At 37.3% G+C, this 144179-nt stretch overlaps 2 protein-coding genes, 2 long non-coding RNA genes and 1 other non-coding gene across 7 annotated transcripts; 3 read left to right on the forward strand and 2 right to left on the reverse strand.

The window, feature by feature from the left end:
* Positions 1 to 6203: 6203 nt before the first annotated feature.
* Positions 6204 to 13719, forward strand: LOC141611927 (WAT1-related protein At4g15540-like). 3 transcript variants are annotated; one of them, XM_074430583.1, is made up of 6 exons: positions 6204 to 6563; positions 7875 to 7988; positions 11938 to 12175; positions 12547 to 12705; positions 12799 to 12950; positions 13191 to 13719. In XM_074430583.1, the coding sequence occupies exons 1-6, from the start codon at positions 6310 to 6312 to the stop codon at positions 13351 to 13353; spliced, it is 1080 nt and encodes a 359-aa protein (XP_074286684.1). In that variant the 5' UTR covers positions 6204 to 6309; the 3' UTR covers positions 13354 to 13719. The 3 variants fall into 3 exon arrangements, with proteins under 3 accessions (XP_074286684.1, XP_074286686.1, XP_074286685.1); XM_074430585.1 differs by having other exon boundaries at positions 6427 to 6563; positions 7880 to 7988; XM_074430584.1 differs by lacking the exon at positions 6204 to 6563 and adding an exon at positions 6639 to 6744.
* A 2815-nt stretch (positions 13720 to 16534) lies between these two features.
* On the reverse strand, positions 16535 to 73711 carry LOC141611928 (xyloglucan O-acetyltransferase 3). Its single transcript, XM_074430586.1, has 3 exons — positions 73352 to 73711; positions 72682 to 72965; positions 16535 to 17548 (listed from the first exon to the last, which is right to left on the reverse strand). Exons 1-3 carry the CDS (start codon positions 73554 to 73556, stop codon positions 16766 to 16768), a joined length of 1272 nt encoding a protein of 423 aa, XP_074286687.1. The 5' UTR covers positions 73557 to 73711; the 3' UTR covers positions 16535 to 16765.
* On the reverse strand, positions 25164 to 25270 carry LOC141615547 (small nucleolar RNA R71). Its single transcript, XR_012529963.1, has one exon. It is a non-coding gene; the product is annotated as a small nucleolar RNA R71 (small nucleolar RNA).
* Positions 35631 to 37966, forward strand: LOC141615102 (uncharacterized). Its single transcript, XR_012529621.1, has 3 exons — positions 35631 to 35806; positions 35904 to 36012; positions 37735 to 37966. It is a non-coding gene; the product is annotated as an uncharacterized LOC141615102 (long non-coding RNA).
* Positions 47859 to 50135, forward strand: LOC141615103 (uncharacterized). Its single transcript, XR_012529622.1, has 3 exons — positions 47859 to 47976; positions 48074 to 48182; positions 49904 to 50135. It is a non-coding gene; the product is annotated as an uncharacterized LOC141615103 (long non-coding RNA).
* Positions 73712 to 144179: the final 70468 nt, after the last annotated feature.

A 144179-nucleotide genomic window follows, 5' to 3' on the forward strand; every position in this document is an offset into this window, starting at 1 on the left:
GAGTTGAGGAATGGGAAATGTTTATGTATGGGAGCCTTGGATATAAGAATGGTGAGTGTTTGGGTTATAGACGGTTATCTTAGACATGTGGTGGTACAGAGGGTAATGAGATATAGATATGGTTTGGTATTAGTGAGTTACGAGGACGTAACGTTTGTCTTAAGAGGAGTAGGATGCGATAAAACAGATTTTGATGGTTGTACATATGGTAATATATTCGGAAGTTGAGTCTTGATGTAGAATAAAAGATCGATTCGTGTTGTGGGTGATTTTATTAAAGGTCATGACCGTGCTTGTAGTAGCGTGATGTTTAGGAGTGTGAGAATATTTCGCTAGTGTTGACAGTTGGGTGATGAGGTTACGAGTGTGAGTAAACTTCGAGGACGAAGTTCCTTTTAAGGGTGGTAGAATGTAACATCCCGTTTGATGTCTATGAGTGTCTTGGTATTGGATTTGATAGTTGATGATATTATGGAGCTAGCAGCATTAGAGGATGGTAGTTGGTTATGTATGGAGTTGGTGTCGTGAGAGATATATATGTGGTAGATACGGTATAGTGAGTCATGTTGTGGAAGTAAACATAGTTGGTGGAGTGGGTGTTAAGAGTTCATGTTCTATGTTCGGTCGAGTTCTTGAGTCCTTAGCTAAGTTGTTGTGTCTTGGTCGAGTCTGTATGGTTGTTCTTTTATGTATGGGTTGAACTTCGGGGACGAAGTTCTTTTTAAGGAGGGAAGACTGTAATACTCCGTATTTATAAGTCTTGGGGTACTCTATCGAGTAGCCCTTACTCTGTCGAGTAAGGGTAAGTTGCGAGATAAAATAGTTTCGACTGTTGGGTACTCGATCGAGTAAGGGGTACTCGATCGAGTAAGGGGTACTCGATCGAGTACCTTGGGTACTCGATCGAGTGTCCGGTTTTACGGGAAGTTTTCTCGGGTTTTGTTAATTATGCGATTAAGGTATTTAAACATATTCGTCATTGTTTTAATTCACTTTTACAAAACCTAAAACCCTGTTTAAGAGAGAAAGCGACCAGTTCATCTTCCTAATCGCATTCTTAGCAATTCCGGAGTTCGACGGTCGGTTCTTGTCGTTTTTCGTGTCGTTGGATTCCTTGCGTCGAGGGTAAGCTTTTAATATAGTTTTTATAATGTGTTGTTAAGATTGGTTAAACCCTAATTTAGGAATTGGGGGTTTTGGTGTGTAGTTTGTGATGTGTAGTCTTTATGTGCTGTATGATAGGAGGAGAATTCGTAGAGGAGCCGTTTTGATACAAAATTGTAGATACCGTCTGCGTGTTGTGCTTTCCAGGTAGGATTTCCTACTCAGTATTAGTTCCATAATGGGATATTGGTGATGTGCTGTAATTAGTTGATTGATATGATGATTGTAATTGTGATTGTGATTGTGGTTGTGTTTGTTGATGGTTCTCGAGATGCGTTCTCGGCTGAGTGGGGTCACTTGCGGGAGTGATCTCACGCCCTAGTTTCGCCCTTCGTGGAACCCGCCACGAAAGGGGATGTGCACATTAATGGACAGGGTTATCGCTCGTACGATGAGCGGGGCTTAGGTGGGAACGGCTGCGGTCCCCCATCGCGTAATGGTCCAGTGGACGGTCGATTTGAGACGATGGGAGTTGGTGGTGTGTGTGTGTGTGTGTGTGTGTGTGACAGTCAATTTGTCTGTTTATCTTATTGTTGATATATGTATTGAATTGTGTGATTAGTACGACCCGTTTAAATGTTTTAAAAACGTGGTGATCCATTCGGGGTGGTGAGCGATTATTGAGCGGTGTGATATGACGCGTATGGGATAGCTGGGATGAGTCATCACGTGGCAGTTAGAAGTCTTCCGCTGTGTCAGACGAAGTCTAGTAGCTTTGATAGTTTTAGCTGTAGACCGTATGAGAACCTTGTAATTCCTTTTATTAGTTTTGGTTTTGGAACCTGTAATCACTTAATCTATAATTACTTTAAAAGTACGTTTCTTTATTGTCTTATGATATTCAGTACCTCGGGCAACCGAGATGGTAGTATCCTTATACCTGAGTGGTCCTGGTAAGGCACTTGGAGTATGGGGGTGTTACAATGGCTCCCCTAAATCCTAGCAAAAGGAGATTTAGCTACTCATAATGGAATTTGCAATAACAAATGAATAAGACGATAAAGGGGAAGAATTCATGATGAAATTAATTGAAAGACTAATAAGCATAAATTAAACTAATAAGACTAGTAAGAAAAGTAGAAATAATTAATAAAGAAGAACAAAGGGAAAGAGGAATTAAAATTACCAAATGAATCCGAGTCTGAGCAATAGAGAAAAAGGGAGAAATTCTAGATCTAAAAGTTTGAGAAAGTTTCTACGTAGTAATGTTTCTAACTGTCTGCTTGCATAAAAAATAAGTGTAAAAGTGTAACCTAATTAAAAGATTACAAGAGCTTTTATACCAAGCCCAAATAAAAGAAATAAACTAAGCATAATAAATCGTCTATCCGTGTAGAGTTGGTCGATCGACATAGATAGGAGTGTCGATCGACAGAGTAGTAAACACTCCAAAAACAAAGCTCCTGTGTCTAACGACATATGTGCTATTGCCGATCGACATAGGTAGAGTGTCGATCGACACCATATATAGAAGTCGATCGACAAGGCAATGGGTGTCGATAGACTTAGCTGAAAGCTCTCCAACACAATCTCCCTGTGTCGATTGACTATGTTTGTCGACATATAGACCTCTGTCTATCGACAACTGATACTATGTCTATCGACAACTGACACTCTGTCTATAGACAGCGTGTATAAAGCTTTAGTATTTGCTCTCCTAAGCTCGTCTAGACTTTTCTTCTGTTCCTTTACCGAACGGATTTGGCTCCCAAATGCATAAATGAGTCTCAAAACCTACAAGAGACATGAAACACACCCAAGTAGCAAATACGGGAGGAAATAGAATAAAATAATAAAATAAGCTTATAGAAATGCGTGTCAAACATGTGAATAAATGCATACAAAAGGCACGCATCAATAGCCACATTATAAATTCCACCTTTCATCACATAACATATTCTAAATCACGAAATTCATGCAATTACTTCAATCTTTTCCAACCAATTCATCCACTTCAACTACACACTTCATCCAACATATGCATATGAACAATAGTAAACAAGTAGAGATCCCATGGCACCCCATAGTGACCGGTTCAAAGTTGTAGGGCGAGTTCGCGACTTTATGACGTCTCCCAAGCCTTTGCATTAACTCCTAACAACTCCTAACCGGGTTCATTTTAATTTGACACTCTACATTCATTGGGTTCATTAGTTATAGGTTCCAAAATCGTCGCTTTGATACCACTTTGTATCACCCCATACACAGAGGTGCCTTACCAAGACCACCTAGTACATGAGAATGCTACCATCTCGGTTACCCGAGGCATAGTAATCAAAGTAAACCATCAAGAAACGTACTTTAAGTAATTTAAATTAAATGTGCGTACATCGAAACCAACTGAAATGTAAAATACAATGTCTCAAAACCAAAATCTAACTAAAACAAAAAGTGTTATGACAAAACAACGGAAGACTACGACTGTGACACGTGATGACTCCATCCCAAGCTAGATCCCGCGCGTATCCAAGATATACCTGCTATACAACCGCTCACCATCCCCGAATGGATCACCACAGTTTTCAAAATATTTAAACGGGGTCAGTTACTACATAAACAAAATAAGCCAATACAACAGTCAATTACACAATCACATTCCTCCAACTCCATCTCCACACCAAACATCTGACTACACACTAAAATGTGTAGCCCTGCTAGAATACTTATTGCAAGAGGTATTCCCTGCCGCCGGTGGGGACCGCAGCCGTACCACCTAAGCCCCGCTCAACACCATAGAGCGAATAGCCCATGTCCATTAATGTGCACATCCCCCTTGTGACGGGAACCACAAGAGGCGAATCAAGGGGGTGAAGCCACTCCCGCCAGTGACTCCACTCAGCCGAGGGCGCACCTCGCGAACCACAGGCAAACAACAACCAACCACAATACCAATGTAAACAATGCCAATACCAATTAACGATACAACTAACATGCCAATCAATCAAACAAACCATCTTATAATATTTGCACAATCAACTGAGTAGGGAAACCCTACCGGAAGCGAAATCACCAACAATCAACCAAATGCAGCGGATCAAAAACCTTCCTCTACGAAATCACCTCCTATAATCAATTAATCACATAATTACAATCTATCACATAAACAATCCCAATAACCCCCAAATCACCCAATTAGGATTTTAAACAATATTAACTATTTGACATAAAAACAGTACAATGATCTTACCCACAATACGACGATCACAAAGGTATGATGAACTCCGAAATCCAACAACCTTAGCCCTTGATTTGATAGCAATGAGTGAAGAGAAGAACGCCGTTGTTTTTCTTTTTGTAAAAGTTTAGGGAAAAGAGTAAAAAGTAACAGTAAACTGTCGAAATCACTTTATATACTCTTCACGCGGTACTATCAAAAGCCGGCCGAAAAACCCGACATACTCAATCGAGTAACTAAGGTACTCGACCGAGTAACGCATACTCGATCGAGTTGCCTTTACTCGATCGAGTACCCATCAGGCAGAACGTACTCCAGAATGCAAAACTGACTTACTTGACAGAGTAAGTCTTACTCGATAGAGTACCCAACAGCTCAAATATCTGTGGTATTACATGGGAAAATCGTAACAATGTTATCTTTGAGTTAAGGATGGTGGATCCCTTTAGTGTCATTCGAAGAGCAAGTGATGTTGTCGAGGAGATCGAGGGGGGAGGCTTTTTTGCGAGGTAGAGGGAGGTTGAATGAGGGACGGAGTGCTGAAGATGGCGAGAGGAAGGGATGGGCTGGTCCACCTTCGGAGTTTGTAAAGATAAATGTTGATGCGGGGGGAAAGAAGGGGAGGGTGTTAGCTTGGGCGTGGAGTGTCGGGATGAACGGGAAAAAGGTGCTGTGGGGGTGTCTCGACTGTGGCGAATTGGGTAAGAGAGTCTCATATTGCTGAAGCGGAAGCAGTCCTCGAGGGAGTTAATGAAGCGTTGAGGAAGGGACATACGAGGGTCGTCTTTGAAAGTGATTGCTTAATAGTTATTGAAGCTTTGAAGAAGAAGACTAAAGGGAGGAGTATTTTTTCGTTAATTTTGGACGATATTTTAGCTTTATGTATTTCTTTTAATTCCGTTATTTGGTCGCATACTAGTCGCGTTAACAATTGTGTGGCGCATGCTTTAGCTCATATTGAACCTAGAGTTGTTGGTAGAGTTCTGTGGTCGAATGTTTTACCACCGATTGCAAACAGTGCTGTAATCTTTAATTATCGTTAATTCAGTAATGCCTTCGGGCTTTTACCTTCACAAAAAAAAAAAAAAAAAAAAAACTATGGAGTTCTTATTATGGATTTCCAGAAAAGAAAGTGCATTTTGTTGACATGAGTAATACTTTCAATCCCTATAAGCACTAGTCATTCAAGCTTATGAACGCATCTCTTCAATGAGGGAAGAGCAAGGGAAGGGAGCTATGATAAGAACTAGTTAAAGAAAAATGGGCGGGTATGGACTAAGAGAAATGTCCATGGACCGGCCCGTTAAAGAAAAATATATTTCTATTTTTCATATGACAACTTTAATAACATAAAAGTAAACGTATAGAACTATAACTAATTATTTTTCTACGTAAATTTAAGCAAAACGAAGTCGAACCCAAAAAAAATAATAACTCATAAACCTACTTTATTCTTGGTAGTAGGTAATTTTGTTTAGGTTAACAACCGATTGTTTTGTTTAAACTTTGAGCCCCCGGACTTGCGGGTGGGCCTGCTTATTTTGATGGACGGGTTTGCACAATCAAACTAGGGCTGCTATAATGGACACGGGTAATAAAAGTAGGCCACATTTTGGTTTAAGTGTAGACCTGTCCTTATCCAACCTGACCCGACAATAATCACAACTTACACAAATAATTCACCGAAACGTATCAATAATTTTTCACGGTACAAAAACTAGTCTTTAGTCTTTAACCCCATACTCAAAAATCACTCAAATAATGGAGTATGAGACTTGATCTAAATAAAAGCAATCTAAGCGGGGCAATTCACAAGTCATAATCAGAAAGACAAAAATAGTGCAACCACTTGCTCAAAATGACCGCAACTTTAAAGACCACAAAGAAAATCAAAATCCAGGACCCCCACCATCTAAATAATACGGAGTACAAGTATACAACTCCCCATATTTTCTTAGTTATTAGAGAGGATGGAAGGAGGGTACTTGTACAAAGATGTTCTTCCTTTCGTACTCATGGTGGCTCTTGAGTGTGCAAATGTTGGTGTCAATACAGTTTTTAAGGCTGCCACTAACAACGGAATGAGTTACTATGTTTTTGTTGTTTACTCTTATTCTATTGCTGCCTTTATTCTCTTCCCTTCCAATTTTTTATGCAGAAGACCTTTGCTTCCTCCATTAACCTCAACAATCATTGCCAAACTTTTCCTCCTTTCACTTATTGGGTATGTGTCTCACCATCTTATATATTCTTGCTTATATATAATACTGATTACTGAGTAGGATTCTTTTTTAAAGAACGATCAAGGACCGAGTCGGGCGCTTGATCAAGTAGCCGTCGATCAATCCATACAATTTTCTTTAGTGTTATCCTGAATCCCCTTTGTGTGTTTTAAGCACAAAAAGGTACTCCCTCCATTCAACTCCACTTTGCATGTTTCTCTTTTGCACACTATTTACAAGCGGACATTCAACTTCAATTTTCTCTCGATACGTAAGTTAAAATATATTTATGTGAGATCTTATTTGATTCGTCTTTAAGAGTACATTAAAAATATCTAACTTTTATAATTTTTGCAAATACGTAGCTAAAGATATTTACCGCGCAAAAGTCGCGTTGGCAAATGCGATAAAACAAACATGTAAAGTGGGGTTGAATGGAGGGAGTAGCAAATAACAACATCCATTTTAAAAACGAGGCGTGGAACAACTTTCTACTCTGTAGTAGCTTATGCAACTCAATAAGCAACTCCGTATTATAGTTGGTTATAAACATTAGATTTTTCTTACAATATCATTCGCATAGATAAGATGGAGGTATCGGTCTTAAACTTAAGACGTGTCAAATACCATATCATTTGCATAAAAAAGACAAAAATAAAATGCCTAGATATTAGCAAAAGACTTGTCTCACCTATGCAAGTTGTATGGTGTTTGAACCGTTTTAATCTCCCACTTTGGGAGAAAGTGGGAGATTTAATGAGTACACACTTGTAAAGTTTCAAGAAATTATGATGATACAAAGTATGGGTTAATGTACTCCGTATCAAAGTATGGGTCGTCTTAAAGTAAATAGAGGCCCGGTGCACGATAAAAAAATGAGGTCCCAAATATGAATGTATAAAGTGTACTATAAAGTGTATTACAGGTTTGTATTAAATTTTATTAGTAAAGCTTATAAATTTGGTGGCCAAAACTAGAGGCCCGGTTCCGCCGCTCGTGATCGCCCGGGGTATTAGACGCTCCTGATGGGTAGCAGCAATAATTTACACCACAATTTGCTCCTCTCAATCGAGACAAATCTAATTTCCGTGACAGCTGAGTCTTGTCCTAGATGGTAGATTGTATTTTCATATATTTATTTATTTATTTAGAGAGTTAATATTAAGTGTGGAGACCTTGATTACTAGTTACTACTCTGGTCTCCGTAGACTAGCCGGCCTTGATGAGTTCTCAGTATGAAGTTAAAAATAAAATAAAGCCAGGGTTGAAAATCTAAGTGATGATGTTGAAAATGGATGGTAATGGTTGGACAGGGCAGCATGTTTATTGTCCGGGTATAAAGGCATAGAGTATGGATCCCCCACGCTTGCTTCAGCAATGAGCAATCTCATTCCTGCTTTCACTTTCATTTTAGCCATCCTTTTCAGGTTCTTTTCTTCTCTCTCTCTTATCACATACGGAGTACTATACTTCCGTGCGTTTTCTCTCAAATTTCTAGTGTTTTTAGATGTGTTATTAAATACACACTACTAATTTCCCTTTTTTCCATCACTAAAATGAATTTGCTACGGAAATACCAGGAAAGGGACTTAATTGCCCTACTAATAAACATGTGACTTTCAGGTAGACCGGTCAAAAGATGACCTGGCCCGGAAAACCGACTGAAACCCGCCCGAAAATAACCTGCCCGAACCCGACCCGATAAAATGTGAACCCGAAAATGACCCGACCCGGTAATGACTCGCACATTTAGGGCCAAGACCCGACCTGACCCGTAACCCGACCCGTTGATGGGAAATTTTATTAAAATTTAGTATTTAAAGCAAATTATACTAATATAAAATGATTAAAAATATTCCAACTTTCAAAATATTAAATAAAGCATGCTGATATATGTTTTAAAGCATAGTTTTAGCACATGATTAATTAATCAAATGATTAGAAGATATATAGTCGCTACAGAAGATATATAGTCGCTACTCACAATTTGTCACGCACCATATAACAACTTATCAGTTCAACATTTCGCACAAAGTTGAGATATTACATATATATTAGAGAAAAAAAAAATTCTTACTATACCATGTATTAAAATATATAATTGAAAAAAATTAACAAAAACCATGTCGTTAGAACTAAAATTAAAGAAAATAAGCATCTTTAATGTTTGTGGCCCACAATTCATTATTTTATTCCTAATTATTCATCACTCTGCTATCACCAAACCCCACCCAACTCTTTTACTCTTACTAGTTTTAGACCCGTGCATAAAAATGCACGGGTTGTTTTTAAAATATTATGGTGATTTTTTTTTTTCGATTTTAAATATTTTTTTTTATCGATATAAGTATTTGTTATGTATTACTATGGTGATTTTTATGCTAAAAAAATCACCATAATGATTTATTCAGTATAATTATTATGGTATTTTTTTCGATTTTTAAAATTTTCATTTCAGTGATTTTTTTTTTTTGCGAGATCTTTTAGACCTATATTTGTTATGTTGGTTAATTCCGTAGTTATTAAATTTACTTAGTTAACGATGCATTAAAAATTATTGAAGTAAGAAATTAATTGATCAAAATTTATGCAAGTGATTGTATAAGTAGTGGTGGGGTCAAAAGTTTTTTTATCTCCTTAATTGAAGCAGCCTATCAGAAGTCTTAAAAAGACTTGGCTTTTATATAATGTAGATTTTATTCATCTCCTTAATACCGGTGCCCACAAACAATGGGAAGAAAATAGCGGATTGGAGGGAGTATTTGCTTATTAGTAAACCATGTTTGATGTCGAATTAGGTGCGAAAAATATAGTGTACTTCTAAGTATATTATTGTCTCACTTTGAAAAATTATGTAATTATGATGAATATACATCTAAATAGTTAAATTGTCCCACATCAAAAGATTATTATAAGGTGGGATAATCTCATGACTATAAATAAGAGTATCATTGAATTTAGGTATCAGACCAAAATATTTTGAATCTTCCAATTATTGTACCAGTTGCAACACACAAGTTTTATATTATAATTAAGTTAATTACCTCGTTGCAACGCACGGGTGTGAAACTAGTAAATATATTATAGAGTAAATTATCAATTACACCCACGTCAAATACACATTTTTACATTAACTCCCACGTCAAATTTTTTTATTAAATTACACCCAAGTTAATTGCTCAGTTTACAAATTGCACCCAATATCGGAATCCGGCCAAATTTCCGTCAATTTTCAAAATTTCTGGGATAAAACATATTTTTAGGACGATTTTGCCCTTCTGCCTTTCTTTATTAACCTTGTGTGTGTTTGATGTTTACTTTCTCATTCCCTTCCCTTCTTCATCCTTCTCTCTTATATTTCCCCTAATTTGATTTCCTTCATTGTGTTACTAATCCTCAAGGTAATTCATTCCCCATTGTTTTGTTTTTGTTCAATGTGTTCAATTTTATTAATTTGTATTTAATGAGCTGTTTCAGTTCCTCCCGTTTATCGGCAACCATTCCTGCAACAGACCAAACATACGAACGTAAATGAAATAACCTAATTTAATAGCCATCAATGAAAGTAGACCTGTTAAACGGGTTGGGCGGGCGGGTTACGGGTTCGGTCATTTCAGCTTCGGGTAAAATACGGGTCGGCTCAGTTTCGGGTTTGTGAAATACGGGTTTATACGGGTTTTGGGTCGGGTTAGGGTCAAAACGGATCTTCGTTACTCCTTTTTAAATAATTGTATAAATTATTATTTTTCCATCTCTTTATTCGAGATTTTTTTGTATCCTTTTATTTACTCTTAAATTCATGATCAATTTATCTTTTATTTTTCTATCTAGTAGTCTCCCTTTTTTACATAACATATACAGTATATGTTATGTAAAAAAGGGAGACTACTAGATAGAAAAATAAAAGATAAATTGATCATGAATTTAAGAGTAAATAAAAGGATACAAAAAAATCTCGAATAAAGAGATGGAAAAATAATAATTTATACAATTATTTAAAAAGGAGTAACGAAGATCCGTTTTGACCCTAACCCGACCCAAAACCCGTATAAACCCGTATTTCACAAACCCGAAACTGAGCCGACCCGTATTTTACCCGAAGCTGAAATGACCGAACCCGTAACCCGCCCGCCCAACCCGTTTAACAGGTCTACTTTCAGGGTGTTCCGAAAAGTTAGACAAAGTTATTCCTTGTTCCTTCCTTCAAATCATTTATTTACCTTTTGATATTTTTTTTATGAAAAATGTTCTAATTAAAGGTAGACGAACAATTAGAGCCTAGTGAATAATAATACAGAGTACAACATGAAGTGAGTTAATTACACATCTACAACTTATAGGTTGACTAGGTACACCTAAAAAAATCCTATTTTTCTTTTTCACTACTCTCCCTAATATTCGTAGCTTGCGTCTGGATTTTTCTAACTTGGTGGAATGGTAATTGCATGAAAGTTGAGATAACCAGCTTTTCTGACCCACCAAGAGCCAACAATTTGTCCATTTCTAATCCTGTTAATTGCGTGCTATCTTGATTAACCATAATTTTTCGCAAATTCTTACTTTAAGACGGCCAATTTTCATATGAAGTATCAGACGACATATATAATTATTTTATGGTTAAATGTAATCATAATGATACAGTCAGTATTATCGCTTATGATAACTTATTTTTCAATAGCGATTACATTTGGCTGTAAGTTGGTTACAACATCTCGTCTTATTATTTCAGACCAAAATAACGCATCTAAATGACGCTACTTTTATGATGATTTTATAGGTGACCTTCTTATGGTTAATTTGTGTAAAAAATTATATAGGCGCTAATTTTATAGAGGGTATCTAATAAACAAATTAGACAATGACATGGTTGTGTTAGTGCCATAGTGGGTTATTATCACCCAAATTCGAACCATTATATGAATGAGGTCAATTGTCTCTTAAAGATCACCAGATTTAAACTTTCTATAACCTAAACAGACTTGTTCAAAGCATTTGTTTTTAAACGGTTCATTACATAAGTATTATTAATAAAATTATTAATAACAAAAGCCACGAGTACAAACATAAATATTTACCTAGGTACAAACATAAATTTTATTTTGTTAATTAATAAAATATTCTTTCTCCGATCATGAAGTTGCGAGTTCGATTGTCACTCGCGACATAGTGTGCTCATTTAAAAAAAAAAAAAAAAAAAAACTTGAGCAAGAAACTACATTTGACTAGAAGTTTTGATTGTTGGTTAGATCAATTGGCTGGTTCTTTCTGTCCTCAAACACTCGAGTAAAATAAAATTCGACAGTATTTTTTTTTTTAAATGGTGGTCGATATGGGGTAAAAGCTGAGTGCTGTTTCTAAAAAATTACACAAGCACAGAATGGAAAAACTGGTGTGGAGAAGTTCTAGCAGTCAAGTCAAGATTATTGGCACATTGGTATCTATAGCAGGTGCATTGGTCATCATCTTTTACAAGGGGCCGTCTATATTGATGTCTGCTCCAAAATTATCAGCAACCTCTATCAACTTTCTCCACTCTTCGAATTCCAAGTGGATATTCGGCGGCCTTCTGCTAGGGGGTGACTACATTCTTACTCCAGTTTGGTATATTGTACAGGTACAAACCTTGCTTTTATTTTTTGTTAAAGAGTTGTAATCCTCAGGGACCAGATCAGTAGTCCTACGTCAAAAGTGTAGTTGGTCATCGAAGAGCAAACTTTTAGTGGCTGTACTTGGTAATCATAAGAGCGCGATTTTTTCTTCTAACAAATGCATCTCATTATGAACAAACTTTTACTCATTGTTATGGAAATTTTGTCAACTTACTTGACTTGACTAGATGAAGTATCTCCGCATGTAGTATAATCGAAATTACGGAAATGTGAAAAGCATACCCGGTGCATGTCTTATAGACAGACTTGCGCACAATTCAATGAGTATTACTTCTTATACCATCATTTTCTTAGTGTCAGTGTGGCCATGTTTCAGGCAAAGATCATTAAGGAGTACCCTGCGGAACTTGTGGTAGTCTTCTACTACAGCTTTTTTGCAGCGATTATCACAGGAGCGATATCATCAGTTACAGAACCGGACAGGGCAGCTTGGATACTGAAGCCCGACATATCTTTGGCTGCTATTCTCTACTCAGTACGTATAAATACCCTGTTGTCTGACCAAACTATCAGTCTTTTTTATCGTCTTGGCGAATGTCTCTCATCTCTTCGTGGTCTTATCATACAGGGCTTGCTAGACTCGTTTTTGTCCAATACAATCCATACATATATCTTGCGCCGAAAAGGGCCATTTTACATTGCAATGTTCAAACCATTGTCCATAGCTATTGCTGCTGGAATGGGGGTCATATTCCTCGGGGATACCCTTTATCTTGGAAGGTATGAGATCTAACTACATTACCCAGACCCATGTCATACCCTATGTTTGAGAGTCAAGAGTTGGAAGGGTACGCGATGTGATATGAAGGGTTTGAATAGAACGGAAATACTGACCGAACTTGAACATACAAAAAACAACCCATGAACCCAAATGGACCCAAATCAGAAGTATTAGCATACCTATGTTCTATAGGTGCCTTTATTCGAGCAATAAACACTTTGAATTGGCTCTCATTGCAGCATAATAGGATCAGTAGTGATATCCCTTGGCTTTTACGCTGTAATGTGGGGAAAAGCCACGGAAGAGATCTGCACTGATTTTCGATCTGAAGACTTGGAATCATCTTCACAGAAGGAGCCCTTGTTAGCAAGTTCCAAACCCGAATCTTTATCTTCAAGCTGACATAACTGTGCACTCAACTTCTGACAATAACAGAAAATACATTTTGAGGCTATCAGGTAACTTGAGTCTGTAAAAATAGTTCGACCTCAAGGTAGTCTGATGGTTGTGTCCATATGTAAGCATGAATTGACCGGAGTCCGTTAAACCCGCCATAACCTGCATTGTTTCCTATTCGATACATTATATATAGTCTTAAGCGCAAGCAAGATGCCAAGACTCACAAAGGGATCAGTATTGGTAACTTCAGTATGTAAAGTAAGCTATGTCGTTCTAAATTTTAAGGATCATATTGTATGCATTAGTTTTCCTTTACTTGAGCAACCAACAGTACGATTCAATAAACTATATTGCTGAAGTTTCTGGTCACTAATTTTTCTATTAGTATTTTGATATGCAATGGGAAAATTGTCAAATTTGATCATAGTATTCTCTGTCTAGTCAATTACTCCCTCCGTCCCGGTCATTTGTTGTCCTTTGGTTTTGGCACAAAGACTAAGGGAAGGGGACCAATTACTAAATGACAAGTATTGTGCGGAAGCGTGAAATATCCTGTGTTGGGCCTCTGCTGCACCTGTGTCCACAACCCATAATAGTACGATATTGTCCGCTTTGGGCCAAGCCCTCACGGATTTACTCTTGGGCACCTTCCCAAAAGGCCTCGTACTATTATATTTTGTAAACACCTATAAAGATGAGCTTTCATTTTTATTCTACCGATGTGGGACAAGGGTTTGCACCCTAACAATCCTCCCCTCAAACCAAAGACCATCATCTTTGACTCGGACCTTGACCTCCAAGGAAAGGGAAGGGGACCAATTACTAAATGACAAGTATTGTGCGGAAGCGTGAAATATCCTGTGTTGGGCCTCTGCTGCACCTGTGTCCACAACCCATAATAGTACGATATTGTCCGCTTTGGGCCAAGCCCTCACGGATTTACTCTTGGGCACCTTCCCAAAAGGCCTCGTACTATTATATTTTGTAAACACCTATAAAGATGAGCTTTCATTTTTATTCTACCGATGTGGGACAAGGGTTTGCACCCTAACAATCCTCCCCTCAAACCAAAGACCATCATCTTTGACTCGGACCTTGACCTCCATGAAGGACTCTCCCACTCTACAGCCCCAACTTCTAGACACCCGAAACATCACAAGTCTTGATAACCTCCCCTTAGCCGACACACCATGCTACCACGAGCCATGTCTTGCACCACATGTCACCGCCTGGTCAAGTGAGTGCCCCCACATGCTCCTGAGCCTGCATGTCCATGTGCCCTTTTTGGGGAATTTGCTACACATGCATATCGAACATCCTCTGCATCCAATATACCCTGGACCGGGTTCGTCACTTCAGAAGTCCTAGAACACAAACGGTCTCGGCATCCAACCTTGAAAGGACCCACTGGACTGTGGCACCCAATCTGATAAGGGTCCACCTGATCAACAGTTCTAGTACACAAATGGTCTTTTGTCCCACAAGACCTATGACGCCTTTCATCCATTTAACCCTGGACCGGGTCTGCTCAAGGACTCACCCCGAGCTAGGAGTTCCATGCCTTACAGTGTACAACTTCAAGTCTTGGGCCTGTTGATGCATCCTCGTGTCTAGCCCAAGTCGAACCTTGGGCTCTGATACCACTTGTTGTGCGGAAGCGTGAAATATCCTGTGTTGGGCCTCTGCTGCACCTGTGTCCACAACCCATAATAGTACGATATTGTCCACTTTGGGCCAAGCCCTCACGGATTTACTCTTGGGCTCCTTCCCAAAAGGCCTCGTACTATTATATTTTGTAAACACCTATAAAGATGAGCTTTCATCTTTATTCTACCGATGTGGGACAAGAGTTTGCACCCTAACAACAAGTGGAATAAATTTAGTGTGAATGATCAAATTACTCATCAATTAAATTCATTCTTAAAATAGAAAGGACAACAAATGAACGAGACACCCCAAAATAGAAAAGGACAACAAATGACCGGGACAGAGGGAGTATTTAATAGGAATATTTATAATAGTTGGGCCTCAACCATCACCTTAAGGTTTTGGTTGAGATGGTTCATCTATCATGGTATCAAAGTCAGTGTGACCGAAGGTCACGGGTTCCGGTACGGGGGAGCCGGTGCACAACTAACCACTCTTCAAGCCCAACGGGCATTTGAGTGAGGGAGCGTAATAGGAATATTTATAATAGTTGGGTCTAGGTTTTGGTTGAGATGGTTCATCTATCATTATTTACCTTTGTTTTTGGAGTGTTGCCTAGAAAAATATCGAGGGAGTGACAATAAGCAGTAATGTTGCTTTTTCTCTACGAAAAACAAATTATACATCAAGTTGTGACATCAATCTTCAAACACAGTGTTAGGAATTTGGTGCCTTGAATTTGTGTTGTAGACGGACTAAGCTAAAGTACGAGCCAGAAAAAGTGAAGGCGTTAAAGGAATGATGTCAAGCCTAGGTGTGCAAGCAGTTCGCAGGTGGTAGATTTCATTGGTTTGCTAAGCTTAGACTTTACATACTACGTTTGACTTTGTTTAGGGATTTAGTTTAGTGGGTTTCCTAAACTACTTAGTCCTTTACTTGTTTTTGGTTTGTACGTGGGTTATTTAGGAAATTAGATATTAATTTCCTAATTATCTTTGTTTCCTAATTAGTCTAGATCTCTTACTTAGGGCAGAATAAATCTATATAAAAGCTCTTGTATTAGTCTAGGTTAATTAAGGAGGTGAAGATAGTATTTGTGAGCACAATCGTATGAGAGTCGATTTGTGAGGTTCCCTCCGGGAGGAAGCTTCAGTTTGTTCCGGGCTCAAGTAAATTGGCGTTCGTCTGAATTTGGAGATTGAAGGAATCTGTTCGGATCTTGGCGGCCACAAGATCGTTTGTCCTTAATCTCATTTGGGTAGTCTCTTTTGTATTACTATTTTGTTGGTAGAATAGGGTATACTTTTGGCTCATATTGAGCGCGTGTATACCGGTCTACTTTTGTACTATTATCTCCACAATAGTGAATTTTGCTCTCCTTCAGGGTGGACGTAGCCAGTTATTTTACTGGTGAACCACGTATATCTGTGTGTCACTTTATTTATTATTCGCTATATTTTGTTCTTATCACCCTAATCAACTAACTATTGGGTAACGGGACGCCTCCGTTACAACACACAGTTCTGTATTCATCAAATGAGTAACACACAGTTCTGTATTCATCAAATGAGTATTTCCTGTATAAAGTACAACAGATCATGCCTATACCATATTTATCTCCAGTTACATGTATACGACCAGAAGGTACATCCCAACCAAATCCAATTCTTGCCGAAACTGATTCTGTATTCACTGTCATGTATAGAATGTAAATATTGTATACCTGAGTTATGTACTATCCCTGCTGTATCTTTCCTAAAACCGAAAATCATTGTGAAAACCCGTCTTCTCGCATCATAACAGCCAGCAACAAATCATTCCATACATCAATTGGTCCAGGCATACACCAATGAACACAATCATTATACCCTTGCATATACTTGTTACCCCAGTGCTCCCCTGGGTGACCATCTGGCCTCATTAACATAACCCGGGTCACATCCAAAGCCCTAAACCGTTTCCTAGACCCTAACCCTGACGCGTCTTTTCTCGCCCTTTCCAATTCCTCCACTTGTAATTCCCCTAATTCCAACTCGAAACTTCTCTCCTTTGCCTTCTCTTCACTGTCAGGACCGGTTCTATTGCAGGTACCACCAGTGTTCCAAGCCCCATTTTCAAAATGTGCTGGTGAAAATGTCCTTACGAAGGTCAACATTCCTGTCTTACACTCCTTGCACTCATTGATGTGTTTAAGTGCCTCTCGTATCGACATTCTGAGAGCGTAATTGAGTCCTAGCTCAGTGACATTTGGTTCGTTACAGTAGACACATCCGATTAGCTTACCTTGGTGATATAGGTAGTTTTGCCTGAAGAACCAGTGAGCAGCCGATATAATGGCATAGTCTAAGGCAGGAAGCTTTGAGGCCCATTTCTGATCAACCTGGTCAAGGTGAAGATTGAAACTTCCAGTCCCGGAATTGTTGACCATTCTTTCTTCAGACTTGACTAGGAATTTAGACCAAAAGATCATGAGGGTGAAGTTGGAAGAAGGGAAATACCATGTCCGAAATCGGTCTTCAGAATCTTTGTATACATCTGTTGGGGTTTCTGTCTGCCAAAGACAAATTAACATTAACCCTGTTGAGCTAGTAAAAAGTACTGCATATATGAACTAAAAAAGTCACTAAGGTCGAATCACTCGCAATATAAGAGAAATCAATGAATGTACTCGGTAAGGACATATGCGTGCTTGTTCAATCGTCATTTATGAATATTTCTAGTATATTAATCTATCAAAATAATCCTCCCTTCCTTCAACTCCAAGTCTCCAATACAAATCTATTAAAACAATCAAAGCGTCTTGCTTGTGACGATCACAAATTGAGACGGCACAAATATTACCACTTTAAAATAAAATGTAACCACCTATAATCAAATTTTCTCATTAAGATGGTCACATTATGAGTCCATCACAAATTGTAACGTGCTCACACCTATCACAAATGAGAGTAAAATAATATACTCCTACCTTACAACTCAAGTCTACCAATTTCTTTTGTAAACACTATTATAAGTATAAATAATCTTCAAAATTCCTTTCAAAATATATAAGAGAAAACATAATCAATGTGACATTTTGTTTGATTTGTCTTTATATATATATCAAGAATTTCTAACATTTTTGTGGATATGTAATGAATCATATTGACAATGTAAAATATCCATTGACATACATGCAAAGGAATAATGATCTAAACCACGAAATCTATACTTGTGTTTGTTGGTTATTTAAGTGAAATCATCAGCCATTTAGCATAGTCGGGGTTTTGTTCAATTGTTCAAAGATGGGTGAACTTGAAAATACTATATCATGTGTTTAAGGGTGCGGAGTGCACACTCATGTAAGTGATTTCCATGTTTGCGGTTTACTAAATGATCAAGTCTCCTAATTTGAGAGTTATTCTGTTCCCTTTGGATTTGTTCCTCTTGGCTTTGTTTGTTGGATTTGGTGAAATCTTGTCTTCGTGCCTTTTCATTTTGGGTGCCTTTCTTTTGTCATTATCCAAAAGGAACTACTTTAAATAATGGGAAGTTTGTCAAAGGCAAAAGATATGTAATTGCAAACATTTTAGTTTATAATAATAACATAATTGTTTAGGCTAAAATTTACATAATAGGTAAAGCCCACTTAGTAAATAATTGAGGAAATGGGCCATGAAGGGATGAACCATGAAAGGGGAGTCCGTGGGTGGAGGAAGGTCAGATGGGTCAGGAAGCGCGTAAGGGAAGGCGAGGCCCACTGAGAAGAGCGTCCGTGTTTAAGAAAGAGTTCAGGGAGAAGACATGGAGATCAGAGAGAATGGAAGGAGATGGCGTGTTATGGAAAGAGTTATTATGGAAGTTATATTCCTTTCCATAAACGTGGTAGGATAGACCTAGGGTTCTTACTCTATAAATAGCCAAGGAAGCCATCAAAGAAGGATATTCAGGATCTCACACACAATACCTTGTGCTAGCTAACTTTACATTCCGTCTCAATTGTATTCATCCTCTCATTCGAAGCTAGTGCAATATTTGGCAGGGTACCGTCCTCCCGCAGTTGTTCCCACGTTGGGTTTTCCGCGTCACCAAATTCTACGTGTCAATTTATATTCCCTACTTTATTTCCTTATTTAAAATATCAAATACAAACGATCAATTAAGCAACCAACGAGTAAGACCGCATTGACCTAATACAATTAACTTGGTAAAAATCACCTAAACAGTTTGGCGCCCACCGTGGGGCATTGTGGTCGTCAATCGTTGATAATCTAAATACGTAATGGATAAGCAAGTATTAGAAGTCGTGTCAGGGAGTAGCCAACCATCGTTGCCGCCAAACTCTACTCAAAACCCGGCATCAACGGTGTCAAGTCAGGCTCCTGGGCACACTTCTAAGAATTACATCTACGGGAAAAACTTCTTTACCTCCCAAAACACCTGCTGCCGCAGCCCAAGCCAGATCAGACAAAAATACAACAAGCTCAGGCCTCACCCCGCCACCCAGTCCAACACAAATCCTGCTCGCTGGCGTAGAGAACCTTCAGAAGGCCATGGAAAACATGAGAGAAGAACAGAGGAAAGCCGAAGCCAAAGCAAGGAAAAGAGACATAGAGCTCTGGGCATAGATAGATATTTTGAAGCAGCAGTCTATCACATCAGCAAGCAAGACATGTGAAGAAAGAGCTCCAGTAGTGGATCTAACACAGGGGGCATCAGGCAGCAGGAATCCGCTTCAACAGATACCAGCTGAACTAGTAATAAGGCTAGATCTAGCTACATTATCATCAGATGAAAGGATAACCCCGCGAGGGTTGGAATACCTCACACCAGATAGCTGGCAGCCAACCAGCCATGTGGAAGCACGGTCAGGTAGCCTTCCTGTGGGTAATCTCATAGCAATCAATCAGACACCTGGCACAGGGTCCACAGGCATCCCGCAGGAGAACTGGCAGCAGGGAACACTCGTGACTACAACCCCATTAGCTGCCACGACACATCGGAACCTTCAACAGTTTGGACCAGGAATCAGCGCGCTGAATCAGCAGGTAGCTGACAGGCAAGCCCCAGACTCAGGAAGCATAACTAACCAGCAATATTTGGAGTTAAGAGAGATGCTAAGCAGGGTTCCAGGATTGCACCTCCACTTGAGAAGGTGGCACCTGACAGTTATGCCGACTCATCATTTGTGGACGCTATATCCGTTACAGCCATGCCAAAGGGATTCACAAATCCAAACATGCCTCTCTTTGATGGCACGATAGATCCCTTTGACCATATGAGCCAGTAAAAGCAGAAGATGATGACAGTGACAGCTGTAGGGCAAGTAAAGGAGGCTTGCGTGTGCAAGGGATTTGGATCCACATTGACGAGGCCATCACTTCGATGGTTTGTAAGCCTGCCCAATAGGCCGATCTCCATATTTGCTGAATTGGTAAATGCATTCACCCAGCAATTTGCAAGCAGCCGGAAGCCACAAAAGCATGCAGAAGACCTATACCGAATCGTCCAGGGAACAGGAGAAACCATTGGGGAATACAACACCAGATTCAACAACGAGAAGGTGGCAGTTCGGGAGTTTGATGTTTCAACAGCAGTAGAAGCTTTCAGGAGAGGCCTCTACCATGACTCCGACCTATACAAGCAGCTAACTATGCACCTTGTCATAGCTTTGAAGCGGTACAAGAAAAAGCAGCTGCCGCAATCAGATTGGAGGAAGACATCCTAGCCAGAGCCAGCCTGCCTAATACACCAAGCGTATCCAGCACCTCAGCCGTAGAGAAATCAGCAAGAAAGTAGTCTACTAGTAAGAGGGATGAAAGATACAGGCCATATGGAAGGGGAGTTAACAGGATCGAAGAGAATCAACAACTCCCTACTCTGACAGAGTACGGATTCACTACGGGCATCGGAGGAATCCTGAAAGCACTCAGGGAAATGGGAGATGGAGTAAGGTGGCCCAAGCCACCAGTAGAAGGACATGCATGGTGAAAAGATAGCAAGAAGAAGTGTGAGTTCCATCGTGACATTGGGCATAACACTGAAGACTGCTACACGTTGCGAAGGGAGATCAAGCGTCTGTATGAGCAAGGAGAACTGAGCCACCTATTACCACGTGGGGAAAAGCAGCAGGATAAGGTAGGCTCCGCGAAGCCTACAACTCCACCCACATGCACCAAGATAATAAACGTGATAACAGGCGGCTCAGATCTAAGTGGATTGACATACTCAGCAACTAAAAGGCACGCCACTGAGACTAAGGGAGATAGGCCAGCAAATTCCTGCAGAATTTCTCACAGTGATCTACCTACTGTTGCCTTTGATGAAGGAGATATATGTGACGAACGGGAACATCATGATGCACTCATTATCACCCTGTCAATGGCTAACTGTACAGTCAGAAAGGTCCTGGTAGATACAAGCAGCTCAGTTAACCTGATCATGCTGAAAACAATAGAAAACATGGGATTTAGTGAAAAAGGATTTACAGAAGAAAACCATCCCGCTGGTAGGATTCAGTGGGGAGACAGCTAACTCACTGGACGAGATAGTCATCCCAACCTATGTGGGAGGGGTCAACAAGCAGATCAGGTACCTGATCATAGACGGACCCTTCACCTACAATGTCATCCTAGGAAGACCGTGGCTGCACCAAATGAAAGCAGTCCCCTCAACATATCATTAATGCATAAAATTCCCCACTCCATAGGGGGTATAAATAATACGAGGAGATCAGGAGGAAGCTAGAGGCTGCTACAAGAGAGCACTAAAGTGCACCGCCAGCCGTCCAGTATAGCAATTACAGAAGCAGCCTGTCCAGGACAAATACATTGAGCCCCCAGCTGAGGAGCTAGATCAGATCAACCTGGACAAGCTGCACCCAGAGAGGACCGTGCTAATTGGAGCTGGATGCACAGGAAACCTGAGACAACAACTAATCGAATTTCTGCAGGCTAACATGGATTGCTTTGCGTGGTCAGATGACGACATGATAGGAATAGACCCATCCATCATAACACATAAACTCAGTGTGGACCCAAAATGTAAACCCATCCAGCAGAGGCGAAGAAAGTTTGCGGCTGAGAGGAATAAGGTAATTAATCAGGAGGTAGACAACCTTCTGGCAGCAAAGAAGATAACAGAAGTAAAGTATCCAGAGTGGCTATCCAACGTGGTGGTGGTGCCTAAGAAGAATGGAAAATGGAGAGTATGCGTGAACTTCACTGATTTCAATAAGGCATGCCCTAAGGATCCCTTCCTGCTACCTCATATCGATGCAATGGTGGATGCAACAACAGGACATGAAATGCTGACATTCCTGGACGCATGGAGTAGCTACAATCAAATCAAAATGGATCCTGCAGATCAAGAAAAGACAGCGTTCATGTCTGAAAGAGGGATATATTGTTACAACGTCATGCCATTCGGCCTAAAGAATGCAGGTTCCACATATCAAAGATTGGTCAACCGCATGTTCAAAGAGAAGATAGGAAGAATAGGTATATATTGATGATATGGTAGTGAAATCAGAGAAAGCTACAGATCATATACGGCACCTGGCAGAGACATTCAGCACCCTGAGGGAGTACAAGTTGAAGCTAAATCCATCTAAATGCACCTTTGGAGGAGTGTGCTCTGGTAAATTCTTAGGCTACATTATAACCCAGAGGGGGATAGAAGCCAGCATCGAGCAGATCAAGGCGGTATTGCAATTGGAGTCACCTGAAAAACCAAAGGACGTTCAGAGACTAGCTGGCAAGGTAGCTAATGTGACTCATTTTAGAGCATATTTTGTCCCCAAATTAGCCTCATTCCTATGCGTTTTAGTGCATAATTGGGTCATTTACTATCTTTAGTCTTTCGTTTTGCATATTCTTTGAGGTTTTGATCCCTTGGTAGGAAAGGAGTAAGAACCTTGCATTTTCGTGGCAAAATGGAGCTAAATTGATCGAATCTAATGACCAAGCATCAAAGTGAAGACAAGACTAGAAGGCCTATGTAAATAATGAAGTAAATGGGCAATGATGAGAAGATCCGTGCATCTCCAACAAAATCCTTGAGGATTGTTGGAGAAAGAAAAGAAGAGAAGCTGACTGGCTAACAATCCGGGCGTCGCAGTGCACGGGACGAGCGTCCTGGCCTACTACAATTCGAGCGTCCTGTTGCTAATCCGCTCGTCCTGGCCCCTCTCAATCCGAGCGTCGCCCTCAGCAAGCCGCTCGGATTCCTCTCCAGTACGGGCCGTCCCTCCCTCAAACCGCTCGGGATGAGCATATTCTATGAAGACTAGCGAAGCGGAGATGAGCATCTCCCTCGAGAGGAGCACTTCCTCAACTTTTCTTATGGGTCTTAATCGTCATTTAAGCCCGTAGTAACCCTAATTTATGTACGTAATCCTTAGTATAAATACCCCATGGTACTAATTAGATTTGGATGTCCTTCATATGCTCTTTTTATGTTCTAATCTCATCTTAATCTTGTAATCAACTCTTAATTTAGCATTAATACAAATCTCATTTCCTTAATTTCTCTATTGTTCATCATTTATTTTGGGTAATTGAAGATTATTTGGGTATTATTGGGAGATTGACAACCTTCCATCAATCATCAAGTATTTCTATTATTCTTTGCTTATTATTTTGGAATCATCATTAGGTATAATTCTCTTACTCCCTTTTTAATTATTGTTAATCATCTTCATTTATTCATCATGTTTTGTCTTGCTAGTATGATTGACAACCTTGTTAGCATGTTAAAGTTGATAATGATTGAGTAGTCATCTTAACTAGGGTTAATGGGGAATTAGGGGAAACCAACATGGGGGATGATTCATGCTTAATCTAATATGTTCACATAATTTATTTGCTTGCTTGTTGTGATCTCAACTTATGCACATGTTATGTTTGATGAAATGCGAGCCTATGAATCCTTACATTTTTTACCCATCACTTACCTATTCAATGAGACTTGTAAGTCATAAACCAACTCGAGTCTCATTAGACCATGCATAAAGTTGAGTAGGGAGGATTAAGTCGACTTGTAGGTGTTGTACAATCTAATCGATTCGGCTCCGGGACCCAAACCTTCCTAGGATTGTAAGATATAAACCAACTCGATCTTATCACAACAATAATTGCTTGCTTATAATTTGAGAATATGTTTGTATGATCAATTCCCATGTATCCCCTATGAACCCATGACACCCTAGTGCTTTTAATCAATTGTTTACATCTCATTTTAATCATGTTGCTTGTTTGTTTACATTGTTATTTAGTTTGGTGATCTCTTATCTCAACCCAAATTGTGACACCCTTAGACACGACCATTTGCAATCGAAAATCCTACATCAATACCCGTCCATTGGGATCCAACCTTTACTTACCTCTTTACTAATAGTAGAGTAGTTTGTGAAGTTATATTGTTTTGGTCTAGGTAACTTTTGTTGACGAGTAACAAAACCGACGAACCAAAAATGGTCCCGTTGCCGGGGATGGTGTTAACGTGATTTGATTTTCTTTGATTGTTCTTAGTTGTGTCTTTATTTGCCTTGAGGAAGTAAAATTCCTCAAGGTTTGTTCTAATTATTTTCGAGTTGTTTGATATTTTGCATGTCTAGAAGATCACAAGGTAACTTGTTACCCATTGATCACGAAATTGAAAGAACTTTGACCAATAATAGAAGACTTGCTAGAAATTCTTTGAGAGGTATTGGTGAGATTGTGGATATTCAACCAAAAAATATTGAGTTCATCAACCCTTTTGCAAGAGAAGGAGAGGGGAACCCAATACAAAATCAACCACAAAATCAACCCACAATGCCTAAATTTTCATCACATTCCGTGCCAACCGAGGAGAACCTACCAAATGGTACTCCCACACCACAACATTTGACCAGTAATTTCATTGCAAAATCCGCATTTATCCAATTAGTCGAAAGAAGCCAATTTGGGGGGATGTCTAGTGAAGACCCTCATTCTCACATGGAGACTTTTTGTGACTATTGTGATGCTATTTCACAAACCGGAGTGACTCAAGACCAAATTCGATGGGTCTTATTTCCTTTTTATTTGATTGGTACCGCGAAACAATGGTTAAAGAGCTTTGATAAGGCTACTCTTGGTATTGACTCTTGGAAGAAATTGGCACTTGCTTTCTACAAAAAGTTCTACCCTCCGGAAAAGACTAACATGCTAAGAGCCCAAATCACGGGATTCAAACAAAGGGACGAAGAATCTTTGTATGAAGCTTGGGAGCGATTCAAAGGAACTTGTCGCTCATGTCCTCATCATGGACTTAGCGAGTGGTTCTTGGTACAACAATTTTGGAATGGTCTATATGAAGACTCCCGAAACATTCTCAACATGGTATCAAATGGTATGTTTACCGAAGTTGACGATAATCAAATATGGAACAAGATTGAGGAAATGGCGGTCCATAACTCACAATATAGTAGACCTCGGAAGGCTACTAGAGGAGGAAAGCATGAAGTGGACTCTATTACTCAATTGGGTGCTCAACTTAGTGTTCATATTGATACTATCAACTTGAAGTTTGAGAAGGCTATGGCTAAACTTGAAGAAGCCTCCAAATCACCTAAGCAACATGTTAATGCCATGGTGGCATCTTCATCAATTCCAAGTGGAATATGTGAGAGTTATGGAACTTTGGGACATGACCAAAATGAATGTAGGGGAACAAGTGAACAAGTGAATGCTTTTCAAGCATACAAGAGTGGCACCCCTTATTCCAACTATTACAATGAAAACACCAAATTGCATCCCAACCTCTCATACAAAAGCCAAAATGTTCAAAACCCTCAAACAACATACACCCCACATCCTATGAGAAACCAAAATCAAAGGCCCTTTTACAACCAAAACCAAGGTTATCAAAATCAAACTCCATACAATCAAACAAATGACCAAGGTTTTGATGTTCAAAAAGCGGTCCTCCAAATGCAAAAGAACCAACAAGAGTTTTTCACTCAAATGCAAAAGGATAACCAAGCAAAAGACATAGCCATTAACAACATACTAGCTCACACAAAGATGTTGGAGACCCAAATGTCTCAATTAGCATCTTCAAGTTCACAAAGACAAAAGGGGCAATTACCACATCAAAGTAATCCCCCAAGACAAGAATCGGTGAGTGCCATCCATTTGAGGAGTGGTACAAACTATGAAGAGCCAAAGAAGCAAGTTGAGGATGATCATTTATTTTGGGTAATTGAAGATTATTTGGGTATTATTGGGAGATTGACAACCTTCCATCAATCATCAAGTATTTCTATTATTCTTTGCTTATTATTTTGGAATCATAATTAGGTATAATTCTCTTACTCCCTTTTTAATTATTGTTAATCATCTTCATTTATTCATCATGTTTTGTCTTGCTAGTATGATTGACAACCTTGTTAGCATGTTAAAGTTGATAATGAGTGAGTAGTCATCTTAACTAGGGTTAATGGGAAATTAGGGGAAACCAACATGGGGGATGATTCATGCTTAATCTAATATGTTCACATAATTTATTTACTTGCTTGTTGTGATCTCAACTTATGCACATGTTATGTTTGATGAAATGCGAGCCTATGAATCCTTGCATTTTTTACCCATCACTTACCTATCAATGAGACTTGTAAGACATAAACCAACTCGAGTCTCATTAGGCCATGCATATAGTTGAGTAGGGAGGATTAAGTTGACTTGTAGGTGTTGTACAATCTAATCGATTCGGCTCCGGGACCCAAACCTTCCTAGGATTGTAAGATATAAACCAACTCGATCCTATCACAACAATAATTGCTTGCTTATAATTTGAGAATATGTTTGTATGATCAATTCCCATGTATCCCCTATGAACCCATGACACCCTAGTGCTTTTAATCAATTGTTTACATCTCATTTTAATCATCTTGCTTGTTTGTTTACATTGTTATTTAGTTTAGTGATCTCTTATATCAACCCAAATTGTGACACCCTTAGACACGACCATTTGCAATCAAAAATCCTACATCAATACCCGTCCCTTGGGATCCGACCTTTACTTACCTCTTTACTAATAGTAGAGTAGTTTGTGAAGTTATAAATATTGTTTTAGTCTAGGTAACTTTTGACGACGAGTAACAAAACCGACGAACCAGTAGCAGCTTTAAGCAGGTTCATCTCAAGGTCCTCAGACAAGTGCAGGCTATTCTACGACATACTAAGAAAGAGCCAGAAGTTTGAATGGACCACAGACCACGAGCAAGCATTCAGGGAGCTGAAACACTATCTCAGCAACCCACCACTACTGTCAAAGCCAGAACTAGGAGAACTGCTGTTCCTCTACCTGGCCGTCACAGAGGTAGCAGTATGTGTCGTTCTAGTCAGAGAGCATGAGAAGGAACAGAGGCTAGTCTATTATGTAAGCAAATCTCTGCTGCCAGCAGAGACCAGGTACACATCTCTTGAAAAGTTAGTGCTAGCTCTAGTAGTGGCATCTTATAAGCTACACCCTTATTTTGAGTCCCACACCATACATGTCGTGACCAACTACCCGCTGAAATCCGTCATGAGGAAACCTGAGCTGTCAGACAGGATGTCAAAATGGTCTATACACCTTAGTGGGTATGATATTCAATATGACCCTAGGACAAATCAAATTACAAGCACTGGCAGACTTTGTTTCAGACTTTAGCCCAACCATCCAAAATCTAGCAGACGAGGAAATCTTGACCCTAGAAGGGGGCAGGGAGACAAGGGTCTGGCAGATGCACATAGACGAAGCCTCCAACCAGAGGGGGGGGGGGGCAGGTGTAGGGTTAATCTTACGATCACCACAGGGGGATCTGATAGCACAGGCAGTGAGATGTGAATTCAAGGCAACTAATAACGAAACAGAATACGAGACTTTGATACTAGGAATGCAGCTAGCTCTGGAGTTGGGAGTCAGGAACCTAAACATATCTAGCGACTCTTTGCTGATAGTCAACCATGTGAATGACGAGTTCATAGCCAGAGACTCAAAAATGATCGCATATTTAAAAATAGCAAAGGAGTTAAAACAGAAATTCAAAACCTGCAAGCTCAAGCAGATTCCCAGAGATCAGAATGTACAAGCAAATGCCTTAGCAACTCTGGGGGCAACATTCAAACCAACAGAACTATCCAGCATTCCCATCGCACACATGCTGGAGCCTTCTATCCAGAAGGCAGACGAAATAGACAGAGGAGAATTGGAGGATCAGCTAGACGAACTGGGAGTTCAGACAGCTACGGAGGCTGGGAGATTCCTCACCAATCGACCGGCCGCTGATCGGCCGATTACACAGCAGTGATCGGGATCGCGGACGCCCTACCTGGACTGGCTGCGCCATAGTAAGCTGTCAGACGACAAGAAGGAAGTAAGAGGCTTCAAAATGAAAGCCTCCAGATTTATACTGATTGATGATATACTCTTCAGGAAATCAGTGGCAGGTCCCTACTTACGATGCTTGGACAAGCAGGAAGCACAGACCGTGTTACATGCTCTCCACAGTAGTGAATGTGGAAACCATGCAGGAGGCAGGAGTCTGTCAAACAAAGCTCTTAGACAAGGCTACTTCTAGCCCACAATGAGGGCAGATGCAGCAGAATACGCCCGTAAGTGTGACGCCTGCCAGCGTTCAGCACCAATGATCCATCAACCAGCAGAGCCCTTGCACCATATCATCTCTCCCTGGCCATTCATGACATGGGGAATGGACATAGTAGGCCCCCTACCTAGAGCCACAGGGAACAGAATATGGATGCTGGCGATGACAGATTACTTCTCCAAGTGGATAGAAGTAGAAGCATTCACAGAAGTGAAGGACAAACATGTTATCTCTTTCATAAAATGCAATATCATCTGCAGGTTTGTCATCCCATCAGAGATCATATGTGACAATGGCTCACAATTCATCTCCAACGATGTTGAGGGATACTGTGCCAGATGGAACATCACCTTAAAAAAATCAGCACCCAGGACTCCAAAATCTAACGGACAAGCTGAGTCCAGCAACAAAATTATCATGGACAATCTGAGAAGGAGGTTACATGAGTAAGGAGGAAAGTAGGAAGATGAATTGCTACTAGTGTTATGGTCAAACAGAACGACACCAAAGATAGCAACATGCCAAACACCATTCAGCCTGGTGTTTGGTGCGGAAGCAGTCATTCCATCAGAAGTTCTAGTTCCCACACACAGGTATGGATGTATGACAGGGGAGCTGAACAACACAGAGATGGCCAGGAGCCTGGACACAGTAGACGAGCTACGAGCAAGTGCAAAGATACGTCTAGCTGCCTACAAGCAGTCAGTTGCCAGGAGTTACAACAAGAATGTGAAAGTCAGGCTCCTGGAGGTAGGAGACCTGGTTCTCCGTGAAGTGTTTCAGAACACTAAAAATCGAAAGGCAGGAAAATTCGTCTACAAATGGGAAAGACCATACCAGGTAGAAGGAGTTATTGGCCATGATGCTTACAAATTAATGACTATGGACGGTCAAATCATACAACGCCCATGGAACATACTTCACCTGAAGAGATATTACTTTTAATAATAAGTAGATTTTTAGCTTACAGAGTAACGTACTATGAAAAGCCAAATTATTTTAAAATAAAAAAGAAAAAGTCCGGTAGTAGGCATACTACCAATTTCATGTCCTTTTCTGATACCCCTGTTTCTCTCAATTTTCAAACTACTATTGGAGTGGTGTGGTCTGAAAGCTTCCTGGGACCACAATTGCTCTGGTACCCCATGAGATGGCGTCAGATACTTCACATCACCCTGATAGGCTTTTCTGCTTTTAGGCTTCTCTAAGTACGTCACTCTGGATCCTAATGTCTATGGTATGTTGAAAGTGTATCTAGCAGGACTGTCAACTGCCAACGCGGGGTGACAAGGCACATGGCACTCCAACATGCCTAACCTACTTTCTCCACTAGGAGCACCCTCACCAGGCGGACTGTGGAACATACGAAAGGGAGCCAGGTTGACAGCTGAAACGCTTACCCAGCTACCCCTGATACCACCCCTGGACGTAGCTCGCACTAATCGCAATTAATCTGGGCCCCAACATGCATGCACACGTATATGGAACGTATGTATCTCTGAGCTACCAGAATCCTAAAGCATCCCATTGGTCCTAGAATGACGATAAACTTGCCTAGATAACGCCCCTGTTGGCTCTAAAACATGATGAACACACCTTGCGTCATGAACAAGGTTAAGTAGTCAAAATTGCGGCATACGCCTAAATCAGTCATCAGACTGACACGGCAGCTAGCTGAGTCTAAATCAGCCTTTTCAGGCTGACACGACTGGTCTAAATCAGCCTCTGAGGTTGACACGACCACCCCTCCCTATAATGTGGCACATGCCTAAATTAGTCAGCAGACTGACACGACTGCTAGCTGAGTCTGAGTCAGCCTCCTCAGGATGACATGACTCGCCTAAATCAGCCAACAAGATGACACGGCAACTACCTAAGCTAAGGAAATTAAAACCTAACACACCAGATGTAATTAAAACTTGCCAAACTAGGTCAAGGGGCATTCCAAAATTCGGCCAAAAGTGCGGCCCCAAAGTTTGATCGCCACCACGGCGAGCCATCATAAAAGATGTTTAAAAATATTACAAGTCTGCCACCAAAGGGTCAGACTACCAAAAGTTCACTGATAAAAAAAACTTCTTAATTTTTGGTCACATTAATGACCTCCACATCTGGCATCTCCTCTGCCTCCTCCTGCTGACCATCTGTTTCAGGTACAGGACCAGCTTGCACACTCTCAGCTACCACAGCTTCCTGAACTCCATCAGCAGCAGCAACCTGAGCTCCTGCGGCGGCAAAATCCAGGGACAACTCTGCATCCACCACCGCAGCCTGCTCAGCCAATGCAGGAGAGTTCACTTCGCCGACTTCAGGCATCAGGATACTCAGATCAGGTTGAACCGGGTACAGGGTCTCCAACTGCTTTTCTTCTTCTTCAATAGCTTACTGAGTTGGAAGCTCTTCAAGGGCAGCACGCATCCCGCTGATCTTTCCCCGCCAGGTAGCATAGACAACGATATTTGTGGCCACGGTGATCATCTGACTAATCCTCTCCTCAGAACGCTTCAAGGAGTCAGATAATGTGCTGCAAACCTCCTGGCTGCGAGCTAGCTGATCAACCCCTTTCTTCAGTTTCGTCTTCGTGCCAGCTAGATCTGCCCTTAGCTCAGCCACCCGTCCTCTCAAATCCGCACGCTGCCTTTCCAGATCAGCGATGGACCCAGTCAGCTCCTTGTTCTTGGCGCTAGTAGCACGGCTGGTGGTTTGCACTATGTTGATCATCTTCCTGTTGTAGAGAGTAGACTGGAAGGCCTGAGGGCAAGAAAAGTCGAAATTAGCAGGAATTCAAGATAAGTGACTTGGAACATGCGGAAGAAGGAGGACAGTTACCATGAAAGCATTACGCACATCGTTTTAAGCCATCTCCTCGAGCTCAAACTCCGAGAAGGCATCCACCATGGAGGGGAAGATTATCTGGTCAATCTCAGGCCAGTATGGCACCTTGTCAACGTTGCCGAAGCCATCTGGGAAGTGAGCGATGATGCCACCGCTGACAGAAGCACGAGGGCTAGCAGGAGGAGTAGGAGGATGACGAGACAACGGGCTAACCTCTAAAGGTTCAGTCCGAGCAGAACTAGAGTGAGTAGAAGATGACTGGAAAGAGGCAGCAGGGGCGCTCCTCTTTGAGGCAGAAGCTGTATCAGGGCTGGCAGCGACTCTCTTCCTCTTAGCACTTTCAAAAATGACCTCTAGAGGATCAACCTTGGAACCTGGAAGCAGCCATAATTTCAGGTGGCAGAAACACTAGATAAACAGCAGGATAACATGCAAGCAGAGATAACATTAGACAACTTACCAGAAGACATGCTGTGAGCTGTCTGTTCTGGATCGGAGGAAGAAGCAGGTGAGTATACGGGTAGCAGATCAGGAAATTTCCTCTCAGACAGAGGGATGCAGAACAATTTGTTGCGAGCAGGAATTGGGGCACCAATACGGGTCAGGTAACAGGGACCTGCACGAAAATGGCAGAGTAAGCCAGTAAGCATTGAGATGAACAAGCCAGGCGTTAGGAAAGCTACTTACTTGAAGTAATAATCCATTTCTCGAAGACATAGTCAGCAGGCGGCTGGATAGAAGCCTTCCTCACGTAGAAGAAGTCCTCAAACCATTTCTCGTCCCCGGACTTTGACACATGCTTGAAGGGAGTCTCACCTGAACCCCGGAGCGAGAACTGGCCTCTTCCCAGGGACCTGATATCATACATATGGGCCAGATCGCCCAGAGAGATAGAATTGCCAGTATTCTGGCAGGCAGCTAAGGAGTAGAGGAGAACCCTCCAGATGGTGGCAGAAATTTGTGCCATAGCAAAGTTATTGGTAAAGATGAAGTCTTGGATAAGCTTTAAAAAGGGGAAACGGAGGCCGTATCTAAATGGGTATAGATAGAGACAAACCCACCCTAGGCGGATGGCATCGGCTTTCTGACCCGGTTCAGGGATGGCTATGTCCACCCCATCACCAAGACCGAGCATACCCTTGATTAAGGGAATGTCAGCGGCAGTCAAGGTAGAGTTACAGTCATGGGGATGAGTGAAGAGATTCCGCGAAGGGAAGATGGGGTCAGGGTTACGGTCAGTTGGGGTGGAGGACGAAGAAGCTTGTCGAGTTTTTCCCATAATTGGAAAGGAAAGGAAAAAAGAAAGAAGAAAGGAGAAGAGGGAAGGAGTACCTGGTGAAATGAACGGCGGTGGGAGCACAAGAAGGCCGGCGGGGAAGACAAAAGAAAAAGGAAGGAATAAGAAGGGGGGTTTTTTGAGGGAAATGATGAAGTGAATAAATAAAGTGAGGGGGGAGTTGAGTTTATAAAGGAAGAGAGAGAGAGAAGGGCGCGAGAAATGAGGAGGTGGGCGGCGAGTAATGATGAGTGCGCAGGGAAGTGTGTGAAATGACGGCTTAGGGTTTTAAAAATCAACTACGTAAATTCCTTGTTCGGCACCTTGAAGCGTACCTCGCAAGGAATTGGGGGCAAACTGTTTGGGCTAAAATTTACATAATAGGTAAAGCCCACTTAGTAAATAATTGAGGAAATGGGCCATGAAGGGATGAACCATGAAAGGGGAGTCCGTGGGTGGAGGAAGGTCAATGGGCTAGGAAGCGCGCAAGGGAAGGCGAGGCCCACTGAGAAGAGCGTCCGTGTTTAAGAAAGAGTTCAGGGAGAAGTCAGGGAGATCAGGGAGAATGGAGGGAGATGGCGTGTTATGGAAAGAGTTATTATGGAAGTTATATTCCTTTCCATAAACGTGGTAGGATACACCTAGGGTTCTTACCCTATAAATAGCCAAGGAAGCCATCAAAGAAGGACATTCAGGATCTCACACACAATACCTTGTGCTAGCTAACTTTACATTCCGTCTCAATTGTATTCATCCTCTCATTCGAAACTAGTGCAATATTTGGCAGGGTACCGTCCCTCCCGCGGTTGTTCCCACGTTGGGTTTTCCGCGTCACCAAATCCTACGTGTCAATTTATATTCCGTACTTTATTTCCTCATTTAAAATATCAAATACAAACGATCAATTAAGCAACCAACGAGTAAGACCGCATTGACCTAATACGATTAACTTGGTAAAAATCACCTAAACAATAATCATACTTGATCGTTTTACCAAAGAATTTTCATTATAACTTCATCCGTGGTTCCCGTCATCTTTGAATGTCATTGTATAATAATACTCCGTTAGTATTCTCTTCCTTTGGTGTCGAAAGGAGAGCGCAATTGTATTCCACAAGAGTATTTGTGAAATTCGGGGCATGTAATAGTGTCGAATATTTTTGAAGAAAAGTGTTTCGTGGATGATAACAAGATATCATATCCAGGAGATATAAATTTATTTCCGCTTGATTGTCTCGTTACGGTTTCAACACTGTTGTATACCCTCTATATCTAACAATCTTCAAGAATTATTTGTCAATGATCGAAATCGGTATGCGAAACGACAATGTTAAAAGGTTTTAATGGAGTCAATAATGAGATAAGTGAAAATTGGCATAATGGTTCCGTTGAAATATCGGTAAAAGGTTAACTGGACAATTTCATGTTCATATTGATAAAAAAAGATACGTGACGACAATAAACTGCGTATGAAAATCAGTAGAATTTTCTGCTTTTCGTGCAGTTTGTTGTTTCACTAATGTTGTTGAACGTTTTCTTATTTGATCTCATATACGGTCATATGGAATATTTATCCAGTGGTGGTTGACTTTATTTGCATGCCATAATTCCAAATTATTGCAAATCATGCTTCTGTTGTCATATAAGAGTTGGTAATAAGTTTGTGAACATGATTTGTATGAAGCATACTCTATTATCATTTAATAAGATGATGCATGTGTATTGGGTGCAATTCGTTATTTCATTTCTATCATTGTCTATCAGTATGTTGATGTGCTCTTGCACCACATACCACAACACTTTGATTAAGTGATTAACATGGTGCCATTAATTATCAATGTGTATGATTGATATATTGGAAAATGTTATGTACCGTCATATTATTGTAAGGTTATTTACCTTGTAAAAGATTTTTTTATCATTATGTTCTTCTGTGAAGGATATGGGAGAGGTAATATGATCCTTGATATCAGAATCAAGTGTGAAAGAATGATGACTATCCTCCTGTTAGTACTCTCATGGTTCGAGTATGAGACTTTTATCCTGTGGTGAAATGGAGTCATCATTAGGGTTCTTCACAATAGATTAAGTGTTTAATTATGCCGTTAAAGTTGAGTAAGTGATGTAGAATTACGTCAAATTAATGTTAAATCTAAGGTGTAGAAATATGCATTGGAAATAGTTGTGATTTTTTGTAAATAGAACATAAAAGAAGGGATAAATACGTGAATCTCACTCTAACCTCACAAGGAAATCAATCGAATCACTAAAACTCAGCCTCGCAAGGTTGAATCAATCAATCATCAATACATATATATATATAAAGCAGGAACTTTTCAAGCGATATTAGAGAGTCCAAATTTTTATAATTCCTAACAAGCGTAGATTTCGAAACAAATTTAATAAAATTATCCTAATAAAAGTAGATTTTTTAATATTTTAATAAGGTTATCCTAGTAGAAGTAGATTAAATTTATTTTAATAAGATTATTGTAACGCCCCGTAATTTCGGACCGTTAATATATTTCGGAAATAATTTATTAATCAAATAAAAGTTGATATTTAAGTATTTAATGTAAAAATAAATTAAAGAAATATAATTTTATTATATTTTGAAGAAAAGTATTTATTTTGATAGTTTCGAAATGTTTAAAAATAGTTTAAACAGTGTAAAACTTTTTATTTCGAAATAAGGGCGTATCGGGGGGAAAATGACAATTCGTTTGAACGTTGGGTAAACGAAATTGGAAATGTACTCAATTTTCTTGTAATCTCGTGTTTAAAAACTTTGGTCTTGACGGAATTTGCGTTTGACTTACGGATTTAATTATTATTGAAACGAGTCAAAACCGACTCGTAAAAATCCCGACTAAAAATCCCGCACCTTCCTTTCCTCCTTTCCTTTCTCCCTTACGCGGCACCCCCTTCCCCTTTTCTTTCTTTTTTCTGATTTTTTTGTTCTTAAGTCATCTTCATCCTCTAAAACCAAAACCAAACAAATTTCAACAAAAATTCAAGCTATTTTGGCCATAATTTCTTCGTTTCTTATCGGATTTTTGCATAATTTACCTTTCCGGAATCCCCTCGCCGAGATCTACAACTTAGTATGTTCTAATTTCAGTTTTCATTAAGTTGTTTTAAGACGAAATTTTGGTATTTTCGGTTTATATACTTATCTTTGTGTTTTAATTGTTTATTTAGGTGAAGAATTGGAGGACGAGTTCGGGGACTCGTATATTGTAGAGGATAGCGGCTAGTTGTTGTTAGGGTTTCGGTTTTGAGGTGCTAATTGCTCTTTTTCTAGCTTAAGGTAACATATTACGAGTTACTCGACGAAAGATCGTCACATGTTTTGATTTTTGTATGTTTGGTGATTTTTGTTTGAGTAGTAGTTATCACATGTTAAAATTTGTTGCATGCATGCTTAATTTGTGCCTTTTGTTAGTTTAAATTATCAAAGTTGAATTGGGAACGATTAATTAATGTTTAGACGGTCTTTTACTAAACAAAAATGGAAAAAAATGGTGGTGTAGGGGGACGGGCAGCAGGCCGGCAGGCCCGTGGCAGGCCCACGGCTAGCCCACGGCTGACCCGGGTTGGTCCGTTGCTTGTTTCGCGGTTTTCCTTGCAAAATTTGTCATTTCAGGTTTATTAATGACATAGTTAGTATGAGTACACTTTAGGAATTGAATCATATAAGTAATAAAAATTATGTTAATGGTAAATCTATGCTTATGTTAATAGTTATCACATGTTAGGATAGTTTACAAAATGAATTTGTAAATAATAGGCTCAAAATGAATTGTATAGGGATAATTGTAATGTTTTGTTGATTGTGCCGAAAACTGAGCCTTAGTCCCTTTGACTGATGCGATGTCAGTTAATTGAGTGATTGGTCAGCCGCAATTTAACCCGTACCTGTCGCAGGGTTGGGGTTGCGGGTAAAAATTCGGTTGTATGAATTAGATAATCGGCCTTTTTCTTGTTTTAGGCCATTTATCAAGCTTTAGTTCACATGTATAGCTTATTGAATTTAATAGTGTCTTGTATTGTAGAAATGGCCCTAGTTTCCCCTAAAGCCTTTAATATTGTTAAAATTGCTAGAATTAGAAATTAGTATTGAATACTTATTGAGGATATAGTTGGGTTGTTTGCTGAATAGACATTTATATAGCCTTTCACATGATAGAATGTTAGAATTTATGTTGGTAAGTAGGACTTTTTGCCCTCTTATGGTTAAGTGGGTGTCTTACTTGACTTGTGTGGTGAGTCTTGTGTGGTGTGGGCTAAAGTATTCAAGCTGGGACTAGCTGGGACTAGGTCCTAGGTGAGTACTTCGGCCTTCATCATAGATAGGTCTTTATAGTCTTTGACGAGTATATGTTCACTGCTTGATAGCCTTTGTGTTCCTGACTAGTGGATTTATATCCAAGTTGGGGCATGACCTCAGTTACTTATTTTGATAGTAAGGGGTCAGCTTAAGTACTAGCCAACCCTTTGGTGGACTCCTTAGGGTACTCACTTTGTTTTTAGAAAAATTGTGGGTCTTGGGTGCGGTGGTGTGTATCCGCATGTCTAGGTCTGCGCAGATTTTAGGCTAGGGTTGTGTTGTCTCTTGGCCATGTTTTATTAATATTAACCGCTGAGCCAAGATACCGGTTCGATTACCTTCCCTACCTCGTGGTATAGACTCGAGTTACAAAGTGACTATTGACCGTGCTAAGAACTTATGCCTGTCTTTGATATATTGCCCTTTCTTGTATGGTGATTTTATGAACTGTAATAGGTGAGATATAAGCGGTTCTGATTGATAAAGTTTGGATTACTATTTGAATTATATGATTCACATGATAGTTTAGTTTGGTCAGTTTAGGGGTCATAGGTTAGATTACATGATAATTACATTGTTTATCATATTGTTTACATGTTTTACTACATGTTACATTAATTTTGACGATTCGTGGCTGGGAGGACTCGAAGTTACTCCCCACTGAATTGTGGCTTTCGTGTTTGTATAAAATGCGATTGACAGGTTGTTGATGCTTAGTTGGGGTCACAGACGAGCTAGTGAGCAAGGAACCTTGGACCTAGTTTGGCTTTCTTTTGTAGAAACCTTTTATCTTTTGGTTTTGTATATAATTTGAAGGGACATATGTCTCCCTTTTCTATTTTGGGTTGTATCATTATGTATTTTCTTACCTTTAGCGGTGTAAGTAAGTTAGATTGTTAGCAATTGCAGGTTTTGGCACCCGTCTATTGGGAACGTTGGAAATGTTGTGATTGGTTTAGGAAAATTTTTGAAATTACAGGTTTTGGCTAGTTGAACCAATTACAAACATATCCTACCAGTTTTTCCGTAGAATTTACGCATTTAAGTAATTAGATAACGCTAAATTTTTAAGGGTCTCACAGTTGGTATCAGAGCCTATTGCTCCCGATGCACGTTTGTGCACCCCACTTAAAATCATTTGACCTTTAAATAATAAACTTGTGAGATGGGTAGGATGGGTAGATTTAGGATTTTATGTGGTAGTCTGTTTGTGATTGCTAATTGTTAGGTACTAATTGATTTTTCTCTTTTGTAAGATGGCTCTCCAATAGATGTAGATAATGCAATCTTACCTTAGTCTTCCAATCTCGTTGTTTATTCGTCTTTCAAATTCCTCTTCTCTCGCCTTGGTAACTACCTTTCAATTCTTTTTCCCGATTCATTTTAGGTCCGTTTTCTTCTTATAATAAAGTCCATGTGGACACCTTCCTTTTATTCCGCAGGATAGTTCCCTTGTTCAAGAGAACCCGGTTTTGAGAGAATGTATCATTGGAGGGCGTGAACGAGTTGAGAAATTGATTGGTTAAGGTTTGAGTTGTATAGGAGAATATAACTTGGGATCCTTTGGTTAGACTTGTTAGTTGTGCATGATATGAGAGCCTAGTGAGTTGAGGAACACCTTTGGATTTATGTCTATTGAGAGCTTGTTTGTTATAGATGATTGAGCATGGGTACTACCTTAGCACATAAGATGGAATGAACCTGAGCTACTTCATTTGAGAGTCTCGATGTTTCTTATGGAGAATTAAAGGAATGATAGTTAGCCCTAATCCTTGTAGGCCTTGAAAGGAATACAATAGGACATTAACGTTGCTTAATGGTTTGGTATCGTACTTTGGAATTAGTTAGTTTGTTAAACCTTTTGAGTTGACCAAATCTAGTATAGAGTAGCCCTTGTTGACCATATTAATCATATCTGAATTTGAGAATTTTGGTGGAAAGTTATTCGATGTAGTTCGTGAGTTCAAAGATGCGATTCTAATTTATGGTATCGGAGACTAGAAGTATTAAGTGGTGAGATGATGGAGTAAACAAGCCATGGTACTTGGGGATGACATAGCAAGTAAAGTTCGATGATGAGAATTGTAAAGGAGATACCTTGGGACTTGAATGGTAACAAATGAATTGGTGTGGTGAATTGATTTTGGCTCTTAGAACCAATTGAGTCGAGGAATACCTACCATTGTGGAGTCCTTGTTAGTCCTATAATTTGGTAGACTTTTGGGGCTTTGTTGAGCACCTTAGTGATGTAACCTTATCATATCGATCATAAGCTTGGATGAGTGTTTGGTAAGCGGTAACCCTTTCATTGTGCCGCTTCTATTCTCCTTTCCTTCTCTTTAACGTTCGTTGAACCCTGTTTTTATGCCGAAATTTACGTATCTTCTTCTTGCCCTAGAAATCTTCTTAACTCGAATACCTCTTATTTTTGTCAACCGTTATCTTTACGGTCTGACTCCTTAGTTTCCTAACTTGTCAGGTTCATGCACCCTTCGAAAATATCTTACCGTTTCTCTATCCCGTTATCACTCCTTATCTCCTTAGTATAGTTGGTACCTTGTTGACCATGTTTACAGAGTTAGTGAGATGTGACTTAAGGATATAGGATTGACTAAGTAGTCGAGTTTGTGATTGGCTTCCATAATCACTTTGGTATGTGGGTTTGATAATGTATATGTTACCGTGTGAGAAATGTTAAGTGTGGGTTTATTAGTTGGTTTTTAGTGAGTGATATTGATTATTACTTGAAGTATGGTATGAGGGTGAGAGTAGGCTACGTTGTGGGAAGTCTTAGCACTTGTTTTGGTAACTAGAAAGGGGTAATGGTATGGTTGACACCAATTGTTAGGTTAAAGAACATCGTTTCACTTATGGTTTTAGGAACTTTGAGGTGATAAAATATTGTTACAATTAAGACCTTGTTCCTTGGGAATTTGATGGTAAGTAAGTTTTAGGATGTCAAATTTGAAAGAATATTCCTTGAGATGTTGATAACTATAATGGTTTGGTGATGTGATTTGGTATTGTAGTTGACTCTTGAGAGTTCTTGAGTTGAGAGAGACTTAGTGTTGAGAAGAATTTGTTAACCCTATAGATTTATAGACCTTGAGGTCGCATTGAGTACTTGAGATGATGGGAGGATGTTGTAGCTGAGTGTAGATCCGCTTTTGGCAATCCTTAATAAGCAAAAGGATAGAAAACTTGAGATCCTATTGATTTTTTTCAGATTTTGGGGTTGGTATATTACTACCTTGTTTTGAAATGAGAATCTGGTGAACTATTTGAGGAACTTTCTTTTGGAGTTTATAGCTTGGTATTGGAATTCTTGATTAAAGATTTATTTGTTTTGAGGAACCCATAGTTGACACTAGTTGTATACGAATATAGCTTTGTTGGAAGCCTTGACCTTAGGCTTGTGGAAGTTGTTTCTGGATGTTTGAGGATTTAGAACGATGAGATCACACTTATAGTGGAATACTTTGTTTCAGGGAATAGATTAGGATGAGGTAACATAAGCGATTGAAGAAACCCTTGGGAGTGATCAGCGTTTCCTTGTTGTCTAATTTCCCTTCTTCCTCGATTATGAGCGTTACCGCTCATACCTCTTTTCCTTACTTCATCATACTCCTCTCATAAGTTTGATGTTGGTAACCTATGAAACTCCATCTTTGACACCCTTTTAGGTTCGACTTCAATTCTGACCCCATGAAATTCATACAGCTCTTTTGATTAGTTAAGCTTGAATCCTTTTAGCATACCTGCTCCTATGATGTCTAAGTTACTTTTCACTTCGGGGAATTTCTAAATAATTCAAGCTACCAGTTTCGATTCATTCTTGAAAGTTTATGTCACTTCTGCAAACCTAACCTATTTTTAAAGATTTGAAAATGAAATTTTGATTTATTTCCGTAAGGTATTCCTTTTTCTTACTCTTTTTCCGCATTACTAAGCCGTATTTAATCATAATTAGTAAAGATAGTATTCTTACTGTAGAACCTTAAACTAAAATTTTGAAAATACTTATATGATTTTTAATGGTTTTAACATTAATGAGTGTTTAATCTCGTTGTTGGTGACGTCCCAATAATGGGTTTTGGTGTAGAAATATTTTATTGTTTTGATATGAATGTGGATGTTCTTGTCTGATCAACAAGAGTATCACCGTTTCATTGAAAAGATACCTATATTTTCTAATAACTATAATGTCTCCTTTTAAGTTTCGAGGACGAAACTTTTTAAAAGGAGGGGTGATTGTAACGCCCCGTAATTTCGGACCGTTAATATATTTCGGAAATAATTTATTAATCAAATAAAAGTTGATATTTAAGTATTTAAAGTAAAAATAAATTAAAGAAATATAATTTTATTATATTTTGAAGAAAAGTATTTATTTTGATAGTTTTGAAATGTTTAAAAATAGTTTAAACCATGTAAAACTTTTTATTTCGAAATAAGGGCGTATCGGGGGGAAAATGACAATTCGTTTGAACGTTGGGTAAACGAAATTGGAAATGTACTCAATTTTCTTGTAATCTCGTGTTTAAAAACTTTGGTCTTGACGGAATTTGCGTTTGACTTACGGATTTAATTATTATTGAAACGAGTCAAAACCGACTCGTAAAAATCCCGACTAAAAATCCCGCACCTTCCTTTCCTCCTTTCCTTTCTCCCTTACGCACACCCCTTCCCCTTTTCTTTCTTTTTTCTGATTTTTTTGTTCTTAAGTCATCTTCATCCTCTAAAACCAAAACCAAACAAATTTCAACAAAAATTCAAGCTATTTTGGCCATAATTTCTTCGTTTCTTATCGGATTTTTGCATAATTTACCTTTCCGGAATCCCCTCGCCGAGATCTACAACTTAGTATGTTCTAATTTCAGTTTTCATTAAGTTGTTTTAAGACGAAATTTCGGTATTTTCGGTTTATATACTTATCTTTGTGTTTTAATTGTTTATTTAGGTGAAGAATTGGAGGACGAGTTCGGGGACTCGTATATTGTAGAGGATAGCGGCTAGTTGTTGTTAGGGTTTCAGTTTTGAGGTGCTAATTGCTCTTTTTCTAGCTTAAGGTAACATATTACGAGTTACTCGACGAAAGATCGTCACATGTTTTGATTTTTGTATGTTTGGTGATTTTTGTTTGAGTAGTAGTTATCACATGTTAAAATTTGTTGCATGCATGCTTAATTTGTGCCTTTTGTTAGTTTAAATTATCAAAGTTGAATTGGTAACGATTAATTAATGTTTAGACGGTCTTTTACTAAACAAAAATGGAAAAAAATGGTGGTGTAGGGGACGGGCAAAGAAATGCAAGGCAGGCCGTGGCAGTGCCCACGGCCGACCCGGTTGGTCCGTTGCTTGTTTCGCGGTTTTCCATGCAAAATTTGTCATTTCGGGTTTATTAATGACATAGTTAGTATGAGTACACTTTAGGAATTGAATCATATAAGTAATAAAAATTATGTTAATGGTAAATCTATGCTTATGTTAATAGTTATCACATGTTAGGATAGTTTACAAAATGAATTTGTAAATAATAGGCTCAAAATGAATTGTATAGGGATAATTGTAATGTTTTGTTGATTGTGCCGAAAACTGAGCCTTAGTCCCTTTGACTGATGCGATGTCAGTTAATTGAGTGATTAGTCGGTCACCGCAATTTAACCCACTGTCGCAGGTCAGGGTTGCGGGTAAAAATTCGGTTGTATGAATTAGATAATCGGCCTTTTTCTTGTTTTAGGCCATTTATCAAGCTTTAGTTCACATGTATAGCTTATTGAATTTAATAGTGTCTTGTATTGTAGAAATGGCCCTAGTTTCCCCTAAAGCCTTTAATATTGTTAAAATTGCTAGAATTAGAAATTAGTATTGAATACTTATTGAGGATATAGTTGGGTTGTTTGCTGAATAGACATTTATATAGCCTTTCACATGATAGAATGTTAGAATTTATGTTGGTAAGTAGGACTTTTTGCCCTCTTATGGTTAAGTGGGTGTCTTACTTGACTTGTGTGGTGAGTCTTGTGTGGTGTGGGCTAAAGTATTCAAGCTGGGACTAGCTGGGACTAGGTCCTAGGTGAGTACTTCGGCCTTCATCATAGATAGGTCTTTATAGTCTTTGACGAGTATATGTTCACTGCTTGATAGCCTTTGTGTTCCTGACTAGTGGATTTATATCCAAGTTGGGGCATGACCTCAGTTACTTATTTTGATAGTAAGGGGTCAGCTTAAGTACTAGCCAACCCTTTGGTGGACTCCTTAGGGTACTCACTTTGTTTTTAGAAAAATTGTGGGTCTTGGGTGCGGTGGTGTGTATCCGCATGTCTAAGTCTGCGCAGATTTTAGGCTAGGGTTGTGTTGTCTCTTGGCCATGTTTTATTAATATTAACCGCTGAGCCAAGATACCGGTTCGATTACCTTCCCTACCTCGTGGTATAGACTCGAGTTACAAAGTGACTATTGACCGTGCTAAGAACTTATGCCTGTCTTTGATATATTGCCCTTTCTTGTATGGTGATTTTATGAACTCGTAATAGGTGAGATGTAAGCGATTCTGATTGATAAAGTTTGGATTACTATTTGAATTATATGATTCACATGATAGTTTAGTTTGGTCAGTTTAGGGGTCATAGGTTAGATTACATGATAATTACATTGTTTATCATATTGTTTACATGTTTTACTACATGTTACATTAATTTTGACGATTCGTGGCTGGGAGGACTCGAAGTTACTCCCCACTGAATTGTGGCTTTCGTGTTTGTATAAAATGCGATTGACAGGTTGTTGATGCTTAGTTGGGGTCACGGGCGAGCTAGTGAGCAAGGAACCTTGGACCTAGTTTGGCTTTCTTTTGTAGAAACCTTTTATCTTTTGGTTTTGTATATAATTTGAAGGGACATATGTCTCCCTTTTCTATTTTGGGTTGTATCATTATGTATTTTCTTACCTTTAGCGGTGTAAGTAAGTTAGATTGTTAGCAATTGCAGGTTTTGGCACCCGTCTATTGGGAACGTTGGAAATGTTGTGATTGGTTTAGGAAAATTTTTGAAATTACAGGTTTTGGCTAGTTGAACCAATTACAAACATATCCTACCAGTTTTTCCGTAGAATTTACGCATTTAAGTAATTAGATAACGCTAAATTTTTAAGGGTGTCACATTTGGTATCGAGCCTATTGCTCCCGATGCACGTTTGTGCACCCCACTTAAAATCATTTGACCTTTAAATAATAAACTTGTGAGATGGGTAGGATGGGTAGATTTAGGATTTTATGTGGTAGTCTGTTTGTGATTGCTAATTGTTAGGTACTAATTGATTTTTCTCTTTTGTAAGATGGCTCTCCAATAGATGTAGATAATGCAATCTTACCTTAGTCTTCCAATCTCGTTGTTTATTCGTCTTTCAAATTCCTCTTCTCTCGCCTTGGTAACTACCTTTCAATTCTTTTTCCCGATTCATTTTAGGTCCGTTTTCTTCTTATAATAAAGTCCATGTGGACACCTTCCTTTTATTCCGCAGGATAGTTCCCTTGTTCAAGAGAACCCGGTTTTGAGAGAATGTATCATTGGAGGGCGTGAACGAGTTGAGAAATTGATTGGTTAAGGTTTGAGTTGTATAGGAGAATATAACTTGGGATCCTTTGGTTAGACTTGTTAGTTGTGCATGATATGAGAGCCTAGTGAGTTGAGGAACACCTTTGGATTTATGTCTATTGAGAGCTTGTTTGTTATAGATGATTGAGCATGGGTACTACCTTAGCACATAAGATGGAATGAACCTGAGATACTTCATTTGAGAGTCTCGATGTTTCTTATGGAGAATTAAAGGAATGATAGTTAGCCCTAATCCTTGTAGGCCTTGAAAGGAATACAATAGGACATTAACGTTGCTTAATGGTTTGGTATCGTACTTTGGAATTAGTTAGTTTGTTAAACCTTTTGAGTTGACCAAATCTAGTATAGAGTAGCCCTTGTTGACCATATTAATCATATCTGAATTTGAGAATTTTGGTGGAAAGTTATTCGATGTAGTTCGTGAGTTCAAAGATGCGATTCTAATTTATGGTATCGGAGACTAGAAGTATTAAGTGGTGAGATGATGGAGTAAACAAGCCATGGTACTTGGGGATGACATAGCAAGTAAAGTTCGATGATGAGAATTGTAAAGGAGATACCTTGGGACTTGAATGGTAACAAATGAATTGGTGTGGTGAATTGATTTTGGCTCTTAGAACCAATTGAGTCGAGGAATACCTACCATTGTGGAGTCCTTGTTAGTCCTATAATTTGGTAGACTTTTGGGGCTTTGTTGAGCACCTTAGTGATGTAACCTTATCATATCGATCATAAGCTTGGATGAGTGTTTGGTAAGCGGTAACCCTTTCATTGTGCCGCTTCTATTCTCCTTTCCTTCTCTTTAACGTTCGTTGAACCCTGTTTTTATGCCGAAATTTACGTATCTTCTTCTTGCCCTAGAAATCTTCTTAACTCGAATACCTCTTGTTTTTGTCAACCGTTATCTTTACGGTCTGACTCCTTAGTTTCCTAACTTGTCAGGTTCATGCACCCTTCGAAAATATCTTACCGTTTCTCTATCCCGTTATCACTCCTTATCTCCTTAGTATAGTTGGTACCTTGTTGACCATGTTTACAGAGTTAGTGAGATGTGACTTAAGGATATAGGATTGACTAAGTAGTCGAGTTTGTGATTGGCTTCCATAATCACTTTGGTATGTGGGTTTGATAATGTATATGTTACCGTGTGAGAAATGTTAAGTGTGGGTTTATTAGTTGGTTTTTAGTGAGTGATATTGATTATTACTTGAAGTATGGTATGAGGGTGAGAGTAGGCTACGTTGTGGGAAGTCTCAGCACTTGTTTTGGTAACTAGAAAGGGGTAATGGTATGGTTGACACCAATTGTTAGGTTAAAGAACATCGTTTCACTTATGGTTTTAGGAACTTTGAGGTGATAAAATATTGTTACAATTAAGACCTTGTTCCTTGGGAATTTGATGGTAAGTAAGTTTTAGGATGTCAAATTTGAAAGAATATTCCTTGAGATGTTGATAACTATAATGGTTTGGTGATGTGATTTGGTATTGTAGTTGACTCTTGAGAGTTCTTGAGTTGAGAGAGACTTAGTGTTGAGAAGAATTTGTTAACCCTATAGATTTATAGACCTTGAGGTCGCATTGAGTACTTGAGATGATGGGAGGATGTTGTAGCTGAGTGTAGATCCGCTTTTGGCAATCCTTAATAAGCAAAAGGATAGAAAACTTGAGATCCTATTGATTTTTTTCAGATTTTGGGGTTGGTATATTACTACCTTGTTTTGAAATGAGAATCTGGTGAACTATTTGAGGAACTTTCTTTTGGAGTTTATAGCTTGGTATTGGAATTCTTGATTAAAGATTTATTTGTTTTGAGGAACCCATAGTTGACACTAGTTGTATACGAATATAGCTTTGTTGGAAGCCTTGACCTTAGGCTTGTGGAAGTTGTTTCTGGATGTTTGAGGATTTAGAACGATGAGATCACACTTATAGTGGAATACTTTGTTTCAGGGAATAGATTAGGATGAGGTAACATAAGCGATTGAAGAAACCCTTGGGAGTGACTGGCGTTTCCTTGTTGTCTAATTTCCCTTCTTCCTCGATTATGAGCGTTACCGCTCATACCTCTTTTCCTTACTTCATCATACTCCTCTCATAAGTTTGATGTTGGTAACCTATGAAACTCCATCTTTGACACCCTTTTAGGTTCGACTTCAATTCTGACCCCATGAAATTCATACAGCTCTTTTGATTAGTTAAGCTTGAATCCTTTTAGCATACCTGCTCCTATGATGTCTAAGTTACTTTTCACTTCGGGGAATTTCTAAATAATTCAAGCTACCAGTTTCGATTCATTCTTGAAAGTTTATGTCACTTCTGCAAACCTAACCTATTTTTAAAGATTTGAAAATGAAATTTTGATTTATTTCCGTAAGGTATTCCTTTTTCTTACTCTTTTTCCGCATTACTAAGCCGTATTTAATCATAATTAGTAAAGATAGTATTCTTACTGTAGAACCTTAAACTAAAATTTTGAAAATACTTATATGATTTTTAATGGTTTTAACATTAATGAGTGTTTAATCTCGTTGTTGGTGACGTCCCAATAATGGGTTTTGGTGTAGAAATATTTTATTGTTTTGATATGAATGTGGATGTTCTTGTCTGATCAACAAGAGTATCACCGTTTCATTGAAAAGATACCTATATTTTCTAATAACTATAATTTCTCCTTTTAAGTTTCGAGGACGAAACTTTTTAAAAGGAGGGGTGATTGTAACGCCCCGTAATTTCGGACCGTTAATATATTTCGGAAATAATTTATTAATCAAATAAAAGTTGATATTTAAGTATTTAAAGTAAAAATAAATTAAAGAAATATAATTTTATTATATTTTGAAGAAAAGTATTTATTTTGATAGTTTTGAAATGTTTAAAAATAGTTTAAACCGTGTAAAACTTTTTATTTCGAAATAAGGGCGTATCGGGGGGAAAATGACAATTCGTTTGAACGTTGGGTAAACGAAATTGGAAATGTACTCAATTTTCTTGTAATCTCGTGTTTAAAAACTTTGGTCTTGACGGAATTTGCGTTTGACTTACGGATTTAATTATTATTGAAACGAGTCAAAACCGACTCGTAAAAATCCCGACTAAAAATCCCGCACCTTCCTTTCCTCCTTTCCTTTCTCCCTTACGCGGCACCCCCTTCCCCTTTTCTTTCTTTTTTCTGATTTTTTTGTTCTTAAGTCATCTCCATCCTCTAAAACCAAAACCAAACAAATTTCAACAAAAATTCAAGCTATTTTGGCCATAATTTCTTCGTTTCTTATCGGATTTTTGCATAATTTACCTTTCCGGAATCCCCTCGCCGAGATCTACAACTTAGTATGTTCTAATTTCAGTTTTCATTAAGTTGTTTTAAGACGAAATTTCGGTATTTTCGGTTTATATACTTATCTTTGTGTTTTAATTGTTTATTTAGGTGAAGAATTGGAGGACGAGTTCGGGGACTCGTATATTGTAGAGGATAGCGGCTAGTTGTTGTTAGGGTTTCGGTTTTGAGGTGCTAATTGCTCTTTTTCTAGCTTAAGGTAACATATTACGAGTTACTCGACGAAAGATCGTCACATGTTTTGATTTTTGTATGTTTGGTGATTTTTGTTTGAGTAGTAGTTATCACATGTTAAAATTTGTTGCATGCATGCTTAATTTGTGCCTTTTGTTAGTTTAAATTATCAAAGTTGAATTGGGAACGATTAATTAATGTTTAGACGGTCTTTTACTAAACAAAAATGGAAAAAAATGGTGGTGTAGGGGACGGGCGGCGGCCGGCAGTTCGTGGCGTGCCCACGGCTAGCCCACGGCCGACCGGGTTGGTCCGTTGCTTGTTTCGCGGTTTTCCTTGCAAAATTTGTCATTTCAGGTTTATTAATGACATAGTTAGTATGAGTACACTTTAGGAATTGAATCATATAAGTAATAAAAATTATGTTAATGGTAAATCTATGCTTATGTTAATAGTTATCACATGTTAGGATAGTTTACAAAATGAATTTGTAAATAATAGGCTCAAAATGAATTGTATAGGGATAATTGTAATGTTTTGTTGATTGTGCCGAAAACCGAGCCTTAGTCCCTTTGATGATGCGATGTCGATTAATTGAGTGATTGGTCGACCGCAATTTAACCCGTGCACTGTCGCAGGGCTGGGGTTGCGGGTAAAAATTCGGTTGTATGAATTAGATAATCGGCCTTTTTCTTGTTTTAGGCCATTTATCAAGCTTTAGTTCACATGTATAGCTTATTGAATTTAATAGTGTCTTGTATTGTAGAAATGGCCCTAGTTTCCCCTAAAGCCTTTAATATTGTTAAAATTGCTAGAATTAGAAATTAGTATTGAATACTTATTGAGGATATAGTTGGGTTGTTTGCTGAATAGACATTTATATAGCCTTTCACATGATAGAATGTTAGAATTTATGTTGGTAAGTAGGACTTTTTGCCCTCTTATGGTTAAGTGGGTGTCTTACTTGACTTGTGTGGTGAGTCTTGTGTGGTGTGGGCTAAAGTATTCAAGCTGGGACTAGCTGGGACTAGGTCCTAGGTGAGTACTTCGGCCTTCATCATAGATAGGTCTTTATAGTCTTTGACGAGTATATGTTCACCGCTTGATAGCCTTTGTGTTTCTGACTAGTGGATTTATATCCAAGTTGGGGCATGACCTCGATTTTATTTTGATAGTAAGGGGTCAGCTTAAGTACTAGCCAACCCTTTGGTGGACTCCTTAGGGTACTCACTTTGTTTTTAGAAAAATTGTGGGTCTTGGGTGCGGTGGTGTGTATCCGCATGTCTAAGTCTGCGCAGATTTTAGGCTAGGGTTGTGTTGTCTCTTGGCCATGTTTTATTAATATTAACCGCTGAGCCAAGATACCGGTTCGATTACCTTCCCTACCTCGTGGTATAGACTCGAGTTACAAAGTGACTATTGACCGTGCTAAGAACTTATGCCTGTCTTTGATATATTGCCCTTTCTTGTATGGTGATTTTATGAACTCGTAATAGGTGAGATGTAAGCTTTCTGTTCTGATTGATAAAGTTTGGATTACTATTTGAATTATATGATTCACATGATAGTTTAGTTTGGTCAGTTTAGGGGTCATAGGTTAGATTACATGATAATTACATTGTTTATCATATTGTTTACATGTTTTACTACATGTTACATTAATTTTGACGATTCGTGGCTGGGAGGACTCGAAGTTACTCCCCACTGAATTGTGGCTTTCGTGTTTGTATAAAATGCGATTGACAGGTTGTTGATGCTTAGTTGGGGTCACAGACGAGCTAGTGAGCAAGGAACCTTGGACCTAGTTTGGCTTTCTTTTGTAGAAACCTTTTATCTTTTGGTTTTGTATATAATTTGAAGGGACATATGTCTCCCTTTTCTATTTTGGGTTGTATCATTATGTATTTTCTTACCTTTAGCGGTGTAAGTAAGTTAGATTGTTAGCAATTGCAGGTTTTGGCACCCGTCTATTGGGAACGTTGGAAATGTTGTGATTGGTTTAGGAAAATTTTTGAAATTACAGGTTTTGGCTAGTTGAACCAATTACAAACATATCCTACCAGTTTTTCCGTAGAATTTACGCATTTAAGTAATTAGATAACGCTAAATTTTTAAGGGTGTCACAATTATTCTAATATAAGTAGTTGATACTCAAAATACACAATGTAACTAATTATATGGCATATTAAATACAATATAAACATGATTCATATACTATATCCAGTTAATTAGATTTTACTCCCTTTTAAAATTCACAATTTTAAAATTACTCCCTTTTGAAATTTTTTTGCTAAAATTACTCCCAAGTTGCATTTTTTTCTAAAATTACTTCAAAACTCCAATTTTTGAACTTATTCCCTTTGTGCCATAGCCAATTTATACTTCGAAAGGTATAACTATGTAGACAAATGGAGGGAGAGTTCAAAAATAGAGAAAATAAGTCACTTAAATCGAAGTTTTGAATAAATTTTAGGAAAAAATGCAACTTAAGAGAGTAATTTTAGCAAAAAAATTTCAAAAAGTAGTAATTTTTAAAATGTGTATTTCAAAAGGGGTAAAGTATAATTAACTATACTATATCATAAATTTCATTTGTCATACTAACTGAAAAGTTAACTGAAACCTAAAAATGTAGTTTAAAAGCTAACTAAAATTAAGAGATGATAATTTAATTGATTAAGCCAAAAATGTTTGGCAAACTAACCGAAAGGTAGCTTGTTTTGTGGTAAAATGATATAAAAGGACATAATAAGTTCTCTATATTTAATATTATAAATTGAATGAATAAAAAAAAAAACAGGTAACTTATTTCTCACATGCTACTCTTATTTTTGTAAATAATTTATCTATCAAATATTTACAAAAAAAATTAAGATAAATGAAATTTGTCTCAAAAGCTAATTTCTTTGAAATAAAGCATAAATATGAGATTTTTCATGATCTCCCGACCTTCCTCATATCTAATTAATTACTTCTTGATTTTTTTTTTTGCCAATGTTTACTTATTTTTGACCCTATTGTTAGTAGTTGATCTCAAGTTCCTTTTTTAATTTTATAATCTCCATTATAACTATTGGTTCAGAATAAATATTAGCAATTAGGCATTGTAACACAAGGTACATATATACTACAAAATCATGAAGAATAGAATAAATAAATAATTAGTTCAAAATAAATGTTAGCTTTCTACATAAAAATAAAAGTTATTGTTAGCTCTACAATAAGAAAAAAAGTAAATTAATTTGATCAAAAGGGAAAATAATCTATCACAAGTGTCCAACTATATTGCATTGGGCTTGGATGTAGCGAATATAAATAAAGTTTTAGACTCAAACTGAGTTTAAAATCGTGCCAACCATAGATGTTATATATGGATAAAATAATATCAGAATTATTTGAGAAAGTTATAGAATAGACGAGTATATGACATTTAAATGGAACGAAACTATTTTAAGATCTCCCAAAATGAAGCGATTACGGTTTTGAAAATTTTTAGTTGCAACAAGTAGGGGCATGTGATTTTTCTATTAAATACGGGTATGAGAAAGCCTACATTCGGCATGTCTTATCCCCCATTTGGCATCCTTACTTTTAGGCGTCGCTTTTGTTTTCATTATGCAAGATTTGGTCGGGTATTTTAATCGGTGTAGACTTTGGGAGTAAGATTCATTATCCTTTAGAAATTTCACACTAAATGAATTTCATCCTCTTCGCAATGATCTTCCGTATTGCTTCTACACAATTGTTAATGCGGAAGTTTGATCATAATTTTTGACATATTAATGGTCAAAGTTAAAAAAAATTGACCTCTAAGAAGCAAGGTGGGAGAGTTTAAGAAGGGGAGAGAGTATACATGATGATTGTTTTTAATATTAACTCATAATAGTATGGTCTACCAAGTTTGGTATGTCGTTTACGTTGTAGAGGAACATTAACTCCGTAAGAGGATTATCTAACGGGATCTGTCTTATTATCAATCGCCCTGGAAATTCATTGTAGAAGGGAATATACTTACGGGTTCCAAAGTCGGCAAAAGGTACTGAACCCTAGGATAGTAATGACTTTCTTAGATACAAATACTCTTTTCGTTCTTAAGCAGAGACAATATACGTTGAAGTCATGCTATGTAGACGTGACAAACGAATCAGGCCGCGTCGGGTTCAGGTGTCACATTTAAACGGGTCAGGAACTTTTCAACCCAAAACCGACCTAATTAAATATCGTGTCATGTTCGTGTCGATCCAATTACATTAAAAGGTCATCAAACCTCAAACCTAACCCGTTAATTTCGTGTCATGTCATATTTGGAAAGTATAGGTATATTTATCTGAAGATCAAGAAAACTTGAGATTAATTTAGTAAATAGGTTATTCGTGTTGGGTTCATGTGTAGAGTGCTCAACCCAAACCTAGACCAATTAAATCTCGTGTCGTGTTCGTGTCGACCCACTTACATAAATGGGTCGTTAAATGCCAACCCAAACCCGTTAATTTTATGTCGGATTCTTGTCGTGTTTTCATGTCGTGTCATTGTTTGCCGACTCTAATGCTGCGCCATAACAATAAACAAGAGTTAGGGACAGTCAATAAATCATGTTGAAATTTGCCTTCTGAAACCAATTTTTATTAATGGCAAGCTTTATGTAGTTCAAGAACAACGTCATCCGAGAGATTAAGGTTCTACATCGTCACATCGATGATAGAGACCAAATGTATCAAGGCCACAAGAAGCACATTATTTACAAAGAAGTTTTCATAATTTACCAAACTAAGATGTCGTATTATATATTTTGCATGGAGTTTTTAAGGATAAGTAGTCAAAGACTATTTCGGTAAAAAAATAGATGGTGCTAAGACAACAAGAATGGTAACTCTATAATCCAACTAATATCTGTGAATGTTAGTATACAACTGAGATAGTTAAATACCAAATGCTACAACGCTTTCGTTGCGTTTTTGTTATAGGAACTGATGATTAATCTGTCCTCATCTAAATCAATCCCCGAAATTTTGGTTGCCTCCATTTTTAGCATAGTTTGACTTTTTGTTAAATTTAATAATTTTTATTATTAGACCATGATAACGTATAAAATAACGTTTCAGCGGTGCCATAAAATATATACTACTAACTGACATTATTATACTAACTTGGAAACCCAGCTATTTAAAAAAAATGACATAAACTACTAACTGATGTTGGCACAGATAGTACTACTAGGTGCCAGTGCATTCTATGTAATAGAATCAGAGATATTGCGAGATGTCTATAAGAAGCAATACTCTTAATTGTAAATAGTCAAGGTATAATTATTATGTTGTAAGAGATCTAATATTTTCTCTAAATGCTCTAAATATATATAATTATGATACATGCTGTTTTTTGTAACATCATTCAGTTTTACGTAATTGTAAAATAATTTGCAAAACTCATAAGGATATGTCTCCGTTATTAAGGGTTCATATTGGTGAGCTCCACCATGTTTATAGAGAAAGCATTTTGTATTTAATTAAAAACCGGTTGTGCATGTAAAAATTAAAAAGCTAGCGACATGCTATAACTATGTCACTTGATGTTATACTAATCGTTGGCAAAACTTTTATGCTAAAATCACTAATAATTCATCTGTTATAATCAATACCAATCACGAATTTTTTTCACCAATGACAACATAGTAGGACTTTTTTTATCAACTTAAGAATATATTTTTACAGATAATCCTAATGGGAGTCCTGTGCACCGCACGAGCTTTCCAACTAGTTATAACTAAACTCACAAGTCTAATTAGGATCGTTCACAAACTATAAACTTTATTGCTGTAACTCACGTAAGAAATAAGGCCATAACTCGGTCGCTATTTTTACTACTTTGACACCCTACTCTTAAATAATAATAATAAACTTCCTAAGTTTCTAAACTAACTATGAAACATTATTTAACTAATAATTAAACTAACAACAAGATCTGTAGAAACCGAATAATGCTATGATTAGGAAAGAACCGAGTTTTCCTAAACGTATTCGTAAATAAATAACAATAATTAATTAATAAACTAATCATACACGGTTTAGGAAACTGTGTCTTTTACACGGTTGTCGTAACCATTTTTCTAGATCCTTCTAGCTCGTTGCATTTCATGACCTTCTATGCTCTCGCATCATACTTTTTTTTTTTTTTTTTTGAATTTGACGTTAAATTTCGACGATATGTGCTGCCACCTGGATAAAAAGCGAATCATACAAACTTCACCATGATAGTAGCTATGATGCCGTGTATAATTCGTTCGAACTCCTCTGAAGCACAAAGTCCCTTGCGGTCTCTACGTTGCTTGAACCACCTTTCCTTGTGCCTTCCACCCACCCTCCCTCCTTGCACAAAAATATAAAAATCGAAATAGGATTTGCTTGAGCTAGTAAGATCATCGTGAGCATTCCCAACAATCGATCTCATGAAGCAATAACATTGACATTCTCCACCATGCAGTTTCTTATCAATCGATATATCAAGCGTTGATTGATAAATTTTGTTAACATGAAATTCCGAGAAAATATTATACGTACCCATGGGTGGTAGCAGATTAGGATCACTCATTTTATCATTAAACAGACTCGAAATTTTCTTATTGTGAACTACCATCGGCTCATCAACCACGCCCTCCTCAACTTCATCTTCTTCATGCTCGTCTTCTTTGTGACCAATATTAAAAGACTAACCCTTTAGTTCTTTAATCGGGTCATCTTGAATATGTAAATTTCAAACCATTATCAACCCTTCTTGACCACCATCACTCAATGCTTTCATAATATGGACCTCCTCTTCTTGATGAACAACTTTAAAAGACTCAAGTTTTACCTCTTCTTTCTTTGTTTCATAAGATTCATCAAGTCCACTATCAAGATTGTCTAAACAATTGGAAGAGCGATCAAGCCCTTGTGTTAACTCCCTGAATAATAAAGAAAGCTGAAATTTCTCCTACTTTTTTAAGGCACGATTGATTTTCCTTAAACCCATGTTTCCGGTCTACCCCAAGATAAATTTATTAAAAACGAAATAAAACACAACTCTGATAACCAATTTGAAGTAGAATTACGTGGAATTAATGTTAAATCTAAGATGTAGAAATATGCAACGGAAATGCAGCAGGAGCTGGACACCACTAGTCCTAGCCCTGGTTTACAGTCAAGCCAAACCCAACCTAACACAGACCAGACACTGGTCCCTAGAAGGCTACCAAGATCAAACTATTAGCTGCCAATCTCGTTAGCTGATAGAGTCCTTAATTAAGTCAGCAATCCATTAAAATCCAGGGTTATCAGGCCAGTCTAAGCTCAGTTAGCATCAGAATAATAAAGCAACTGGTAGATGAGATGCCACCGTCAAGGTTTCCTTATTTGATAAGGCAAACACCAAGCCAAGGATTTGAGGCCTTTTGAAAGTATACCATAAAAATAAGGCATATTTTGCTCACATAAAAGAGCAGTTGGAGCCTTGAGACCACAAGGAAAGCAAACTGTCCAAAGCTTGCACCAGAACAAGCCAAAAGAGAAGACTGACAGCCTGAATCATCTTTTTTACCTATGCGTTTACCCTAGTTGACCTTTGTAAAATATTTATCTTATGTTATGTATGTCCTAGATAAATTTGCAGTCCTTGGATCACATTTTACTCAATTGTAAGCACATGCTGGCCTGTATAAGGACCATTACCTTCAACTAAAAAAAGTAGACTTTTGATGAATGAAAATTAACCTTGAAATTCTCTCAACCAAAATTTAACTTGTGCTTTGCTGTAGTTGAGTCCAGGCCTGTTAATTAACTTGTGCATTGTTGTAGTTAATTGAAAAAAGTCTGTTGTCATAATTAGATTAATCATGTGCCTTCCTGTGGATTAGTTTAGTTGTGTTGTTACAAGTTTGAGTCTTTAATATTATGACAAGCTGTGGATCTGAGTCTTAAATTTGTTAAATTATCATCTTAAGTGTCCTGTGATTATTCTGTGGAGCTTGAGGTCATAATTATATCCAGTTACCAGTCCAAAACTCTGAACTACTTCAGTTCAGGAAAACTGTCAGAGTTACAAGTACCAGGCGGTCTTGCTCGAAGTATTAAAAATAGTTAGAGTGTTCTTAAAATGTTGAAACTTTACTCTGAGGTTGTTTATATATTGAAGTTGATTGCCACAAAATTTCAGAATTTGTGGAGGTCATTTGGTATTTTTTTTAAGTCACCAAAGTTTATTGCACCAAACCATTGCCAGTCTAATTTCTCTTAAATTAGTGACCGTCCTAGGCTATTACACTAGAAATTGGTACCAAGAGCCAGGTTATAACACAATTCCATCTTTGTGTTAGTCTTGGGTTGAGAGTATTGTGAGTTCATTATCCCTAAATACTTTAAAAACACAAAATAACCATGAGTGAAGAGAGACTTGCTGAAATAGAGCAGAAAGTAGATCAGCTAGCAGGAATTGTCAATGTGACGGTTAATGCTATGAATGCTGTCATGGAGAGGATCCCAAACCCGGCCTGATCCTAGAAGATCACCACCAATCAGAGGCAGAGGCAGGGGTAAGGGCTTCCATGTAGGAGCAGGAAGACCACAACAACTACACCATGAGCAAGAAGAATGGTCTGATTCAGATGAGAGCAACAAGACTCATAAGGAGGTTCCTGAGTACGCAGAGAAGCATCTAAAGGTAGAATTTCCTGAGTTTTCTGTTATCCTTAATCCTGATGATTTGTTAGAATGGATTAGGGATATTGAGAAAGCCTTTGAGTATAAAGGTTATAATGATGTTAAGGCCTTTAAAGTTGCTCTCTTGAAACTAAAAGGGTATGCTTCTCTATGGTTTGATAACCTGAAATACCAAAGACTTGGTGAAGGCAAGGAACCCTTTAGATTTTGGTCTAAAATTAAGAAGAAAATGATGAGTAAATTTGTCACCAAAGATTACACTCAGGATTTGTTTATTAAACTATTAAAGCTTAGTCAAGATGGGAAGTCTGTTGAGACCTATTTGAGGGAGTTTGAGCAGTTAACCTTAGAGTGCGAGATTAATGAAAAACCTGAGCAAAGGATTGATAGGTTCCTTGAGGGTCTTGATAAAAATATTGCCACTAAGGTTATAATACAACCCTTATAGTCTTATGATGATGTGGTTGACCTGTCATTGAGAGTTGAGAAAATGGAGAAGACTAAAACCACGGTATCTAAACCTGCTGCTAAGCCTGTGTACAAGCCCTACTCTGGTGTCAGGATTGGTGAGACACCTAAACCAGCAACCCAACCGACCCTTGATAAAGGAAAAGGAGTCCTGAGCAAAAACCCTAACCCAAACCCGACTGAGAGCAGGATCAAATGCTTCCAATGTCAAGTGTTTGGCCATTTCAGAAAAAACTATCCTTCTAAAAGGGCTATGACAGCAATGAAAGTGAAAGAATGGGAAAAGGCATGGGATATTTGAGAATGAATAGGAAGATCTTGGTTAGGAAGAGATAGCTGTTGAGGAAGGGCCTAGTCAGAATGTGGTCTTGGCTCACCCTGATACAGGCCACGGTCTTGTTCTTTGGAGAGTAATGAATTCTCATCAAGCACCATTGGAAGAGGACCAAATGTCCCCCATTTTCAGGAGCAGATGCACCATTCAGGGTAAAGTGTGCAACCTAATCATTGATAGAGGAAGCTGGTACAAATGTAGCATCTGTCACCTTGGTTGAGAAGCTGGATCTCAGCACTTAGGAGCACCCACAGCCTTAAAAACTCAGGTGGCTAAAACAAGGGAGCTGAGGTTAGAGTTGATAAATAATGCCTGGTCCCATTTTTAAATGAGAATGTTTACAAGGATGAAATTCTGTGTGATGTGGTGCTTATGGATGCCTTTAATTTACTCTTAGGCAGGCCATAGGAGTTTGATAAGAACTCAGTCCATCAGGGGAGGAGCAACACATATTCCTTCAAGCAGGGTAACAGGAAGATAACATTGAATCCTCTACCTCTTAATCAGAAGAGCTATGGAAGTCCTAGTGTGATGGATGGGTTTAATGGGGTCTTATTCCTCTCTGAGGCAGAAATGATAAAAAAAATGCAGCTAGAACAACCTGTTCTTATCTTGCTGTCAAAGGAAATTTGCAGACAAGGAGGAGCCTCAGGTTCCTGAAAAGGCTAAACCTTTGATTGCACAGTATCAAGATGTGTTTTCTGCTGAACTACCAAGTGGACTGCCACCACTGAGAGGTATTGAGCACCGGATTGACCTTGTGCTAGGATTTTTACTCCTTAACAGACCTGCATGCAGGTGTAACCCTGATGCTATAAAAGAATTGTAGAAGCAAATTGATGAGCTGATGGCTAAGGGATTTGTGAGGGAATCATTGAGCCCTTGTGTTGTGCAAACTTTGCTGGTCCCCAAGAAGTATGGCACATGGAGAATGTGCATAGACAAAAGAGCTATCAACAATATTACTGTCAAGTACAGATTTCCAAGTCCCAGGCTAGATCAATTTCTTGATGAGTTGTGTGGTGCCAAGATCTTTTCCAAAATTGATCTCAGGCAGGGTTATCACCAAGTAAGAATCAGGGTCGGAGATAAGTGGAAAACTGCATTCAAGACAAAACATGGGTTATATGAGTGGCTTGTAATGCCATTTGGGTTGTCCAATAAACCCAGCACATTCATGAGGCTGCTGACTGAAGTGTTGAGGCTATGCTTGGGCAAGTTTGGTGTAGTTTATTTTGATGACATCCTGATCTACAACAGAACTGAAGATGAGCATCTGAGTCACCTTGACTTTGTGTTTAAAATTCTGAGGAATAACAAGGTGTTTGGTAAATTGGAGAAATGTACATTGCTGACAACTGAGTTAGAATTCTTGGGGTATATAATCTCTTGGAGAGGGATTTATATGGACCAAGACAAAATTGAGGCAGTCAAGTCTTGGCTCATGCCTAAGAGCATTATAGAAGTGAGAGGTTCACATAGCCTTGCTTCATTCTACATGAGGTTTATTAAGAATTTCAGTGTTGTTGCAACTCCAATCACTGAATGTATGAAGAAAGGGGAGGTTAAGTGGACTGAGAATGCTCAGCAAGCATTCAGGCTTCTAAAGAAATTATTATGTGAGGCTCCTATCCTTAGGTTGTCGGATTTTAACTGCATGTTTAAGGTAAAATGTGATGCCAGTGGTTTTGGCATAAAAGCTGTTCTAATTCAGCAGAAGAAGCATGTGGCTTATTTCAATGAGAAGTTAAATGGAGCCAAGCTGAGTTATTCTACTTATAAAAAGGAGTTTATGCTCTTGTCATAACCCTTATGCATTAGTGCCATTATCTCAAACCAAGGCCATTTGTGTTGCACTCAGATCATGAGGCTTTAAAGTATATCAGTGGTCAACACAAGCTTAATCACAAGACTGCTAAATGGGTTGAGTTCTTGTAGTCCTTCACATTTTCAAGCAAATACAAAGAAGGTAGATTATTGCTGATGGCCTATCAAAGAGGCATTCCTTGCTGACAGTCATGAAATAAAGAGTCATTGGGTTTGAATTCATGAAGGAGCTGTACAAAGATGACCCTGATTTCTATGAAGACTGGCAAATCTAAAATGAGGGAACTAGGGTTCAGGGAACCAAGTTCTTACTACAGAAGGGGCTCTTGTTCCATGGGAATAAGCTGTGTGTTCCAAGAGGCTTCTACAGAGATTTGCTGATCAAAGAGGTCCATTCTAGTGGACTAGGAGGGCACTTTGGGGTTCAGAAGATATTGAAAATATTGCAGGACCAATTCTATTGGCCTAAGATGATAGGATATGTCCAAATTGCATTGAGAAGATGTTCTATATGTCAACAAACCAAGAGTTCTTTCCAAACTAGCCCTTAAACCCCATTGCCATTACCTAGAAAGCCTTGGAAGGATGTCAGTATGGATTTCATAGTGGCATTGACTAGGACCCAGAAGGGCAATGACTCTGTGATAGTGGTTGTTAACAGGTTTAACAAGATGGCTCATTTCATAGCTTGCAAGAAAGCTGAAGATGCAGCAAGCATTGCCGAGCTCTATGTGAAATAAATAGTCAGGCTACATAGTGTCCCTAAAACCATTGTGTCTGACGGGGATGTCAAGTTCATGAGCTACTTTTGGAAAAGTTTATGAAAGCAGCTAAATACAAGACCGCTGTTCAGCACATCTCACCATCCTCAAACAGATGGCCAAACACAGGTCACAAACAAGACATTGGGAAGGATTCTAAGGTGTATCGTCAACAAATCACTAAGAGACTGAGATTTGAAGCTGCCTCAAGCCAAATTTGCCTTCAACCGAGCACCAGCATTTGCAACAGACCACAACCCATTTGAGGTGGCCTATTACGTCAATCATTTAATGCCCTTAGGTCTATCAAGTGTGCCTAAGGAAGAAATGAAATATAATGCTAAGAAGCAGGCAGAATAGATGCTGAAGCTACATGCTGCAGTTAAAAGGCAAACTAAGAAGTCTAACGAGTCTTATTAAAGGCAGGTCATGGTTCCAAGGAAGAAGAAAAAGTTTGTGCTAGAGGATTTGGTATGGATTCACCTCAGGAAAGAAAGGTTCCCAGCTAAAATAAAGAACAAGCTAATACCCAGAGCTGAAGGTTATTTTGATATTGTTGAGAAAGTTGGCCCTAATGCATACAAGGTTGATCTTCCTGGTGAGTATGGGGTCCATGGGACTTTTAATATTGGTGATCTGAGTCCATACTATGGAGAGTCTGAGAAAGAAGAGGAACCATGCTTGAGGTAAAGCTCTCTTCAACTAGGGGAGGATGCAGCATAAGCTGGACACCATGAGCTGGACACCAGGGTACCACTAGTCCTAGTCCTGGTTCACAACATGCCAAACCAGCCCTAACACAGGCCATACAGGGGTCCCTACAAGGCTAACAAGATCAAACTATCACCTGCCAATCTGGCCAGCTAATAGAGTCCTTAATTAAGTTAGTAGTTCATCAAAATCAAGGGTTAGCGGATCAGTCTAAGCTCAGTTAGCATCAGAATAATAAAGCAACTGGTAGGTGAGATGTCACTGTCAAGGTTTTCTCATTTGATCAGGCAAAGACCTAGCCAGGGATTCGAGGACTTTGGAAAGTATACCATAAAAACAAGGCATGTTTTGCTCTTATAAAAGAGCAGTTGGAGCCTTGAGATCAGAAGGAAAGAAAATTGTCTAAAACCCGCACCAGGACAAGCCAAAAGAGAAGGTTGACAGCTTGAATTGCCTTGTTTGCCTATGCTTTTACCCTAGTTGACCTTTGTAAAATATATATCTGATGTTATGTATTTTCTAGATGAATTTGTAGCCCTTGAATCATATTGTACTCAACTGTAAGCACGGGATGACCTATATAAGGACCATTACCTCCAACTGAAAAAGCAGACTTTTGATGAATGAAAATTAACCTTGAGAATTCTCTCAACCAAAATTCAACTTGTCCTTTGATGTAGTTGAATCCAAGCCTGTTAATTAAGTTGAGCATTACTGTAGTTAATTGAACAAAGTCTGTTGGCAAAATTAGATTAATCCTTTGCCTTGTTGTAGATTAGTTTAGTTGCGTTGTTTCAAGTTTGAGTCTTTAATTCTGTGCCAAGCTATGGATCTGAATCTTGAATTTGTTAAATTATCATCTTAAGTGTCCTGTGATTCTTTTGTGGAGCTTGATGTCATATTTATATCCAGTTACCAGTCAAAATCTCTGAACTACTTCAGTTCAGGAAAACTATCAGAGTCACGAGCACCAGCCTATCTTGCTCAAAGTATTAAAAATAGTTAGAGTGCTCCTAAAATCTTGAAACTTTACTCAGCGTCTGTTTATATATTGAAGTTGATTGCCACAAAATTTAAGAATTTTTGGAGGTCATTTGATATTTTATCTACATCACCAAAGTTTATTGCATCAACCTATTGTCAGTCTAATTTCTCATAAATTAGTGACTGTCGTAGGCTATTACACTATAGGAAATAGTTGTAATTTTTTGTAATTAGAACATAAAACAAGGGATAGATATGTGAACCTCGCTTTAACCTCGCAAGGAATTCACTCTAATCACTCAAACTCAGCCTCGCAAGGTTGAATTGTTAACTAAACTCACAAGTCTAATTAGGATAGTTCGCAAACTGTAAACTTTATTTTTGTAACTCACGTAAGAAATAAGGCCACCACTCGGTCGCTATTTCTACTTCTTTGACATCCTACTCTTACTTGAATAATAAGAACTTCCTAAGCTTCTAAACTAACTAGGAAACATTATTTAACTATTAATTATTAAATAAACAACAACCAGATCTGTATTAACCTAATAACGCTAGGATTAGGAAAAAATTGAGTTTTCTTAAACTTATTTGAAAATAAATAACAATAATAAGTTAATCCTACATGGTTTTGGAAACTATGTCTTCTACACGGTTGTAGTAACTGTTTTTCCAACTCCTTCTAGCTCGTTGCATTTCATGAACTTTTATACTCTCGTGCCATACTCTCCTTTTTTTCTTTTCTTCTTTTTTTGAATTTGCCCTTAAATTTGATGATATGTGCTGCCACCCGGATAAAAAATGAACCACACAAATATCACCATGATAGTAGCTACGATGTCGTATATAATTCCTTCGAACTCCTCCAAAGTAGCAAGTCCCTTGCGGTCTCTATGTTGCTTGAATCACCTTTCATTGTGCCTTCTACCCCGCCTCCCTTCTTGCACAAAAATAGAAAAATCGAAATAAGATTCGCTCGAGCTAATAAGATCACAATGAGCATTCCCAACAATCGAACTCACGAAGCAATAACATTAACATTCTCCGCCATAAAATTTACTTTCAATCGATATATCTAGCGGTGATTGATAAATTTTGTTAACTTGAAATTCCGAACAAATATTATCCTTACCCAAGGGTGGTAGCAGATTAGGATCACCCGTTTTATCATTAAACAGACTCGGAATTTTCTTGTTGTGAACTACCATCGGCTCATCAAACACGTCCTCCTCAACTTCATCCTCTTCATGCTCCTCTTCTTTGTGACCAATATTGAAAGACTCACCATTTAGTTCTTTAATCGGGTCAGCTTGAATATGTAAATTGCAAACCATTATCAACCCTTCTTGACCACCATCACTCAATGCTTCAATAATATGGTCTACTCTTCTTGGTGGACAACTTTAAAAGACTCAATCTTTACCTCTTCTTTCTTTGTTTTATATGATTGAGCAAGTCCACTTTCAAGATTGTCTAAACAATTCAAAGCACGATCAAGCCCTTTTGCTAACTCCCTGAATAATAAAAAAAGGTGAAATTCCTCCAACTCGTTTAAGGCGCGATTGATTTTCCTTAAACCCTTATTTCCGGCCTACCCCAAGATAAATTTGTTAAGAAACAAATAAAACGCAACTCCGATAACCAATTTGAAGTAGAATTACGTCAAATTAATTTTAAATCCGAGGTGTAGAAATATGCAGCAGAAATAGTTGTAATTAGGACTGAAAACAAGGGATAGATATGTGAATCTCGCTCTCACCTCGCACGGAGTCGCTCAACTCAGCCTTAGAAGGCTGAATTGTTAACTAAACTCACAAGTATAATTAAGATCGTTCACAAACAGTAAACTTTATTGCTCTAACTCACGTAAGAAATAAGGCTACAACTCGGTCACTATTTAAACTACTTTGACATCCTATTCTTACTTGAATAAAAAGAAACTTTCTAAGTTTCTAAACTAACTAGAAAACATTAGGAAAATTTTTAAATAACCACCATGTATTTGCGTATTTTTACAAATTACCACCACGTATTTGCGTTCTTACAAATAACCCCTACACTTTCATGTATGCTCCTCAATCACCATTGTATATTTATCCCGAGACTCGCTTTTCATATTTTCCGACTCTTTAATTAACGATTTATTTTGAAATACCCATATTACCCTCATTGACATAAAAAATACTAGCCTATCCTATTCCTTTTTTTTCCCCAAATCATCCCCTAAACACTAAATCCCAAATTGTTTCACCTCTTTAATCTCAATCTCAATCCCCCCTTCTCTCTCTCAATTTATTTAATTAGTAAAAAGATGAAACTAAAAGTAAAGATAATGGTGGATTTGAAGGCAAAAAAATAGTGTTTGGGCGGAAGCAGGCACGTAATTCGTAGATTTTATTATCAGTCTAATGACATTACCTCTAGCAACCTTCACAAGCGTCCTAAAAAACAAGAACAAGGAAATGTATCGCCGTTGAATAAGTCTCCAGAATATGTCAACGGATTTTTTTATGGTGATGGATAACTTGGAGATTAAATGGTGGATGTGAACGGAGAAGGTGTTGTTGTGGCTCGATTGGGTCGGTAACAGATTCGAGTACAAGAGGTGGAATGGTGGTCGCCATTGAGGCGCGGCCAACCATGAAGGTGTGTGTCGACGCGCTCCGGTGTTGTGTTTTTTAGACGAAGAGGATGGCTATGAATTGGGATCTTTGATGATGGTGATTTTGGTAGGAGATCGGGGGGTTATTAATGGAGAGATCAGGGGAATGAGTATAATATTGGTTCACTTTTAGGGTTCATAATCGTGAATTAACAGGATCGAATTGATAGAAAGAGAGAGGGAGATTGAGATTAAAGAGCTGAAATGATTTGGGGAAAAAAAAGAAAAGGATATATTAAATTGTTCAAGTAAATGAGGGTAATATGGGTATTTCAGATGAATCCTTTATTAAAGATTCGTAAAATATTAAAAACGGGTCTCGGGTCAAATATACGGTGGTGATTGGGGAGAATACATGAAAATCTGGGGGTTATTTGTAAAAACGTATATGTGGTGGTAATTTGTAAAAATACGCAAATTGGTGGTGGTTATTTGTAATTTAGCCAAAACATTATTTAACTAATAATTAAACTACCAACAACCAGATCTATAGAAACCAAATAACGCTAGGATTAGGAAATAACTGAGTTTTCCTAAACATATTCGAAAATGAATAACAATAAAAACTAATCCTACACTTTTAGGAGGTCTTGTAGACGGATGTAGTAACTGTTTTTTCAGCTCCTTCTAACTCGTTGCATTTCATAACCTTCTATGCTCCCGTATTAAGGTGAACTAGTTAAAATAGAATTTATCTTTGACAAACAATTAGGCGCTGAGAAAGTATATGATAAAACCACAGATTATGGTTTGTCCTATGGCGGGTTTGTTTTCCTTCGTTTTAGAGTGATAGTAGTGCACGAAAATTGAATTGCGAATGTAGATGGTTCTTTTCAACAAATGTAGTGTATTCTTGCCTGGGGGAGGTACGATTGGTTTATGGACTTCTAAGGAGCAAATTTGCATAACATGTTTTATTTGACATTGGAAATGGATATCATAGTATAACTTAGCATTAGTCGACAAAATGAGCTATGTTGCTAAAGATATTGATTTACGAGTTTCTTTTAAAGTTTGTGACTGATGTCCCTTATCTTTGTGATAGTGCTACTTATTTGGCTAAGTTTATAGTCAAGGACAATACGATGATCGCGACACCGGGATGTTAAAAATAACACGAAATGTTTACTATCATAAATAAGGTGAGTGTGGTTGTTCTATGAGATCTGATTATGTCTAGTTGACCATGTTACATAAGTGTCGACTAAGGACTTGATATATAAGTCTGCTATGGGATGGTTTTAAGCCCTCATGAATCCTTGGTAGTAGGATATCCAATTCCCCTCTAATATGACGTTAGAGGCAGAATTCAAAGTGGAAGACCTACTATCTCAGATTTGAGTACATAATATTGTACCGAAGGTATGTGTTATTGCCTGCATGGCGAGTTTGAATATTATCTTCTTAATGAGTCTTTTAAAAAAGTGTAATTACAAGCGCATAATAAAAAGATTCACCTATGTGAGTATGAAGTTCAGACGCTTTAAGAAAGTTTCGGGTTGACTTTCATTATGCTCATGAATGGATATGGACACGAAGCGTGCATAATTAATGTCAAGAATAAACTTTTTGAGTTTTCATGACCTGTGTGTGGAATGCTTAATGTGTGGAATGTGTAATATTACTACGTGGTATTTCAATCAGTTAATATGTTTGACGTTTTTTTTAACTAAACCAAAGATTAAACTTAAATGGGGGAGGAATGTTGGTGATTTTAGTGAAATCATCGGTCATTTAGTGTAGTCGGGGTTTGGTTCAAAGGTGGGTGAACTTGAAAATACTATATTCTGTGTTTGAGGGTGCCGAGTCCACTCACGTAAGTGATTTTCAAGTTTGCGGTTTACTAAATGATTAAGTCTCTTAATTTGATAGTTATTTCGTTCCCTTTGGATTTGTTCCTCTTGGCTTTGTTCGTTGGATTTGGTGAAATCTTGTATTAATCATATTCATTGAATTTCGTGAAATCTTGTGATTATCCTATTCATTGAATTTCGTGAAATCTTGTCTTCGTGCCTTTTCATTTTGGGTTCCTTTCTTTTGTCATTAACTAAAAGGAACTAATTTAAATAATGGGAAGTTTATCAAAGGCAAAAAAGATGTAATCGCAAACATTTTATCCCATATCTACTAAAAGAATAGGCGATCTCTATCATTTTTCCGCCAAAAAGCATATTCTCAAAAAAGGCAACTAATGATAATTATGTTCATTCACTAAATAAGAATACTAACAATTACAATTTAATTTATCTATTATATTTTCATTAAAAATAATCTTTTAATCAAATTATATTATTTTCATTAAACTCTAAATCATAATATTTCAATTAAAATAAAATAAAATTGATATAAAACTATAAATTGCTAAATTTTTTATTGATCCTATTATTAGATGATGAATTGACCCATATTTTGTATAAAAAAAAACTAGAAATCGTTCTTATTACTTTCGTGAAAAAAAATTTGAAAAAAAAAGATAAATTGAAACTCATTAGCTTTATGTTGTAAAAATATTTTCATTAAAACATATTTCAATTCATTACTCAATTCTCTTAACTATTTTCTAGTTCTAGCTTTTATTTATCAAAGTAAAATACAATAATTAGAAATATAAACAATTATAAAATACCAATATTAGATAAGCAATTTTATAAAAATATTATACTTTAAGTACCGTGCATATACTATGCACGGGGTCTAAACTAGTTTTATAATAATAACATAATCACACGTGATCATTTTACCAAAGAATTTTCATTATAACTTCACCAGTGGTTCCCGGCATCTTTGAATGTCATTGTACAATAATACTCCATTAGTATTCTCTTCCTTTGGTGCCGAAAGGACAACACAATTGTATCGCACAAAAGTATTCATGAAATCCGGGGCAGTTAATAGGGTCGAATAATTCTTGAAGGAAATATTTTCGTGGATGATTCAACAAGATATCATAACCAGGTGATATAAATTTATTTTTCGCTTGATTGTCTTGTTACGGTTTCGAAAGTGTTGTATATCATTTATATCCGACAGTGTTTGTGTTCTGTAGCCTGGTACTAGGTATGGATTTTAGAGATCTATGGTTGAGATCAAAGGGCCATTGGATTAGGAAGATGGATGGTTGAGATCAAAGGTCATTAATTAGCTAATTTAACCACATCTCTCTCTAGAATCACTAATTCCCTAATTAATCACTAATTCATTATATATAATTTTTCCTCCCACTCACTTTTCTCTCATCTCACACATTTCCACTCCTCTTCTCTCACTAAAAACCAAATAAATCAAAAAACAAAAAAAAACTCTCTTCCTCATCCAACAACCCCACGACCCGCCACCACTCCGACGGCCACCCGCAGTCCCCAATACCTCGTACCCCCGGCCACAACAACACCACCACACCACTCCACCATCCGCAGCAAACACCACCTTCCTCCACTTACTACAACCGCAACCATCACCAACATCTCCTCCTCACACACACGCCAACGCGTAACCACCACAACACAGACACGACCACCACCGCCGCAAAACCAACAACGTTGGCCCCACCTCAACGACACCACCTTCTTGCACTGACCTCGACGACAACACCATTCTTTACTGGACACCACCCTCCTCTCTCCATTGTTCCAGATCTAGACACACACGCGACCACGACTGTCGTAACACCAACAACAACGGCCCCACCTCGAACACCCTCCTTGCACTAACGTCGATGACACCACCACGCGACACCACCGTCCTATCTCCCTTGTTCCAGATCTGGGTTTTTAATGTTTTTCGATTTTTTTTTCTTATTTCGATTTTTTTTTTTGTTTTTTCAAGTTTGATCTCTCTCTCTCTCTCTCTCTCTCTCTCATTTTAGATCTAGGGTTTTCATGTTGGTGGGTTTTGTTTCAGATTTAGTTTTAGTTTACAATTTCTTTTTTCAGATTTAATTTTTTTTGTAGATCTATTATTTACTAGTCTTTTACAAAGTAGTGTTTTTAAAAAATGGTGGTGGTGGCCACGAGATGGGTGGCGGGTGAGGTGGTGGCATATATATATATATATATATATATATATATATATATATATTTTTTTTTTTTTTCAGATTTCGTATTTAAAATCTCGTCTTTTTATTTAGGTGGTTTCAAATCTTGATTTTTTTTTGGTTTTGTTAAAGTTACACTAGTATTCTATTAAACTTATACTCCTATTGTATTTTGGTTTCAGATGTGGTTTTTTTAGGGTTTTTTTCTTTTTCAGATTTACAAGTACTCGATTAAAGTTACACTCGTATTTTATTAAAGTTACACTCATTTTTCAGATTTACACTTGTACTCACTTAAAGTTACACTCGTATTTTATTAAAGTTACACTCATTTTTCAGATTACACTTGTACTCTATTAAAGTTACACTCATATTTTATTAAAGTTACACTCATTTTTCAGATTTACACTTGTACTCTATTAAAGTTACACTCGTATTTTAGTAAAGTTACACTTATTTTTAAGATTTACACTTGTATTCTATTAAAGTTACACTCGTATTTTATTTAAGTTACACTTCAGATCTTGTTTTTTTTTTGTGTTGTTCTTTTCAGATCTACTTTTTTTTGGGTGTGGGTTGGTGATGGAGGACGGTGGTGGTGTTTGTGGTGGTCGGACTAAAGTTACACTCATAAAAGACCAAATTACACATAAAGGACCAAAATTACACTTATAAAGGAGTAAAGTTACACTAATAAAGCTTAAAGTTACACTCATAAATTAATGACTTTACACTTACACTCATAAAACTTGTGTTAAAATAACATAAATTCAACATATAATAAAATTTATGAGTGTATGTTATAATTAAATTTACACTCGTAAAGCATCAAATTTACACTTGTAAAATGTTAAAATTGTATAATTTCAAATTTGTAAGTACAAATTCGACATAAAAAATCAAAGTTACATTCGTAAAGCATCAAAGTTACACTCGTAAAATGTTAAAATGGTATAAATTTAATTTTTTAATCAAAACCGCCTTAAAAAACCAAAGTTACACTCGTAAAATGTTAAAATTGTATAAATTCAAATTTTTTGCATACAAAAAAGCATCAAAGTTACACTCGTAAAATGTTAAAATGGTATAAATTTAATTTTTTAATCAAAACCGCCTTAAAAAACCAAAGTTACACTCGTAAAATGTTAAAATTGTATAAATTCAAATTTTTTGCATACAAAACCGCCTTAAAAAATAAAAGTTAAACTAATAAAACTCATACAACATTAGAGTTACATTCATAAAATCTGAAACTCAAAAGTGATTAATTTTGGGCTAGAGAGAAAAAGACAATTTAATTAGTGTATAGGAAATTGATTAGTGATAAGTTTTTTTTCTTCAATCTCAACCATCCATTTCAATCCAACCATCCACATTTTTTTCTTTTTCTTTTTGGTAGTCCTTAATCCATTCCCACTCCATCCACCTCAACCATCCATTTAGTCCATCCAATGGGCCTTAAAAGGACTTAGGGACTCACTGGAAGAGGAGGACTCATAAGAAGTTCTTTCTCTCTCTCTCTCTCTCTCTAAATATATATATATATATATATATATATATATATATATATATATATATATATATATATATATATATATATAAGCATATATATATAAAGATCGACTAAAAAGACGGATTTGACTCCTTGATTCACTCCATACAAAATGACTTGGTATTAAAAATTACCTTTTAACCTATAAACTTCTTCAACTCCTATCTAACATACCGTTTTACTAGTTAGAAGAATATTTTAATACTTTTAGTCTTTTTAGTCTATTTTCCCACTTTTATAGCTATATAAGTTAACTGATCAGAATTATGTAAGCTATAAAATGAGGAAGATATGACCATTTTACGAAAAATGGTCGAGCAGTCCCCAAACCATGCGAGTTGACATAGGCCGTACGAGTTTCCTCCATAAAGTCTTTGAGTGCATGTTTGACCATTCAAGATCACTTAGACCGCACGAGTTCCCTCTAGAGAGGCTTTTGGCCGTGCATGATTGACCGTACAAGTTCATTTTCGCCGTGCAATTTCGCCAAGTTGCGCTATTGACCTATAGAACCGTTTTTCTTACTTTATATTATTGAGTATCAGCTAGACCTTTGTTCTAAGGCCTATTGGGGGGGGGGGATGTCTTGACACTTTTTAACACTAGAACACATTGACTAAGTCTCATTTACATGTTTAGTGACGGTTTTGAATGTTTCACCCATGTTTACCATATTTGTTTTAATTGGTTACTTAAATCGTGTTTTTTGTGTTAGGGCAAACCCCCATTCATTTTATGCTCTTATTTCTTGTTCGGCTTTATTCCTAAGTTGCGTTAGTGCATTTTGTGCATTGTTTACATATGGTAGTGCCATTGTGCTTAGCATGCTAGGTTGACTTTTGTTTACGCCACTTCCGTTGGCCTTTTTCCAGATTTGGTATGGTCATTCTCTTTCCGCCCCTTTCGTTGGTCGTTATGCCCAATTCGGGTTACTCTAATTACATTCTTTTGCATTAGTCTTGGATTCTAGACGTTTATCGCATGTCGATTCGGAAAAGGTTCATCCCGAGAGTTGTATAGTCTTGCTTAGTTATGATGCTTTGCATATGCCATTCACCACAGAAGTTTTAGTTAGTTAGAGAAGTTTCCATATATATAAGCTATGTCCCATGTCATTATTTCTTAGTGAACCCATATCCTCTATGTTCATCATGTGTTCTCAAGTCAAGTTATCTATATTGTTGGATTGTAATGTATTGTGTTAATATCGTTCTCATTTATGTTTGTTTTGATGTAATATGGCTGGGAGAACCTTGAGTTTCTCCTCACTGATTGTGACATTCATGTTTCATGAATGACACGTACAAGTTGGTGCTACTTGGAGTAAAGACATGTGTGAGATAGCGAGGGGCGATAATATTTGACATTTACCTTACGATTAGCTTAGACTCACTTTTGAGACTTGTTTTTGTGGTATATGTTTTCCCCCTCAATAGTTAGACACTTTATTTTGTTTTTACTTACTCAACTTATGCTATCGCATGAGTTTGTTATGGTGAACCCGCATACTTTATCAAAAAGTTTTTAATAACACGTATATTTCCGCTGCGTTTTTTCTCTTTTATTTATCGTAATAACGCGGAGGCTCACATCAACAATTATGGCTCACTTAACCCTGATAGTTATTTAAGAGTCATTATAAGATAAGAAATGTTACAAATCACATCAATAAAGTACAAGTGTAATGTGTGTATCATATGATTTGAGTCGAATACAAAAAAACTAGTCTAAACTTTAAAAGTATCTCTCAATTCAAAATTATCACAATGTCACTGTGTTAATTAGTTACATTGAGTGCAAGTGTTGGATACAATTATGTATCATAAACTAAATCACATACCAATTTTTTGTTTTAATTTAAATTATAATAACCTGATAAAAGATGGTTTTGTCAAAAAAAAAATAGTAACCTTTGAAATCCAATATTTTTTCTCGCTCGACCGATAGTCCAAATAATCTATCACGGAGTTGGAATAAATATCAATGTGTAGATCCTTCCAAGTTTGGATTTTCTTTTAGCAATTAAAAAAAATTATCAAACTTATCTCTACTTGATTAAATCACTTATATTCTTTGAAATCCAATATTTTTTCTCGCTCGACCGATAGTCCAAATAATCTATCACGGAGTTGGAAGAAATATTAATGTGCAGATCCTTCCAAGTTTGGATTTTCTTTTAGCAATTAAAAAAAATATCAAATTCATCTCTACTTAATAGATGAAATCACTTATATTCTAAAATCAAATGTGATTAATTTTGAAGGTTTAGATTGATCTCCAAGCATTAAATCATTTCATACAAGACTACTTGAGTCTAGGTATGCAATATCACTAATTCTTATATGAGACATATCTCACAATAAACTAACATGTGTAGTAAAAAGAACAAAATATTTCTTACAAACAATCAAATAGTTCAATTAATAATAAAAACCAATAATTTTCAAATAAATAAACCATTATTCCATATCCACGTAAAAAAAATGTAAAAGAGAAGCTAACCTGAGAAAGAAGGCAAAGAAGAGATTCTATATGATTTCGAGCAACAGAATCCCCAATGAAACCTAAGTTTTTGCCATTAACAATTTGCAAGAATTCCTTAGGATCAAATTTTGAAAGCTCACAACTTTGTGGATTCCATCTCCAATTTAAAAAATCTTTGTCTTTTCTTCCATGTTTGAAGCAATTTTTTGAGTCGGGTATTGTTGTACAACTCGTTGATGTGTAATGTGATACATTCAAATCTGGTACCCATGTTCCCTTGAATAACTCGCAATTATCATCCTCTATCATGATTAATAAAATAAACAGATGATTTATTTGGAATTACAAACAAGAGTTATTTGGACTTGAAAGATTATTGTGCAACAATTTCATTAATATACATAACATATAATAATGGTAATACATCATACTTTGTAACACAATATAAACTTATAAATTTGATGAGGATTCACGAAACATCCATAAATTAAAACAATATATTCCTAACAAATTTGATATATATTTTTTAATTATTCCTGAATAAATAAATAAAATTACTATTCTAAACAAACCAATCTCGCATAAGATTCAAAAAAATTATGTTAAGAAAAAAAAAAATCAAAATTTCAATTGCATCAAATCAAATAATTAAAAACACGGGATTAATAAGGAAAATAAAAAGAATTACCAAAAAATATTTTAGGTTTGATTAAAGGACGAATGTTGTGCGGAAGTTGGTCATGTGTTGAGGAAAAAAGAAATGGAGTAGGTGAGTAAAGGAGGAAGAGGCTAAAAATTGAGATTAGAGCAAGTGACCATAAAAATAGTGGAGGTAATCCACCCTTCAAGTAATTATGTTTCATCGTATTGCTTTCATGAATTTTATTCATCATTCTTTAATTGTGTCATTCAAATAAAAATAATGATGAATTGTTCAAGGATACAATTATAGAAAATGGAAGTAAATGAAAGATTTTCTTTCTTTCTTTATGTGAAGAGGGGTTTTGCCTTTTGGGAATATTAGTTAAGAACAAATAAAGGAGGAAATGAATGAAATCATGCTTAAGTTAAGAAAATTTGTTATTTCAACCCTTTGTTTCAGGCTTTCTAAAGGAAAAAAAAAACCTCAGTCAAAGGTGCTGAAATGAAAGTTTCTTTTAAAGACACGGTTTGTCTTCAGTTGCACACTTGCTCTCCAATCATCCAATTTATTATATTAATTATTTGCCTTAACTCTACCATGCTTTTTAATTTACTTTGAATTTCCGTTTGCATAAAATTTATCTCTTACAAAAAAAAAAGGTAAATATATATATATATATATATATATATATATATATATATATATATATATATATATATATATATATATATACGACACCATTTAAAGAGGTGACATTGTGATATTTGAGTTACTCTTGATATAAATAATGTAATTTATTCTCCTTTCAAAAGAAGAATAATAATATAATTTATTCTCGCAGTAGGTAAAACTATCATTATTTTAATTTTACCTGATTAATTATTTCGAATGAACTAAAATAAGGGTAAAGGACTTATCCAAACTTTTAAACTAAGATTCAAAGGGAGCTTTAGAGGGTTCACAATGAAACATGAGTTCTCACAGGATCTTATCAGGATTATGTGAGTCCCTTCATATTTTCGAGTCTTAGATCCCAGCTACAACCAAAAAAGTAAGCACAAATTAACTGCTAAGACTACTCCGTGTTAGATTAGAAAAAAAAACTGGGAAAACAACGTGCGATATCAAACACGAAAAATAAAAGCACTCCTCTTTAAACATCCAACCTCAAAGTTTTCTCTCTAATATTGACGATAAATCGAAGCACGAAAGAAACTATGCGTATCCATCTACATTACTAAGGAATATTTATCATTTTTCAATGTTACTCGTTCCACTTGCATCATTTATGTTTTAATTGCGTTCCAAAATTTTAAAACTGGGCATAATTGGGACTAATTTCTAGTATTTAATATTTTAATATTTTATGTTATTATTATTATTTTTTTTTGCAAAAAATTATCATTTCATTTAATAAAGAAAAGAAATTACAATTGGTTTTTGCAAAAAGCTATCCACTAGAGTAGCAATCTAGCTAAACAATATTAAGTACATATACTCTCCTCTATAAGTCAATATTGAGAATGATGTTTCCACATTAACATTCTAATGATAACAAAAAATTTATCCTCCTAACAATCCAAGTAACTGGATGAGGATGCCCTTGAAAAATCCTTGCATTTCGTTCAGTGCATAACTGATGAATAGAGGCAGCAAGGGAGACATCAAACCATGCTTTCTGCCAGTCCCTAACTCCTTTGCTAGGACAAGTCAATTCATCCTCTAGAGAAGCACCTGCTCGAGTGTGACCCATCTATAACAACACCTGGTGCCAAACAGATGCAGAGAAGGAGCATTGGAAGAAAAAATGTACCTGGGATTCCTCCTCATGCTCACATAAGGAGCATCTATTAACAAACTGCATACCCCTAAGCTTGAGGTTATCAATAGTAGCCAACTGGTTCTGAACAGCAAGTGAGCAAATTATTCTATGACTAGGTACAACTTGAGTATGTAAGAGCCCTTTAGTCCATAATCCAGCAGCAGGAGCATTCCTAAAGAATTCATAAACCTACTGCAAAATGAGCTTAGAACCAGACTTTGATTATTCTATTTTATGTTATTATTGTTCAGGCTTGTAAGTATCTTAATTTAAATGCATGTTGACGATATTGTGTAGTAACTTTGATTGCATATTATTCGACATTGTTGCTGAAACACGATTAATTAAGGTTAGGTGGGACAAATTATTTTGTTCGATAACCCCTTTACATTGATGAATTGTGAAATTAATTCTCTTAAATTTTAAATACAGTTCGTACCAAAAAAAAAAATTTAAATATAGTAATTAGGTCCCATAAGTTTGACCAAAATTGAAATTAAACTCAATTTCTTATTTTCGTACCAAAATCATAAGATTTACAATAAAAAAAGATTACTTCATAGGAATAATCCAACCTAGTGGTGCCCTTCTTAAATTACTCCATCCTTTAAGTAATTTGAATTTCTCTATCCTCCCTTTCTTCCCAGAACACACTAGAGTGACCATTAACCTAAACAACAGGTTGCCCTTATATTTTTAAGGATTAACACCTTAATTCTTACCCGAATTAATAAAAAACCAATTCATCATTCTCCCTCTGTTCATCAAACCTCTGCCGACTGTCGGCGATACTCCCTCTGACCACTACTCCTCCTGCGGTGATGTGACTCATATTTGAGCACATTTAGTCCCCAAAATAGCCTCGTTCTCATGCTTTCTAGCATATATTAGGGTCATTTCTTATCTTTAGTTTCCTATTTTGCATATTTTTTGAGGTTTTGTCTCCTTGGTAGGAGAGGATCATTAACCTTGCATTTATGAGGCAAAATAGAGCTAAATGGATCGTACCTAATGACCAAGCATCAAAGAGAAGACCAACACTAGAGGCCTAAGTAGATAATAAAGTGAAATGGGCAATGATGAAAGGATCCTTGCACCCCCGACATGATCCTTGAGGGTTGATAAGGAGGAAAACAAGAAAAGTAGTCTGTCCAAGAATCCGAGCGGATCATGCACGATTTGGGCGTCTCACAACATCAAGATCCGGGCGTCTTGCTCCCAAACGAGCAGCTAGCAGCACTCTGATCCGTGCGTCTTCCTCTGGATCCGAGCGGATCACAAGTCAGAAGAGCCCGTGCCACAACACAGGACAGGCTGATCGTGGCAAGACTAGCAATGAGGATCCACTCATTTCCTTCGAGAGGAGCATTTCCTCAACTATTCTTAGGGTCTTAATTGTCATTTAAGCCCTTAGTAACCCTAATCCTTGTACCTAATCTTTAGTATAAATACCCCATTGTACTACCTAGATTAGTTTTTATCCTTAATCAAGTTGTAATCACTTCTTAACATCATCTTAATACTCTCAAATTAGTCTTAGTTTAGTTATAATACAATCTATCAATATTAATCATATCTTAATCTTTCCTTAATTTCTCTATTGTTCTTCATTTATTTTGGGTAATTAGAAGATTATTTGGGTTTATTTGGAAGATTGACAACCTTCCATCAATCATCAAGTACTTCTATTATTCTTTTCTTTATTTGGAATCATCTTCATAGGTATAACTCTCTTTACCCTTGTTTAGTTATTGTTAATCATTTTCATTTATTCATCATGTTTAGCTTTGTTAGTTTGATTGACAACCTTATTAGCATGTTGAACTTGATAAAGAGTGAGTAGTCTTTTAGCTAGGGTTAATGGGGAATTAGGGGAAATAAACATGAGGAATGATTCAAGCTTAATCTAATATGCTTTCATAATTAATTTGCTTGCTTGTTGTGATTTCAACTTATGCACATGTTATGTTTGATGAAATGCGAGCCTATGAATCCTTGCATTTTTTGATCCATCACCTATATTTTCAATGAGGCTTGTAAGCATATAAACCAACTCGAGCCTCATTAGACCATGCATAAAGTTGAATAGGAAGGATTAAGTCGACTTGTAGGTGTTGTACAATCTAATCGATTCGGCTCCGGGACCCAAACCTTCTTAGGGATTGTAAGCTTATACACTATTTCGATCCCATCACAATAATAAGTGCTTGCATATAATTGAGAACATGTTTGTATGATCAACTCCCATGAATCCCCTATGAATCCATGACACCCTAGTGTTTTTAATAAATTGTTTACAACCCCGTTATTTACCTTGCTTTGTTATCATTAATTTACTTTCTTCTTATTGATTAGTTTAGTGTATCTCCTATCTCAACCCAAATTGTGACACCCTAAGACACAACCATTTGCAATTGAGAATCCTACATCAATACCCGTCCATTGGGATCCGACCTTTACTTACCTCTTTACTAAGAGTAGTTTGTGAAGTTATAAATATTGTTTTGGTTGGTAGCGTTTGACGACGAGTTTAAACCGGACCAAAAATGGCGCCGTTGCCGGGGACGGTGTTACTTGATTTGATTTTCATTAATTGTTTTTAGTTGTGTCTTTCTTTACCTTGAGGGAGAGCACTTCCTCAAGGTACTTCTCACCTTTTTTCCTTAGTGTACCTTGCAAGATGGATATTATAGATTGTTGTGTAGAGGACCACATGAGTACCACTTTCATGAAAGACCCTTTGCAAGTATTGGAAGCCTTAGAAGCAAGTGAGGCCAAAAATAAGCATTAGGAATTAGAAGTAGATCTCCTTGAAGCCGCTCTAGCCAACAAAGAACTTACTTATGAGCAGTCCGTGTTGATAAATAACATTCTTGAGGAAGCATCACAATCTACTAAAGAAGAACAAGCAACCAAAGATCATGCCATAGAAGCCGAAGAGCTAGATGAATACGTCATGGAATTTGAATGCGATGGATATGATGAGCTTGAGGAACAAATCGAATATGCCATGAGGATGGAGTGTATAATGGAGATGAAGCATGTCCTTAATGAACCTTCATTGGTAGAAAGTGAGGTACAAACTTCAAATCTAAAGCCCCTTCCTCCAAATTTGAAATATGCTTACCTTGATGAGACTAAAACCAAACCCGTGATTGTTAATGATAAACTTGATGAGAACCAATTGGAAAGTTTGCTTGATGTGTTGAAATAACCTGAAAAGACTATAGGTTATAGTCTAGATTACCTTAAGGGGATAAGTCCCAATTTTTGCATGCATAGAATTCATCTACAAGAGGACCATAGGCCCACTATTCAAGGGCAAAGGAGACTAAACCCCCACTTGCAAGTAGTTGTAAAAGCGGAGGTTATGAAATTACTTGATGCGGGAATCATTTATCCTATATCGGATTCTTTGTGGGTTAGCCCCGTTCAAGTGGTACCTAAGAAAGGAGGTACCACGGTGGTAACAAATGAGAAGAACGAGCTAATACCCATAAGGAAGATCACCGGTTAGCGTATGTGTATTGACTATCGTAAATTGAATTCCGCAACAAGGAAGGATCATTTCCCCCTACCATTCATTGACCAAATGCTTGAGAGGTTAGCCTCTAACAAATTATTTTGCTATCTTGACGCGTACTCAGGATTCTTCCAAATCCCGATCCACCCGGATGACCAACACAAGACTACTTTCACATGCCCTTACGGTACTTTTGTATATATGAGAATGCCTTTGGGCTATGTAGTGCCCCCGCTACTTTCCAAAGATGCATGATGAGTGTCTTCTCCGATTATCTAGAAACCATAATGGAAGTTTTTATGGATGATTTTAGCGTTTATGGAAAAGATTTTGACTCTTGCTTGCATAATTTTTCTCTTGTATTGCAAAAATGTGAAGATGTTAGCCTTGTCTTGAATTGGGAAAAATTTCACTTTATGGTCAATAAAGGTATTGTCTTGGGTCATTTAATCTCGGAAAAGGGCATCGAAGTTGATAAAGCCAAAGTTGAGGTGATAGAGAAACTCCCACCTCCCGTGAATGTTAGAGGGGTGAGGAGCTTTATTGGTCACGCGGGTTTCTATCGCCGTTTTATAAAAGATTTCTCAAAAATCGTGAAACCCCTCACTCAACTTTTGCTTAAAGATGCCCAATTCCAATTCACTAATGAGTGTGTTGAAGCCTTTGATAGAATCAAGGAAGCACTTATCTCGGCACCAATCATCCAACCACCCAATTGAGAATTACCATTTGAGATCATGTGCGATGCAAGTAACTACGCTGTTGGAGCGGTTCTTGGCCAACAGGTAGGAAAGGCTTTGCATGTTATCTATTACATAAGCAAAACTCTTGATGCCGCCCAAGTGAACTATGATACTACCGAGAAGGAACTCCTTGCCATTGTCTATGCACTAGACAAGTTCCGTTTCTATTTGCTTGGATCAAAAGTGATTGTCTTCTCGGATCACCGTGCTCTTACACATCTCTTGATAAAGAAAGAGGCAAAACCAAGTTGTTGAGATGGATTTTGCTACTCCAAGAATTTTATTTAGAGATAAGAGATAAGAAGGGAGCCGAGAATGTGGTAGCGGATCACTTGTCAAGAATTCAATTCCATAGTGATGAGGGAGAGAGACCGATTAATGACTCTTTCCCCGATGATATCTTGATGGTCATCCATTCACAACTTGAGAGGCACACCACACCATGGTTTGCCGACTATGCTAATTAAATTATTGGAGGAGTCCTTCCTCCAATCTTGAACTACAATCAAAGAAAGAGATTCTTGTTTGAAGTAAATAGATATTTTTGGGACGATCCCAATCTTTAAAAGGAATGTAGTGATGGACTTTACCGAAGATGCATACCTCAATGGGAAGTTCAAGGTGTTTTGGAGGGATGGCGTTCATCACCTTATGGAGGACACCATGGAGCACGAAGAACTATTGCCAAAGTCCCTCAATCGGACTTCTTTTGGCCTACCATGTTTGAAGATGCTAGAGAATTTATTCTCCATTGTGATCCTTGCCAAAGAATCAGGAACATTTCTTGGAGAAATGAGATGCCACAACGAGGAATATTGGAGGTAGAAATTTTAGATGTATGGGGAATTGACTACCAAGTACCATTTTTATCATCTCAAGGAAACAAGTACATTCTTGTAGCCGTTGATTATGTATCAAAGTGGGTAGAAGCAATTGCTACCCCAACCGATGACACCAAGACGGTTACGAAACTCCTCAAGAAAGTAATCTTCCCAAGATTCGGAGTCCCTAGAGCAATAATTAGTGATGGAGGGACACATTTCCATGAAAATAAGCTCACCTATCTTTTGACTAAATATGGTGTTCAACATAGAACCGGCTTGGGATACCATCCTCAAACAAGCGGTCAAGTTGAAATTTCGAATAGAGAAATCAAACAAATTCTTGAGAAGGTTGTTAACAAGACTCATAAGGATTGGAGTATGAAGCTTGATGACACTCTTTGGGCTTATAAGACGGCCTATAAGACTCCCATAGGAGCCTCCCCTTACAACCTAGTCTATGGAAAGGCATGCCATTTGCCAATTGAGCTAGAGTACAAAGCCTTTTGGGCAATCAAAGCTCTCAACCTTGATCTCAAGTTAAGTGGTCAAAAGAGGATAATGCAAATTCAAGAGTTGGAGGAATTCCGACTACAATCCTACGAAAATGCAAAGATCTACAAGGAAAGAACAAAGTTGCTTTATGACAAGAGAATAAAGCAAAAAGCCTTGTACAAGGGAGACAAAGTCCTTCTATTTAACTCCCGATATCGACTCTTTCCCGGGAAGTTAAATTCAAGATGGATGGGGCCCTATGTAATCACCGAAGTAGGGAAATATTGCGACTTCGAAATAAAGTCGGAAGATGGAAACAAGTTCAAAGTCAACGGCCAAAGGTTGAAGCCATATTATGAAGGAGCATTCATCGGAGAAGTAGAGGTCATCCGACTCGAACCTCTCCCACCATGAAAAGACCATCAAAGAGAGAGTTTGGTGGACTAGTCCTCTCCAAACCACCACTTGTAAATATACTAACTCTTCTTACTTGTATTTTTAACTATATTGCATTTACATATAATTTCAATAAAGCATGATTTTTGACATGAGAGTTGGTGAGGGTGTATTACTAACTCTTTTGATGAATAAAGGATTTATAAATTCAAGTGTGGGGAAGCACTCTTAATGAACGAAATGAGGGAAAGAAGAACAAAAAGGAGGGAACCCCCACGGGCAGACGTGAGCCCGTGGGAACTGAAGGCAATTCGGGCGTCTCCTAAGAGGATCCGAGCGTCCTAACTCTAGAACGCGGGTCTTGGAAGTACTGAAATTGAAGAAATGGGTCTGTCGCATAATCCGGGCATATCACATACAATATGCCCATCCCAGTTCTGAATCCGCTCGTCTTGTGACCAATCCGCGCATCCTGACCTTCTTCCAAATAATGATTTCGCTCTGTTTGAAAATCTGCCCGTCTTGAGAAGGATCTGAGCGTCTCCACTATGCATCCACTCGTCCTGAGCAGAATCTGTGCGTCCCAGCATGGGTTGGAAACTCCAGAGTGCACTGACTAAAGATCCGAGCATCCTGAGCTCGATCCGCCCGTCTCTATCTGCTCTTCTGATTTTTCTGCAAAGCACGGATCCGCCCGTCCCAAACACGGCCCGCGCGTCTCCCTCATGTGCTGCTCTTCTATTTTTGACTTTTGCATTTTCCAACCCACCACCCATGTTATGACACCTCATTCTTCCTTCCTCTATAAAAAATAAAATCCCCTCCCATATGACTCAAATCACACCAAAAGCACCCTTTCACCTCTCTAAATTAAAAACCCCCAAAACCTAGGGTTTCAAGAAGGATCTCAATTACAAAGAATATCTTCATCTTCAACAAGCCAAAGTTAAAGATCTACTTTTAAAGATGGGATCAAGAGGGTCCTTGCCTAGACAAAGAAGAAGGACAAGAGTAATTGGAAGCTCCTCAACATCTCACCTCAACACATTAAGGAGAGAGCATGAAGAAATAGTTGATCTCTCAAGACTTAATGAGTTCTCCAACATAGAATTCGTCAATGATGTGCAAAGACTCGTCTTTCATAGTCTCCTTGGTAAGAACATTCTTCCTACTAAGTTCATGTGCCATGACACCTTAAGGAAACTAGGCATCTATCATCAAACCGAGGCACTCTTTGAGTTATTTGCTCTTTCAACTATGTTCAACATGCATGAACTCACTGATCGGTCCTTAGTTCTTGAATTCTTGAGTTTTCTAAAGATTTCTACCTTGAACAAGACAATTTGTGCGGAGTTTAGACTAGAGAACACAACTCGAATGATGACTCTTGTTTAGTTTGCTAGTGTGTTGGGTCTTGATGTATCGCCTACCCGTACATCAAAGCCGCGAAATTATAGCATAGCACCTCTATGGCGAGCCATGACGGGTCGCGACTTCTCTTTCATTAAAGAATGCTCGGCCTCACATAATCAAAATCCCATTATTCGACTTACTTACCGTTTTATCACAAGCAGTCTCTTAGCCCGCCGTGATCCTGCGGTAGTGAATGAACTCGATCTTCTGTTTATGGAGTCCTATCTAAAGATACAAGGGAGGAGCGGTTATCACTTCAATGCCCCCTTAGTACATCTTGAAAGATGGGCAAAGTTCCGGAATGGAGATGATGATGGTATGATCCACATTGTCAATGGGGGATTAATATCAAGGCTTGCAAAATTTTTTAACCCCAATTTCAACAACAACAATGCTTATATACCTCTTCCGGGCAACACCAAGATTGATGAAATGTTGATTCTCCGACAACACCATTGGATAGCCCTTGAAGGCTTTGAGAAAAGGATTAAGTGGATAACCAATGGGAGCACCTCCATGTTTCTTCCAATGGAAGGCCTAACAAGGATATCACCTCGAAGGGGTCCTCTCTCACAAGTACCATCCTACCTCGTCCTAACTAATTCAAACCAAGCAAATCAAACCCCACCTCCTACCCAACCTCAACAATATGAACCTCAAGCAAATGACAAAGAGAAAGTTGTTATCCCGCTGTACCCATTTCCATATCAACCGTATAATCACCCAAATCCCTTCATCCTTCCGAGCGACGACTTTGTCACGGGTCTACTTCAAGACATGCACCAAAAGCAATATGAAGCAAGGGTAGACAATTACATTGCTCTCTATCCACAATTTCACCGGTAGGCCCACAAAGGGCATATTAGTGAAGAGGGAATGCTTCCCTCTTGGGCACAAATGGATATCCTTTTCCCAAACTCAGAGCATGTCAACGGTGGAACACATGGAGTAGGAGAAGAAGAAGGGTCAAGTGGCGGTGATACAGTGGAGGTTAATAGTGAGGGGGATGAGTTCATGGATTTTTTGAGAGTGACGAAGTGCAAGAACAAGAGGATAGTGATCTTGGAGGGGATGATGGTAACTAATGAATATTTTCATGAGCTAGGTGGAGCGGGCATGAAGCACCCACCATGGCCAAGGTGAAGCTCTTCTTTCCCCCTCATTTTTCTTGTCAAAAAAATTTTCATGCTTTGCTAACTTGTTTTACAATTGATTGTTTAACTTTTTAGTGGTGTCCTTGTAAAAGTGAAGGACTATTATTCCACCTTGGCAACATCTAGGTGATGATAAATTTATTGTTCCCACTTTTGAAAATCCAAAATGACAAACTAGTTTCATGCATTGCATTTTTGTGCATGAACTCCCCTATTTTTACGGTAGAAATAGTGTCTTACTTGGTTGGGGAAGTTCAAGCACAAGCATTGGGAGTCCATCAAAATTAGCTCTCCAACCAATAAATTCATGCATCATATAGTATAGTTTAGAATGCATCACTTATGTATATGTCATATAGTTTGCATAATAGTGTCGAAATCATGCATTCTCATTTAGCTTGCATAATTTCCTATCGTATTGGCCATTGAGGACAATGTCCATACTAGTATGGGGATGGGAAATTCTAACTAAACTTTTAAATAAAAAATTATAAAAATTGAAAACTTTTGAAAAATACTAAAACATGTCCTTTTATTTCATAAACACAAAAACCATAAAAATTTGAAAAATTAAAAAAAATACAAAAACATTTTCATTCCTTTATAGTGTAGAATTGTATATCTTGTATATATTTGTTTGTTTGTTTATCCTTCTTTCACATTGATTGACTACGCCACATCCGAGACATGAGGATTATGAAAACCACATGGTATGATCTTTCCAATCTCCTTTTTCCTCTTTGTGTTAATGACTATGTGGCTTTATTTTGATTGATGCGGTATGAAACAATGTGATTGTAGGAGTTGAATTTAGCTTATATGACATACTAGTTGGTAGAAGCATATGCATTAGGTTGTATAAATGTTAGTTGCACAATGGCATATAGTTGCATTTTAGAAAAATTTTGTGAAAACATCTATTTAGGAAACTTGACAAGTGTATATAAGGCCCTTGTAGATACTTTTTCCTATTGAGACTTTGCTCACTATAATGCTTCTAAAACACCCTAGGATGTGTCATGCTAGTATCCTTTGACCCATGGATTAAGGCCTAGTCAAGAGTACCTTGTGGTGTGATAACTTCTTGTCTACCGTTTATTCCAAGGTGACCTTTGAAGCCATGAAACCATCTTCCACAATCTACCACATTTTGTCAAAAAATGGAATGGGCACAAAAATTGTTCAAATTTCAGTTCAAGCATTGAAATGAAAAATCAAAGAGTTTACAAAATGCATCAAAGAAAAGAGGAGCAAAAATAGACTCCTATGCTTCAAATATAAGCACCCTCCTTACAAATTACGGCGACTTTGAAAATGTTCAAAAAAAAATGCAAAAAGTTGAAATTGTCAAGTATCAAATGCCAGACATCAAAGAAATAGCAAAAAAAAGAAAGTGTTCTCAAGTGTCATATGCCACAAGAAATGGGGGGGGAGGAAACCACACCAAAAGCAAACTCCCATATAAAACTCAAAATACAAATGATCCCTTTATTCATTGAATCCACTTTTGTGCATGGTAGAGAGGGGATGACCCTTCTTCTTGTCTAGGTAAGAAGGGGAATTCCGCGATCCTCCAGTGTTTCTAACACCATAAGGAGTCTACTCTTGACGAAAGCATTTAACGATTGAGGACAAGGGTACCCTAGCTTGACACAACTTGGAGGTGATTTATTGGTATCCTCCTAGGATTAGTAACTTGAAGAAATCGTATCTATAATGTAATGTGTACCCTTAGATTGTTTCCCTTGTAGATAATTTCCACCACTTAGATGAAGAAAGTGGCTGTAACACTCCAAGTTATTGAGAGTAAAGTTGTCCCAGGCCACATCGGGGAATTGAGGAGGTTGTCTTATGTTTATAAGATATTCCACCCACCACTTAGTAACAAGGCCTTGTGCTTTTGGGCTAAAGTGAGGACAAATAATGGGCCCAAAGGTACGCATCCCATCTTATTGGGGTTGTGTTACGACGGTGGCGGGTCGGGTTGTTATAAATGGTATCAGAGCGACCCTGCGACCGTGTGGTGAGCCTGTGGACGGGAGTACTCAGGTCACCCACCTAGCAGGGGAGAATTCTGGGCTTGGCTGCGGTAAAGTTTGAGTCACAACGAGGACGTTGTGTTCTTTAAGTGGGGGAGATTTTAACACCCCAAGTTATTGAGAGTAAAGTTGTCCCAGGCCACATCGGGGAATTGAGGAGGTTGTCTTATGTTTATAATAGATTCCACCCACCACTTAGTAACAAGGCCTTGTGCTTTTGGGCTAAAGTGAGGACAAATAATGGGCCCAAAGGTACACATCCCATCTTATTGGGGTTGTGTTACAACGGCGCCGGGTCGGGTTGTTATAGTGGCTATTCATTTTTGTAGATGCATCCATTACTTGCTTTTGTGTGCTTAAATTCTTGGATGTATCGCCATTTTGGCAAGCCCCACCTTGCCTTGCAAGAAGGCATCCTACCTCATGGTTGTCTTGTTGTGAGTTGAAGGGGGGGAGTGAGACCCGCTAATTGTCTCATATCGGCTATATCAGTAGGTTAGTTTAAATAAGGGTCCTAGTTTTAGTCACCTCTTTACTCGGGACGAGCAAAGGTTCGGTTTGGGGATGTTTGATGTGTCTCATATTTGAGCACATTTAGTCCCCGAATTAACCTCGTTCTCATGCTTTATAGCACATAATTGGGTCATTTACTATCTTTAGTTTCCCATTTTGCATATTCTTTGAGGTTTTGTCTCCTTGGTAGGAAAGGATTGCTAACCTTGCATTTATGAGGCGAAATAGAGCTAAATGGATCGCACCTAATGACCAAGCATTAAAGAGAAGACCAACAGTAGAGGCCTAAGTAGATAAAAAGTGAAATGGGCAATGATGAAAGGATCCTTGCATCCCCGACATGATCCTTGAGGATTGTTAAGGGGGAAACGAAGAAAAGTAGTCTGTCCAAGAATCCGAGCGGATCATGCACAATCCGGGCGTCTCACAACATCAAGATCCGGGCGTCTTGCTCCCAAGACGAGCGGCTTGCAGCACCCTGATCCGAGCGTCTTCCCCTGGATCCGAGTGGATCACAAGTCAAAAGAGCCCGTGCCACAGCACAGGACGGGCGGATCGTGGCAAGACTAGCAATGAGGATCCACTCATTTCCTTCGAGAGGAGCATTTCCTCAACTTTTCTTAGGGTCTTAATAGTCATTTAAGCCCTTAGTAACCATAATCCTTGTACCTAATCTTTAGTATAAATACCCCATTTTACTAACTAGATTAGCATCCATCCTTAATCAAGTTATAATCACTTCTTAATCTCATCTTAATACTCTCAAATTAGTCTTAGTTTAGTTGTAATACAATCTATCAATATTAATCATATCTTATTCTTTCCTTAATTTCTCTATTATTCTTCATTTATTTTGGGTAATTAGAAGATTATTTGGGTTTATTTGGGAGATTGACAACCTTCCATCAATAATCAAGTACTTCTATTATTCTTTGCTTTATTTGGAATCATCTTCATAGGTATAACTCTCTTTACCCTTGTTTAGTTATTGTTAAATCATTTTTATTTATTCATCATGTTTATCTTTGTTAGTTTGATTGACAACCTTATTAGCATTTTGAACTTGATAATGAGTTAGTAGTCTTTTAGCTAGGGTTAATGGGGAATTAGGAGAAACAAACAAGGGGAATGATTCATGCTTAATCTAATATGCTTTCATAACTAATTTGCTTGCTTGTTGTGATTTCAACTTATGCACATGTTATGTTTGATGAAATGCGAGCCTATGAATCCTTGCATTTTTTGATCCATTACCTATCTTTTCAATGAGGCTTTTAAGCATTTAAACCAACTCAAGCCTCATTAGACCATGCATAAAGTTGAATAGGAAGGATTAAGTCGACTTGTAGGTGGTGTACAATCTAATCGATTCGGCTCCGGGACCCAAACCTTCTTAGAGATTGTAAGCTTATACACCAACTCGATCCCATCACAACAATAAGTGCTTGCATATAATTGAGAACATGTTTGTATGATCAACTCCCATGAATCCCCTATGAACCCATGACACCCTAGTGTCTTTAATCAATTGTTTACAACCCCTTTATTTACCTTGCTTTGTTTTCATTAATTTACTTTCTTCTTATTGATTAGTTTAGTGTATCTCCTATCTCAACCCAAATTGTGACACCCTAAGACACAACCATTTGCAATTGAGAATCCTACATCAATACCCGTTCTTTGGGATCCAACCTTTACTTACCTCTTTAGTAAGAGTAGTTTGTAAAGTTATAAATATTGTTTTAGTTGGTAGCTTTTGACAACGAGTTTAAACCGGGCCAGTGACCCATGTCCACAGTTTGGCGACTCCGTTGGCGATGATACACTTACGTGTTACCCAGGGTGAAACTTGAACAAGGTTAGGGAATGGTTTATACGAGGCAGTTGTCGGGTTACATTACTCGACGTTCTTAGGTCGCTTTATTCGGCCTTCCTAGGCTTAACTCGACCCATTCGACCAATCGTCCCGTCTGGACGGTCCAAATTCTTATATGGGCCTAAAGATGGATAGCGATTGACGTCAACCATACCGTGGTACATATTCATATTTGTATCAAGGCTTTCACTACTCGAGGAAATGGACTAGGAACCGACCTTACTCATGTTTGGCACGGACCTCTCTAGAGACCATGGTTTGATTGCTTTGTATGGCAACCCACCTTTTAAGCCAAAACCCTTTAAATGCATTCAGCATACTGTTATAATGCCCATATGTATGTTTGTATCATATACGTGATCACCATTTGTAAATAAAACCATGACGAAATCTTGTAAAATAAAATCCTTTTCAAAATGTAAATATTTTCGAAAATGGCCTAAAATAGCGCATTATAAGCGAAACTCTGTCCAAATGTCGAGTCAAAATTCGGGCCTCAAACCCATTTCAAACCACACTTCGAGTTAGCACTCCTACAACTACACTACAGTTGTTTAGAACAAACGTTTCTAAATTTGTCATTTTCAAACCCCACTTGACACAGTGGAACACGCCAACTTCACGAGTCAAGTCTCTTTTTGAGTAAGTGTGCTAATATGGTCGATCGTGTTTTGATTCGTCGTCGATCTCTTATCCTCAGTTGCAAAATGGTGGGAACTAGTCATAGAAGCGTTAATGGTCAACCTCAACCGTCCGTAAATGGTAATGATAAAATCCTAGCTGCGCTCATTCGTCTCCAGACAAGCCAAGACCAAGCTTATGCTCGCCTCAACTCCATTGAAGGCCGAATTTTCGCTGTAGAAGCTAGACTTCCTCCTGTAGAGGATTCCATCCCCGTCATTGTCATACACGACAATATTCCGCCCTTTGTTGGACAACCAGAAGTCAATCTCCCTCTAGGTCCTTCTGAAGCTGAAAAACGACTCCAGTATTTGGGGGAGCAACTAATGTACCTCAAGGGAGATGGTACATATATTAAAAACAACCGCAAATATGAGGCAGTAAATGCTCAACTACCAACTAACTTCAACATGACTCACATCCCAAAATTTAAGGGGTATGAAAATCCTTTGAACCATATTCGTGCCTTCAAAGATTATATGTCTATCAAAGGCATCAAGCCAGAGATGTTTCTAAGGATATTTCCTTCATCTCTCGATACTATTCCTAAGCAATGGTTCTACTCCTTGGATCACAATAAAATTGCTACTTGGGACGATGCTCCAATTGAGTTATCCAAATAGTATGCCGATAATTCTGAAATTCAAGTCAATATGCGTACTCTAGAGGTTCTTACCCAAAATGAGAAAGAAAGATTCACCGACTTCCTAAGTAGGTGGAGAAAGACTAGCACGCAACTCGTCGAACGCCTAGATAAGGCTACTCTTGTTGAAAAGTTTGTGGACAACTTAAGGCCAATCTATGCGAACCACCTAAGATACCAAAACATAAAGTCTTTCAAAGACTTAACTGTGAACAAGAATTGAAGACGACATTCGTAAAGGACTATTGTCCAAAATGGTAGGTCGCGGGTATTAAGGCGCGACGAGTCGTTCTTATGGCTCCACTAGCAAGACCGACGAGGTCAACCTTGTCGAATCATCTACCAAGAAAAATAACCCGCAAAGGAAGTTCACCGACATTGGTGACTCGTACTCCAATGCCCTAAAAATACTGATGAAACAAGGCAAACTCCAACCCATAGGGCCTACACCTGACCCAGAGAAGAAGTCTAGGTTCTGGGATGAGAAGGCCTACTGTGAGTACCATAGAGGCAAGTGGCATGATACAGAGAATTGCTTCAAACTGAAACATGTCATTCAAGATATGATTGAAGATGGGCGCCTGCCTATACCTCCTTCAAGTAAGGCCAACAATACTCAAAATCCTCTTGGAATTCTGATGATCAGAGATGAGGAATCCACCTTGGATTTCTCACACCTCATTTCTCCAGCTGAAGATGAGGTCAATGCAATAGAAAATGAGGAGAGTTATTCTACCATCTCCCTACTATCGCTGATTTTATCGCATGAGCAAAGAGTGTAAGTAGACAATTTTCAAAGCTATAAACTATAGTGGCGTCCCTACGTAATCCAAGCATGGTACATAGGGAAGACAGGTCAGTGGTTCCAATCTTATCTCAAGAATCCACAATGAAAGAAGTGATCACAGTGACCGACAATCTAGTCGAGCAAATAATCAGCCTAGAAGCTGAAATCATAAGCATGAGAGAGCTTCATATCGTCAATGGAGTTTGGGAGGATGACGATGAAGATGTTTACCTCACAGAACACCCTCTAGTCTAGGCTAGTGAAGATCAATATGTGGACCACCTTACTCGCTCAAGACGTCCATATCAAAATGTCACTCAAACAAGTGGTCCAGTTACTACTAACACCAATATCATCACGCCAAACGATAGCGAATATACTTCTCCTGACCATTTATTGAAGCAACTTCATAAGACAAAGGCTGATCTTTCAGTCTTGCAACTAGTTGCAAGCTCATTTCCCTATCGCCAGGCTTTACTGCAAGCATTGGCTAAATTGAATGTAGCACATAACTCCACACCTGATGACGTCGTCAACCTAGTCTTCCAAGACTCAGTCAAGCTAAATAACCCGATTACTTTCTTAGATGAGGACTTGCCTCCCTTTGGCGTCACTCATAATCTTGCTCTATACATCACAGTCACATGCTTGAAGAAAAATGTACCAATGACTTTGGTGGATGATGGCTCCGCAGTCAATGTCATACCACTAAAAACAGCATACAAGTTAGGCATGAAAGAATCTGACTGGACTCCTACTAACCAAGGCGTTCGGGCGTACGATGGAACGCGACGTAAAGTAGTGGGGCTAGTTAACCTTACCGTGGCCACTGAACCAATCGAGCGAAAGGTTAATTTTCAAATACTAGACATCAAGGCATCTTTCAATATACTTTTGGGTATGCGTTAGATGCACGCTTCCAAAGCAGTAACATCCACCTTACACCAAAAGATTAAGATCCCTCTAGATGGCAAGGTAGTGACGATCACTTCGTCACCTATCAAGGCCGTAATATAGAAAAGGTCAAGCAACCAAGTAGTTGCAGATCCAGTGTTCGAGCTTGGAGGATTTCAAATCATAAACCTTATAGGGAGCAAACTGGCTTCCCTATACTTCAATCCATACTCCAACTTAGTGGTCAACCACATACTTAAATCCCAAGGATACTTCCCAGGAATGCCACTAAACCCTATCATAAAGAATACCTTTGCACCTTTTAAGGAAGGAGACTCCCAAAAGATACCACTAGGCTTGACGTACAAACCCACAAAAGCCTAAACTCTCGAGATGCTTGCTTAAGTTCAAAATCGCCAAAGTCAGAGGATCCAAATGCAACCTTATCTCCCTACACTAAATGGTTAATTCATCAGAAAAGGGGATTGTGAATATTTTCATGCGTTTCCCGAACCGTGGAGGTACAAGGGCATTCAACTAGCTGGAATCGAGGTCTTCCACGATTACTACTTCATTCCTTTAGAAACGGTTCCTACCGTCAAAACTCGTCAGACACCTTGTCTCGACGAACAGGATGTTAGCCTTCTGTTTAGAGAGGATCGATTCGTCAGGGCATCACAAGATGAGATCATTACCATGATACTTCAAGACAACCATTTCAACCCTACAACACTGATCACTGACACCAACCCAAATCAGCAAAAAGGATGGAGAAAGTCGATCAAATGGACCAACAATCAAGGAAAGCTCTTCAAGGTCACTACTGGAGAAGGAGAGATGTTCAAAGGAAAACCCGAAGTTGATGAATTCGAGTCAGAGTCGGAGTCGGAACCTAAGTCTAGAGAAGTCGCTAGAGAGTCTCCTCCTGTCGTTACTTCCCACCTCTTTGTTTCTCCTAGCATAACATCGCCTAGTAACAGTAGCTTGGGGAATGTCCTGGCAACTGTCCCTTTACCGCCACTGACTACTGCGTAGATGGCTTCTTTGTTTCAGCTGTTTTCAAACTTTAATACGAATAAATCTGAATCTGCTTACTCCTTGTGCTATTCGGAATGTAATTCTATTTACGATGATAATGAGGATGATCCTGACCCAAACTCAATCGAATTACCTCCTTATATAATCAAAGAAATACTAGAAGGGAGAGAAGGGGCACCAGTCATATAAAACACTGAACCTATCAATATAGGAACGGAATTAGAACCTCAAGAACTTAGGATGGGGACGACCCTAGACCCAACTGAAAGGGCCAATTTCATCGACATCCTACACGAGTTCAAAGACGTCTTTGCTTGGTCTTACAAGGATATGCCAGGAATCAACATGGATATTGCAGAACTTCGCATTCCAATCAAGCTAGGTTTCAAGCCTGTAAAACAGAAGCTTCGTCGGATGAGGACAGAGTGGGCTCTTAAAAGTAAAGAAGAAGTCGATAAGCAATTCAAAGCCGGATTCTTCAAAGTTTCCGAGTATTCAGACTGGGTGGCTAACATAGTCCCCGTACCCAAAAAGGATGGGCGAATCCGGGTTTATGTTGATTTCAGAGACTTGAATAAAGCGAGTCCTAAAGACGACTTCCCTTTACCATACATCGATATATTAGTAGATAATACAACAGATCACGCATTATTATCCTTCATGTACGGGTATGAAAGGTATAACCAAATCAAAATGGCCGTAGAAGATATGCACAAGACAACCTTCATCACTCAGTGGGGCACATACTGTTATACTGTTATGCCGTTCGGACTAATCAATGCTGGGGCTACATACCAACGCACTGCGACCACTTTGCTACATGATATGATGAACAAAGAAGTGGAGGTGTACGTGGATGATATGATTGTCAAATCTAAGGATAGGAAAGGGCACGTAGATAACCTGCGCAACTTCTTCATCAGATTGCGCAAGTACAATATGAGGCTCAATCCTCAGAAAAGTGTGTTCGGAGTAACGTCAGGCAAGCTTCTGCGATATGTCGTCAGCAAGAGGGGGATAGAAATTGATCCATCCTAGATCAAGGCCTTAATCGAGATGCCACAACCTCAAACTTAAAAGGAGGTAAGAGGATTCTTGGGCAAAGTGAAGTACATAAGTCGATTCATATCGAAACTCACTATGATCTGCAAACCTATCTTCAAAAAGTTCAAAAAAACGGACCGTACCATGTGGGACAAAGACTGTCAAAAGGCATTTGACAGGATAAAGGAGATACTGGATAAGCCACCCGTGCTAATGCCTTCCCAACGAGATCAACCTCTTGGTTTATATCTCACAGTCACCGAAACAGCCATGGGGGCTATGCTCGTGCAAACTATGGGAAAGGAAAAAAGAGCTATCTACTACCTTAGTAATAAATTCTTAGAGTACGAGATTAAGTACACACCTCTCGAGAAGACATGCCTCGCTCTTTTGTGGGCAAAAAAGAAGCTACGCCATTACATGCTTAGCTACTCTGCCAAGGTGTATTCTAAAATGGATCCCGTCAAATACGTCTTCGAGAAACTCGTTCTCAACGGACGCTTAGCAAGATGGACCTTAATCCTCTCAGAGTTCGATCTCTAATACATACCTTTGAAAGTCATAAAGGGACGTGCCGTGGCTGAATTCTTCGCAGATAATCCCATCAACGATACGCAAGCAATAAACACACGGCCGTTTCTAGATAAGGATATTCTACAAACCAGTATGGATTCTTGCGATCTCTACTTTGCATTTGAGAGGATTCGGAATAGCAGTGTTGCTCATTTCTCCTGAAGGAGAGCATACACCACTTTCTGTTAAGCTCGACTTCGAGGTGACAAATAACGCAGCAGAATATGAAGCTTGCCTCATTGGTCTACAAGCAGTAGTGAGTTTAGGCATCAAGCATCTTCGTGTTCACGGCGACTCATCTTTAATCATCAACCAAATCACTGGATCCTGTAAAATGCTAAGTAAAAGGCTAGCACCATATCAGGCTAGGATAAATCAAGTTTCTCAATTCTTCGATTAGGTTACTCGTCTACACCTGCCTCGTGAAGAAAATCAATTTGCGGACGCTCTTGCAAAACCCACATCCTTGATTAACATGCCAGACAACATGGTTTAAATGCCTTTATGCATCGAACGGCGATCAGAGCCAGCCTATGTACACTTCCTTAAAGGTGAAGAAAAAAACACAGAGGAACCTTGGTACCAGGCCATCCTCAATTTCAAGCCAATGGTACATACCCACCAGACATGAATAAGAGGGGACAATGCGCCATATGCCTAGTTGCCTCTTAATACCTCCTCATGCAGGGAGAGTTGTACAAAAGAACACCTCTTGGTGTCGTCGTGCGTTGTCTTGATCATTCACAGGCACATAAAGTAATGGAAGAAGTTTATGATGGAGAATGCGGTGCTCACATGAGTGGACCTATGATGGCAAAGAAGATTGCGCATCTAGGGTATTAGTGGACGACAATGAAGTCGGACTGCATCAAATATGTCAGACATTGTCACAATTGCCAGATCTTCGGAAATGTGCAACATGTCCTTCCCTCAATGGTATATATCATGACATCTCCTTGGCCATTTTCTGCTTGGGGAATAGACATCATCGGGTAGATCACTCTAGCTGGGACAGGAGGTCCTTGTTTCATTTTAGTGGCTATCGACTATTTTACTAAATGGGTCGAAGCAGCATCTTACACCAGCCTTACAACCAAACGTGTGGCAAAGCTCATATAAACCAATCTCATCTGTCGATATGGTTGCCCACATTAAATCATCAGTGACAATGGATCACATTTTCAGGCCGTAGCTGCAGAATTGCTAGCCAAATATAAGATAAGCATCACTATTCCTCGCCATATAGACCTAAAACTAATGGCGCGGTGGAGGCAGCTAACAAGAATGTCGTCACAATCCTCAAGAAAATGATCGACAATTATCGCGATTGGCCTGGCAAAAATACCCTTTGCATTATGGGGATATCGCACGTCAGTTAGGACGCCCACGGGGGCTACTCCTTTCTATTTAACTTATGGCATGGAAGCTGTGCAACCAATAGAGCTAGAGATCCCATCTCTGCACATCCTACTCGAAAGTCAAATTCCAGAAGCTGATTGGAAAAGGGATAGGTATGGCGAACTCGTCCTCTTGGACGATAGGAGACTACGCGCATTACATAATGTGTAGACATATTAGGCACGTATCAAACGGGCCTTTAACAAATGAGTCAAACCCAGAAATATCAAGGAAGGAGATTTAGTACTCAAGTCAGTCAGAGCTCTTTTACCTGTCGATCCACGGAGAAAATTTAAGCCTAACTGGGCAGGATCATTCTTAGTTAAGTCCATACTTTCAGGGGGGTGCGGCTAAGATCACTGACCTAGACGGGAATGCGTTTTCAAACCCAACCAACCTAAACCAATTGAAACAGTACTACCCTTAGAAATAAGATAAAACGCACCTCGTATAACCCACGTGCCGCTCATGCGACACTAAATAAAACCGGCCCCTGGCCCATTAAAAATTTCATGACATTACACTCTTTCGTTTTGACATTTTGACATCCTTATATCATCAAATGAATTAAATTGCACTTCTTTTGGAGTAAGTAAAGCACATGCTTATTTTCTAAATTAATTACAAGCTCTTGCTTCGAACATTTATTCTTTTACATTTTCTCGAACTACGCACAGGGTTTGATTTAATTTTTTCTAATGAATACGTAGGCAATCCTTCACCGGATACAACCCGTCATTTTAAGATGTAAATAGAATGACATTTGCATGTTGCATTTAAAATTCGACAAGAATAAATAAAGGAAATTTATGAAAGTTTCTTAACTAATAAATCTTTATTCATTATTCCATAAATAATAATAATAATAATACGCCGCATACATATAAATTTAAATGCCGAAATTTAAAATGCTAGGGTAAGATTCTAAAAACCCCACCTTTTATTACAACTCAAATAATAATAATTAATACTATTATAAAATGACTAAGGTTATTCTTCCATTTTCCCCTTGCCTTTGTCACCTTGTCATATTTCTTGTCTTGACCACGAGCGGGACGCTCTTGCGTTATCTCCGACCTAATAACCAACGGTAGTTCTCGCGGTCTAGACTTCCCATTTCGATCCACCACCATCTTCTCAGCAGGAGCATTCTTTGGTTTCTTCGACGGACGAACAACCCGATATCCGGCCTCTTCTTCCTCCTCAGTCAAGTACCTTTGGTTCTCCTTCGCCACTTCACGAATTTTGCAGTCTACAGGCTCGTGCTTCTTTAGATTATCACGCTCCTCAGGGGTAGTAGCTTTCCTCCACTGCAGATATGAGTCAGATACCCATAATGAGCCAACCGGAACAGGTATGAACCACATATTCTTTTAGGCCCAGCGAAAAGCCTACTCCCGACAAGACTCCGTAGTATGCGCCAAGGCAATTTGAGGGACAATGTATAGCTTCGGGATTTTCTGTCTTAAGCCCACTTGCCTCATCAATCTCTCCGGAAAGGTATGGACCATGAATTCCAAGCCAGGAACGTGAATGGACCGTGTCGGTTCCAAGGATGATACTCCAGTTACTGACATGAGATGCCACCTTAGCACTATCCACCTGATCAAGGGCCCGCCTTCACTCTTCAGTTTATTTTCCTAATAATCGAATACTCGAGTGAAGTCCGCCATGTATAGCCTCGTTCTCATTGCAATCGATCGGGAGCGATATCCTATCACATCAACTGGGGGCTCGATAAACCGCAGCCTTTCCATCAGACAAATCTGCAAAGAAAAGGAGACGGGAGTCACTCCCATATTCGGCAAAAAAGAAACGGAAATAAATACGGCCAAATAGGACAAAAGACGGGTTCTTACCTGTAAAATAATGGGACTCCCAAGATAAGGATTCTCGCGGTTCGCCTTCTTGTTGTCCAAGCCAAGAATGGTCTCCCCTAAAATCAAGCATGGTGGGCTCCTGCGCAGTTCCATTTGCTCCACTATGCATAGAAATCGAGGGTCACCCCTTATCTCTTAGTCCACATGCCCTCGTAGGATATAGCAATGAAGAAGGCAGAATCCATAAGCTAGGCGCCTCGCCGCATAGGAGATAGTAGGGTCCTCGCTATTTATAAATCGATCAACAAATTCAAACATACGGACAACTTTTGAGGTCACAAGACGGTCCACCTCAGCCTTGGTCAATCCAAGCAAGTCCCTAAATTTGTTTTTATATCCTTGAGAGCTAGGACGTATAATCAGAACACTTTATGCGTCCCATCCTCCAACCGCAGCAATTTCTTCAGGGAAAAGACAAATTTCGCCTCCCGGAAAGGCAAATACATAGAAATTCGGGTCCCAATATTCAAGACAAGCATCCAAAAAGGGCCTCACAACCTTTACTAGCTTCAAACTTATGATTGATCCCAATTGAAAGCACCCATTTCGTGTTTCTCCACATTTGTGAATTCATTCGTGCACTTCTTAATGCGATTTTCAAAGGCATCCATGTTTTGTTGGAATTTTTGAGAAATTTATAAGAGATTTTAGGTAATAGACGAGATCGGGGAAGAGATAATTGTGAGAATAAAGCTCAACCGATGTCTCTATTTATGCTATTCGTTGTTTCCTAATTTCAGCTAAGGACAGACCAACTGGAGAGAAGATGCAGCTGTTGCTGCGCCTCTTCCCCAGGTCCTTTTCCTCGTTTGACGGCCGTGGATCTTTGCTAATTCCGTTTGAGTTAAAATTTCCTATTCCTATAAGGATTTAATTCGGTAATTCCTTGTAATTACCAAATTTGTGTTTCCTAGCTACGGGTCCGCTTTTCGAGGCAAAATCAACATTTTTGCCATATACGCACACTTACTCATTTTTATTTTCTTTTTCTTTTCGGAGAATCATTTCCCTTTTTTCAAAATGTCTCTAATACACTTAGACATTTATTTTAAATTCTTCTTTTAGGGGGTAGCCCTCCCTACCGTCCGGTCGCGTCATTTTTGCCCATTTTCGGGCACCTTTTTTTCATTTTTGTCCACTTTCGGGGACTTTTTTTTTTTTTTTTTCATTTTTGTCCATTTTCGGGCACTTTTTTTCTTTTCTTGCTTTTCGCGCTTATTTAGGCCATTCATTTAAGTTAAGTTAATTATATGCTTTGCTATGTGATTTTCTACGTGAATTTCGGCAGCATGACAGCATAAACCGTCACATGCCAAACCTGTTTTCTAAGCTAACCTGCAGATACAGCAAACACCCAACAACAAAGGCACACATGCCATCATATATACAGTCAAAAAAGCAAAGAGTACATCAAGATACAGGCTCCTGCCCAAAACGACATCAAAAGGAAATGTGCAAATGTACAACAAACAGTCAGCTAACTAGTCCTGACGACCCCTCAGCTCAGCTACTGTCGCCTTAAGAGCAGCGATCTTAGCGTCTCCGGTCTCGAGTTGTCAACAAGCGGGCCGTCTCCTCCTAGGACTGGGCCAGCTCACGCTCCAAGCTACGCTCCCTCTACACAGAAGAAATGGAGCAGTGTTTTACTTTACTTCCCTTCACAAAATTGGAGATAATAAAAATAAGAAACGAGTACGAAAGGTTCATACCTGCCGTCCCGAGCCACCTACAAGGGCCTCAATGGCCGTAGCTCACAACCGGTTTGCCATCCTTCATAGCTCCACGTGCCTGGACGGTGCCACCTTCATTCAAATATAGAGAAGGTTCAAGCAAATGCATTCATATGTAAATAAAACATAAAAGACAGCCAAAGGTGGGGGCTTATCCTCCTCATGATGTCCTGCCACTCGTCCAGACCAGCGCCGGTCACGGCCTCGCTGAACTCCCGAATCTCCGAAATCGTCGTCATGCCCGCCGAGTCAGTGTACTCCAGTGTCTCTAGAAAAGGTAGGGGCTCGACGTCCGCTACCTCGATCTCCTGCAAGGCTCAAATGATTCATTATTTACATGATCATTCATCATTCATCGATTTTTTTGCAAAGACGAATAAGCGGTAAATATGCTTACCACGATCGGCCAGTATGCCGACCTCTGGCGAATACACTCAGTGTACTCCTCGCGAGGAAGAAGGAGAGCATCACCACTCGCACCGGCCAGGTCCGTCGTCCTCTCAGCCTATGAAAGCTCCCTAAACATCGTCCGTGAAGGATCAATGGGAGCCGTAAAAGTGTCGCGGGAGCACTGCCGAGCCAAACGCTCACCCAAGTACCACACAGGCCCCAGGGGCATCGTTAATAGCAACCGACTCGAACTCCAAGGATGGAGAACCTCATCCACGAAAGCTGGAGCTCCAGAGTAGCTCTCCCAAGGCTGGGGCACCCACTAAAATAAGAGAATGGGGACCATTCCTACGATCGTTTCTAAGTGAAGAAAAGATAAATGAAAATCAAAGGTGCTTACCCTGTCCAAGCTCAGGGCGTTCACGCCCTTTCGACAAATGTCGTAAGAATACCGATGACTCTTCCGATAGCACACGATCCAGTCCCTAACGACGGGGTACTCTCTCGGTATGTCCGCCGCCCTCGTGGGCACGAAACTGGGAAAGTAGGAGTACACCCACGCTTGCAGACAAAAAAAAAAAGTAATTATAACTCATTCTCTACAAAAGTGCTTTTTCATATTTTCAAAAAGAGAGAAGAATAATGACAAAACGATCTTTCATATTTGCAAGAAAGGTTCATACCTCAAACAGAAGTCCAGGACCGACAGTGGCAGGACAAGTCCTCTTCTCCATCAACTCCGGACGAACCATGGCCTTCATGTAAGGCGTGAAGACCGTAAAGCTAGGAGTAACCCAGTCCCAATGACCTAGGCTACTTAAGTCAGCAAGAAACTGTAACACCCCTGATTTTCGGCTAAATTAAAACTAACTTTTACATACAAAAATGGCCGAAATATAAGGATATTATAATTAATATACAAAGTCTCTTATTACAAATCCCTTTTAAAAATAAAAGAATACATATGGAACCAAAACTTTATAAAATCTTTAATAAAAATCTTCTCTTGAAATAAAAATCCTTTTGAACAGCAGCGAAAGTAACCTGAAATAAAATCAGAAGACAGAAAGGAACTACCCCCATGACGAGTAGCCCCGAAGGGAGAAAACACCTCAGCCGGAAAGCTGAGTAACAGATAATATCTCAATATAAGCAGAATAGTTTTTGGTCATGGCGTGGAAACACAGATATGTAAAAATTAAAAATAAACAGAGAGAATAATAAAAACACTCCCCGTTAACTCATCTCATACTCAAACCTACTACATAATATAATACACTCTCTCGTCCCAATAATTAACTCAATCTCAACTCATTACTCCATCTCACTCATTACTCTATCTCATAATATAATACTCCAAAGTAACCAGATATCGCATTCTCATCGTCGACCCTAAGATCAAGGACAAGGGGTGAGTCAACTGGCGGATAAAACCGCTAAACAATATTTCCATCTCAATATCGATCTCAAACTCAAATAACTCAATAACCATGGTCACAACGGACCGTAATCCTAACTTGGCTCAAAAGCCCCATAACTCAATACCATTAACCAATCTCAATATCAATATCAATATCGTCGAAGGTTCAAAGAACCGTGCTCAACACTTAGAGTACAAGACTCTAAGCTACTCACCCACATGCCAAAGACAAAGAGAACGACAAATCAAATCAAATACTGAAATCCAAAATCTCGAAACACCATATAGCCGTAAATCTCATCTCAACATATATGTGATATGTCACACCTCAAAATCGTTAGCTAGCTTGCAGTCAAGTTAACGAATCCCAACTATGAAATAACACAGTATTGAAATAGACGATCAATGCTTACTCACCAACACTTGCCTAATTCCCTTGATAGCTTACCACCGTCAATTCTCATACCACACTTACCACTCTTTAATTAGATAATGACTAAACCTTATCTACAATAAAACTAATCGCCTTAAGGCCTTAACCAATCTTGTATAATAATTAAGATAGCTATAACAATACATAGTAGTACGTAATATAAACAAAGGTTAAGCAACTACAATATAATCACAATCTGACATGATCCCAAAGTTCGGCACATATATTCATAGAGCAACAAACAATGTTCACATAACCCCGAACAATAATAAGATTATTAGGATCGGTAAAATCGTGTTACCTTAAAATTTTCCGAAATCAACATATAAGCAAGAAATATCCAATATAAGAGAATGGAGACAAACGAGTAATATGCTCATCTGAATTCCACACAAATAGATTGAAGGTCGTTGATTAACCTCAAAGCCTCACAAAAATAAGGATCAAGTACTACGTGGAGTGCTCACATGAATTAAGCAGCATCTTTTATGAATGTTGTTCATCAGCTAAATTATTGTAATAGATTAACAAACATTGTGGTGAATGTGTTTTGACGGCACAAATAGAAAAAGTAACATAAGTTTCTAGGTCTATTGTAATATAAGGGTTAGATGGAGTATTAGACCAAGGTATTTATATGAAGAAATAAGATGGGCTCTGGGTTTGATCAAATATTATTATGACTCTAATTTCTTTTTCAAATAAAATTGTAAAGAATAAATAATTTTAAAATAATAAAACAAGCCTAAAGAAAATAATCAAAACATTAGGAGTATCACAGGAAAGGAAGAAGCTTCATCGACAGCCTCTCCCCCTTGTCTCCGAGGTAAATTGAAGACAAGAACCACCACAGCCACAAGCGAGCCCGCTGCTCAGCAGTACAAGGTGGTGGAGGCACTGTGCGTCCATCCATCCTCACCCTCGCCGGAACCTTGCCATTAAAGTAGTCCCTCACGTACGTACTCGGCACTAAACTAGGAACCTGGGCCGCGTTAGCAGCCAGGTTCTAGCCAATCAGACTCCTCGCCTCGGCCGAGTCTACTCTCATGGCCGTCGAAGGCCACACCACTGGCTCCTCTCCACACGGCAGACCCGAGATCATGTCGTAGTCCTCCAGGGTGACCCCGATCTCTCCAAAAGGCATATGGAAATTCAAAGTCATGTCCCAGAACCGATCAAGAAAGGACCGAATCTGGGAAAGGTTAACCCGAATCTTCCTTTCCTTGATCTCTCTCCAGCCTCGCACTAAGGCGCCGAAAGCTCCCTGTTCGATGATGGCCTTTTCCTCCTCCGTCAGCTTCCCGAAGGCATCCATCATCGTTGTGTTACCGGAAAAGGACCTCATGTTCCCAGCCTCCTGCATCAATTCAAAAGAAAAGCTTTCTTAAGCATAGAAAAGCGCGCAAGTAAACAAACAATGATACAAATAAGGAAATATGCAATAAAAGAATAAAAGAAATGGCCTGTTGAAGGCTCACCATACTCCATGCCGTCATGTACGACAAGTGGCTCTCCGCTACCCAAATGAGATGTCTGCCATCCCATTTCTCGGCCCACTCAGGTGCACCTGCGAGCTGGCGGCCGCCTCGTCCCACATTGGCCCCCTGTGAGGCCTCCTCCTCCTCCTCTAGGTCCTCCTCCATCTCCTAGACGGTAGAAGGCTTAGCGTCGGTCTCCATGAAGTCTCTCCCCGACGTAGAAGGAATATCCTCTGCAATTAAAGCAAATAAAGCAATGCTAAGCGTATTTTCAAGCATTTTCGAGCATTTCAAGCTTAAAAGCGGCATTTCTGGCCATCTTTGGCCACGTTTTCCAATGTCCAACCACACGTGTGGTAAGATGGGTCAAGAAGATTCTAAGTTCAAGCCATGTTGCGGGTTTGAGTCGAAAATTCTGCAGCATTTCGTTATAATGTCAATTATGCCATATAAAAGTGTCCCGGAGATGTTGTCACAAATCGAAAATCCGGCATGATAGCAAGTTTACCCATTACTTTAGGGTTCCAAAAGACCAAGTTTCATCAAAAATAGGCTAGTATAGGGCCATTTTCGAAGCGTTTTACGGTTTAGTAGAGGAACCGTCACATTTCGCTCTCAAATCCTTAATACTTGACGAAAATTCGAAAGGGATATATGTTTGAGTTACTAGCATGGCCAATTACTCATTTCCAATGTCAATTTAATAAGACAAATTCATTTGAGACAAAAGCCCCAAATTTCCGAAATACAAGGGTACAAAAACCTTAATTTTCGACCCAAAATCAAGCTCAAATGTAAATTAAAGTAAATACAAGATACATACTTTGATTAGTCATGGTTTATGGCGAGATTTGATCAAGTTCTTGACGGAATTTGGTTGAGTTTTGATGAAGAAACGAAATATTTGTGTTTTGAAATGAAAATAAAACACAACTTAAGTCGGATTTTTACCCAGACATGGACGAGCTTGGGAAAGGACGCAGCACTAGCTGCGCCTCTTCCATAGGTTGCGGCTTTTTCTGCACCTTTTCCTCAACAAGCTTCCTCAAAATCGGTTGAAATTCGTTATGAGTTCGTTATTTGTGGACCCAGGCTTCATGCGCCTTTTCCTCAACATATGGCTCTGTTTTGGCCTTCTCTTCGTCCGGATCAACATTTTCTTCAACAGACTACAGACAGCCACGGCATTTTGTTTCCCGAGAAAGTTCATGACCACTAAATACAACTCATTGGCTTCTCTTCTTTATCGGAATTTCGCTTACGATGATCCGAGCGGATTTTCTCCTCAACGATGCCAAGGGCGCGTCGTTGTCGATCCTTTATTTTCCTCAGCGATGCTAAGGACGCGCCGTTGTCTATTTACACTTTTCCTCAACGATGCCAAGGGCGCATCGTTGTCGATCGTTTACCTTCCTCAGCGGTGCTAAGGACGCGACATTGTCGATTTAAACACCTTTACCTTCCTCAGCGGTGTTAAGGACGCGACGTTGTCGATTTACACTTTCCCTCAACAATGCCACGGACGCGTCGTTGTTGATTCTTTACATTCCTCAGCGGTATGGGTTCGTTTTATTGCTGGCGAGCTTCCTTACGTAGTCTAATCGATTTTAAACGACCCTCCCCGATAGGCGAAAGACTCTAAAATGTTCCCGATGACAGGTCCTTGGTTAAGAACCCTTGAGCCGCCTCGCGTCACCATAGTCTTAAGGTTGTAATCTTCAATTGACCAAAGGGCTATACTTTGACTTTCGCCTTCTCCAAGCCTCAGTCAAAGTGGGGGCTCTATAGATACCTCATTTATGCACCTCCCGCCGACCACCCAGTGATGATTGAGCCGCATGTTTGATACGTGTAATGATTTTATGATAGTTTGTAAGTTCATCGACAAGTGATAGCTCAAACACTCGAGTCCACCTCACGGTCGTCATCTACACGCCGATACGGTCGTTTTGGCAGTAATTAGAGTTCATTTGGAGCCCGGGTCAAAAACAGCTTCATTTCTAAAAACCGTTTAAATGCCAAGTCGGAATGTTCCAGAATGTTTTAGAATTCTCTGGATATTTATTCCTAATTAAATTTAACATTTTTAAGGAAATATCTTCCGTATATTGTGTTTCATGCAATAAGGAAGTGTATATCTACCAAAATTCCAGAAAAAACGCGGAAATCTTTCTTACTGAGGAGGAAACCACTGGGGAAATGACGCAGCAGGTGATGCGCTTCTTCCAAGGGTCGCAGTGGATGTTGAGCCTCTTGCCCATCCCTCTTTCCATGATTTCCAGAATATTTCCGTGATTTGTTTCTGTATCCGTGTAATTCCTAAACTTCTTCGTGTGTATAGTATAAATAGAGACCTTCGACCTCCATATTTGGCACGCGAGTGTCCGACCTTCTCTTCTCTCTTTGCATTTTAGACCACGCTATTGCTTTCGACGCCTACGTGCTTGATCAATCGACCACGTTGTTGGAATATGTGTCCTCCGACAATAATGCGATCACGACTGTTGATCATGTTGATCACATGTTTAAGTCTCATTAAAATGAATACAATTGGGAAGTAATATTGTTATCACAACCGGTCAACATATATCGGTAATGATTGGCTGACTAGAGTTTGACATTACTGTCGTGTGACGGTGGTGATCAGTTGACCCCCTAGGTCATACCTAAAGGGCAACACTCTTAATTGATTATTTAATTAATCGTATAATGTTACGAGTTAATTAAATTACTTGAAAATTGACGGACAATTTTGGAAGTAAAATTTACGTATCATATTGAAATGTGATTAAATGAGATACGGTCTGAGTAATTAAATTGTATAGTTACTCGGATGAAATAAATTGTTTAATGTAACAATTAAATCGAATGAATTGTTATAAATACAATCAGTTGTGATTTATAAATTGGTAAAATATTTTGGCACAAGTAATTATGATATTACTAAGTCGATTTTTGTATGTGACGTATTTTATCAATACGTTGATTTTTAATATGTTAAAAATTACATAACAAATATATGTGACATATGACATGTTACATATAGACAATTGACAAAAATAATATGGATTCCATATTATGATTGTACCGAAAAATTGGGTTATTAAGTTAATAATTATGTTGATTAATTTATTAAGTAAACATAATCATTACCTAAATTCCTAGCCATGCAACCCTAATATTCTTGTGAAGACAAAAGTGTTCATGCATTGGCTACCCAATAAACCCCCCCTATACCCGGTTTTTGATGAAGAAAACCATCATTGGTTTTTCATCTATTTTTACCTAATATTACACTAAAATGTGTTAGTGTATTCATTCTATTCAACTCATCCAAAAATACAAGTTCTAGAGAAATAAAATCCTCTCTTTATCTCTCATCAAAACCGAAAATACTTAAGTGTTTATAAATATTTTTGGTTCAATTTTCTTCTATAATTAATATTATACTAGTTTTGTAATATTAATTAAATTAAGAGGAGCCTTGGGTATATTACATAGGGAGAGATCTTACACTTAGATCTTTGTTCTTCCATTGGAAAAGCTCAAGAACAAGAAGAGAAAGGTGATCTCTCTTGTGCCCTAATAGCCGAAATCTACTATGTAAGGACATGATTTCTCCTCTATTTTATTATATTGTTTGCATGCATAAGATCCGTTTTAATTTATGACAAATTAATTAGACATATATGAGTATGTTAAATATGTATATAGATCTACATTTCCTTCAATCGGTATCATGAGCCACGGTTGTTTGCATGCAAATTGGTTAAAAGTTTTTCCGAGTTATATGAATAACAAAATAAAACTTGTAAAATTTGTGTTATTATGATATATCACGAAATAATTACATGCATGTTAATATTTCTGGTCCTAAAGTGTTTTAGGATATTTTGGTTAATTTTTCGGATTTTTATTGTTCATATTTAATAATAATGACATTTAAATGTGATTTTATGAGTAAAAATGTCATTTTCGGTCGAAAATTGGCTATACTTCGAATTTTCACTTGGTTTTTGGATATGTTGTTAAATATATTATTTTGAGATAACCTGTAAATTTTCATAATTTTTGCACTTGTTATGCTCGAAAAATGAATTTTTCATCATTAAATTCGGATTTAAGAGAAAAATAGGTTAATATGAGTTAAATTTCGAATCTGGTCATAGAAAATTAATATGTTGTCACATGCAATTTTACAAGATGTGTGTAAAATAATTGGCTATAAAGAAGTCTTTTAGCATGATTTATGAATTTTTGAAGAAAAATGGCATAAATAGTGACATTATTAGTTGAAAATTAATAAAACATATTCTATGACTTAGGAAAAACGTTTAATGTTGCATTTTATTATATTTTTCAGATCTAAAATTGAAAAGTTAATGAAAATAATTTTTCCATGTTTTTTATGATTATTTTATTAAATATCGATAAACCGCAACATTGTTTTTCCGGAAAAATTTCGAAATTTTTAACCTAAGATTTTGAACATTATGAGTGTCATGGAATTTTTCCAGAATGTTCATGAATTTAAATTTCAAATTTTGAATTTATTTGAAATTTTTCGATTTATTTGAAGTTTAATGGCTTATTTTTGTAATTTTGGTCCTTTTATGAACAATTTTATAAATAAAGGTTAATTATGGTCAAATTATTAGTGAAGACTATATTTTGAGTCCTAAGAGGTTAGGATAATTAACTTATGCATAAATATGAGTTTATGTATTTTTGTGATTATAAAATGTTGAAATCACGCAAATCCGTAAAAACCGAGTAATATACGATATTGGCTAATTAAAAGGCGATTTAGCATAAAATTGAGCATGTTCATACATTATATAATGCTGCATTTTCTTTATGATTGTCATAATTTTAATTTATGTAATTTTGAATTATGTAATTTTACTTAGTATGGCCTTAGATTTTAATTGGTATTTCCCGAAATGTATGGGAATATCGATTCGGTTGTAATTTTTATTGTGATCTCGTATCACCGTTTTGTAATTTAATAGATTTATTTTATTTTAGTTACAAATGTATAATAGGAAATTATGTAATTTATTATGTAATTTTATTCATTCCGGAGTTCCAAAAGACGGATTTCTTCAAGAATGGCGATACATAAAGACGGTGTTACCTCGAGATGCGTGCCACAACCGAAGTTCAAGGGACCAATGGAGTTGGTTTCCGAATATGTAATAGATTAATAGTTTTTCTATTTTAGGAAAGGCCATACTAGGATTTATTTTCTTTATGCTTGCATTTTATTTTATGTCACATGCATCGCTAAATCGCCATAACTAAACATGCATTGTCTTTTTATCGAGTTTATCGACCGTGTCAATTAGAATTATCGTAGTTCACCGCTTTAGTTCACTTAAAACGTGATAGATAATAAATTGACATGACCTCTCGCTAAAACAAACAATTGAGACATAGCCTTACCAAATAGTAGAAACCATGAAAACCTATTTCGCGAGGGAGTGCACTCGGCTACCCCGGGGTACAAACCTTGTTACGTAGGGGAAGTGTGTGATAAATGTCTAATCCACCGAATTCATGTTGATAAGGGATGTATCGGCTACCCCGTGCCCAAGTTGATGTGGGTTTGGATAATGGACACATTTATTCGAAATTTGGATTGAACTCAACAAAAGTAATTGATAAGGGTTGCATCGGCTACCCCGTGCCCTTGTTGATGTGTTTTGGGCTATAGATAAACATTAGAGTAATTTTATCGACCAAGAGTTCTAAAAGTAGAATCGATTAAAAGGTTAATCCACCGAGTTATATTGATAAAGGTTGCATCGGCTACCCCGTGCCTAAGTCAATATGAATTTGGGTCTTGGAATCATTTATCTAGTTGGGTAGAGGTCACTAGAAAAATGCTTAAAACTTGTTTAAATCATACATTTTTACGAGTATTATTAAAACGACAATTGTTTTACTCCTTATATTTTGTTTTGTAGACCACTTCTTATTCATAACAAATGGCAACACCAACTCCTAATGCTACACCACTCGCTACTTCATCTTGGCTCCGATCCTTTATGGATCGATGTAAACTTGAAAAGAATGGGTCAAATTTCTCCGAGTGGGATGCCCAACTCAAATTAGCCGCCGAAGGTGACGACAAGCTTCGTTACCTTACCGAGGCCTCTCCACCCGAGCCCACCACTAGGTCCACCGCGGCCACTAGGGAAGCCTATGAGGCTTACCAAAAGGAGTCCGCCGCAATGAAAAATGTCTTAATATTTGCGATGGAGGCGGAACTCCAAAGGAGAGCCTTCAAAATGGGCAATGCTAATGAGATTTACTCCAAACTTGTGACCATGTTTTCACAAACCCCGCGGATCGTCCAATATGAGGCGGCCGCGGCATTCTTTGATCTCGACTTCAAAGAGGGCCAAAAGGTTAGCCCTCATGTGCTCAAACTCATGGAGCTTGTCGAGACCTTGAAGATTCAAAAGGTTGAAATCCCCAAAGAACTCATCGTAGATAGGATTCTACACTCCTTGTCTAAGGTTAAGGCATATGTACAATTCCGGGTGAATTTCAATATGCAAGACAAGGATGTGTCTCTTGAGGAGTTGCACAAGTTACTTGTGCAAGCCGAGAGGGACATGGGGTTAAATGTGAACCCTCCCAAGGATGTGCTTAACATAAGCACAAAGAGTAAGGGGAAGTTCAAGAAGAATGGGAGAAAGGGCAAGAAGCAAGCTCCCACATTCACCAAAGCTAAGTCTTGTGAAGCTAGCACCTCCAAAGTCAAGAAGGGTCCTCTTGACAAATGCCATTATTGTAATGGCATGGGACATTGGAAGAGGAATTGTTCCAAATATCTTGGTGATATCAAAGCTGGAAAGATCACTCCAGTAGGTAAATGACTAACCTTCTTTTATGTTTCTAAATTCAACTATGGTAATGTGATGCAAAGTTGTGATAATGTATCTCCCTTTTTATTGTAAATAGGGCCTCCACCAAGCAAAGACAAGGGAAAAGAAAAACAAGCATGATAAACCATGGAGAAGCTAAGGATAGCTTTTATGGAGCTTTGTTTTTCATTGTCTTATTTTAAGTAATGTTTTGAATTTTTAGAACTTTAAGTTTCCGTGTTCGACATGGAAAGGTATTTTGGATAATGGTTTGTATTTTGGATGATAGTGACTTGGTTTGCAACCCAAGTCACACGTTTTATCATTTATCCTTTATGTTCTAAAATTTCATCTTTAAATGCTTGCGTTTTGAAACATAAAATTATTCACTTAAAAGTGATCCAATAGACAATAATAATGACGGGTTTCATTATATGTCCACATGCTTAAGGCTTGTGTATGATCATTTATAAAGTGATTTTGAGTCTATGAACTCTCTTAAAGGTATGTCGATCACCAAGTACACATATAAAATCAATTAGTCTATCTATGAGATAGTTCTCCTTAAAATTCAACATCATTAATTTGTGTCTCATATGCTATCTTTGAATCTATAGTGTATTTATTATAAAGATAGAGTGGGAGAAAAATGAGGACACAACACACAAGGCAAAATAAAATTGTGTACTTGTGTATATGAAGATCTACACAAGAGAGAATGAGTTGAATAAAGGTATATCTATTTACATAATATGCCGAATAGATGAGATCTATGGTCTCAAGTAAGTTCCATATGACTAAAGAGACCAAGTGTAGTAATAATAAGAGTATATTCTCAAGACAACTACACGAGAAGACCAAAAGAAAGTTTTGGAAGAATAATGACTAATATAAAGTCTTAACGAGTTTTTGACTAAGTTTATGAAGCATTTGACCAATAGTTTCAATCATGAGTTTTACTTAAGAGCCTAAATGAATCAAAGTAACATACTAATCATAATCAAGATTAAGTTGCAAAGATTGATATTCTGATATCTTCAATAAGCCAACGCATTAACCATACAAGTGTCATTGTTTAACCTCGCTATGAAATGGTTAAACCTCCTTCCGAAAGGGTATTCCGAAGGACCTATTCTAAATATTATTTGTATTTGAATAATGACATTGCTACACATCATTATGACATGAGTGTGTTAGAGATTTAAAATCTCTTTCCGTATGGTTGAGATGAGACCACTTCAAAATAGGCATTTTGAAAGGATATGATGGGAACATATATGGTTTTATCCTAGTAACTTGGCAAAGCGATTTATATTTATATTCTTGACAAATTTCGATTGAGAAGTCAATTTCGAAATATGTAGAATTGAGTGGGAGTTAGGAAATTCTCATGTGAAGACATGGGATTTAGTGGGAGCTATCATCCTTGAATGTATAAAAACTCATTACTCATTAAAGAATGACGAGCTAATACCTTCTTTCATAAAGAAGCTTTTGAGTTTTCAATTCTGGATGAAAATGGACAATGATGAATCCGATTACATCAGGGATGTTGGATTAGTATTAAGAGATACACATCACATCAACATACACATAGGTTATTCATATGAATGAAAATGGGATTACCATTAGCAGTCATGGTAGTTCATTGAACCTGAGAACGGTTGATCTCATGATTATTAGTAACTAATGTTTCCGCCATTAGAATAATCATGTACATGTCCAATTTTGAATCATATGCATAAGAGCATGATGATTGGTTGGTGAGCCATAATAGAAACGTCATGAATTCTCGAGAAGAATCCGATGAGCGATTTCAGTGGTTGACGGAATGTTCTATTATGTTTCAAGAAGTTGCACATATTATAGAAAATCCGAGCACATATGAGGATTTATGAGAATCCCAATTCTTTCAAGCCTAGAAAGAGAAATGAGAAGTTTTTGGAAAGGTGCTTGGTTGAATAAGAGGTTATTCATAAACAATCTTTCCTAGTAAAAGCTAGGACTTATAAGAAGTGCTAAGCTAAATAATCTTGTCAATTGTTACAAGATTCTACAAAACATATACCTAGTGCATTATGTGTGGATGAAATACTTGATCAGTGCAAGTTGTATTATTCATCGCAAATTCGTTCGTTATGAGATAATCGATAAGGAAGTTCTTTCAAGATAAAGAACCGAAACCAAGGTCGAGAACCTTGATGTGTACTTGGTAAGATTCATGCTATGAGAACATGAATGAGAAGGAAATTGCAAGTGTGAGAAGTTTGAACACATGGACACATGGGATGTTAAACTTCTATTGCAATCAATGAGTGTTTACACTTATGATATACATCACAAGGTTGTAATATGATATTGACTACCCGAGTGTGATGTCGACATTTGTCGTTTGAGTTATTATTAACTCACTTTGTACATTGTTATGTCCAAACGGGTTGTAGAGACAATTGAACCCCGTTAAAGTGAACATGGATTAACATTGTTTTTGCCCATAGTTACTTATATGAGGTGACATCTCGAAGTGACTATAGTGTGAGGCGATTGATGGCAAGTTCAAATGCCATAGAGTCATGTGAGATGACCAGTCGATCACATAGGCAGAGTGTTAGGAACATTTTGTCGGGCCTTATGACCGCTTATAGAGTTCTGGCAAATTTATATAGCCTGGTCGTGGCGAGAGCTGCTATAGTATTCAAAATGAGTCGATTCTTTTGACTAAAGACTATTCGCCTAAGATGGCACAGTTTCAGATTAACTTTGATTTGTGTTACTACGACCTTCGTAAATGGGGTCAAATGGGCATATTTTGGGTTATGATGGCTGTGGCTAGTCGAAGGGAATGAGTGCGATAGGAATTGTCCACCCCTAGTCAGGGTTATAACAATATCTCAGGGCCACTCGAGGAGTAATGAACTGGAAATGCGTGGCCACGCTCGGATGGCATCCAGAGTGGATAAATCCGGTCAATCAGTTATTCTCCAGATCGAGGAAACCACTCTCGATATGATCACTTGCAAGTACGACCTGAAAGACACCTTGCATTGAGTGGGAGATAGTAATAGGACAAGAGAATTGGTGACACACACTTGTCGAGGACAAGTGGGAGATTGTTGGAATATGTGTCCTCCGACAATAATGCGATCACGACTGTTGATCATGTTGATCACATGTTTAAGTCTCATTAAAATGAATACAATTGGGAAGTAATATTGTTATCATCAACTGGTCAACATATATCGGTAATGATTGGCTGACTAGAGTTTGACATTACTGTCGTGTGACGGTGGTGATCAGTTGACCCCCTAGGTCATACCTAAAGGGCAACACTCTTAATTGATTATTTAATTAATCGTATAATGTTACGAGTTAATTAAATTACTTGAAAATTGACGGACAATTTTGGAAGTAAAATTTACGTATCATATTGAAATGTGATTAAATGAGATACGGTCTGAGTAATTAAATTGTATAGTTACTCGGATGAAATAAATTGTTTAATGTAACAATTAAATCGAATGAATTGTTATAAATACAATCCGTTGTGATTTATAAATTGGTAAAATATTTTGGCACAAGTAATTATGATATTACTAAGTCGATTTTTGTATGTGACGTATTTTATCAATACGTTGATTTTTAATATGTTAAAAATTACATAACAAATATATGTGACATATGACATGTTACATATAGACAATTGACAAAAATAATATGGATTCCATATTATGATTGTACCGAAAAATTGGGTTATTAAGTTAATAATTATGTTGATTAATTTATTAAGTAAACATAATCATTACCTAAATTCCTAGCCATGCAACCCTAATATTCTTGTGAAGACAAAAGTGTTCATGCATTGGCTACCCAATAAACCCCCCCTATACCCGGTTTTTGATGAAGAAAACCATCATTGGTTTTTCATCTATTTTTACCTAATATTACACTAAAATGTGTTAGTGTATTCATTCTATTCAACTCATCCAAAAATACAAGTTCTAGAGAAATAAAATCCTCTCTTTATCTCTCATCAAAACCGAAAATACTTAAGTGTTTATAAATATTTTTGGTTCAATTTTCTTCTATAATTAATATTATACTAGTTTTGTAATATTAATTAAATTAAGAGGAGCCTTGGGTATATTACATAGGGAGAGATCTTACACTTAGATCTTTGTTCTTCCATTGGAAAAGCTCAAGAACAAGAAGAGAAAGGTGATCTCTCTTGTGCCCTAATAGCCGAAATCTACTATGTAAGGACATGATTTCTCCTCTATTTTATTATATTGTTTGCATGCATAAGATCCGTTTTAATTTATGACAAATTAATTAGACATATATGAGTATGTTAAATATGTATATAGATCTACATTTCCTTCACACGTAAGCTCAGATCATTCTGAGTCCCAGTCACGTTGCATAGACCGACCAATTTGACCAACTTCACTTTAATCAACTTAATCAATCTTTTAAATCCTTTAACAAGGGCACTTTCCACGCATATTCGAGTCGAGCAATCACTAAACGATAACTTTAGTCAATCTCGTTTCGTCAAATATGTAAGTATGAGGGTATAAAATCCCATTTTATTTATTGTACTTTTATTTTCTATCATCTAATGTAATATTTACATCAGAAGCACGTTCAAAACCATCTTAAAAGCCATCTTTTAAAACCGTGACGTCGAGAAGAAACGCAGCAGCAGCAGCTGCGCCTTTTCGAAGGGTCGCAGTATCTGCTGCGCCTCTTCCTGAGGCTGCCGCGCTCCTGCTCTTCTTCTTCTTCTTCTTCTTCTTCTTCTTCTTCTTCTTCTTCTTCTTCTTCTTCTTCTTCTTCTTCTTCTTCTTCTTCTTCTTCCTCGATCTTCTGCAATTTTCTATTTTTCTTATTTCTTTCGTTTCCTTTGTTCGGTTTAATTCCATAAACATGTTTTTAATAATTCCTTTTTAATCATAACGTTTAATTCGACTTAAATCCCTTCTAATTCAATATTTGTTGGTTTTCGTCATCTATTTCAACCCTGGATTTTAGAGGTTCGATTTTCTCATATTGGTTCTCTGGGATTCGTCTTTTGTATATAATTTTTTTTATTTGATTTCAATTTATCAAATTCAATTCCGTTTTCAAGTTCAAAGTTTCGACCTTTACAAATCCGACGTCGTATAATTAGGTAAATCGCCGTAACAATTTATTAGTCTTTAATTTGACTTGTGACGATATTAGTATGCATGTAATCAGTTAAACTACTTCTAGTTGAGTCTAATATCAATAATCGATCTTAAATTTCCAATGAACGATAACAACCCGCGGTTCTGACTTCACGGCCAGAACCCAACTGGAGAACAGACGCAGGAAGTGCTGCGCCTCTTCCAGAGGATGCAACAGATGCTGCGCCTGTTCTGAGTTGGCTTCTGTCTTTGAATTCTTTCTCGCTTTGACATAGTTTTTAATTACGGTTTAAATCGACTATTAACCGTATTATCACTCCTAATCCGAGGTATTTTCATATTTTAATTCCAATTTTATTTTCTTTTATTTTCTTCTTCAAAATCCCGTTTTGAGTGTACTTTTGACGTAGATCAAGTAATCCTTGTAATTCTTTGTAATTTTAATTATCGTAATTCATTTATTTATTATGTATGATTTATTTACTTGGTTTTCACATGTAATTCATCTAACATCCGATTTCGACCCATTTGTTTGCTAAATTACGTGTTCACCGACATGGTGTGATCTCACATGCTAGGATTAATCTGTGTTTGTTGCATTGCATGCATTACATCGACGACATATCAAATATGAATGATTTCCCTAATCATTAGTAGAGGCCGCTATCGGGGCGGACGGGATTAGGTGTTCGTTAAAGAGCTTCCTAATACGTACCCTCACCCCTTACTCCAGTTATCTCTGTACATCCGTGTCCATTGTCATCTTTGAGAGTCATTCTAGACATAGAATGTTAAGGGTAACGAGTTCTTAGTGTTCATGTCATTGCTTTGTGTCTTGACATGACACGAGGTATTCGAACGGTTTCCAATTTTTCCACAATAAATTGGTGGGGACTCCACAAATGCAGGTTTATTCAACCTTTCACCGGTTTCAATGCCTCACCAAACGGTAACGGCCCATGACGTGCTTTGGCAAACCCAAGGTTCCGCGGAAGAAGTGCCGCCGCCTCGAGACCAACGCGCGGATGCGCACGGCGCAGGTGGCCCATGTCCACACACATGGTGGGTGGGACATGTGGGTCTCAGTGGAGGATGTGCATGTGTCCAGTAGGAGAAAATGTTAGGGGGGAGTCATAGTGTAATACCCGAAATATTTTGAATATTTTTTTTAAATTTAAATTATTTTGAAGTCAATTCGTTATTTGTTTTGCTTGTAAAGTTCGTATCTTTTGGACCTATTGTCTACTTTCCTTATAACTTATTTAGCCGTGTTTCAAGTTTCCTAAAATCTTATATATCTCTATATATATATACTCTGAACAAACCCTTATTAATCATCATGTTTGGTAGCCGCTTTTGTAAGCTATTTGCTTTTCCCATTATCTCTTCTTATGGAACATTCATGTTATCAAATTAATAGCCGTATCAATATAGCACATGAATCATCGTAAAACTACAACCTTCCACTTTCTTATTTCTTTGCCCAGCCGTGGCCTTTTGCTGTCAATCTCCTTTTCCGTGCTTATTTTCTCGGGATAAATTTAAGGTAACACGATTTTACCGATCCTATTATTTTTATTATTGTTCGGGGTTGTATGAATTTGTGCTATTTATTAAGGTGATTTATATGTTGAAATTTGATATAATTAGTTTATAGTTCTTGCTATTTTATATAATATTAACTTTATACTTTATATTGACTTTCTTTTTAATTTACGATTTGTTGGTGAGATGGGTTGACATAACTATCTCAAAGGTTAATCGTTGTATTAGCAATAGGCGAGAACTTGTACGTAAGTGGTACAAGTACGAAGGTTCAAGATAAGTGTGATACCATGACTTACGTCACATATAATTTGGTTTCATAGGAGGTGTATATGCAGAATTAGTGTTGTGTTCGGTAACGTGAGTAAGGAGGAATTTGGCAGGAATAATTTGTTGATTTAGCTAATGGTATAACTGAGTTTTGCACGCATACGAGAAAAGAGTTATCGGATTTTTGGTTAGTATTGTATTTAACTAGTTGTTTCCTTTGACCTTGACTCGTGGGTGAGTAGCTTGGAGTTTATACTCTAAGTATTGAGCACGGTTCCTTGAACCTTGACGATATTGAAATTGAGATTGAAATTGGTTACTGGTATTGAGTTATGAGGCCGTTGTGCCAGATTTTGTTTACGGTCCAGAGTGACCCTGGTTATTGAGTTATATTATGAGATTGGGATTGACATTGAGATGGATATATTGTTTCGCGGTCTTATCCGCCAGTTCACGCACCCCTTGTCCTTGGCTTATGTTCGACGATGAGAATACGATATCTGGTTACTTTGGAGTATTATTTTATGAGTGAGATGGAGTAGTGAGTGAGACGGAGTAGTGAGATGAAACTTGGTTAATTATGGAGGAATGAGATAATAGTTATATTAAAGGAATAGTATGGAATTAGTATGAGGTTTAGGTTAGTTTATGGGGAGTGTTTTTATTATTCTCTTTGTTTGTTTTTATTTTTACATGTCTGTGTTTCCACGGCATGACCAAAATTAAGCTGCTTATATTGAGGTATTATCTGTTAATCAACTTTCCGGCTGACGTGTTTTCTCCCTTCGGGGCTACTCGTCATGGGGGTAGTTCCTTTTGTCTTCAAGTTTTGCTTTCAGGTCTTCCGCTGCTGTTAAAAAGAATTTTATTTCGAGACAAGATTTTATTTAAAGCTTTGTAAAAGTTTGACTTATTTTATATTTCATTTTGTATAAAGAGAATTCGTTTTGTAATAAGAGACTTTGTATATTAATTATAATATCCCGTATTTTGGCCAGTTTTGCATGTGAAAGTTAATTTTAATTTAGCCAAATATATGGGGTGTTACACATAGTCTATGGGCCGTTGCTGGTGGTCAGTGAGGGTGGTAAGTGAAGGGTGTTCGTGGTGGGTCGTCTGAGCTCCGGACAAGTGAAGAACGAGAGGAGAAAGAAGAAAGGAGAAGAGGAGGCTGTGGGGTGGTGGCGGCGTGGCGTGAGTCTGATAATGTGGTGTCGGTGGCCGGTGGCGGTGGTGTGTGGTTTGGTGTGGCAGCAGCAGCAGATGGCTGTGGTGTGTAGTCGGTAAGAAATAGAGGTGATCCTGGGCCGGGCCGGGTCGGGTTTGGCCCGGGTTTAGACATCAAAAGTAGGCCCGACAAGTTGGTAGGACCGGGCCGGGCCAAATGGATGGGCCTATTTTAATGGCCCAAGCCTGGACCATGCGGTCTTTGTCGGGCTATCTGGTTTTTCGGGCTACAACGGGCTTTTGAACTTTTGTGACTATTTAATAAAAATTCGTCAAAAGAACCATTATTTTTGCGTGATCATAGAAAGATTTTTATATATAGTTACATTGTTTTTATCAATGTTGATGTATATTAGTCATTAGACCTCTCAACTAGTCCTTGAGTTATATTAATAATTGTGTTAGCTTCGTAAATTATATAAAAGTTAATTATCTCATTTCACCAAAGAACCTTTATCAATGCATGGACTCTTGAATTCTTGTCCATGTCATCATGTGTCTGACATGTCTTGCAATTAACAATTTATATATTTATAAAATTGTGTTAGATTACTCCTAGATCAAACAAATAAAAGGGCCTAAGATTCATGATTAAGGAGAAAAGTTAGCCTGGTTAGGCATAATTCTAGTTTATACCATACAAAATTAGTAAAATTGTGATACAAAGCAATGAAAATTATATCAAAGCATATTATTTTTCAAATTTGATATCCATTTAGGGCCGGGCCGGGTTGAAATCCGGGCCACGTCCTCGACCCAAATTTAGAATTTGATATCCGTTATACAGCAGGTAAAAAAAATTAAGTGAGTTTGTTCTAAAAAGAAGGGGGGGGGGGGAGGGATTGAATTCGTATTACTTAAAGGATGAAATAATTTAAGAAGGTTACCAATAGTTGGTTGGATTATTTCTATGAAATAACCTCTAAAAAAATTCATTTACACAATTTATTAATACATAATAACGCATAAATTTATAACACTTTTATGCGCTTTATTTTTTATTTAATAAAATTACTTTCATGAATTAGATAAATTAGATTATATATATCAGTAACTCTCCTATACGACCGTCCTATTGCATAAGACGGGCCCAATAGGAGAAAGGAGCCCAAATAGAATAGATCATATACAAACGAAATTGTAAAATAACCAACATATTTCCTGTTGAACCATATAGATATATATGATTCTGTTTTGATGATGTCAAGAGTGCTTTACATTCTATATACTCGTTGCGCGTAATTGTTTGTTTAGTCCCTTCCGATTAGACTTATTGTTTGCAAAGCTTAAAGATTTGTGATGAAAGTATACAAGAACATATTATGATCAAGCCCTCAATCACGGATCAATATATTACAAGATATTGAAGATTTGTTCAAGCATTCATGAGAAGATGAAGCTCATTTAAAGATTGATCAAGCTTGAATGACGAAGTAGCCTACACTCGTAGATGTCGTAAGAAGATTAGAATAGCGTAGGTGATTATCTCGTAATGGTAACGTGAGAATGTACTTCTTAAATTAGTTAAGTTATAGCTTCACAGTTATAACATTGCTTATATAAGAGCTCAATGTTATTGCTCGAGTTTACATAATACACGACTTAAATGTTTTCAAATTGTTTTTGAAAAATATTATTGTCTCTTTTAAATGTTTTAGCAAAAAGTATTTATTTAACAAGGAAGTCCATATTCATATTAAGCGTGGTTTTATTTTAAGCTTATAATTAGTAATTATGTTGAATCAACTTATGAGTTGAGTCATATTACTAATTAGGGTTTCTAGTACTATACACTCTTAAACCCTAAATCTAACCTATTGTCATGCTAGGGTTTTCACAAAAAATAAGACATATGAGCCATGTGGTTCTTGTGCAAGCTTATAATATAAGTTGATTATTGTTAAGAGTTTATTCTCTAAGATTATCTTAACATATCTTTTATATTTAGCATGATATTGTTTTTTATGATAAGGATATTTTTTGTTATGGAAAATCTTATCATATCTTAAGATTTAAGGAAAAGATAATAGGAGAATAATTGATAAAATTATCTTTTGGTTATTCTCTATTATCTCCTAAGATTTTAAGGAAAGAAATAACAAGATATGATTTATTTACATATCTATTATTTCGGCCTCTAGGGTTTCGATGAAACCGAGTGCCATGCTTCCTCTTTTACTTTAAATACTTTACTCTTTGCTACATTCAAAAGCAAGACCTTTGAGCATAATTTTGAATTTATTTTAAAAAGAAAAAACCGTGTTTTACAGCAAAAACCATTTTGTTATTTTCGAAAAGGTCGTGTGTTTTATAAACTTGTGCATTCGTTCTTTCATTATCGTTATAAGATAATAGTGCTTAATTGATTTCTTACTCGTTCATTAACGTGAACTTTTAGAAGAATCATTAGTGCTTTCTTATTAGCGTATGTTAGTCACTCGAGTATTTATTGATACTCACTTGAGTTACAACTAGGGTTAGTTGTACGAGTTGGGTTAGTAAATTTGTAATCCGTAGAAAGGTACTAAATTTATTAATCGAGAATAGTGGACGTAGGTTTCGATTTGTGAAACTGAACCACTTCAAAAATCCGTGTGTCTCTCTTTCTCTTACGTTTTATTTACGTTTTATTTTAATTCGTTAATTAGTTGATTAGTTAAAGTTTAATTAATAAACTTTAAATAATTAATTATATACTTACAATCGAAAAAAGTAGGCTAAAGTTTTTAATCCTCAATTCACCCCCTCCACCTTTCTTGAGTATTTCAGCTATTGATAGACTCTTCAATTGGTATCAGAGCCTCGTGCTCTTGATTGCCTATCCGCAAAGAGGCTGATGTGTCTATCTTTATTTATTTTATTGTCTTATATTCCGCTGCCTATCACGTGATAAATGGATTTCAAATACCTCAAGTGTCCCGTCTTTAATGGGAAGAATTATGGTTTATGGAAGAACATGATGACTCAATATGTGAAGGATCATGATTGGGAGTGCTGGAGGATTATCCAAAACGGACCGCATAAAATTCTGGTTGTATCCGCTGAAGGCTCTACCTATGAGAAAAAGGAAGAGGATTATGTCGAGCCTGATTACAAGAAGGCCGAAAAGAATTCTAAAGCAATAAGCTTATTGCAAAACGGCATGACTACTGCAGAATTCGATCACTTCTCTTCGTGCTCAACGGCCAAGGAAATATGGGACGACCTTGAACTAGCTTATGAAGGTACTTGCATTGTTAGGAAATATCGCATAGATCTGTTAATACAGAAATATGAGCTATTCAGTATTGTAACACCCCGTAAATTTGAAGACCTTTATTATATTTTAAGAGTAATATTTTAATCTATTTTAATTTAATATTAATTTATTTGAAATAAAATTTATTTGATAAAATATAACCTTATTTTATTTTGAAGAAATGTAATCATTTTTGATAGTTTAGAAATGTTTAAAAGTGATTTAAACTATATTTAAACCTTTTCCTTTGATAAAATAGATTTCGGATAAAAGTCGTAAAATTGGGATTTTCCCATTTCTTACGGTCGTTGGGTAAACGAGTTTGGATATTGGGCATATGAGTACTTAATCTTTTAGTAAAATCGTGTTTAAGAACTTTAATTTTCTCGGAAATCGCGTTCGACGAATATTTCTAATTTCCGTCAAAACGAACCAAAACGTAAACAAATGACCCATCTCCCCATGCCTTTTGGCTGGCCACCTACCCTCCATTTGTCCCCTCTTCCAATTTTCATTTCCTCCATAACTCAATCTATCTCCTCCTTCTCTCAAACACCAAAAACCCACTAAAAATCCTCCTTACAATCCCTAAATCTACCATAAATCCTTCATTTCTCCACCAAATCTCATAAAAATTATATATTTGGAATCCTCTCTTCAATCCTCATCTACTAGTAAGCTTTATTTTCATTTCCCCCAATTTTTGTTTAAGACACTTTTTTTAGGGTTTCGAATTTAAGCTTAATAATTGTGTTTTTGTTGTTCTTATAGGTGAAGAATTTGAAGATGAGTTAGGTGACTCATATGTTGTTGAAGATGAAGAGTAATTTTGGGTTTTAGAAGCTTTCTCAAGTTATTACTTGTCTCTTTGCTAGCTTAAGGTAACTATTCCGAGTTACTCGACGAATTAATGTCACATTAGTAGTTGTATTTGTTGTTTGTTGTTGTTTGAGACGATCTTGTTGATAAATGGATGAATGGAGTAAGATGAGTATGCTTATGTTTAATTTTTGTTACCCATTTGTATATTATTGTTTGGAACAAATTTGGATGAGGAATTATGTTTTGTGACAAGTCCGTGTTTTGGCTGGAACGCATCAGTACAGGACCGCGACGGTTTCCAATGTTTCCAAAAATATGACAGATTGAACGGCATCGAAAAATTAGGTGGTTTAGCCACTTGAATCACTCAATTCGGAGTCCGTATGAGTAAATGGCGTCGTTTTATCGATTAAAATTTATAGAAAATTTTACCCTTGTGTAAGACGGTTATTTATGCTGTTTTATTATGCAAGAATTTTGTGAAATTAGTTATTTTTTAAGTTGGAATGTTTTCTTTATGTTGATAGTGTTCACATGATAGAAATTGGAAATAACATGAGAATGATATTGTGATGAATTTTGTGATTTGGGTCAAAGTAGGCCAAGACTCTGAGCTGGGCTAGTTTGACCGAATGAGTTTGGTCAAACTAGGTTTAAACCGGTCAGCCTCGATTTGACCAATGACCCGTCGCGGGACTAGGGTCGAGGGTTTGTCTTTGAGGTGAGATTGGTTGTTATTGGATGTTTTAGGTTGATGCCTTGATATTTGTGATTATCATTTCACATGTTGGTTGTTGGATGTTTTGGATGCCTTATGCTTGAGTCTTGTTGCCTCTTTGCCATTTTAGCTTGTTCTCATGGATTATGGTACTGTTGGTTAGGTGGAATTTGGATTATTATTGATATTGGAGATATTGTTGGATTGTCAGTGTTGGAATATGTGTCCTCCGACAATAATGCGATCACGACTGTTGATCATGATGATCACATGTTTAAATCTCATTTTAAAGAATATAATTGGGAAGTAATTTTTACTGTCAACTGGTCAACATATATCGGTAATGATTGGCTGACTAGAGTTTGACATTACTGTCGTGCGACGGTGGTGATCAGTTGACCCCCTAGGTCATACCTATAGGGCAACACTCTTAATCGAATTGTATCATTGCTCAGATGAAATTATTGTTTAAGGAAACAATTAAATTGAATGAATTATTATAAATACAATTTATTGTGATTTATAATTGGAGAAATATTTTGGTACAAGTAATTATGAATTACTAAGTTGATTTTTGTATATGACGTATTTTTATTAATACGTTGATTTTTAACATGTTAAAAATACATAACAAATTTATGTAACATATGACATGTGACATAAGACAAATTGAAAAAAATAAAATGGACTCCATTTTATGAAAGTGCCGAAATTAGGAGGAGGTTTAGGCTAAATGTTGTGTTGTTTAAATTAGTGGAAAACACAATCATTTGCATTGTAGACTAGCCTTGCAACCTATTGCTTATTGTAAAGAACAACACAAGCATGCATTGGCTCCCCAAAATCCCCCCCTTCCACCCGATTTTTGAGATGGAAAAACCATTATGGTTTTTCATCTTATTTACCTAATAACACACTAAATGTTGTAGTGTATCATTCATTCTTTAATCATCCAAAAATAAGAATTCTAGAGAGACAAAAAAAAAGCTCTCTTCTTCTTCTCTCCCAAAACCGAAAATATTAAGTATTTTATACTCCCTCCTATCCACTCTTTTCTTCCCTATTTTCTAAAACGGATTATTCAGGTTTTCTTCCCCTTTCCTTTTTGAGAAAGTTTTTATTAATATTATACTCTTACCTCTTTCCACTCATCAAACCCCACTATATACTTTATTAATATTTAATTCTAATTATCCCTACCTCTCTCCAATAACCAAACCCCACCCATCTCCTTTATTAACATTTAATCATTATTATTCATACCTCTCTCCAATTACCAAACCCCACTCATATTTTTACCAATATTATACTCCCCACCCTTAATCTCCGTGCCCACTTCAAAGGGGAAAAAAAGGGTGGATAGGAGGGAGTAATATTTTTGGGTCATTTTTCTACAAGATTAATATTGTACTAGTAACTATAATATTAATTTTAATTAAGAGAAAGCCTTGGGTATAAATCCTTGGGAGAGATCCTACACTTGGGTCTTAGTTCATCCAAAAGGAAAGCTCAAGAACAAGAGAGAAAGGTGATCTCTCTTGTGCCCATTAAACCGAAAATCACAATGTAAGAACAATGTTTCTTCCTTATTTTGTTTTAATGTTTGCATGCATAAGATCAATCATTAATTTTATGACAAATTAAATTAAAATATATATGAATATATAAGTATATAGATCTACTTTTACTTCAATCGGTATCAGAGCCATGGTTGTTTGCATGCAAATCGGTTAAAAGTTTTTCCGAGTTATAAGAATAACATATAAAACTTGAATAATTTGTGTTATTATGAGATATCACGAAATTAATTAATGCATGTTAAAATTTCTGGTCCTAAAATGTTTTAGGATATTTTGGTTAAATTTACGGTTTTTTATTGTTCATATTATACAATAATGGCATTTAAATGTGATATTATGAGTAAAAATGTCATTTTCGGTCCAAAAATTAGCTATACTTCGAATTTTCCAGTGATTTTTGGATATGTTGTCACATATATTATTTTGAGATAACCTGTAAAGTTTCATAATTTTTGGACTTGTTATGCTCGAAAAATGGATTTTTCATTATTAAATTCGGATTTAGGTGAAAAATAGGTTAATATGAGATAAATTTCGAATCTGGTCATAGAAATTTAGTATGTTGTCACATGAAACTTTACAAGATGTGTGTAAAATAATGGGCTATAATGAAGTCTTTTTGCATGGTTTATGGATTTTTGAAGAAAAATAGCATAAATAGTGACATTATTAGTGAAAAATTAATAAAACATAATCTATGACTAAGAAAAAACGTTATATGTTGCATTTTATTATCTTTTTCAGATCTAAAATTGAAAAGTTAATGAATATAATTTTTCCCATGTTTTTATGATTATTTTATTAAAAACCGATAAACCGCAACATTGTTTTTCCGGAAAAATTTCGAAATTTTTAACCTAAGATTTTGAACATTATGAGTGTCATGGTATTTTTCCAGAATGTTCATGAGTTTAAATTTCAAATTTCAAATTTATTTGAAATTTTGTGATTTATTTGAAATTTATAGCTTATTTTTGTAATTTTTTAGTCCATTATGAACAAATTTTATAAATATGAGTTAATTATGGTCAAATAATTAGTGAAGACTAAATTTTGAGTCCTAAAAGGTTAGGGTAATTAACTTGTGCATAAATATGAATTTATGTAATTTTTGTGATTATAAAATGTTGAAATCACGCAAATCCGTAAAAACCAAGTAATATATGATATTGGCTAATTAAAGGCGATTTAGCATAAAATTGGGCATGTTCATACATATTATAATGCTGCATTTTTCTTTATGATTGTCATAATTTTAATTTATGTAATTTTTGAATTATGTAATTTTACTTAGTATGGCCTTAGATTTTAATTGGTATTTCCCGAAATGTATGGGAATATCGATTCGGTTGTAATTTTATTGTGATCTCGTATCACCGTTTTGTAATTTAATAGATTTATTTTATTTTCGTTACAAATGTATAATAGGAAATTATGTAATTTATTATGTAATTTTATTCATTCCGGAGTTCCCAAAGACGGATTTCTTCAAGAATGGCGATACATAAAGACGGTGTTACCTCGAGATGCGTGTCACAACCGAAGTTCAAGGGACCAATGGAGTTGGTTTCCGAATATGTAATAGTTAAATAGTTTTTCTATTTTAGGAAGGGCCATACTAGGATTTATTTTATGCTTGCATTTTATTTTATGTCACATGCATCGCTAAATCGCCATAACTAAAACATGCATCTTCTTTCATCGAGTTAATCGACCGTGTCAATTAAAATTATCATAGTTCACCGCTTTAGTTCACTTAAAACGTGATAGATAATGAATTGACATGACCTCTCGCTAAAACAATCAATTGAGACATAGCCTTACCAAATAGTAGAAACCATGAAAACCTATTTCGCGAGGGAGTGCACTCGGCTACCCTGGGGTACAAACCTTGTTACGTAGGGGAAGTGGGTGATAAATGTCTATCCACCGAATTCATGTTGATAAGGGTTTCATCGGCTACCCCGTGCCTAAGTTAATGTGGGTTTGGATAATGGACACATTTATTCGAAATTTGGATTGAACTCAACAAAAGTTATTGATAAGGGTTTCATCGGCTACCCCGTGCCCTTGTTGATGTGTTTTGGGCTATAGATAAACATTAGAGTAATTTTATCGACCAAGAGTTCTAAAAGTAGAATCGATTAAAAGGTTAATCCACCGAGTTATATTGATAAAGGTTTCATCGGCTACCCCGTGCCTAAGTTGATATGAATTTGGGTCTTGGAATCATTTATCTAGTTGGGTAGAGGTCACTAGAAAAATGCATAAAACTTGTTTAAATCATACATTTTTACGAGTAATATTATTAAAACGACATTTGTTTTACTCCTTATATTTTGTTTTGTAGACCACTTCTTTTTCTCATAACAAATGGCAACACCAACACCAAACGCCACGCCTCTCGCTAATACTTCTTGGCTCCGATCCTTCATGGATCGATGTAAACTTGAAAAGAATGGGTCAAATTTCTCCGATTGGGATGCCCAACTCAAACTAGCCGCCCAAGGTGACGACAAGCTTCGTTACCTTACCGAGGCCTCTCCACCCGAACCTACTACTAGGTCGACCGCCGCCACTAGGGAAGCATATGAGGCTTACCAAAAGGAGTCCGCCGCAATGAAAAATGTCTTGATATTTGCGATGGAGGCGGATCTCCAAAGGAGAGCCTTTAAAATGGGCAATGCTAATGAGATTTACTCGAAGCTTGTGACAATGTTTTCACAAACTCCGCGGATCGTCCAATATGAGGCGGCCGCGGAATTCTTTGATCTCGACTTCAAAGAGGGCCAAAAGGTTAGCCCTCATGTGGTCAAACTTATGGAGCTTGTCGAGACCTTGAAAATTCAAAAGGTTGAAATCCCCAAATAACTCATCGTAGATAGGATTCTACACTCCTTGTCCAAAGTCAAAGCATATGTTCAATTCCGGGTGAATTTTAACATGCAAGACAAGGATGTGTCTCTTGAAGAATTGCACAAGTTACTTGTGCAAGCCGAGAGGGACATGGGGTTAAATGTGAACCCACCAAAGGATGTGCTTAACATAAGCACTAAGAGTAAGAGGAAGTTCAAGAAGAATGGGAGGAAGGGTAAGAAGCAAACTCCCACATTCACCAAAGCTAAGACTTGTGAAGCTAGCACTTCAAAAATCAAGAAGGGTCCTCTTGATAAATGCCATTATTGTAATGGTATAGGACATTGGAAAAGAAATTGTTCCAAATACCTTGGTGATATTAAGGCTAGAAAGATTACTCCAGTAGGTAAATGACTATCCTTCTTTTATGTTTCTAATTCAACTATGGTATTATGATGCAAAGTTGTGATAATGTATCTCCCTTTTTATTTGTAAATAGGGCCTCCACCAAGCAAAGACAAGGGAAAGGAAAAGCAAGCATGAGAAACCATCAAGAAGCTAGGGATAACTTTCATGGAGCTTTGCTTTTCATTGTCCTATTTTAAATTATGTTTTGGATTTTAGAACCTTAAGTTTCCGTGTTCGACATGGAAAGGCTTTTTGGATAATGGGTTGTATTTGGATTATGGTGACTTGGTTTGCAACCCAAGTCACCCGTTTTATCATTTTATCCTTTTGTTCTAAAATTCATGTTTAAATGCTTGTTCTTAGAAACATATAACTTAAAGTGATCTAATAGACAAATATAATGACGGGTTTCATTATATGTCCACATGCTTAAGGCTTGTGTATGATCATTTATAAAGCGATTTTGAGTCTATGAACTCTCTTAAAGGTATGTCAATCACCAAGTACACATATGAAATCTAAAACTATTAGTCAATCTATGAGATAGTTCTCCTTATAACTTCAACATCATTATTTGTGTCTCATATGCTATCTTTGAATCTATAGTGTATTTATTCTAAAGATAGAGTGGGAGAAAAATGAGGACACAACATACGAGACAAGATAAAAATTGTGTACTTGTGTAAATGAAGATCTACGCAAGAAAGAATGATTTGAATGAAGGTATATCTATTTACATAGTATACCAAATAGATGAGATCTATGGTCTATGGTCTCAAGTAAGTTCTATATGACAAAAAGGACCAAGTGAAGTAATCGAAAGAACATATTCTTATGATAACTACACGAGGAGACCAAAAGAAAGTTTTGGAAGAAAAATGACTAATGTAAAGTCTTAACAAGTTTTTGACTAAGTTCTATATGATAAATTTTGACCAATAGTTTCAACCTTGAGATTTACTTAAGAGCCTAAATGAATCATAGTAACATACTAGTTATGATCGAGTTGCAAAGATTGATATACCGATATCTTCAATGGCCAAGTTTTAACCACGCAAATGTCATTGCTTAACCTCATTATGAAATGGTTAAACCTCCTTCCGAAAGGGTATTTCGAAGGACGTGTTCAAGATACTATTTATATTTGAATAATGACATTGCTACACATCATTATGACATGAGTGTGTTAGAGATTTAAAATCTCTTTACGTAAGGTTAAAATGAGACCTCTTCGAAATAGGTTTTTTGAAGGGATATGATGGGAACATATATGGTTTTATCTTAATAACTTGGCAATGCAATTTATATTTCAATTCTTGAAAAGTTTCGATTGAGAACTCAATTTCGAAATATGTAGAATTGAGTGGGAGTTAGGAAATTATCATGTGAAGACCTGGAATTTAGTGGGAGCTATCATCCTTTGAATGTTTACAACTCACCACTCATTAAAGAATGACGAGCTAACACCTTCCTTCATAGAGGAAGTTTTTTTTTTGAGTTTTCAATTCTGGATGAATTTGGACTATGATGAATCCAATTACGACAAGAAATATTGGATTAGTATTAAGAAATACACATCATATCAACATACACATAGGTTATTCATATAGATGAAAATGGAATTGCCATTAGCAGTCATGGTCGTTCATTGAACCTATGAATGGTTGATCTCATGATTATTAGTAACTAATGTTTCCGCCATTAGAATAATCATGCACATGTCCAATAGTGAATCATATGCATAAGAGCATGATGATTCATTGGTAAGACATAATAGAAACATCATGAATTCTCAAGTAGAATCTGATGAGCGATTTCGGTGTTTGACGGAATACTCTATTATGTGTTAAGAGGTTGCACATATTATAGAAAGTTCGAACACACGTAAAGATTTATGGAAATCCTAACTTTTCAAATCAAAAGGAGAGATAAGAGGTTATTGGAAAGATACTTAGTTGAATAAGAAGTTACTCAAAACTAATCTTTCCTAACTAAGCTAGGACTTGTAAGAAGTGCTAGGCTAATAATCTTGAAAAATTGTTGCAAGACTCTACAAAACATGTACCTAGTGCATTGTGTGTGGATGGAGTACTTGATCAGTACAAGTTATATCATTCACCACAAATTCGTTCGTTATGTGATAATTGATAAGGAAGTTCTTTCAAGATAAAGAACCAAAACCGAGGTCGGGAACCTTGATGTGTACTTGGTAAGATTCATGCTATGAGAGAGAACATGAATGTAAAGGAAAATGCGATTATAAGAAGTTTGAACACATGGACACATGACATGTTAAACTTCTATCGCAATCAATAAGTGTTTACACTTACGATATACATCACAAGGTTGTAATATGATATTAACTACCCGAGTGTGATGTCGACATTTGTCGTTTGAGTTATTATTAACTCACCTTGTACATTGTTATATCCAAACGGGTTGTGGAGACAATTGAACCCCGTTAAAGTGAACATGGATTAACATTGTATTTGCCCATAGTTACTTGTATGAGGTGACGTCTCGAAGTGACTAGAGTGTGATGCAATTGATGGCAAGTTCAAGTGCCATAAAGTCATGTGAGATGACTAGTCGATCACATAGGCAGACTGTTAGGAACATTTTGTCGGGCCTTATGACCGCTTATAGAGTTCTGGCAATTTATATAGCCTGGTCGTGGCGAGAGCTACTATAGTATTTAAATGAGTCGATTCTTTTGACTAAAGACTATTCGCCTAAGATGGCACAGTTTCAGATTAACTTTGATTTGTGTTACTACGACCTTCGTAAATGGGGTCAAATGGGTACATTTTGGGTTATGATGGCTGTGGCTAGTTGAAGGGAATGAGTGCGATAGGAATTGTCCACCCCTAGTCAGGGTTATAACAATATCTCAGGGCCACTCGAGGAGTAATAAACTGGAAATGCGTGGCCACGCTCGGAAAGTATCTATGATAGATAAGTCCGGTCAATCAGTTATTCTCCAGATCGAGGAAACCACTCTCGATATGATCACTTGCAAGTAAGACCTGAAAGACACCTTGCATTGAGTGGGAGATAGTAATAGGACAAGAGAATTGGTGACGCACACTTGTCGAGGACAAGTGGGAGATTTATGGAATATGTGTCCTCCGACAATAATGCGATCACGACTGTTGATCATGATGATCACATGTTTAAATCTCATTTTAAAGAATACAATTGGGAAGTAATTTTTACTGTCAACTGGTCAACATATATCGGTAATGATTGGCTGACTAGAGTTTGACATTACTGTCGTGCGACGGTAGTGATCAGTTGACCCCCTAGGTCATACCTATAGGGCAACACTCTTAATTGATCATTTAATTAATCGTATAACGTTACGAGTTAATTAAATTACTTGAAAATTGACGGACGATTTTAGAAGTAAAATATACGTATCACATTGAAATTTGATTAAATGAGATACGGTCTGAGTAATCGAATTGTATCATTGCTCAGATGAAATTATTGTTTAAGGAAACAATTAAATTGAATGAATTATTATAAATACAATTTATTGTGATTTATAATTGGAGAAATATTTTGGTACAAGTAGGTATGAATTACTAAGTTGATTTTTGTATATGATGTATTTTTATTAATACGTTGATTTTTAACATGTTAAAAATACATAACAAATTTATGTAACATATGACATGTGACATAAGACAAATTGACAAAAATAAAATGGACTCCATTTTATGAAAGTGCCGAAATTAGGAGGAGGTTTAGGCTAAATGTTGTGTTGTTTAAATTAGTGGAAAAGACAATCATTTGCATTATAGACTAGCCTTGCAACCTATTGCTTATTGTAAAGAACAACACAAGCATGCATTGGCTCCCCAAAATCCCTCCCTTCCACCCGGTTTTTGAGATGGAAAAACCATTATGGTTTTTCATCTTATTTACCTAATAACACACTAAATGTTGTAGTGTATCATTCATTCTTTAATCATCCAAAAATAAGAATTCTAGAGAGACAAAAAAAAGCTCTCTTCTTCTTCTCTCCCAAAACCGAAAATATTAAGTGTTTTATAATATTTTTGGGTTATTTTTCTACAAGATTAATATTGTACTAGTAACTATAATATTAATTTTAATTAAGAGAAAGCCTTGGGTATAAATCCTTGGGAGAGATCCTAAACTTGGGTCTTAGTTCATCCAAAAGGAAAGCTCAAGAACAAGAGAGAAAGGTGATCTCTCTTGTGCCTATTAAACCGAAAATCACAATGTACGAACAATGTTTCTTCCTTATTTTGTTTTAATGTTTGCATGCATAAGATCAATCATTAATTTTATGACAAATTAAATTAAAACATATATGAATATGTAAGTATATAGATCTACTTTTCCTTCAGTCAGCTGAATATGCTCTTGCGTAGCCTTTCATATGCTAGGGTGTGTATGATCATTTGTGTGTGCAAATTTGGACTCTTTGCCCCTCTTATGGTTAATTGGGTGTCCTACTTGTCTTGTGTGGAGTGGGCTAAAGTATTCAAGCTGGGACTAGGTCCTAGGTGAGTATTTCGGCCTTCGTCATAGATAGGCCCTTATAGTCTTTGACGAGTATATGTTCACCGCTTAATAGCCTTTGTGTCTTAGCTTGGTGGGTTTATATCCAAGTTAGGGCATGACCTCCTGACGTACTCTTAGAAGTATGTGGTCAACTTAAGTACTAGCCAACCCTTTGGTGGACTCCTTAGGGGTACTCATGTGTGTGATCATGGGTCTTGGATGCGGTATTTTCCGCATGTCGCTAGGTCTGCGCAGGTTTAGGACTAGGGTGTTTACCTTACCTCGTGGTATAGACTCGAGTTGCAGAGTGACTATTGACTGTCCTAAGAACTTATGCCTGTCTCTAGATATATTGTCCTTTCTTATTTGATGATTCTATGAATCATAGAAGGTGAGATGCAAGCCGGCTATGGTTGATAGAGTTTGGATTCCTGGATGTTATGTGATTCACATGATAGTATAGTATGAGTCGGTCTAGTATTCACATGCTAGGACTATGTGTTGTTTTATTGTTGTTCACATGATAAGCACAAGTGTCTAGAATCTATATGCTAAGGCTATGTGTTATTCATATTCATATTGTTATGTTTACATGTTATATTAATTATGACATTTCGTGGCTGGGAGAACTCGGAGTTATTCCCCACTGACTGTAGCTTTCGTATTTGTATAAAATGCGATTGACAGGTAGGTGATGCATATATGGGGTACATGGACAAGCTAGCGAGCAAAGTAACCTTGGGACCTAGATTGGCTTTATTTTATTGTGACCCTTAAACACTTTTTATGTTATATACTTTTTAGGGACATATGTCTCCCTTTATCATATTTGGGTTGTATAACTTTGTTTCGCGACTTTAGCGATGTTTTATTATGAGATTTATTTTAGACCTTGCATGTTTGACACCTTCCCATTTGGATACTTTTATAACAGGTTCAGGTTTTAAAAATTACAGGTTTTTACCCAAATGAATCTATTACAAACATATCCATGCAGTTTTATTCTAGAATTACGTGTTTATTTTTCCGCAATGAATGAGGGTGTCACAAGTATGGAGCCAAATGAGTCCCTGGATAGTATGTCCGCATGTTTTTCAAGCATCATAAACGAACTGAAAAACCTAGGAAGAAAATTCAATATCGAGGACATTGCAAGAAAGGTTCTTAGGAGCCTGACTAAAAAGTGGCGTGCCAAGGTCACAGCAATGGAGGAATCGAGAGATCTGTAGAACCTATCCTATCAAGAACTCATTGGTGCCCTCATGGCCCATGAAATCACTCTAAATGCTGATGAAGCAGAACCAAGTAGAGGTAAAACGTGGCCTTGAAAAGTGAGGATGTCAGCTCCGACATAGAGGATGAGACCGTATTATTTGCTCGTTGTTTTAAAAATAGAATCTTTCGAAACAAGCAAGCAAAATCTTCTGCTAATAACAACAAGTATTTTAATAAGAAAGCAACAATTTCTAAATCATCATTTGCAAACAGAGGTTGCTTCAAGTGTGGATAATATGATCATATGATAAAGGATTGTCCCACATGGGAGAAAATAAAAGACAAGACAAAACGTGAGAAGACAAAGAAGGAGTTCAAGCAAGTAATGATGGCTTCGTGTTGGGGAGATCTTGACTCAGAATATGATGAAGTAGTAAATCTTTATCTCAGAAGCATCAGTCTTGACCTAATCTTTGACAGCGACGATGATAGCACATATTCTCACTCAAATTACTGCTTTCTAGGAGAATCAGATGAAGATGACGATGATGAGGTTAGTTATCTTGAACTTAAAAAGCGTGTTAACAAACTATCTAAAAATGCTCTAATTGAATTCTTTGAGCAATCCCTCGATAAATGTCATGAACGGGATATGGAACTAAAGGATCTAAAAGAACAGATTCTTGATATTGCTGAGGAGAATCATATTCTAAAGGCAAAAGCTAAGAAGTTGAAATCTAAAGTTATAGCTGATAAAGCCACAACTTTAGATACTACTAATGCTGAGAAGAAGGAATTAGAGTCCAAAGTTATAGCTAATGAAGCTATAACATCAGACCTAAAGCTTAATATTAAGCACCTTCAAGCCAAAGTTATAGCTAGTGAAGCTATAACTTTAGAACTTAGAAAAGTCAAAGAACTTTTAGAGACTAAAGTCATATCTAATGAAGTAGTGATTTTAGACTAAAAGAAAGAAATAGATTCTCTCACAAAGCAATTAAAAGAATCTAAAACTGACATGGTCAATGTTAATAAACAACACTCAGATGTTGTATTTATTCTTAACAAAAGGTTCCAAGACTTTTGTGACAATTTCAAGAAAGATAATGACGTAGATCACACCAAATGTCTTGAGGATATTTAAACACTAAAGGACTTACTCCTACACGCAAGGAAAGTCCATGATAAGTGGGAAGGTAGCACAAAAGTCCTAAACTTCCTAACCGAACAATCTGACAATAATATGAAGATGGGGTTAGGACATGAGTGCTACAGCCGTAGAGATCACTCTAAATGCAAATTAACACCTTCTGATCACGATTTCAGAAAAAGAAAATATGCTGATCTTCCTGAATATCTGATTTGTAATTATTGTGGTCATACGGGTCACATCCAAGACAATTGTGTCAAACGTGTACATGATATACGAAAAAATGCCGAATTTGTAAAAACGGTTGACACAACAGTCAAGGATGATGAGTCCCTTATAGATGAACCTAATTAAGAGAGGAATAATAACTTTCGTTAGTTCTACTATATGGCCTTTGATTACACCAAAAAACCTAGCACTTCACAAACTCCTTGTCAACCTAAACAAAATAGAACAAAATACAAGGAAACTACATATGTGAGACCCAAGAAATCCCCTAGACCTAGAACTCCTCCTAAACAAAACTACCCAAGGTTTAGAAATACGATAGACAAGTTTGGGTACGAAAGGATTTAGTATATAGAGTAACTAACCGTAAAGGACCCAACTTAGCTTGGGTATCTAAAAACTATATCTAATCTTTTTGTAGGTAATGGTGAAAGAAAACAATCAATGGTACCTTGACAATGGATGCTCAAGACACATGACTGGAGATGAGAATTTGTTTCTTTCACTTAAATCTTTCAATGGAGGACAAGTGACATTTGGAGACAACAAGAAGAGTAAAGTGATTGGTGTGGGTAAAATTGGAATTTCTAAATCACACGCAATTGTGATGTTTATCTAGTGGACGGTCTCAAGCATAATCTACTTAGCATATCTCAACTATGCGACAAAGGTAACAAGGTTATTTTTCATACAGATGTTTGTCGCATTATAATTGAAGGTACAAGTAGTATTATTCTTGAAGGCCATAGAAAAAGAAATGTGTATATGGTAGATTTAAATGCTGTGCATGCTAACTCTTTTACGTGTATGAAAGTTACACTTGATGATCCTTGTTTGTGGTACAAACGTTTTGGTCACATTAGTTCACCTATTTTGAATAAACTCAAGAAATGGGGCTTGGTTGAAGGACTACCTAAAATCAAGTTCGATCAAGAGAAGATGTGTGACACTTGTCCTCAATGAAAACATGTGAGATCATCGTTCAAACCTAAAAGAGTGGTAAGCACGAATCAAGCCTTGGAGTTGATACACATGGACTTGTGTGGTCCCATGAAGGTAAGGAGTAGAGGAGGATCCAGGTATGTCTTTGTCCTCGTAGATGACTAATCAAGGTATGTATGGCCTATCTTTCTTCATTCAAAATATGAGACTTTTGATGAGTTTGTTTGTCTTATGAAGCTTGTTCAAAATAACTATAAGACTGACCTTGTATCTATTCATATGGATCATGGCACCGAATTTGATAATCAAGCCTTTATAGAATATTGTAGAGTTAATGGTGTAGGACATAAATTTTCTGCACCACGAACTCCTCAACAAAACGGTGTGGTTGAACGTATGAATAGAACACTAGAAGATATGGCTCGTACAATGCTTTTGTGTAGTGGTCTACCTCATAATTTTTGGCCTGAACCCATTAGCACTTCATGTTATATTCACAATCGTGCTATGATAAGACCTATCCTAAAGAAAACTCCTTATGAACTTCTAAGAGGTCGTAAACCTAATATCTCTCATCTTCGTTGCTTTGGGAGTAAGTGTTTTTGTTCATAACAATGGTAAGAATAGGTTAAGTAAGTTCGACCCTAGAAGTGATGAGGCTATTTTTACAGGTTATTCGGATCATAGCAAGGCTTATAAGGTCTTCAATAAAAGAACACTTTGTATTGAAGAAAGTATTCATGTTATTTTTGATGAAGATAACGTGTTCGATAAGCCCTTACAGGATGAGGAAGAAGACTTGGATGAACCTGATTTTCGTCTTTCCAGAAATGATCCTCCAGAATTGGCAACTGAGGCTAATGAGATTGAAGGAACAAATGATGAGCTTGATCATTCTTCAAAAAAACAAAAAGAAGAAAACTAAAGTTATAGTTGATGATACTATAACATTGTCTCAGGATAAGGATTCTCAATCCAATGTTATAGATGATGTTACTATAATATTGAATCCAAATCAAGGTGATGAGTCCGAAGTTATACCCGACTCTACTATAACACCAGGATTGGATTCAGCGGGAACGTCCTTAAATTCTGAGCCAAATGAAGTTGGATCAAGTTCAAATAATGAAGAACCAAGTACTTCAACAAAATGGAAATATAAGAGTTCACACCCTATGGAAAGTATACTTGGTAATATTAAGAAGGGAGTTCAAACGCGATGATCCGTGAACATTTTCTGCTCCTTCTATTCGTTTTTATCAACAATTGAACCAACGAATATTAAGGAAACTCTCGCAGAATCAGATTGGATTATAGCTATGCAAGAAGAGCTTCAACAATTCAAACGGAACAAAGTTTGGCACTTATTTCCTAGACCCAATGATCGATCTGTAATTGGAACCACATGGGTGTTTAGAAATAAATTAGATATTGCTGGGGTCATAGTTCGAAATAAGGCAAGATTGGTAGTGCAAGGTTATAATCAACAAGAAGGAATAGATTATGACGAAACCTTTGCACCTGTTGCTCGTCTCAAAGCTATTAGACTTCTGATAGCATTCGCAGCTCATAAAGGAATGGAACTCTTCTGAATGGATGTCAAGACAGAGTTTCTATATGGGTATCTACAAGAAGAAGTCTTTGTAGAACAACCCCCTGGATTTAAGGATAACAAATTTGAAGACCATGTCTTTAAATTAGACAAGGCCTTGTATGGATTGAAGCAAGCACCAAGGGCCTGGTATGACATATTATCGAAATTTTTACTTAACAGTGGATTTAAGAGAGGATCTGTGGATAAAACCCTATTCCTAAAATCCGAGGGTTCTGACCTACTGGTTGTTCAAATCTATGTCGACGATATATTTTTAGATCAACCAACCGCAATCTGTGCAAGTATTTTTCAGAGTTGATGACTTCCGAATTTTTCAGAGTTGATGACTTTATCTATGGTATCCTATGGAATGCTATGTCAATCTTGTCGGATATGATGCCGATTACGCAGGATCCTCCTTAGACAGGAAAAGTACGCCAGGTGTTGCCACATTCGTTTGACCTTGCATTATCACATGGGGCTCAAAGAAGCAGAATTCGGTTGCCCTTTCAACAGTAGAAGCCGAATATATTGCAGCAGGACTGGTATATACTCAATTATTATGGCTTAAGCAACAGTTATGGGATTAAGGTGTTAACGTAGGTTGTATTCCTATTTTGTGTGATAATACAAGTGCTATTATAATTTTCAAAAACCCCGCGCAGCATTCACGTACAAAGCACATTGAAATTAGACACCATTTTATACGTGACCAAGTTGAAAAGGGAATATAAAACTCGAATTTTGTAGTACTGAGAAACAATGGGCAGACATTTTGACAAAACCTTTAGCTAGAGGACGTTTTGAGACTTTACGGTTGGAAATTGGTTTAATTGGTGGTACCTAACCTTCTATAAATGCTTAATCTCTCAATGAATGATTAGTATAAGGTAAAATTGTATGACTGTGTCCGTATTAGTCGTTGCATGAATATTTACGTTTTATAGAAATTTATTTATCGTATATATTCTGTTTGTATTTAAGAATTTATGTGCATACAAATTTACTCTTAACAAAATTAAGATACACAAAAATTATTATATACCAAATTCTATCAAAAATCTTTTCCAAAATCCTTTCTATGCCAAATCTCGGTCTATGCCATATCTATTACAATATCTTTCGTATTCTATTTTCCTAATTTATGTAAACAACTAACTTCCTAAACCTAAACCTAGATTCCCATCTATATCTACCCCCTAAAACCGTGTACCTTGGTCCACTTACCACAACTTGCATTTACTTTTACTTTACCAAATTTACACACAATCTCCATCATCATCATTACTCTTCTCTCAACCATGTCACCTCCACATGCAACCACTCGGTCTTCAACCCGAAATCAACACCAACCACAACCATGCAATCAACCACAACCATCATCCCATCAACCTAATTCCTCTACCTTCACTCCAACAACCCAACATCCATCAGCACCATCCTCCTTGTTTCACGGCCGGGATGAGTCGGTTTCCGAGGGAAAAAGACGTCGACTCTATAAGGGGAAGAATAAGGTCGCAGTAGAAGATGTTGTAGAAGATAATGAACCCGAGGATGTTATTGGGGACAGGATTTCGAGGACTCTGTTTCGGAAGCCTTCGAAGAGCGCAACCAAAGCCGGTTTAAACCGTGTTCGTATGACAAAGGGAGAAAGCATCTTGGTTTCTCGGGTTTTACAGTACTCCATTCATGATGGAAGGTATTATCCTAAATCTTGGTTGTCTCAAATTCCGTCTTTAAAGTTCTTTGTGGATTTTCTTGATTTTCAAGGGTGGAGTGATGTTAGTCGGTTCTCGGGTCCTACTTACCCGATTGAGGTTGTTCAGTTTTTTGCCTCGGTAAAAGTTAAAGGGGGTGTGTTGCATGCAGTCGTTAATGGTGTCGACATCACTGTCACCATTTCCAACTTTTGCTCTGCTTTCAAGGTTCCTCATGACGGAACCGAGATAAATCCGAGTCAAGAATGGTCTAATGTTGGTGATGATCAACAATTGGTTATTAAGAGGTATTTTGATGCCGATGCTTCCGAAAATAGCAATATCTTGGTTCGTCTTCTTTCTCCCAAACTTAAGTTCTTTTTTAACTTTTTATGGAACACAATCGTTCCGAGAAAGGGAGAAGCATTGTACTACTCTTGATCTCCCATACGGTACGTCGATTTCGAGATTGTTAAAAATTAAACGGGTTGAGTCAGGAAAGCTACGGTGTGAGTGCTAAGGACGGTATGTGTGACCGTGTGATAAAGTTAATGGGTCTCGGTTTTGAAGGACCCGAGTTGGTCTTTGCTAAGGGTGTTGCTAAGAGTGTCAATGAGGTTGGGGTGGCAGATATGGAAGCCAAATTGGATGTTTTTATGGGGTCTATTATGGCTAAATTAGAGGAGTACACCACGGCCTTGGCTATGACTATGTCTCGGGTTGGGCAGTCACGGTCCTCGGTTGGCGGTTTGGATGATGCTCGGGTTTATGCTTGGATGGAAGGCATCGACAAAAGGCTTGAGGGTTTAGAAAGGGGTATAGTGACTATCCGTGAGGAAGTCTTTCAACATGGTGATCATCTTTCCTTTCTTACTAGTCAAGGGGGTGCCTTGGTGAAAGACGGAAAAGCTATGAAAGCGGATCAAGCACTTACGTTGGAGGACACAAAGGGCTTGTTTTGAAGGTCCTTAACTTCGAAACAAGTCTCAATGCCCAAGCTACTCTTGTGCGAAGTAGTTTTGATCGTCTTGATGCTTTGGAATTCCGTACTCGTCCCGACTATGTTAATCCTTACAAAACCCGTCACACTTAGTCCTGCCTTGCCCATTCCCTTTTTTTGACTTTCCTCTTAATTAATTGCCTAGCTTTATTTTGTTTCTTATGGTGTATTTTGCCTTCCTAAACTAATTTCCTATTCGGCCCGGTAGTTCTAAACATGTTGTTTCAATCGGTCCATTAGGCTTAAACATGTTCTTTTGGTTTGTATGCTACTTTAATTTCGTAAGTACTTATGGCTATTTACAGTTAATCTATGTTTCTTAATCGTTCTTATCTCTTGTCTCGTCGTATATTATTCTAGTCATTTTATGTTTGTTCTTATCTTTTCGATGATGTCAAGAGGGGGAAAGAACGACCATGGTAAGCATCTGCCTAAGCTTGCTCCTTGTCAAGACCAATTGTCTCTTAAAGTCCTTAAAGTTTGAATCTTGTATATAATCGTTTGATCTTGCATTAATCTTTATCTATAAAGATGACGGTATTATATTGAGGGGGAACTATATACTTAGTCACTATTTTAGGAGACTTTCTATCATCAAAAAAGGGGAATTTGTTGACCATATAGATATATATGTTTATGTTTTGATGATTTCAAGAGTGCTTTACATTCTATATACTCGTTGCGCGTAATTATTTGTTTAGTCCCTTTAGATTAGACTTATTGTTTGCAAAGCTTAAAGATTTGTGATGAAAGTATACAAGAACATATTATGATCAAGCCCTCAATCACGGATCAATATATTACAAGATATTGAAGATTTGTTCTAGCATTCATGAGAAGATGAAGCTCATTTAAAGATTGATCAAGCTTGAATGATAAAGTAGCCTACACTCGAAGATCTCATAAGATAATTAGAATAGCGTAGGTGATTATCTCGTAATGGTAACGTGAGAATGTACTTCTTAAATTAGTAAAGTTATAGCTTCACAGTTATAACATTGTTTATATAAGAGCTCAATGTTATAGCTCTTCTACTATAACATTGAGATGTCAAGTTTACATAATACACGACTTAAATGTTTTCAAATTGTTTTTGAAAAATATTATTGTCTCTTTTAAATGTTTTAGCAAAAAGTATTTATTTAACAAGGAAGTCCATATTCATATTAAGCGTGGTTTTATTTTAAGCTTATAATTAGTAATTATGTTGAATCAACTTATGAGTTGAGTCATATTACTAATTAGGGTTTCTAGTACTATCCATTCTTAAAACCGAAATCTAATCTATTGTCATGCTAGGGTTTTCACGAAAAAAAAGGCATATGAGCCGTGTGATTCTCGTGCAAGCTTATAATATAAGTTGATTATTGTTAAGAGTTTATTCTCTAAGATTATCTTAACATATCTTTTATATTTAGCATGATATGGTTATATATGATAAGGATATTTTTGTTATGGAAAATTTTATCATATCTTAAGATTTAAGGAAAAGATAATAGGAGAATAATTGATAAAATTATCTTTTGGTTATTCTCTATTATCTCCTAATATTTTAAGGAAAGAAATAATAAGATATGATTTATTTAGATATCTATTATTTCGGCCTCTAGGGTTTCGATGAAACCGAGTGCCACGCTTCCTCTTTTACTATAAATACTTTACTCTTTGCTACATTCAAAAGCAAGACCTTTGAGCATAATATTGATTTTATTTTAAAAAGCAAAAACCGTGTTTTACAGCAAAAACTGTTTTGTTATTTTCGAAAAGGTCGTGTGTTTTATAAACTTGTGCATTCGTTCTTTCATTATCGTTATAAGATAATAGCGCTTAATTGATTTCTTACTCGTTCATTAACGTGAACTTTTAGAAGAATCATTAGTGCTTTCTTATTAGCGTAAGTTAATCACTCGAGTATTTAACGATACTCACTTGAGTTACAACTAGAGTTAGTTGTACGAGTTGGGTTAGTAAATTTGTAATCCGTAGAAAGGTACTAAATTTATAAATCGAGCATAGTGGACGTAGGTTTCGATTTGTGAAACTGAACCACTTCAAAAATCCGTGTGTCTCTCTTTCTCTTACGTTTTATTTACTCTTTGTTTTATTTCGTTAATTAGTTGATTAGTAAAAGTTTAATCAATAAACTTTAAATAATTAACTATATACTTACAATCGAAAAAAGTAGGCTAAAGTTTTTAATCCTCAATTCACTCCTCCCTCTCTTGAGTATTTCGGTTATTGATAAGACTCTTAATTTCCATTGCAAACTAGTTTCTCAACCACAAGTCACGACTCCAATCCACCACTTATGAATGTCGACTTCGCGCCGCCTCTGCAGCCCACATCCCCACCATCGCCACCTAATCTGCCTCCTCTACAAACTACATCCCCATCAACTTCATTCGCGATTGTCATTTTCGTTACCAACTCACCATTGTTGCGGTTGTCAACACCTACTATGCCCTTTCTCTACTTCTACAAAACCAAATGATTAAAACAGAAATAAAGAATGTTGATAGCTGCTGTCGCCAATGCCAACCACCTGGTTTGAATTGATCTTAAAAGTTCGAATCTTAAGTTCAATACTACTTTAACTTATTGTTTTAACTTGAATACTTGTGTTTTTATATTGAAAACTCTTATCTTTTGTTTTCAGGTTAAAATACATGGTTTATGTTAAGAACCTTAAACTTTAAGTTGGAAATTATGTTTTAAATTATTTCAAAATCGCACATAAATCTTACTATAATTTAACAAGTTAACCTTTACAACTCATGATTTTACCTTGAAAAATTGAAATATTATAATGAAAACTTCAATTTTTAAGTTCTTTATATTTAATGTTCTACTTTATTTTTGGAAAATGTGGTTTTTAGTTTGATAACCATCATTTTTAGCTTGACAATTTAGTATTTAAATTAAAAATTATGTGTCTTAGATGAATATTTATGGTGCGGAAACGCGCGGGCGAAAGTCTGATCATTGGTGGTTAAGGATGGAAGCCGACAAGGATGATATCATAGATAGGACAGGCGGATGGGGGTTTTATCAAGAGTTGTTGTACAGTTACAGCAACTTACAACTTGCATTCCGTAGTTTTTTTTTTAATTTGTTATTTTAGGCTTGTTAAATGGGTTGGTCTTATAATATAAGACCGTCTCATCTAACAAGTTGTGTATATATATAAAATATTCTCATATATAAATAGATTGTATTATAATTGTAACAAAGTAATAAATGTGCTCCTAAAAACTATCTTAATAAATTAGTAACAAACTTTTAAAATTGTAGTAAATTTTTTAGGTTATGAGGATCTAGATATATAATTATTTAGTTATACAATTTAGGTTGAAAATTAAAATTGAGTTGATATCATTTTTGGTCAAATTTATGGGGCTATTTACTACATTTATAACTTATGAGGCTTAATCTCACAATTGACCAAAGTTAAGGGGCTTAATTACTATTTTCGCGGTTGTCCAACAAAGCTGGTCATATGTTGAACTTTATACCGATTTCTTTTCATATTATCTGTGGTATTATTGTTAAGAGTTCTAAGTATCTTGACCTTAATGCATACTGAAGATGTTTTTGTCACTTTGATTGCATATTAATAGAATCGTAGAAAGGGGAAAGCATAAATGAATCGCTCGTATTATTGATGACGCAACGAATTTAATAATACAACGATCTATCTTTATGAATTATCCCTTTCCGATTTCTAATATGGTATCGGAGCCTCTCGCTCTTGAGGCTTAATATACGAAATTTCGCAGCCTGCCGGTGGGTTTATAATATGCAACGCCCACCGGCGGGATTACTTTTCTAATGATTTACAAATAAATTTCTTAATCAAAAAAAAAAAACTCAAAGAAAATTGAACGTCTGGTCATTTTCGTTGAATTCTTATCCTTTTGAAAGTTTGTGGTTTGGCTTTATTACAACTTCTCGATAGTTGTAATTGTGTTCGTGGGTTGCTTTCACCGATCGATCTCCGCCATTTACATGGTTTTTTCAAGTTCAGTTGCTTTATTGGTGGGAGTACAAACGAGTTTTCCAATCCATCGATTCGATAAGACGAATAATTTTGCGTTTTTAATGAAGTCAAGTTCGAAAAATTGTGGCGTTCTTGACCATGAAATTTCAACGAATTCAAAATTATTGATCGTTTAAATTTAATTTTGACGGGTCCGAAAAGCTACGACGTTCCCGTCAACCGAAGGCCGAAGAAATTTCTTTATTTTTTCTCTCTGTTTTTCTTATTAATGTTGTGCAAACCCATGGAAATTTCGACAATTACCATGGATTTGAGGGGGATATTAGAGAGAATATTACGGTATTATACCGTAATCGTAATAATATAATTACGATATGAATAATATCTTCTAGGGGATTCTAGGTCTAGGTTTTAGACACTATATAAAGTGTCTCTTATTGTAATTGTGACGCAACGAATTTAATAATACAATGATCTATCTTTATGAATTCTCCCTTTCAGATTTTTAACACACATTATTGCTAAACTACGAATAGTTAGGTTTAGGTTTGACATACTTGTTTGTTATATAACAATACTGATCACATGTTAACCTTGTATACCGATTTCGTGTGTGAGTTAGA

Source organism: Silene latifolia, chromosome 11 (genome assembly GCF_048544455.1).
Source record: "Silene latifolia isolate original U9 population chromosome 11, ASM4854445v1, whole genome shotgun sequence".
In the NCBI taxonomy this organism is placed as follows: domain Eukaryota; kingdom Viridiplantae; phylum Streptophyta; class Magnoliopsida; order Caryophyllales; family Caryophyllaceae; genus Silene; species Silene latifolia.

Bases quoted from the DNA above. Each gene is read 5' to 3' on its own strand.
- LOC141611927 (XM_074430583.1), top strand. From the start codon at position 6,310: ATGGAAGGAGGGTACTTGTACAAAGATGTTCTTCCTTTCGTACTCATG. The intron at 6,564-7,874 runs GTATGTGTCTCA...ATGGTTGGACAG, and splicing joins TTCCTCCTTTCACTTATTGG to GGCAGCATGTTTATTGTCCG. The intron at 7,989-11,937 runs GTTCTTTTCTTC...ACACAAGCACAG, and splicing joins ATTTTAGCCATCCTTTTCAG to AATGGAAAAACTGGTGTGGA.
- LOC141611928 (XM_074430586.1), bottom strand. From the start codon at position 73,556: ATGATGAATAAAATTCATGAAAGCAATACGATGAAACATAATTACTTG. The intron at 72,966-73,351 runs GTAATTCTTTTT...TAATCATGATAG, and splicing joins CAAACCTAAAATATTTTTTG to AGGATGATAATTGCGAGTTA. The intron at 17,549-72,681 runs GTTAGCTTCTCT...TGTCTTTGGCAG, and splicing joins TTCTTTGCCTTCTTTCTCAG to ACAGAAACCCCAACAGATGT.